The sequence below is a fragment of the Elgaria multicarinata genome, chromosome 16, assembly GCF_023053635.1.
Source record: "Elgaria multicarinata webbii isolate HBS135686 ecotype San Diego chromosome 16, rElgMul1.1.pri, whole genome shotgun sequence".
NCBI lineage: Eukaryota > Metazoa > Chordata > Lepidosauria > Squamata > Anguidae > Elgaria > Elgaria multicarinata.
This window is the reverse complement of record NC_086186.1, coordinates 29,759,864-29,902,862: the sequence shown is the minus strand read 5'-3', so window position 1 is coordinate 29,902,862 and position 142,999 is coordinate 29,759,864. Positions and strand designations below refer to the sequence as shown.

At 47.5% G+C, this 142,999-nt stretch overlaps 3 protein-coding genes across 11 annotated transcripts; all 3 read right to left on the bottom strand.

Annotated features, from left to right (window-relative positions):
* Window positions 1–15,499: 15,499 nt before the first annotated feature.
* Window positions 15,500–42,900, bottom strand: KIF23 (kinesin family member 23). 2 transcript variants are annotated; one of them, XM_063142850.1, is made up of 24 exons: window positions 42,859–42,900; window positions 39,751–39,820; window positions 37,821–37,949; window positions 36,337–36,442; window positions 35,565–35,701; window positions 33,470–33,579; window positions 33,185–33,358; window positions 32,584–32,625; window positions 32,114–32,226; window positions 31,220–31,341; window positions 30,899–31,001; window positions 28,059–28,138; window positions 27,854–27,973; window positions 27,412–27,571; window positions 26,712–26,876; window positions 26,173–26,330; window positions 25,650–25,823; window positions 24,121–24,300; window positions 23,427–23,753; window positions 18,547–18,777; window positions 17,897–17,979; window positions 17,230–17,311; window positions 17,071–17,141; window positions 15,500–16,164 (listed from the first exon to the last, which is right to left on the bottom strand). In XM_063142850.1, exons 1-24 carry the CDS (start codon window positions 42,870–42,872, stop codon window positions 16,149–16,151), a joined length of 2,967 nt encoding a protein of 988 aa, XP_062998920.1. In that variant the 5' UTR covers window positions 42,873–42,900; the 3' UTR covers window positions 15,500–16,148. The 2 variants fall into 2 exon arrangements, with proteins under 2 accessions (XP_062998920.1, XP_062998919.1); XM_063142849.1 differs by lacking the exon at window positions 23,427–23,753.
* Window positions 42,901–44,189: 1,289 nt separating this feature from the next.
* Window positions 44,190–54,340, bottom strand: PAQR5 (progestin and adipoQ receptor family member 5). Its single transcript, XM_063142212.1, has 7 exons — window positions 54,245–54,340; window positions 52,656–52,783; window positions 51,274–51,479; window positions 49,368–49,494; window positions 47,610–47,706; window positions 46,286–46,427; window positions 44,190–45,047 (listed from the first exon to the last, which is right to left on the bottom strand). The coding sequence occupies exons 1-7, from the start codon at window positions 54,293–54,295 to the stop codon at window positions 44,797–44,799; spliced, it is 1,002 nt and encodes a 333-aa protein (XP_062998282.1). The 5' UTR covers window positions 54,296–54,340; the 3' UTR covers window positions 44,190–44,796.
* Window positions 54,341–71,876: 17,536 nt separating this feature from the next.
* On the bottom strand, window positions 71,877–138,240 carry GLCE (glucuronic acid epimerase). 8 transcript variants are annotated; one of them, XM_063142484.1, is made up of 5 exons: window positions 138,137–138,240; window positions 110,446–110,517; window positions 83,803–84,392; window positions 79,778–80,023; window positions 71,877–77,559 (listed from the first exon to the last, which is right to left on the bottom strand). In XM_063142484.1, the coding sequence occupies exons 3-5, from the start codon at window positions 84,377–84,379 to the stop codon at window positions 76,535–76,537; spliced, it is 1,848 nt and encodes a 615-aa protein (XP_062998554.1). In that variant the 5' UTR covers window positions 84,380–84,392; window positions 110,446–110,517; window positions 138,137–138,240; the 3' UTR covers window positions 71,877–76,534. The 8 variants fall into 8 exon arrangements, with proteins under 8 accessions (XP_062998554.1, XP_062998556.1, XP_062998555.1 ...); XM_063142486.1 differs by lacking the exon at window positions 138,137–138,240 and adding an exon at window positions 116,153–116,210; XM_063142485.1 differs by lacking the exon at window positions 138,137–138,240 and having other exon boundaries at window positions 110,446–110,539.
* Window positions 138,241–142,999: the final 4,759 nt, after the last annotated feature.

The following is a 142,999-nucleotide window of genomic DNA, read 5'->3' as shown; positions in this document are numbered from 1 at the left end:
TGAAGCAAAGAGGCTTCCTTTTGAATTTGCTTATGTGCAAACCGAGGCACTCTTAATGAGGTAACAGCCGCTGCAGGATAAAGCACAAAGCCAATTAGCTGTCTTAAAAAACGATGTGTTCATTAGCATGAAAATAAAATGAAACTTTTAGAAGATAATTGCATTTTTTTAAAAAAAAAAAACCAACCTCTTCTCAGCCTCATAAATATGCATTACTATATAAATCCTCTTTCTAAAGGCAGGAAGGTATGCCCAAAAACATACGAATGATTTCAACAGTGGCCAAACGCAGCTAACCCTCCTCTCAGATGGTGGGGGTGGGGAGTGGAAAGAGCACAATCCTGACCTCCCCTCCGTCCCCTGCGCTTCTGCTGGAACGCCGTGTGTGCCACACCAATGCAATAGAGAGTCTACATCAGAGAAGTATGTGGAGCCAAAGTAGCAGTGAGCAAGCAGGAGCGCGGAGGACGGACCCTGGGGATGTCTATACGGCTTCTTTACCCCAATGTAAATGCGCAGATTCGCGTTTCAGGACACATGACGCAGCTGCCCATTCACCGCAGCCCCGGGTTTTTAACGCGATAATGCGCATATTCGTAGTTGCGATTTACCATGACTTTTCGATCCACCTCTGAGTTTGCACTGCACTATAGTTATGTGTCCTTGGGGGAGTTAAATCTCATTTTGACATGTGGGCATAACTTTGAGGGCAGGACAAAGTGATTGGCCGATTTCTCTCCTTTCCACCTATCACGTCCTCTGGCTGCCTCGTTCCTTCCCGCTGTTTTCATGTTGAACTATATGAATCTGCGGAGGTCCGCAGATGGAGCTTTTAAAATTAAAACAAAGAGGGGGGAATGGGCAGTGAGAGGGATGATACGTGTTCAGTCCCCTCTCACATCCTCCTCTGCTGCTTCGTTCGTTTCCGCCCTCGGTTTTCCTTTTCTGTGAATCTGTGGAGCTCTGCAGATAAAATTTATAGCTTCACTGGTCTATACTCTATAATATCGTACGTGCGCATGTGCGCATTAATAACTGCACTATAAAAAAATTCAGGAGATAGATCACTGTTGCTGCTGCAGTTTGACGCTCTTTGCGTAGATTCAAATCTACGAAAATTCAGGTTTATATTCAACTATTATATTTAACTGCCAAACCCAATGACACCTGAACAGGGAGGGGCAGGGCTGCTGGTGATGATGGAATGGAGAGGAGAGAGCCTGTTTGCCCAGCCAGCTGGCCACAGCCCAGCTCTCTCGCCAGCTCTCTCGTCTCAAAAGGCAGCGGCACAGAAGGGTTTCCCAGCAGGTGAAGCAGCCTTGGGTGTGTGTTCAGGCACTGCCACTCATCCCAAACCCTTATGAGAGGCGAGAGCAGGAATGTCACGCAGCCAGGACCTCAGCCCACATGTCTGAAGTCCAAACATCCTATTTTAGCCAAACTGGCATGTAGCCAGGGACTGAGCCAATACCGACACCCCCAAAATGATAGGCACAGGCATGCGATCTGCACAGCCTTCTTTGTGTGCGCCAGAGAGCTGTTACATTGCTGCCTTGGCATGGAGTGCTTAAAATCCACATCTGGCTTGGGCTGCAGTGGCCTGTGACTGGATTCTGAGAGGGCTTTCAGACAGGGGGAAATCATGTTTCCTTACCGTTGCTCTGCTTCCTGCTTCTCTTCCGCATTTGAAATGAGCTGTGCCCTCTGGTGGGCATTTTATAGTGCAACTTCGCCTGCACATGGCAGGAAATCCCAACAAATCCTGACATATTTCAGAAGACTCGGGTGTTCCAAGGCTTATTTTTTTAACGGTAAAACTGGGAAATGGAGAAGAAGATGCACAGGAGGTTGACGTCGTCGTCAAAATGGCCTGCGGACATCTGTGAGCGGCTGGTCATGAGTGTGCTATTAATCGCTTGTTCAAACAAGCCCTTAGAGGGTGGTGATTGGGAAGCCTGGTTTGGTAGCCCACAAGCCATCCTAGCTTATTCCCATATATTCTCAGTAGTGTTCCATCAGCCAGTGTCAATACTGCAACCGACACAGATGCTAAAACAGAAGTACTTAAACAGGCTTTATGGGGGAGGGTGGTAATTCACCATTCAGTTATTGCCTCTTACGGTGTTAAGAGCTGCTTTGCCCAACTCCTCTGCAGCACCCAAACACTTAAAGACTAAACAAGGAGACGTTCCGGGCACCAGCAATTTGAAAGCTTATGTTGTAAACAACGCATACACTTTCTCTCTCACACACACTTAAGTAACCTAGTTTCCCCCTGGGGTTTTATGTACGTTGCTGAGAGAATTAGTTTGTCAGTGGAAAAGCTCTGTTGCAAGAAATAAGGATCCATATTTAGGACTGTTGCTTAGGAAATGTTATGTTGCCATTCAGTTTGCTGGAAGGGAAGCAAAGCCCCAGTCTTATGCTTCATTCATGAGTTTATTTCTGTGGTAGCCATGCGTTTTATGGTATTTCTTATTTTTATCATCACTAAGTGAAGGCATTTATCCGAAATGGCCCCTGCGTGAAAATGTCCAAAAGAGGACACCCCCCCACACAAGTGCAGGAGATTGTGGAGTGCAGATGCTTTACGCAGCAAGGGCCCAGGGGGCAGCCCCCCACCCCCACCCCCCGTCCTGAGCATGGTCACTTTCAGAGCAGGCCAACATAGCTGAAGTGGCTCTGGGATCTAGCGGGCCCTCAGGCACCAGAGCACTGTGAAGGATCAGGGCCAGAGTACAGGGAGTACAGGGAGACTTCAAATTCATTTTGAAAAAAAGCACAACAATGTATTTTTAGCTGTGTGTTTTTATGTAATCTCTTTAGGAATTGTAATACAATTCTGGTTCCATACTCTGAATTGCGCAAAAGACCTGCACTTCCCGGACTTGGAGGAAATAATTGTACCAAGTTACTAAGCCTCACTCATTTCTGTATTGCAAGTAATCCTGTACGGAAAGATGAATCTCCCAAATGTTAACTTGTGTAACTCCTTGCTGGTGTGTTTTCCAGTTATCAAGATTCTCAAGGTTCATTTGCAACTCTGTATTTTCATGTCATGCTATTCTGAAATGTATTCTTTTTATAGTACGACTATCACTTTCGGCCTTCAATATCTTCCGAAAGTGTCAGCCACGTTCCCAAGCAGTGTGACTTGCCTTACATGTTGTGTATGTACTCCCTCGTGGCTATGAATTGAGTGCTCGGCATTAGCATGCTTGTTTGTTATACTGTAACTGGTTAATCCTTAGCTAGGCCTGCCAGAGTTAGGATTTGGAGAAGCGTTTTTATACCTGTGCTAGCCGGTTCCCTTTTGAAGTGAGCTTCGGGGAGGGGAAAATCTGAAACCCACTCTTGGATGCGGAGGTGTTTTGCGGATCCCGGCTGAGAAGCTCCCGGTGGTTTCATATAGATGAACATATATGGGGGATAGAACAGAACTCTGCTGCCACTCACTTGAGACGTATCAAGCACAAGCGTGTTGGGGCAGTGGCTCTGCCGCCTTGCAGCTGCTGCCACGCCCTTGCCGGCCTGCTCTCCTTTCCCTCTGGCCGCTGGCGGAGATGGGGTCCAACCAGGGCCCAATCCCTCCTCAGTCTTGCCCAAGCCAATGGCCTTTAACATGGCTGGTGGTGAAAAGTGGTACAACGCACCTGGAGAGCCAGAGGGAGGGAGGGAGGGAGGGAGCCAGGCCGCTGAGGGAGGTGGGTGAGCAAGAAGGAATGGTGCTGAGGAGCAGCTGCCTGGTTGTTCTCATGCCTAGTAGAAGAGAGCTTCAAACAGCAGGACTCACTTGGAACTGTCCAGGATCATGTTTCGGCATAAGAGGCAGTTGTTTTGACTGTGCCTGCTGTGATGAGACTTTACCTACCTTGTCTGGCTGTAATCTACTTGATCTGCCTGCCACTTTGCTTACTGTGACCAGATTTTACCTGCCTTGATTTGACTCCCTCAGACATTAGTGGTTTCTCCTGCAAGCCTCAAGCACAGGAAACTAACAACATTCCCATTTTAACTGCACCAGAGTGAAGGCTTGTGTGTGAAAAAGCACTATAACATGTTTCTCACCCAAAACACTGCTTCACCTTAATTCAGCACACATTGTTGTCCACTATTTCTGCATACGTTGCGCTCTGGATTTCCTGTGCTGTTCTCTGCAACTACCTTTCTAGGACAGCAATCCTGGTAACAGAAAAAAAGAAAAGAAAAAAACTTGGACCAAACTGATGCTTTGGCTAATCCATCTGGGAGCCTAATTGGTTTTGGTCTGATTGGCACAGATTTGATTATTTAAGAGAATATGTTTGTGGGGTCCTTTTTAATCAAGCAGTTTTGTTTCACTGAAACAGGTTCCATTATGCAAAGCTGTCTTGATGACAGAAACAGATACATTATTAATTTTTTTTTAATCTGGTCCTTAAATTGTTCCATTTGTAATCTCAATAAAGATGTCTACCACAGCCAAGGCACCCGCGAAGACGCAATGCATCAACAGTGCTGGAAGGCTGGCTGGTCTCGGTCAGGGTCCCTCTCTCATCTTCTCATACACACACACCTTATACGGTATGTATATGAAATTAATAGCACAAGAGGCCGACCAAGGGTGGTTACTCAAGAATCTCTGAATGGAGACGAGCAGCACCATAACACCCTTCAGTCATCCTGTCACCCTTAGAGCCACCTGGTTAAACCCTTGAGTGACTGAGGTGGTCATTCACATCTGCATGAGCAACTCTGAGTATGGAAGCAGAGGATGATTTTGACTTTGGACTAAGTAACAGAATGCCCAAGTGAGTCCTTGATATTTAATGCAATTACATATAGGTTAAAAATGGAATGAATCCTGCTCATCCTGAGGCCAAGGCTGTGATAGCTGTCCTGCCCATGTGGTTGACTTTGTCCTTCTCCTGGGAAGTGTCTCATTCTGGGTCTGGTCCTCTACAGAATCGCCTTGTCCGGCTACTCTCAGGACTTCTTCATCATCTGAGCCCAGCCCAAGGAGCCAGCTGGGTGAGGGTGTGCTCAGGTGCAGAAAGGAATGGGGGCATGAAGCTTCAATTCCAGCATCTGCCAGGCAGCACGGAGGTGCCATGTTGTCCAGGCCTGAGATAAATACCCAGAGCTGGACCTTCTGCCTGTGACTGCCTGTCAAGCTCCAGTTTCCCCAGCCTTTCCCAGCACCAGCCAATGGCCTAAGGCCCCAGGAGTGTAGAAAACGCTTCCAAGGCTCGGGATGGATGGCCAGAACCCTGACCAGCCCCTACAGCTGCCCTGGCTAGAAGTAATCCTGTACAGACTTTATAGCTCAACTCCTTGAACTCTGCCCCTGACTCCTGTTGCAGACAATGCTGAACTATCAGGGCTCTTCTTCGCCGTGAAGGTCATGTGGATATATTCCAAATGTGCACATGTTGGGCTAAATGTGAAGCTTGTATCTATTAAACTTTTAGTAGTGTCTTTGGCATGCACAAAGTTATATGGGCTGGCTTTTCCATGAACATAATTTCATACACGGGTGAGGGGGGAAACAAAGCAGAATCAGAAGCAAGCGGATTGCCTTCCTTCACAATTGGCTCCTCTTCTTCCAATTTAATAGAAGCGCAATTTAAGATAAAATGCAACACATTAAGACTCACTCAGTCTTCTACCCATCGCCCACCAACCCCTGAGCTTAAAACCCTTGTTAAAATCAAACAAGAATCCCAGAAACTTCAATGACATATTATTAATTTCATTTTCCAGCAGGCCTGTCCATAGGAAATGTTTTCAATCAAGGAGCAAATTCAGATTGTAATAAAATATTATACAAATATTTACATCAGCTCTGCCTTGACTTTAAAAAGAGATTTGATTATTATTTCTCGTGTGTACTGCCAAAGTAGTTAGCTGGCAAAGCTTGTGAAAATGAGAGGGAGGGACGGAGGGAGGGAGGGAGGGAGAGAGCCCTCCAAGAATCACATTTTCCTCTTGTCTGTATTCCTTGCTGAATGATTTGGTTGTTTATTTTTCCCATGCCTAACCCAGATTCCGTCATTTCCCCAGTCTAAAAAATCCCATATGTGCCCAGTATGTTCAAACATATAGGTGAAGGAGGCACATGCAGAGAGGCAGATTTATCAAAATTAAAGAAGGGGGAGGGGAGTCACGGAGAAGGAGATTGGTTCCAAGCTACAAGGCATTGCAAAAAAAATATTGGATGCGTTGGTTGGTAGGGCAGGATGCCGGCTAAATGTAACATGGCCGTGCATCCGACAAAACCATCTCGTTACACGTAATGAATATTTAATCATGCACAGATCAAGCCGTTTTCGCCAAGGCAATTAAAGGCAGGCTTTGCTTCTTTCTCAGAACGACGCCCATCGTGACAAAGAACACTGGCCACCTTGCAGGCAGGACCTGCCCATGGAGGAGGAGGAGGAGGAGGAGGAGGAGGAAAGCACATATACAGAACATCCAGCCACACGTTTCATTTTAACCACGAAGAGGAAATCAGCTGCCTTCTCTCTTGTACGACAGCAGCCCCAAGACAATAACGGTTGAACTTTTCCCAATCAATCTCATCTGGGGCATTAAATAGGGTGACCATATTTTGGAAACCAAAAAGGAGGACAACATGGCCATCCCCAAGGAGGCGTGCCCACCCAAACATGGCCTTGGTCACAGGGCTGATTTCACACAGCACAATTAAGACACACACACACAGGATCATCCATTCCAAAGCACACTCAAACAACCAGGCACCCTCACCCATACACTCACTCTCACATACAGACACAGATACACACACACACACACACACCTTAGTCTTACCTTCTACTTGCTGCTGCTGCTGCTGCTGCTTCCCCTTCTTCAGCACTGGGGGAGGGGGTGCTGGAGGCCACATTGCTGGAAGTCCCCACATGCAGCCCCCAGCCACTCGCCTCACGTTGATCTGAAGTTTTTCTTGGCCAGCGCCATTGCGCCGGCCAAGAAAAGTCCCAGATATGCGACGCATTGCCCTCATGCTTGTCGGCACGAGGGCGACGCGAGGCAGGGGGCGGGGCTCCATCTTCGCTCCTTGGTGCAGCAGGGAGCGAACTGAGCTCCGCCCCCTGCCTTGCTTCGCCCTCATGCAGGCCTTCTTCTGCGCGCTGGAGCGATGGTGCCAGCGCACAGTAGAAGCCTAGATCGGCACTGGCGGGAGGAGCTGGAAGATGCATTCCAGACTTCTGGGAATGCATCTCCCAGCCCTCACCCCCCAGTGCCGATCTTGGGCGGCTTTGGGAGGGCTGCCGCACACATTCCGGGAAGCACGGGAACGCATACAGCAGCCCCAGCCCCCGCATTTTGCCTGGACATAATGGGGAAAATGGGGATTTCCCCCCAGATCAGGTTTGCCTCCCCCATTCCGGACATGTCTGGGCAAAACTGGACCTATGGTCACCCTAGCATTAAACAAAATATTTAACAGTTCTGCCGTATGCCTAAGTTGCAATTGGCCGCAGCTGATGGGGTTTGCTGTTGCCCTGATGGGAAGAGGAAGAAATGTTTCCCGTACTGGGAGTCTCTGGGGCAGGATCTACGCTACTGCTTTAAACAATTTATAACAATAGTGACAACTGTAGGGCCCCAGGAGACACTCCAGATAATAGTTCTCAAACTGTTTTCAAAGTGTCACATCCTGCTTGGTGTAGATCTGGCCTAGGTCAAAAATCCCCAGGCTAAGGTGAGTGGGCTGCCAGCTCAGGAAGGGCAGCCAGGGTTTAGATTGTAAGCCATATGGCAGATTGTCTTGTTTTGTTTTATTCTGTACAGCGCCATGAAAATTGATGGTGCTTTATAAAAATTATATTATAATAATAATAATAATAATAATAATAATAATAATAATAATAATGGACTTTTCACTAGAGCAGCCTTTCTGCACAGGGCCATGTTCTCCAGATGTCAACGTATTTTTGTTACTTTTCCAGTGCACGGAAGCAAGGATCTGACCCAGGTGTTTTGTGACAGCCAGTAGTGCTGCAAAAGCCACTGGGCTACAGCTGCCCCACCTTTGGAGGAGGGGCTGGAGGGACAGACCAGCTCCACAGTAGGGGAAGGGCTCAGTACTGCCCCCCCTCCTGGCCAGGTGAAGAATTAGAGATGCGCTCCCAGCATCTCCACCCACCCGCCCAGGCCCACCATTCCAAACACCTGACATAGTTTGGTCAAACAGAATACTGGGTGCTTAACAGGGAGCAATAATCGAAGGCAAACTCTGTGTAGTACCCTGAACTCTGTTATCTTCTGCTTTTCTATGTGCTAACGTTAACTCGGGTCACGAAGTATAATTAAGATATGAATCCTGATTTCCAAGCTGTGCAGCCTTTTCAAGGTCAAAAAACAAGTCCAGACACAAGTATTATCTCCAGCATTATACAGCTGATTGCTTCATCTCCATAAGAAATGAAACATAATTAATATTTGTCATGCACAGTCAGTTGCTGAGTATCTCACCCCCTACAACTCCTCTCTGTTAATCTGTTAGCAGCATCCACCATGTTGCACATGGTAATAAACTTGCTGAAGTCTCAAATCTCCACTGATCAGAGCCAAAGATAAGCCTAGAAGGCAGAAAGTGTGGCTTCCCTTTGAATCGGTGCCCTAACTCACCACAGATTTGCTTAATGAAGAGAAAACAATATTTCTCACTAAATTGGGCAGCTAATGAGTAACATCAGGGTGTGCAACAGGAGGAACTCCTGCTTTCATTCAGCATGCAAAGAAGATGAGACTGATGATCAAATAATGTCCTACAGATGCCCAAAGCTAACAAGAATGACATGAAATTGTTCTCCTTCCCATTAATGGTGGGCAGTATTCTTCCTACCTGGCCGAGAAGCTTCTTCGGTCTCCTTTTTGTAGGACATAAAAGAATAATTTGGCCCATTCTCTCATCACACGCATCTCCAGTTTCCAAATGATGTGGAAGGACAATTCATTTTGATCCTCTCTGTCAGAGACAGGCAGGACATTTGGAAAGAAAGATGCACCCAGGAGCCATTCAGAAGAGGGGTGCTGGAGCCCCTGTTCCTCCAACTGGGTAGCACTGAGACTTGGAGGCAGGAGGCCCCTGGGCACACAAATTCTGGCAGCAGGGATCCAGGCCAGCCAGGCTTCTGCCCTTCAGCTGCTCACAGTGCAGTGAGGGCAAGACCAGTCTGCAGGACTGTAGCCGAGGCGGGGAAAGTCACCATGTGGAGGGCCTTTGTTACAGACTTTGCATGGCAGAAGCTTTGAAACACATCTGATTTTCTAAAAGGTTTTTCCAAGATGTGATGATTTGTAGGTGTAGCCACAAGGTTTAGTTATTGTGTCAACATTTGTGGGGGGAAATAGTACAGTATAGACAAAAGATGAATGGAAAATCATCATCGTCATCTTTTCTCATCAGGAGATGGTCAGGCAAAGCAGCTGCAGAAGATCTCATCAAGGGGGGCAGGTGGAGAGATGAACAAGGAAGCGGAGACAAAACACTGACCAGCCGTTAGAGATACAAGCCTTGGTGCGGATCCAATAACAAATGCACTTTGTAGATCTCATTTGCTGGCAACGGTGAATGCCCTGATTTGATCCTCACCATCCCTGGCAGGACCAAAGAGGAGCCTGTTGATTTGGGAGAATGATTTGCAAACACATTTTAAATCCTAGCAGCACACTGACATCTTCTGGCGTACAAGTGCATTAACTAGCTGCATCAACAGAGCCAAAGGCCCGGAAATCACAACGCGCCCACACGGAACCATTTCACACCTGCCCCTGCCCCAGGGCAGCTTCTCCTTTCATTTTCCTTTGGAGAAGAGAGAGCACTGGAAAAACATCCGTGATGTCTTTGTGACCATTGGTCTCTTTACAAACATACTGGTTAAGTGGACGGTAAACACATATACAGGCAGTCCTCTGATTGAACCACAGCAACAGTTTTATCCCCCAATTCCAGACTCCGAACTTGGTGAGCGAGAATATCGGCAAAAGTAAGCCAGGATTACAGGGGCCAAAACCAGTTTCCATCCCATTAATTCCAAGAGAAAAAGCCACCCATGGGCCCATGGCATAAGATGCTGCTGCCAGCAACACCCGTGGCACAATGAAGCCTAGAGGGAGGCTTTAAAAAAAAGACAGCAGGGTTCACAGAAATAGTTAAATTACTAGATGCCTGCTGCTTCAATTTTTTAGGCATCTGGGCAACCAGTTACTGGTCTAAATGGACCAAGGCTCTGCCTCCATATAAATGAGTTCCCTGTGTTCCTACACAACATTGCTCGGCTCCGGTGTTCTCCCGCTGCTTATTCCACCTTTCTTCTTATCACGGAAAACTTATTAAGCATAAAAAGACGGAATAACTGCACCGTGCCTCCTGCTAGGAGCCCTGCGTCTGGAAGCTCCGTCTCTCGCTCCCAGAGCTGAACACTGCACCACAGCCATCTTAGACATCCTCTGAAATCTTTGCTTTCTCAACAAAAGAAAGAAAGGGGATTTAACGGGGGTGGGGGGGAGCGTTAAAGGAAAAAAGACAAACCAAACCCCAATGGGATGAGTTACAACCTGCAGCTATTTTAAGAGAGACAGATATAGGCGAGCACAAGTGCTAAGCTGGACTTGAGTAATAACCAGCCACGGCATGGTTTGCATTCATGGTCAGCACAGATGTGCTAGCGTTCCTCCGCCGTGGCTTGCTGGCCGATTTAAAGAGGAAAGGTCTGGCTTGCCACTGACTGAAGAGGAGCAGGGACATGAAAACCACTGTTAGCAGAGGCTACTACAGCAGAGGGTGACATTGTTGGCAGCCAAACGTCCAGGCAGGTGCTTAACTCTCATAAGCCCCTGTAACGCGCTCTACGTGGGGCTGCCTTTAAAGAGTGTTCGGGAACTCCAGCTGGTTCAAAGAGCTGCAGCCAGATTGTTGACCAGGGCTGGTTACAGGGAGCAGACAACTCCCCTGTTGAAACAGCTCCACTGGCTTCCAGTCTGTTTCCGGGCACAATTCAAAGTGCTGGTTATGACCTATAAAGCCCTAAATGGTTCGGGTCCAGGTTATTTGAAAGAACGTATTCTCCCTTATGAGCCTGCCCGTGCTTTGAGATCTTCTGGGGAAGCCCTTCTTTCAGTCCCACCTTCTTCACAGGCGCGCCTGGTGGGAACATGGGAGAGGGCCTTCTCGGTGGCTGCTCCGGTGCTCTGGAACTCTCTTCCGGGGAAGCTAGACTGGCTCCCTCCTTGATGGGCTTTCGGAAGCAGGCAAAAACTTCTTTGTTCCGGCAGGCCTTGGGTGAATAATCTGGGCCTCCGCCTATGTTAAGGACTTGTACAATCATCAGGTATTTTTAATGTTTAATATTGTAAGATATTTAATTTTTTAAAAAAACTTTTGTATATTTCTTTTCATAGGTTTTAAAATGTATATGTTTAAAATTTTGTAAGGCCGCCTTGAGGCCCAGTATTGGGCAGAAGGCGGGATACAAATAAATATCATCATCATCATCATCCCTGCTTTTATGGTTAAGATGCATCGGATGGTTGCAATGGCGTATCATTGCAAGGGGCTGAGAGCAGCCACGTGACCATGCGTGGACGCACAGCGGCTTGGAGCGCATGCTGCCTGGCCGCAGTGTTCCTCATGCCTGTAGCCATTGGAGGGCCATTGAACTGGGGTCTTGGCTTCCGTATGCAAAGCTACGGGCCATCCCCTCGCCTTCGGAGAAGAGGCTCCCAGTCCCCCGGGAGAGGCCCAGGTGGCAGGACGCAGCCTTGCCTTGACAGGCAAGTCTCAAGAGCAGGTGCTGGGGGCATCTGGATTGGGAACTCAGGAGCGGCTCCTGCCCATCTCTGACCCACTGGGTCAGGCAACAGCAAGGAAGCCCTGCTGCTGCTACGCACGTTCAACCCATTCAACAGACTAGATGAATAGATTATTTAATTAAACCAACGAGCCATCATTTATGTTCACATCACAATAAGTGAAATGACTTTTTATTCCCATCCTCCGTATCAACACAGCAGACTTGGGCACTAAAAGCTGAGCGCTAATGAACAGCTGGCGTGGCGGTTGCCGGCGCGAGCGATTCAGCAACGGAGGGAACACGCTTGCTGTAAACGGCTCAGATTGCGGAGACCAAGGTGACGGACGCAGCCCCAGCCAGCCCCTGCCCGTTACCTTGGCAGAGTTGCGTCACAGGGAATGCGGAAGCCACTGGTTCGTCCCTGGGCACAAGAGAACGGCAGCAGGGAGCCCAATGCACGCCAGCCTCCAGCAAAGAAGAGGGCCGGTCCATGGGGGCCTCTGCACCCAAGACCCCTCCCACCATTCCCAAAGAGCGCCAAGGACCAGGCCGACGTGCCCTCGTGTGCATAAAGCGAGCGAGAGGGCCGCAGCGAAGGGAATGCCCATTGGCATGAGGGAGGAGGGAATGTCCCTCACTCCTGCTTCCCGTGGGGCAACTGCAACATTCTTTGCGCTCATCCCCAAATTGGAATTTGAGGGAGGCAGGAAACGGCGGCTGGGTCAGCGCTCAGTAGCAGAGCAGAGCATTTGTTGATTGCATGAAGCCCCCTGGAAACGACTCCGCTCTGCGCTGGGTGGGATGGAAGCCTTCCATCATACAGAGAGACGTGGCAGGATTCGTGGCCCTCTCTCTTCTGTGGGTGGCTCTTTCAGCATACTCGGAGAGGGAGGCTTTTCAGCCCTACAAGCAAAGCGGGCTTCCAATTTTGCCCGGAGAGAGTTCTACTCTTAAAAGTGGCCTAGAAATCATACGTAAATAAGATTCAGATGAAGAAGGGACTGTTCCTCCGAGCCTGGCTTAAGTGAAAGGGGGGGAGGGCCCAGAAGGACACGTGGGCTCGCGAACCTGTCGGGGATCACCTAAAGAGGGATCAATTACGCCCCAAAAGCAGCAGCTGGTGCCAAACGGAGGCAAAGTGGAGCCGTGAGGCTGGCCTTTGCAGGAGGGGCGGTGTTGGGCGTTTTGTGTGACCTGCTGCCGCTCTTTCTCTTGCTAGAACCTAATAAATTCCAAGGCAGCCAAACAACCCGTCCCTGGCAGGGCAAACACGGAGAGCAGCGTTGATGGGAGTCACTTACGTAGTTATTTGAGAGTGTTTGATTGCAGGCCTTGTCCAATTCCCCTGGAACATGCGACCTTTGTTTTCAAAGCACTTAGCAGCTGTCGTGTTAAGGAAGGGAACAAAATGTAGGTGTTACAAAGTCAATATTTTTACAGGCAGCAGCAGCAGCAGGACAAAGGTCCATGAAGAGCTGCAGGGAAAAGGAAGCAGCACCTTCAAGCTCAGGTCAAGTCGAGAGTTCAGACCACCCAGCTGTTTGGGCACATCTCTGCGTGCTGAGTCTTCCGACGGTGGGACTCGCAGAGGCACGGAGACACACGCCACACCGGACACTTACGAAGGCGGCGACGCTTGGCTTGAAACGAGGGACAGGGAGCCGAAGCGCCAGGAAAGCTCAGCTCCCACTGCAGAGCCAGAAGGCCTGATGCTCTTGGGAAGCGTCGCCTGTTTGGGCAGCTATGGAGAGAATCCTTGTGAGGAGGCCTCTTTGTGCCTCAGTTGAAGAGCACAGGCCTGGAACGCATGGAACAAAATCAAAGAGGAGGTGCTCTTCGTGCATAAGCCGAGTGCCTTTCCTCGGCTACTGAACAAAGGCAAACCGCTCCGACTCATCTGAGGTTGGGCACATATATTCAGGCATCAACTGTGATTTCCTTGGCAGTATTGTCATCATTTGTCACTGAGAGGGAGACATTTTATCCAAGGCATCTCCCCTTGAGCTTGCTCCCAAGATCTGCTTAGAGAGCTTAACCCTGAGCTGCTAGACCGCTCAAGACTCGCATTCTCTCCCTTGGCCCAAAATGCTGGTGCAGAATTCGGGGTTTCAGCTACAGCCGGCGCAGTCTCCTAGCCTGCTCTGTGGGAGGCCGAAGGGCCGGGCGTCCCGTATTTTTGCCTTGTTCTAGATCCACTCAGGTCCACCGTCTGACGTTTAGGTAAATAGCAACTCCAGCATGTTGACAGAGCCAATGTTGACACTGTGTTATAAACAGCCATGTCAACAAGATAAAGTTAATGGCTTGTATTATTTGGAATATCATTTGCTTTGGAGGTTGAAATGATTAATAAACTGAGATTGCACTGTCCTAGCCATCTTGGGTTTGTAGAGTAGGGGAAGAGCAGGGCCCTGCAGCCTTCATTGCCCGGCCGGGGGACCAGGCTCGAAGGCTGATGAAAGCCAGGCGGGGAGCGGGGCTGGAGCGAGAACAGCACAAGCGTCAGAATAATTATGGCCTGTTTTTTAAAACGCAAAGAGCAACAGCAGGGGCCTGCTGCTCGCTGTCACCCTACGTGCACACTTTGTGATTCTGCCCCAAATGCTCTTCCCTTCCCCAGCCAATAGCGGTTTCCTTCCCAGGGCAAAAGGCAGCTTTTAGGGGGCAGTTTTCCTGAGAACTGTAGCAGGGGTGGGGTGGGGGCGGGCGGGCAAGGAAGGTTAAATCTCCCCACGCATTGTGGTTCTGAGCCTGATAAAAGACCCTTCCCCACTCCATGGTTGTTATTCCCTGAACTGGGCTTATGTATTTCATGCATGACCTGGTTTTGCCCTCGCCTCAAATGGTTGTTAGGACAAGAGAGCTTAGAGAGGACGCCAAGCAATTTCCTGGAGTGAAGAGTTCCAAAGACTGGGAGCCGCTGCAGAGAAGGCCCCTTTCCACCTACCCACCAACCAGACGTCCAAGAGCCGTGGGATGTGTGGAGATGTCCCTTCTCCGATGAGACCTGTGTTGGCAGGAAGGAGCCATCCTAGGGATGTTGTAAACCAGTTACCTAGGGAGGTGGTGGGCTCTCCCACACTAGAGGCCTTCAAGAGGCAGCTGGACAACCATCTGTCAGGGATGCATTGAGCAGGGGTTGGACTCGATGGCCTTAGAGGCCCCTTCCAACTCTACCATTCTATGATTCTATGAATAAGGCCCAAGCTTTCTGGAGAGATGCAACCCTCTTGATCTTTCCTTCCAACATTTTACCAGTTCCCTCATTTTAAAGAAGTTTCCTCTTTTGAAGCCAAATGTGCCTGAGTTGGACTTCTCGGGCATTGTCCCTGGCAATGGTGTTTGACCTCACTGGCAATTCAAATGCTGAATATGATTGCAATGCTCCGACTTCCCAATACAGGTACCAGCAGCTTTCCTCAGTACCTGCTCAGATCCCCCCTGAGCTGAGTCTATTTGCATTTTTAAAACTTGCATATTAAATACAAAGATGCACCTAACACTACGTCTAGCTTGGCCCTCACAGTGTGTTTCCAGAGGAGAGCACGCAGTGAAGCGAGGAAGAGATCCTGGAGAGGAAACATCTGACCCTGCAATAGTTGCTGGCTGTTAAATGCATGGAAAAGCTCCCTTTTCTTATTCTTGACAAGACCAGAGAGGACAGGGTTAACTGAGCACAGCCACAGAATGCAAGAAGCTGTGAATGAAGGTTTTATTTGCAAATTCAATCTAAAACCACACATGGACATATAATCCTCTCACTACACAGTTGTCTAGCGAACACAATATGTTAAAATCATGCATAGCAGGCAAAGGAATAGAGAAGGTCACCAACCCCAACACAGTTCATGCCTTCCTGCTGCACAGAACACACAGCAGGAGACAAGGCCGTCTTCACACCTGTCCGCAGGTACAGGACGGCGCCCAGTGCTAGGACAGCAACGCCTTGAACTGAAAGAGCGCTATTGCTAAAGCAGGACTACAGCTCAGAACCGGCACCAAGATAGTCCTAAAATGCATTAGGACAGCTAAATAAATAACAGCATGTTTTTTGTTTAATACAGTCTTTTTTTTAAAAAAAAAAATCCACACATGGAAAGAGAGTTAAACTATTTGTGGTAAAGGTGGCAAGAAGACAGGGTTGGGCTCGTATGCAAGAGGCAGCCTTACAAAAAGACAGTCGAAAGGTAACAGAATGGAATAAGGCCACCTTCCGCAACGTTACGATGTAGAGCAGAGCCAAAAGTGCACTTTTATTATATATTTGACACTTCTTTAGCCACAGTCTAGCATAGCCAGCTATGTAGCCTGAAACACTCTCTGACACAGGATGCCCAACAGAACGCTTCATGGTTTTCTGCGTCTGCAAAGGAAGCACAAACGCAGTGTAAGCTTAGCTACAAAGGGGAATATGGCAGATTAAACGCCCCCTGAGGTTCTCCTCTGCGTGCCTACAGCACCCAACCACAGCTGCTCCTCTGCCTAGTGTGCGCGAATGGTTCCTCCTGCCACCGCCCCACGACAGGCGCTGCACTGCCGCTCAACATTCTGCTGCCAATAGCTTCCCCCAGAAGGTGCAACGCTTGATGAGTATTCCCCTGCTCCTGCCGCAGCCCAGCCAACGGTTCGGAAAGGCACAGGCAGGGAACAGCTGGAGAAGCCATGACAGGCAGGTGCAGGACTCAGGACGAGTGATGCTAAAATGGAACAGGCTGCAAAGGGAAACTGAGGCGCATGGGAGCAACACCGAACTAGGAGGTCTCAGGAACTGGGGGTGGGGTGGGCGGGGGAGTGGCACAGCGCACGCCAGGCTTCATTGGCACGCCTGGCCCTCTCTGCAGCGCTCCCGTACAGGTTCCCTGAGTGCTGGCAGTTGCCTTTTCCAGTATTTCTGATGACTGCTTGCTTTTTCTTTCTTGCTTTCTTGCTTGCTTTTACCTCTGCTGCCCTCTTTCCTGCCTGTTAACATGTCTTCTAAAACTGCCAGTTTTCTTCCCCTGAGCTGAACAGATCATTTCCACAGCATGGCCAGCACCTATCTGCAAGAGGCCAAACCTCAATAGTTAACTCTATCCTTCAACCATAAATCCCTCCTGTCCACCACCCACTCCCCCACCCCACTCCCCCAAAGCCAGCACTCCTGTTTCATCTTTGGACTGCCAGGTGCTTTATCCAGTTCCATGCCCAGCCTCTCTCAGGAAGCAGACTTTTAGGGAACAGCAAACCTTAAAAAGGGGGTGGGGGCGGCACAGCGAAGGAAGAGGCTTACTTGGGCTGAGCATGGTGCTGATATCCTGGTCCAAGATGAGATCCTGCCTTCATCTCCACTGCAACAGAACACTGGACAGAGACACACAACAGGTCAAGAGCCAGCTCAGCAGCACCGCCCCCTGCCCAAGCTACGCCCGGCCCGTTTCCCGGGACTTACTCTCGTTTCCACGTCTGTCCATTCCGACTCGGTAGCCTCATCCGGTGGCAGAGGGCTTGAGGGAGAGGATCTTCGCTTGCGACTGGAAGGAGCAAAAAATAATAAGAAAATATGAATCAGACCTGGGATGGATGGAGCTCTACCCGTCACGAGAGGCACGAGAGACGACTTCACGAGCACAGGACTGAGGACTCCGAGGCCCACGGCCTGCCTGAAAGTGAGCCAGTCACAAACTATGAGGCGAAAGCAAAAAACACCATCAAGACGGCCATTATGTTGTGACCATCTTGGCCATGTTTCAGGTTTATTCAGCATGCAATTTATTTTCATAGAATCATAGCAGAGTTGGAAGCAGCCTATAAGGCCATCGAGTCCCTTCGTGACTTGATCTCAAAGGGAGACATTTTATTTTGTTGCTATTCGATCGTTGATGGTTATATCTTTTCCCTTCGTGATGCATTTATACTGCATATTTCATGGCGAACTCATTTGGAAAATGCAAATTAATAATTTAAAATTTGCCAGTAAAACTCACGTGGGCAGAAAAAAGCCATCGGGAGGCAGCAGGCCTGGCCTTCCCGCTCACCAGGGCCTCCAACGTCCAACACCCTGATGAACGTGAACAGATCTATACACATTCAACGGAGATGTCAGAGGAATAACTCACCCTGTCGGGGATTCCTGCTTCAGGGTTTCAATCTCGGTGAACTGGACGGCCTGCCCACCCCCTCTGGTCTTGTACACGTCGCCCTGAAAGCAAAAAGTAGTTCTTACGCGCCTTGCGTTGAGGAGCTTTGAGTGGAGCAGCTCAGTGTTCGGCTCTAACCATTTTTACAAATATGTTGAAAGGGCAGAAGGAAAAGGCCTCTTCTGACCGCCCAGAAGCCCAGGCCAGCTGAGTTGTGCCAGCCAGGCTGGAGAAGGGGCAGGAGGGCGGGCGGGGTGGGGGGGCTGGGCTGGCCTGGGGCTGAAGGCAGCTCTGCAAACTCCACCAGGCTTTCTTTCCCACTTGACCTCCATGTGCAAAGAAGGAAATGGGCTAGGACTCTTCCGCATGCGACGCCAAAGCTGCTCACCCCAGGCAAACCATCCCACGGCCCCTGGTGGAGCGAAATGCGGGCAACTCAAGTGGCACAAAGGGCACCTGCTGTTCCGGAGGCGGTGAGCCCCTGAGTTTGTTTGGTGGCAACGTTGCAAAAGAACACTGACGGACGGGGCAGGCATGACGGGGCGTGCCTTAGCCTCCCGCCCTGAATGCCTCTGGGCCCCCACCCACCCCCGGCCCTCATTTGGAAGCAGCCAGCCAGCCCTTGTTACCTTGATGAGCTTTGTCTCTATCTCCCCATCAGACGCCAGCTCTTGGTGGGTCAGCATGTATTTCTGACACTTGGCCAGGGCCTTTTCATTTGCAGCCGCCACGGTGATGGCGTGGGGCACGTGGGGCTGCATGACAGTTTCCGTCTGCACGTTGGAGGGAGGCTTGTGGTCCACCCACCTCTCCCCAGCCGAGCGAGAACGCCTGTGCCGGAGACGAACTGGCGGCGCGTTCTAATTGGATCACAAAAGGAATATGTTATTGAGGCTCAAGGCTGCAGACAAGGTGCGTGCCCGACCCTTGCCTGTCATGGGTCATCACATCAAGCAGGGAGGGGAGGTCCAGCTGGTTCCAGGTCATAAATTCCGAGAGAGGGGGGGGGGCGGCGGTGTTAAGCTCTTTAAAGAAGGCAGAAGTTAGGCCACTCTGGAAAAAGCCTAACCTGGACCCAGAAGATGTTGACCACCACGACCAGCTGCCAACATCCCCTTCCTGGGCAAGGTGCTTGAGTGGATGGTTGCTGGCCAATTCCAGGCACTCTTGAATGAAACTGAATATCTAGACCCATTTCAGTCAGGCTTCAAGCCTGGATTTAGTATGGAAACTGTTTTGGTCTTCCTTTCCCAAGAGAGGAACAGGGGAGTGTGACCCTGCTGATTCTCTTGGACTTCTTGAGGCCTTTCGATACCAGCGACCATTGCAGTGGTTCTACTCCTACTTGAATGCCTGTTTCAAGAAGTTTGTGCTGGAGGATTATTGCTCTGTGCCTTGGCAGCTATGCTATGGGAGTCCACAGGGCTCAGTTCTGTCTCCCATGCTTACAACGTCTCCATGAAGCCGCTGGGAGATGTCAGCTAAAGTGTCATCAATATGCAGAAGACACCCAGCTCGCGCTGTACTTTTCATCAAATCCAGGGGAGGCAGTGACTGTTCTGAATCAGTGCCTGGACAAGTGAATGGACTTGTTAAGAAGGGCCAATAAAATGAGATACAACCCAGTCAAGATGGAGGTACTGATGTGGGTGGTTTGTCTGACTGGCTAAGTGATACTCAACATGTTCTGGAAGGTTTTGCATTCCCCCTAAAGGATCAGGTGTATAGTTTGAGGATCCTCTTGGATCCTGCGTTGTTACTATAGCTGAACTCAGTGGCATGGAGCACATTTTATCAGCTTAGGCTGATATACCAACTACGGCCTTATCTGGACAGAGATCATAGAATCATAGAATAGCCTTGGCTTTATATTTGACTCCTCGCTCTCCTTTATTCCTCATATTGAGGCAGTAGCTAAATCTTGACGTTTCTTCCTGTATAATATTGCCAGGATTCGATCATTTTTGTCTGTCTCTTCTGCCAAGACGCTTGTTCATGCGCTGGTTATTTCTCGGTTGGACTACTGCAACCTTCTTCTCACTGGCCTTCCATCTTCGCACATCAGTCCGTTGGTTTCTGTTCACCACTCTGCCGCAAAGATCATCTTCTTGGCTCGCCGCTCTGACCATGTTACTCTGCTTCTGAAATCTCTTCATTGGCTTCCAATTCACTTCAGAATCCACTATAAACTTCTCCTGTTAACCTTCAAAGCTTTTCACGGTCTAGCTCCTTCCTATCTCTCCTCTCTCATCTCACACTATTGCCCCGCTCGTGCTCTTCGCTCCTCTGATGCCATGTTTCTCGCCTGCCCAAGGGCCTCTACTTCCTTTGCTCGGCTTCGTCCATTTTCTTCCGCTGCCCCTTACGCCTGGAACGCTCTTCCAGAACATTTGAGAACTACAAGTTCAATCGCAGCTTTTAAAGCTCAGCTAAAAACTTTTCTTTTTCCTAAAGCTTTTAAAACTTGATGTTGTGTGGACTTTATACTGCTAGTTTTACCCTACCCTGTGCCTGTTGGCATTCTCTTCCCCTCCTTATTGTTTTACTATGATTTTATTAGATTGTAAGCCTATGCGGCAGGGCCTTGCTCTCTACTGTTTTACTCTGTACAGCACCATGTACATTGATGGTGCTATATAAATAAATAATAAGAATAAGAATAAGAATAGCAGAGTTGGAAGGGGCCTACAAGGCCATCGAGTTGTGATAACCTAGCTACAGTTATCCACGCTCTGGCAACCTTTCATCTGGATTACTGAAATGCGTTATACATAAAGCTGCCTTTGAAACTTCAGCTGGCCCAAAATAGAGCAGTGAGATTGTTAAAGGGAACCAGGCAAAATGATCTCTTTATGCCAGTACTTGCCCTTTCCAGTACGAGACAAAGGCCTTCTTACTTTCCCAAGTGTTTTAGTCTCTCAGTTGTTTAAAACCTGTTACCGTATTTCTTCGATTGTAAGGCGCCATCGATTGTAAGACACACACTAATTTCAGCACCACCAACAGAAAAAAAGCTTTGATTCTAAGAATAATAATCGCACCCGCAATTCTAAGACGCACCCCTTTTTAGAGATGTTTATATGGGGAATAAAGTGCGTCTTAGAATCGAAGAAATGCGGTACTTCATTTTTAGTCTTTGCAATGCCTAATGGACTTTATTCTGTATCAATTTATTTTATACAATAGTTTTAAACTTTTATATTGTATTTTATCATGTGGTATTTCGATTGTTGTAAAGTGCCCAGAGAACGTCAGATATTGGTCAGCAGTATAGAATGTTAATAAATGAATTAATTAAAGAAGCAGCGTGGTCAGCAGAAACTTTCTCCCATGTTTAGAGCTGTAAAATGCACTTACTGGGTCCTGATCAACTTGTAAAGCCACATTACATGAACTCATAGGGAAAATCGTAGTAATTTTCTTTTAATTACCAACATTAACAATTTATACGTAACTTGGGAGATAAATCTTTACGTGTGGACTCCTGATAATTGCAGTGGAATGGGAGGAAGAGAAAGCACAACGGTCTTGAATTTTCATTAACAAGTAGTTGGACAGAGGAAAGTGACCCGGCCCAAGGTGGTGGGGTGAGGGTTAGTTTTCATGCACAAAATTCTACACGGATCCTTGCGTTAGGTCCGTCATAGGCCAAAAGTTTTCCTCCTATTTGCAACAGGCTTTTCGAGCGCTCTCATTTGCTGCCTGGACTCTCAAATCGTCCAAAGTTTCAGCATTACCTCCACAGTCACTAGGAGAGAAAAACTAATGGGACAGCATTTGTCGGTGCCTGCTAGAGACTTGCCTAAGCAGCTGTGGCCAACAAGGTAGCCTGAAGCTTGCCAATAGTTTAAGAAATTCTGGGGTCGGATGCGCAAAGCCAATAAGCCCCCCCCCTAAAAGCAAGGGGTGCTGATTAATGAAGCTGAACATCCCCCCCCCAAAAAAAAAATCTGGCCTCATGGACACTCCCTCCGGTCGTTTGGGGAGCAAACAGGGCAGACGATGACCAGCCTCCGCAGGGCCCCCACCCCTATGAAGAGGAGAGGTATTTCCTGCAGAGAGGTATTATGAACGCTGAGAAGGGGAAGAGTGGCAGAAGCTGAGCTGCCCTCAAGCGGGGCGCCTGCCCACCACACAAGGCCTGCTGGACCTCTCATGCCCCCCTTTTGCCAGCACACCCACAGTCTCGTCTTGTGGGCAGCAATGGCTGGCCGTCAGAGACCCCCAGGGGTCCTTACGGACTCACTTATGTGCTCCACAGGAGCCACCAGCCACCAAAAGCAGCCGGAACAGACTCCGAGCAATCTGGTTATGCAGCAACTCTAACCCTCGTACCCAGAGATGGAGAACAGAAGACCAGCTAGAGTCGGGAGCACACACAGCTCAGTGACAGAGCCTAGGCTCTACATGCAGAAGGCCCCAGGTTCAATTCCTGGCTCCCTCCAGGTAAGGGCTGAGAAAGACCCCTGGCCTGAAACTCTGGCGAAACCCTGCCAGCCAACGTCAACAATACTGAGCGAGACGGGCCAGCGATCTAACTTGCTATAAGGCAGCTTCCTATGTTCCCATGATTACACTTAGTTGCTGCAATAATCAATTTAAGATTAAGAACTGGACTGGAGACAAAGATGCCGTATGCATTTTCTGATTTATAGTTAAGCTGCAGTTTGAACTGATTATTTGGTGACGTTTAAGAAAGCTCAGAACGGGGTGCATGGGCAGGACTGGCCGGCCACAGATTCAGTGGCAGCAAAATCCCCCAACGGAACGGTTTGCATTTTAGACTAGGGGACACACATGTGCACAAAGCCATAGCAATTCAGGAAATAAAATGGCAGGTTTACATTGAAAAAAGAAGCCAGTATGCAAGAGGTTTGGATGATTACATGAAAGCCAATGACAATAATTTAACTGAAGACGCTTAGCCACCAACACAGCAGAAGACTGGGACCAGCATGGCCTTCAGGCTGCCATCTTCTAAGCGGGCTTCATTCTGGCCAAAATTGAGGACCAGGGTGGCGCACGAGAGCTTAGGTTTAAAGGGGTGAACCTCACATCCATCACGCAAACTGGTTAGGCAGACAGTGTTCACAGACACGAGAAGAGGGGCAACGGCTCGTGTGACCACCATTCCCTGCCCAGAGAGGCCAGTGAAGGCACATGGGCTGCCACACAGACACAGTATGGTGGGCACTGAAAGGTGTTTGGAATCGGGAGAGGAGGCCAGCTCCCAGGAGGGCTCCTAGGAAAGACCAGGCTGTGCCTTACACGCCTTTTGGAAGGGGTTTTTCGTTTTGGCAGTCTTCACTTGTGGCAAGCGTGGAAGCACCGCCAACGGCAGCACAGGCAGTTCTGGGCTCTCGGAAACTCCCGAGGCCCTGCCCTCGGCAAGAACGCCGCCCCCAGGGGAGGAGCGCCCAGAACCGCTCGGCTCAGCGGCCATTTGGGGGAAGGGTGGTCTTTGAGCCAGTGCACCAGACTCAACGCCGCGTCTGGAAGGAGCACTAACCCTGCAGCACAGGTCCTCTTCTACCTCTAGCGCCTCTCTACCGCCGGGGACCTCGAGGGCTCCGGTCCAGCACATGCCCCGCCTTCTGTCTGACATGACACCGTGCCTAGCTTGCTCTGGCTCCGGCAGTCTACTCCTGCCTCTGGGCATGCCACCGCCGGGCTGCTGGCTGCTGTGAGTAGGCGTCCTCTGCTCCCATTCCGAGACGCAGGAGGCCACGGAAATGCTGCTGCAAGAGTTAGAGCGCCTGTGCAGCTGTGGCTGGCTTGCGGCAGGCAGGCGAGGATTGTTGTTGTTAGGGAGCTGACTGACAGAGTTACTGGAAAACTGAAGAGAGGTGCAGTTAGCGAACGAGGCCCGGAGGAAAGGCACCCAGAACAAAGCCTTCGGAGAAAGGCAGCCCGTGGACTCCACAGAACCTCAAACCCCCGTGGTCTTCCACAGTCCAGGCCAGATTAAGTAGATTGGTGAGGGGGAAACATGCAACCAGGTGGCTTGAGACGCGGGAGGAAGGAAGGTGCGAAAGGAAAACACACAAAAGAACCTGGCAGACTCACAGCCAAGTGATCTTGCTGGGTGATAAACTCCCAGCCCCCAAAAGCTGCGGGGTCTGAAGGGTTCTGCCTTTGTCCCGATCATACATGTCAGCGGGGCCCACGGGCACCACGCAGCACGGAGCTAGAGGGCAACTTACAGGGACCGGAGGAGGGGACAAGGATCTCTGCGGCGCCTTCTCCCGGTCCTTCTCCCGAGAAGGCCTCTCTGGCTTGCTGCTCTTCGGCTCTGTGACGATGGCTTTGAGTTGCTTGAGCTTCTCGTCTTTCACCCAGAGCTTGTTCTGCATCTCAAGCTGCTTAGCTGCCACCCGCCGCTCCTGCAAGGGAGATCGAGCTGAAGTCAGGATCACCACGTGGATCCTCGGTAGCGCGTGACGAACAGGAGGGAGCCTGCTGAAACGCTCCCGGAGCCCTCCCACGCGATGACCCCCTCTCTGCAGGAGCACAGGCGGCGCTTTCTGGGAAGGTCCATTTTGTACAATTGGCATCAGAGCCATCAGGAAAGAATTAACCTCCTCCTCCTCCTCCTCCTCCTCTTCAGAAGGCAGAGCTCATTCAAAGGGGGCCCTTAAGCCTTTCCGAGAGTCTCAGAGGTAGCTGCAGTGGAAGGAGGTGGCTACCAGGGACTACTAGGCATGACGGCTCTACATGGTTGCCAACAAGGGGCCCACCGCTCTTGGCCCCCTTTATTTAACGGGGAGGCTGGCTGGCTGTGAAGGGGAAGTGCCGCCCTCCAGTAACAGCTGTATTGGGGTTAAAAAGAGCAGTTTTGTTTTGGAGCCCAGACCTAACCTCTGCCTTGTACTTGAGTTCCTGGGCAAGTTACTTTTCTTTTAGTCCCACCGGTTTGCCTTCCAGAAAAGGAGGATTCTGTGACCAGCCGTGGGCAAAAGCCTCACCGGTAAGGCAGTCATTTTGCAAGAGCTCCTGGGACCTTCTCTAAATCCCAAATGTGCCCACCAACCCAAAAAGGTTGGGGATCCCTGCTCTGCATTCTGTCCTTTATCAGAGGCAGGATGCCTCTCAGTACCAGTTGCTGTGGAACATGGGCAGGAGGGTGCTATTGAGCTTGCGTCCTCCTGGCAGGATTCTCACTGGGGGCCCTGGTCTGCTGCTCTGGGGACAGAATGCCTTTGGACTAGAGAGGCCTTTGGTTTGACCCAGCAGGGCTCTTATGTCCCTCTACCACAACATTCTAAAATGCATTTCATATGTATTCCTTGTCGCGGATACGTACAAATCTAAGCAAGTATATTTTTTAAAAAAGCCTGGGGAGGTGGGGGAGTCTAGAATGGATTTCTCGCTGCTTGTGGTGCTCTCCCCCTGGGGATGTTTGGCCTGCAGGGGTGGGTGGGTGGGGGGGCATTTAGCCCCCTCCATCATTCTGGCTGAGCCACCTCTGGTCTACCGGCCCGCTTCTCCCCTTTCACAGACCAGGAAGAGAGGCTCCCGCTGGAGAAGACGGTGTGGGCAGGAGCAAGCGAGGAGCTCCCGGCCGAAGCACCGCCGGGCTGAGTGCATCCAGCAGATTTCTGTCCCTTCCCTGCTCTGGGGGTGGGGGTGGGGTGGGGGCGTCCCCCACGCTACGGCCTGCAGGCCACCACCTCTGCTGACATTGAGAGACCTGCGTCTGAAGCGGCACTCGCACAGAGGCTGCAGCACTCACACATTCCTTCTCCCACTTCTGCGTCGTCTCCGTCACCATGCCCTGCAGCCGGGCCTCTAGCCGACGCTTGTCAGAAACTTGGCGCTGCAGCTTCTGGCTCTTGCTGTCCAGCTCCTGGTGCAAGTTGCGCTTCTCCTCTTCATAAATGGCCGTTGTTTTCTCCAAGATGTCAACCTGATTAGACAAATTGCAGATCTTGTTCTGAAAATCCACCCCATTTAGCAGACAGGGGCTCTTTTTTTGGGGGGGGGGCAAAGCAAGAGCCAAACTGATGCAACAAAACATGCAGAATCAGCAACCGTCATGTAGGTGTAAGAGAATAACCTCACTCCAAGGAAGGAAAGCCTCTAAAATGCTTTGCTTTTTCACAGCTTGTCAAAATAGGGGGGAAAACTAGCATGGCTTAAGAACATACGAGCAATTTAAGATTTTGCTTTTGAGCAAGACGTTTTAGCATGAGAGAAGTGAGCTCAGCTTGCACAACCAAGGACCGGCGCTTTCAGAACGAGCATCGCAGGCAAACCTTGTATTCCAGCGTCCGTGCTTTCTTTTCGAGGCGCTCCAGCTCCGTTTTTTGGGCGGAGATGACTTTGTCTCTCTCGGCCATTTTCACTTGCGCCACGTTCTCTTTGGAGACTATGCTGGCATCAAGTTCTTGCAGCATGCCCTTCACAGAAATCACTGCAACAGAAGAAGACAATTAGGATGGCCCAAGTTCGCAAGAGAAGCCAAAGCCAACGCCTGGCCCAGGCCAGCGGCATCCGTCCAGGCTGTAGCCACAACTGTGAAATGGAAATAACGTGGAAACCTCACGCGATAGATCCCAGGGCAAGATAGAATGTCAAGTGCTTCTTGCGGCAGACATTCTGAGAGTCAGGACCACTCTTTAGGCCAGAAAATAAATGATCCCTGCTGCATTATGAGCATCAGCAAGAAGTGGAACGCAGCCGTGGTCTGAGTGCTTTTAAAGCACTCAAACTCCCCTATGCCAAGCAGACTGACAAGTAGCTCATCGCACCTACTTTTGGCCGGAGAGAGCGGAAAAGACTCCGGGGGCTTTACCGTTTTTGGCCAACTGCTCCGACAACATCTGTCGGGCGTGATGCCGTTGCTCCAGCACTGCAATCAGCTGAGGTAGGGTCTGGTCGTCATTGATGTCCAGGAGTTCACAAGAAGGTATTGGGGGGAAACTCTGCAGAAGCCTCTCTGTGGCAGACGGCTCCCAATCTGCAGAAGACGGACAGGTCAGTGGTGCGAGCTTATTCCCCACCCAAGCCAACCTGCTTCCACCCTCGCTAGAAACCCATTGCGCTCCTTCAAGGAGGAGTCTGGACTAGAACGCCAACAAGCTTCCAACAGGAGGGGAGTTCCTCTGGTGTCGAGTGACTAAGGAGAGCCTCTGCCCCAGCCCTGGATGCCTGGACCTGGTGCAGGGATGGCTGTTAAAGCCACCACTCTGAACGTGACTGCGCATCTAGGACCACAAGAAAGACCGACGTGTTCATACGTATACCTATATTTAACAGGCGAAGGTACACCTACGAGGGCTGTAGTGTAATAGAAGCCTGATACCTCCTTTGAGAAGTGACCACAGGGGGAAAGAGGGTGCCGACGTGCTGCTTTGAGCCCCAGCCATGTTCCAGACCCAAGGGGGGTTCAGCAAGGTAAAGAATGCCAGGAGGAGGAGGTGGCACTGCTGACTGACTGATACAGGCAACACAAGCCGGCATCAGGTGGTCCGAACGAGCCACTCACGGTTTACCTCTGTCAATCGGTCCGCCTCGAAGTTCCAGCTGCCGGGACAGCTCCTCCCTGAAGGCCTGGTTCTTAAACCGCCGACCGGGGGTTAATCCACACAGCGGCTTATCGGCAGGTCTTGCAACCTCTACTTCTTGCGTGATTTCTGCAAATCGCATTACTTGCTACAAAAGGAGGAGGTTATTTAGGAGTACACAAAACTCAGTCCTTACACTGCACAAACAGGAAACAACCGCGCTAAGCCAGCCTTCAGCAAACCCACATAATGTCACACGCCCTGGAACACCCCACGCAGTATAATTCTGCTCTTAAAAGGAAGTTCAACTAAGGATCAGCTTTGCGGTTTTCAAAAAATCATGAGAGAGACCACCTGGTTTACATCAAGGCAGCCTTCCACCAGGTTTAATACGCTTAAATCACGGAAGTTAAAATCAGATCTACGTTACCAAACTCTCATCGTAGTCTTCAGCCTTTGGGTTCACGCAGACAATCATACGCACTTTTCCTTCTCCATCAAAGTAATTCTTGAAAAGATGGGTCAGCTTGGAGTCTCGATAAGGGACCATCTAAAGGAAGATTTTAGTGAACACAGTTTTCAGGCCTAAAAAACCCCAGGAGCAGGGGAAGCCCAGAAACAGGCAGCCACCATACCTTATTGGTCCCGTAGGTTTGGTTCTCCCGCAGTGCCTCAATACAGGTTCTTAATGTCATTAATGATTGATTAATATTGCCTGTAAGAAGGAACATAGTTAGCCTATCATCCAGCTAATGCCATGCCTTAGGCACAAGGCGGAATAAACAGGAGCTTCTTTGTCCTTTGATATGAAACGAGTCCATCGGGTAGCTTTTACTCGGCTTCATTTCAAGCTGATGGATACGATGATGTTGCAGGGCAGAGTCCAAGGCATTCCATCGAAAGATAGACTATGCATACGGGGCAATTTTGAAATTGAAGACCTAGCTCATTATCTACTAGAATGTTGTTTATATTCACAATGTAGAGAATACTACCTACCTATGTTTTTAATACGCATGAGAAATTGGACAGCGAAGGATAAATTGTCCTTCCTCCTACGTGGTTCTAGTTATTATGTGACCCAGAGCGTTGCCCTTTTTGCTCTTAAAGCAGCCAACATAAGGAAAAAAGAACTAGAAAATTGGCCTAATAAATAGATTTTATTAAAGGTCGTTACACACAAGGGGTTTTATTAACTGTTAGTCATAAATAATATATAAGAATTGTACATTGTTTTATCATTTTAAATCGTACATTTTAATTAATGCCTGTCTGTTTTTAAAGATGATGTGATTTTTGAACCGCCCAGAGAGCTTCAGCTATTGGGCGGTATAGAAATGTAATAAATAAATAAATAAATAAATAGATTTTTGAAATGGTTGGAAGACTTATTCAATAAAGCTTCATTCATTCATTCAGGAGCTTCTTACTGTAAATGTCCTTTCCTTGGGAGGGCTCTCTAGATTTCTCAGGATTGCCCCTCCCCCAAAAGGAGACAGGTACAGCGTGCACACCTTTCTTCCCCGCTGGGAAGGGGCTCCCACCCTCTCGGACTAGTCTGCGAATAGACACTCCCTCCAAGAAAATACATGTATTTATATTTTCAACCACCCAATAACCAACCTTCTCTGGGCAGATCACAAACAGTTAAGAGACTAAAACACCATTAACTTTCAGAACTATGGCCAACTCGGCTGAACCCTGAACGATTGTTCTAGTCGAACTACAACTAGGAAAGGGAAACGTTCCCAGCGCTCCTAACTCTTTCCCAGAGGTGCACCCATTTCTGTTAAGGGGGGCTCTCAGGGTGAAGGGCGTCCTCAACCAAGGTATAACTTTCTGCAAGAGTCTCCTACCAAAGGCTACATCTGCAGAGATGCGTGAAGGTAGACAGATGCCTGATTGGCCGCTTGACGGATATCGCAGGGGAGATCTAGCCCAGAAGGCTGAAGAATGAGCAACCCTCTTACAGGAGTAGTAGAAGCAGCCATTTGCCCAGTGGCCAGGATGCCACAGCACATCTGGAGGCGTTCGCTACCAAAGCCTTCCGGACAGCTCCCTGGCAGTCATCATCCTATAAACCGTCTATATAGAATTCACCAAGGCGCCCTTCTTCCATCCCACCTATGCCACACAGCGTTCAGGCAGAAGGAGGGAAGCATCATCTCCTGGGACCCGTGGAAACCCGGTAACTTTAGAGAAGCTTGTCTGTGCTACGCAAGGCAGATGGGGTGGTGGGGATCCGACCCTTTCCCTACGGCACTTGTGACTAGAAGATCCTCTTCTTACATGCTTTAACCTTACAGGATTTTTGGGAAGGAGACTGGGAAGGGTTTTCTAAGGGTTCCATACCTCCCCCTCCCGCTACACACACGCACGTCCATCCCCTGGGACATCTCCTTGTGCAGCCAACCAAGCCTTTGACCCGGTTGATAACTCAGGGCAGATGTCCTTCCCTGCAAGGTCAGGCACAGACCAGGAAGGCTTGCCTATGTCCTTAGCACTGCCCGTCTCATTGTCCAACCCACCCACGCTTCGGCGGCTGGAGCAGGGGGAGCCGCCTCAGGCGGACAAGGAGCAACCTTCCCCCCCCCCCCGGCGTTCTACCTTTTGTGTGGAAAGAGGCAGATGGAGGTTGCGGGATTTCTCGGAGGTTCTGGCCAGGGGAGAAGGCAAAGACGGAAAGGACGGCACCTGCCGCTTAGAGGGAGGAGCGGCCACGTCTAGCCAAGCCCCTCTTCAGATCTGCCAGCAGACCTGGCGGCAAGGGAAAGGGAAGGCTGGGGCACAAGCAGTCGGCGTTTGGTTTGGCGTCTTGGTCTTTTTAAGGCTGTGCACCAACTCAGCTGAAGTTCAGGCCAAGGAGCTCTCAGTACTGTAAATGGCCTGCTAGATGGACTGTACTGCTGGGTGGGGACGACGACACACGTGTAGGCCACACTCTAACGGCTGCTTGAGGGGATCAAAGAGTTCCTGACCATCAGCCCCAAAGAAGACTTAGTAGGGTGAGAGTGGTGCAGCTTCAAGGAAACCGTGCCGCAAACTCACAGCGGAAGCCTCACTACCGCCAAGACACTACCACTGTCTTCTCTGTGCAGTAAACCTCACCCTGCGCAGGAGGGATGGGGCCCGACAGAACTTCCCTCTCTCCCACCCCCGTCCCAATTCCCTGCTAAGACTTGGTGTTCGCAACGGGTGCTTGCGGTGGGCCCCTGAAGAGCCCAAGGGAGAGCCCTGCTCCTGAGCCATCGGGAAGAACACGTCTGGCAGGATGCCAGCGCCCCCCGACCAGAGTGCCAGCGAGCCCTGCCTGTGTTAGGAGGGGCGATCCAAAGGATCTCAAGCCCACCCACACCCACCCTTGCTTGATCAGGGAACACCTGCCCATTGGATTTCAAGAGCCAGCTCTGCCAACTGGGGCAAGACGCAGTGGGGTCGTGCCAGGTGAGCGCAAAAGGCAGCAGCGGCACCTGACCTGCTTCACGCAGCCGGCTCCCTTCTGCTTTGGTTCTGTTTGTTCGCTCACTTCCTGCCAGGTCAACCAACGATAACTGGCTCAAGGTGATTAGCTCTCTCTCCTGCAAAAGAGAGAAGCAGTCAGGTATGGAATCAAGAAGACGACCACCACAAAACCCGGCCACTTAGCTAGAGCAGCAGCAGCGCCAAGGCTTTTTAAAACGCCACGCCCTGATGGGGTGGCGTTATTGGTCTGACAAGCGTCACCTTTGGGAACGTGCCCCCCGGGAGGCCAGAAGGGAGACGCTGTGCTCCTGTCAGCCCCCGCCCCCAATTTTACCTGTAGAACATTATCGCCATCTGCATCCAATGGTGCCTGGGCCAGTTTAATCAGAAAGACGCTATGCGAACGGCTGGATTCACGATTCAGCTGAGTATTTGCAATGCGTCTCTTCTTTTGGCCTGTTAATGGAGGAGAGTTCTTTAAATCTAGCAGGGACTGCAAATATGAAGACTAGTGTCCTAATGCACCCACATCTGTATAGCTTTGTACTACTCTGGCCATCACACCTCGATATGGTACAGCTGGAAAAGGTGCAGAAAAGAGCAACCAAAATAATCAAGGGTTGGGGCACCTTCTCTATGGAAAAAAGGCCAATACATTTGGGCCTTTTTAGTTGGAGGGAAAGAGACAACCAAAGGAAAACACGAGAGGTTTACTAATCTATGAACATCGTGGAGCTATTTCTCCCTGTCTCTTGCTGGAACTTCCCAGTTTAGCACTGTGTGCTAAACCCTCTCCATTAATTTCAAAGACAAGGGTCCATAGCAGGCCCAGGGAATGATGACAAGAGACTGGCAGAGCAGGAGAGAAAAACAAGAAGTACTTCGCACAACGTTGTGACTCGTGGAATTTGCTACTACAGAAGTGGTTTTAAAGGAGACAAATTAGCAGGACAGGCTGGCCCACGGCCCTTGGCCACGGAGAGCTCCGTGCTCAGGAGCAGCAGACGGAGCATCAGTTGCTGCAGCCAAACCATTTCACGCCCTGCTGCTGGACTTCCCAAAGGTGTCCAGCTGGGCCACTGCTGGAAAGAAAATGCTAGACCAGGTGACCCCTTCCTCAGTTCCGTCAGGGCTCCTGCACCAGAAGCGCAGGACAGCCTCCGCGCCTGCTGCTTTTTAATGCAGTCCCCTCCACGTCTGCACTCTCAGGAGCCAGGAGATTCCGTACCTCTCCAGAAGACTTCAAAAGCTTCCTCGGTGGACTTGACTTCGACCTCGGTGCATCCTGCAACATACATATTGTGATTCTGATCCTCACGGAGAGTTCTGGATTGGGGCAGCCTGCGATGGGAAGGATCCTGATGAAGTCAATCGCCAGCAATATATTTACTGCCAGCGAGGAGAAGCCCAACTAGTCAGGCCCACCCTGAAGGTCAGCGACAGCACAACGTGCCGGCCAGTATTAGCTCTCATTCAGGCAAGCAGCGGGGAAGAAGAAAGCACAGACAATTGAGATTTTAGGCCGCAAACTATCAGACTAAACTATCCGCAAACTAAGGTTTTAGTATGCAAACTATCAACAGCAAGCTTCTAGGTAAGAGAAGCAGAGGGGTGACTTTACAGCGGCAGATGCTACCAGCTCCACTTGGTGGAAGCCAGTCTTGACTGCTAGAAGAGGAAAATAGTCTGTACACATACATAAAGTCAACGTTCCGCACCGGAGTGCCACAGGTGTTCCACCTACCAAAGAAATACAATTAAGAGTGTTGCAGACCCACAGTAGCCACTTCCCCTCACTAATTAACGCAAGTATTTTCCAAGAAAACAGTGTCATGACAGGGTTTTGGAATATTCCTGACACTTGTTAGAGGATTATTGAAGTTTTGGCAGCCGGCAAAGTTAAACTGAACAGGACTTTTAGTTCCAGCAGTAGGTAATGCCAGCCCCAGGTACGTCATGTTCAGTGGTGCTTCCATGGCAGAGATTTCCAAGATCTCTAACAGAGAGCATGTTGCATATTTGAAAGCTAGGGTTGCTCCATCTTGGCGCCAAAACTGACTTCAATGCATCTGTCAGGAAGTCACCCCTTCATTGTGGTGGTATTATTTCCATCCCAGCCTGATGCCCTACAAATACACACGGTGGATCTGTCCCCAAGGCATTCAATCTGGAATCTACTCTCTGCCTTGCTTTTGGGAATCTTGGTCAATAGAGCACAATTCTGCCACTTGCGCTGAACACAGCGTTTACCTAGTGAACTGTCAGAGCCAAAGACCAACGCCGACGGAGCTTGACTCACTTTGGTTTGGTGGGATCAAAGGGGGGGTCTTCCAAAAGGTCATAGATGTAGTTGTTATAGATCTCGATGTAGGAGACAAACACGCTGTAAACATTATCATCATCAACTTCGTCCACTTTGCAGTTATCTTGCACGTTAATCATGTCAGCAATTTCAGGGTCTATTTGCCGTTTGCTAAAAGAAAAAGTGAGCACAACAAGTTGTGACGTCTATTTCTCTGACGCACCAGCTATGGTGATCCTCTTGACTGAGGCGGAAGTGCCCCAGTCTTCCTTCTCTACTTACTTGCCAGATGGAGTCTTTGGAATTGGAAGAGCTTCTCTTTTTTGGCGTTCAAGCAAAGCGTCAACCTCGCACTGCACCTCCACCCCGTTCTTGTCATCCAGCTTGAAAACCTGAGGGTACAGACGGCCCCTCACATGTTACCATCCTAGCCTTTGCACAGGTTGGAACTGCCTTTAGACTAGGGGTGTGCACGGACCCCCCACTCCGCTTCACTTTCAGATCCGCCATTTTCGGATCGGGCCGCTCCGCCCCGCCCCCACTCCGCCTGTGCCCACTCTGCTCCGCTCGGAGCTCCGGATCCGGATCGGAGCTCTGTTCCCCCCCCATAGGGGGGGTTACCGGGCCCTGCCACCATCGCCACCCATGCAGAGACGGCAGCAGAGCCCGGTAAGGGACCAAGGGAGAAGGGGACCTTACCTGCCTCCGTCCGCGGTCCGTCACCATCTTCAATTGAGCCCGCGGTTCCACCAGGAAGTCTGGGCCGTAAGCGGCCCAGACTTCCTGGTGGAACCACGGGCTCAATTGAAGACGCTGACGGACCGCGGACGGAGGCAAGTAAGGGAGAGGAGGGCGGGTGGGGGGTTACCGGGCCCTGCCGCTGTCGCTGCATGGGCGACAGCGACAGCAGCAGGACCCGATAAACCCCACTTACCTTTCCGGCGGAGCTCCGGATTGAGGCGAAGGATCCGCCTTCACCTCGATCTTCTCCGCCATGCTCCGCCGGCCCCCCAATCCTCTTCGCCTCCACCTTAAGGGCAGGCGAAGCCCCCCGCTCCGCTCCTGCTTCTCCGGTCCGATTAGAAGCGGAGCACATCCCTACTTTAGATTTACACAGCTGCCACAGTGGGCTACATTGTGACCACCCCGCCTAAGTGAAGGCACGCCTGCTGGCACCCCGAAGCACGGCCCCTGCTATGGTCCACCCAAGGGAGGGTCTGTCCGCTCCATCCCCCTTAAGTGGAGCTGCCCCACAGCACAGGGGAGGGGGGCAGGCCTATGACCCGCCCGCTAATCTTCCCTGGCTTCACACAGTGCTCTCTTTTTTCATACTTTAGCATTTTTTTTCAATATTTGGGGCTTTTTAAAAAAAAATTGGCTAAGAAACATGAATGTTGTACGGTTACAATCTGCTTGCTGAAACGCTGAATCATCATGCGAAGTTTGGTTGAAATCGATCTCATGTTACTGAACCAGTATAAATACTTTGATTCCCCGCCTCTGGTGCAAGATGGCGACGGAAATTTCCACTATGTCTAAAATCATCCCAGGTACAGATAGAACAAATTCTAAAAGGTTCATAACAATCGGAGATATGGTTTTTGAGTCCACTGAGGACATACAGACGCTTCCTTTTATTTATATAGAGGATGATTACTAGCAGCACAGCAACAAGGATAGCAGAGATGGCTGCCTGCTGTTTCAGACTAGCACCTCTTGACTTAGTGGCAGGAAGGATGGGGAACTCAAGTCTAAACACAACCAACAAAAAATGCTTGATGGAGAACACTAGCCTCAAAATGCATCGGATTTTATCAGAAATGTTGAGATGGATTTATTTAAATTCTATTGTCACTTATGATAGACTTTTTCTTCTTCATCTCAACTTGCTTTTGCAGTTACAAGAGCCGGAATTTCATTAGCTGTAGCGTCATGTTTCCAAGCTGTCCCGTTGCCGTGCGAGACAAGAGTGATCCACAAAGCTTCATTCACCCTATAAACATCTCTTCACACCTGAAGAGAGCTTAAAGACTAGGAACTTTCCTCTGTACATGTAGCAGCATTCTCCATGCTGGTACCCTCCAAATGTTTTGGGCTTCAACTCCCATCAAGCCCAGCATGCAGTCAGGAATTCTGAGAGCTGTAGTCCAAAGCATCTAGAGGGGACAAGATTGGGGAAGAGTGAGCTACAGCCTTAAAGACAACCTCCTGCCTACACAATGTGCGCCAGATAGTTGTTGTTGTTTATTCGTTCAGTCACTTCCGACTCTTCGTGACTTCATGGATCAGCCCACGCCAGAGCTTTCTGTCGGCCGTTGTTAGCACAAGTTAAACATTTTGTATCTTACACTCCAAGACTTGGCAAGAAGTGACTTACATATCGTTTAGCCTGAAGAGGCCCTATGCTGTTGAAGATCATGTCTAGGCAGCGAGGAAGCAGCCCGCCATCACCAGGAGAACCTGTCATCGTGTGGGTTTTCCCACTCCCTGTGACGCCATAGGTAAAAAGGAGACCTAGGATTCAGAGATACAGAGGCACTGATGAGAAAATTTTACCACTCTTGACATCAAGAAGGAACTATTTATTTAGCATAGCACCAGCAATTAATACAATAGAATCAATATGCCAGCAGAAACAAATGAGAGATACTTCATAGATCCAAAGTGTAACACACTGAACCTCTCCTGTGCAAACCTATTCAAACAAGGAGCAAATCCAAAGGAGCACAGCTTTCCGGAAGGCGGGAAGAAAAGATGTTCCCAAAGGATCACACCCCCGAAGAACTGAGGGAGCGTTTTGTTTTTTTAAGAAATAGGTATTTGCAGCTGGGAAAGTAGTTTTCGAAACTATGCCCACTGTTTAATTGGATTTCCTGCCTTTGGTCTGTATTGAAGAAAAGAAAGCTATAACTTGTTATTGTTATTTTTAAGCCCAAAGCAACATGGTTTAAGTGCATTTATTTCAAGAGGAACAGACCAACAGTTAGATTTGTTGATTTATAATGATGTCTGTGCTCAATACACTTATGCTGAAATATGCTTTCGATCAGTACAGAATAAAGGAGACCCTAATCAACATTTGGACACTTCTAGCAGTAAGTCAGGTGGAAAACACAGAACTTTGTCCTAAAGCATGAAATAGCCCATACCATTTTTTCCATGGATAAGGTCTTCCACTAGAGGTCTAGCAACCACATCAAACACACGTCTCTGAGAAATGCTGGTGCCAAACACTTCTTTAAATGAATACTGAACCTAGAGAGAAAGTCAGCAAGCTGTTACGAAGCAGCAGACAACAGGCATTTGGCTGCTTATCCTAGACTGCAAATTACATCTTGATTCTGACTGAGGCCATTTTACGCTGGATTTTGTTTCAGCATATTAACGCCCCCAGTAGTCAGTCATCTCAGCCCCTGTTCCATGAAATTCTCCATCCATTACTTGCAAAGGGATGAACTCAAGCACAGCCCCTCCCCTTTTTCTGCAGTAGCACCTCCCACCCTCACCCAAGCTCTCGCCAGGTTCTGATGTCAGGCCCCTCTGAGAATGAATGACTTCTGCTCTAGCCATGTACACCTTCGGACCCCTCCCTACTTCCTTGGAAAAGACATGCGGAGACACAGACGATTTTCTCCCTCCCTCATAATACTAGAATTGAGGGCCATCCAGTCAAGCTGAACAGTGGTGGACCAGGGAGGCCTTTGGCCTGATCCAGCAGGGCTCCTGCGTTCAGATGACAGGAGCAGTTGTACCGCAGCAGCAAGTTCTGGGATCCCGCCACGATTTATGTATTTATTTATTTTAATGTAAGGAAATGAACTGTTGCGGCTTTACCAAAGAAAGGAGCTCCTGCAGATCTCAAGGAGATCAGGGTGGATAAAAATCAATGATTTTGGGGAAAAAATTGATTTTTTTCTTATTTAAATTGGTGGGTTTTTTAATAAAATGCTTTTTGAGGAAAAATCTATCTAGAGATAGTTTTCTATTTAAGATACATTATAGTCCAAAGGTTATTCATCAGGAAATAAGGATTAGTTTTTAATTATGTAGCATGAGGCTGTTTAATTTTTTTGGTAATTGAATTCCATTCATCCATTCACAATGTCATGCTCTTCCAGAGGTTTCTGTAAGATTATTTTTCTCCTTCCAATAAAGTACAGCAGAAAAGTTGTCCAAATATGAATGATTAACCTATTAAACTGGAGATAGTTCACCTTGCAATAATTTCATAATTATCTTACTATGATGTGTTTCTAATAGTATAACCAAACCAGTATTTTTTTTATATTAGTATCAAAAAAATTGTTACTAGTTTTTGATATTGAGATTAGTAAAACTAATCTAAAAAGTTTCTATCCTAAAAATGACACCTTCATCTGGTTGTAAATATTAAGATTATACCAGCAAGAATGAGTCTTTGGTAACTCTGAGTTGTGTAAAATATAGTGAGGAAGAGTGCACTTTGGTGGGGAGGGGAGGTTGTCACATAATTAAATCAAGTCTTTCTGAGTAGTGATTTAAATCGTGATTTAAATCAAATCCACCCTTACGGAGTTTAAACAGATCTCAGCCTTAACTCCTAAGAACTACAGCTTTCAGCTTCTGTTTCTGGCAACATTTCAGCAAGCTTTACCTCTTTATACTCCCCATTGCGGGTGATGCGGTATCCATCAGGCGGGTGAACTTGGACTGTTGTGCTACTGACCATTTCTATGCAGCACTCTTGATCAGGCACGCTGACTGGCCGCACCCGGCAGTACACCTGAGGGGAAAGAAGCCCATTTTAAAGAAATGCCAGGACTTGCATATTCCACATTTTGCTCAGCCTGATCTCCCCACCCACATTCAAATAAAATAATTTGCCCTTGACGTTTGTTTCTAAATAACTGTGTTTAGGAGTGGGGTATGACAGGCAGCTCCAAGTAGCCTTCCAAACCTCATTTATCAAGCACTTATACCTCCTAAGAGGAAAATGTAAAGAACAATCCCCTAAAGCCAGGTAACGTATTACGGGTTAAGCGTCACTATGCCTCATTACAAAACAAAAGGTTTACCGAGAATAACCAAATTCTGTATCAGCAAGGAACAAGCTTGAAGTGCATCTAGTAGCATCAGAAGACGAGACTAAGCTAGTGGTTAACGCTTTCTGGATTTTACGTACATATGAAGAAGTCTAACCATTTATGCTAGTAAAAGGTCATAGGGAGAAGACATGCTTTAACTGACATTTCCAGTTAAAAGGATCTTAAGCCGAAAAGCTGGGAAAGGGACCTCTGTCTGAAACCTTAAAGGAAAAATATTAAGCCTCCTATAAATCCAGCCTATTTTGTTATCAGAGAAGAGGAGCAGACGACAGTCACTTCTTGTAAAAAACTAAATTGTGCCCTTATTTGCTTATAAGACTCAGAAAGAATTCACACATATCACTAAACCATGGTTTATAGTACTACCTGCACAAACAGGAAGGAGCCACATGAAGTCTCAAGCATACAAGTTTCGGCCTCCCCTGTTGTCCTCCCACACAACTAAGTGTGGGAAGATTCAGTTTTACTTTAGTGGATTCCTGTATTGTCCTTATTTGCAAATCAGGAATTGTGATTTAAAAGAAATTCTAGTCAATTGCTAAATTTTAACCCTGGGCTGTTTTGCTACCTTGTTTAACAAAACGGATCTTATTTTAAACCACAATTACTGGTTTACCTCTAGGAACCTGCTAAAGCAAAATGGAATTCTGGCTTATTCCTTCTCCAGATCATGTAGGTGAGGGGCATGCACAAACCCAGCACTTTATGCCGTTCCTTTCTGAGTAGAAAGCATGCATACAGTGCTAAATCATGGTTTAGCCTTACATGAGAACACTACCTGTACCTGCTTGCAATCAGAGAAAAACATTGGGCCTGTTCAGACAACACAGTTAGGCCACTAACCCTTTTGCAGTAAATAATTAGTGAGCATGCTTAAATTGTGGTTATGTAGCCACCTTGGTTAGGAATGGCTGATACGACATGCTAAATCATGGTTCACACAACACCCTGAGCCATAATATTTAGCTAAAAGTGCTTAACCGTAGAATCATACTAAAGTTGGAAGGGGCCTATAAGGCCATGGAGTCCAACCCCCTGCTCAATGCAGGAATCCATCTTAAAGCATACCTGACAGATGGCTGTCCAGCTGCCACTTGAATGCCACTAGTGCAGGAGAGCCCACTGTGGCTTAGGGTGTCATCTGAACATGGTCTTTAATTCATATAGGCCCTGTTCAAACAACACGCCAAACCATGATGGTTAAGCGTTTTAAGCTCAACATTATGGCTTAGCGTGTCATGTAAACCATGACTTAGCATGTTGTGTGAACCATTCCTAACCATGGTGGCTACATAACCATGGCTTAAACACGCTCACTAACGACTTGTTAGTGGCCTAAACATGGTTTAGTGTGTTGTCTGAATAGGCCCACAGGAAGAGACACTTTACTTCTGCCTTTCTAGTCAATTCCTAAAATACGCAGCCGTAGAATTGTGCTACATACAAAGGAATTAGTTCTGCCATAAATAAACTACTTACCCCAACAGGGTCCTTCAAGCTGTTGCTGGATGCCTTCTTCACTGCATACTTCCTAGGGGTTTTAGTTCTACTGGAAATGAAAAAATCAGGCAGGTCAGCCAAACGAAATAAGACATACATTACACAAGACAAACATGATTGCTTCACGGCAGGAATGCAGAAGTGAGCCAAAACAGCCATGTCTAATCTATCCCAAACGATCATGAGGGTTATCAACAGTTAATGCAGGTTACTTGAAACTATTAGTGATAACAAAACAAAATACCACATAGAGTACAACTCATTTTTTAGAAGACACCAACAGCACACAAACATCTGTTTCCCCCAGTATTTTACCTTAAATACTAAAAAAAAAGGAGTGGGTGGGAGAGAGCACCTGAAACTTGAGCATAAACTACTTCATTCGTTTTATTTATATCCTGCCATTCTTTTAACAAGAAAAGGCTCAATGTGGCTGTTTGCTCACAGTGCTCTTTCTTATCCTTGCCTATGTCATCTCTTACTCTGTTGAAAGTTACAAATATTGTAAGTTTCTCACAACGGAACATATAATACAACATAGCACTGAAGACTAATGCTGGTATATGGATCCAACCCTCCTCCTCAATAATTGCCCATCCTAGTCAAAGGTAGTACTACTTATTTGTTACACCCTTTACAGAGACATGTGCCCAGCTAACCATCTTACAGCTCAATCTAGCACAGATTTTGCTGCCCTTATGCGCACCTAATTCCGCAAAGAATCAGGCAGTGAATTTATGAGGGAGGGTCGTTGGCTCAGTGCTAGAACCCCCACTTTGCATGCAGGAGGCCCCAAGTTCTATCCCCGGCATCGCCAGGTAAGGCTGGAAAAAATTCTGGCCGAGTCATGGCTGCTAGTCAGCATCAACAAAACTGGGCTAGATGGAGTAGCTTCCTACATTCCTATGACTGTTGACAAAAGGGGGAGAGCAAGGAAAATATGCCCCCCAAATGCATAATTTCTAGCAGAAGACAGAAAGCTGATAGAAAGTTCCCCTTTATAGCAGAAGAAGGAAAGGCATTTATTCTGCTTGCACCATAACAACTCTTGCAACACAGGTTGCAAACAGCCACTTGAGGGCCAAAACAGACATTACTTTAACTCTGCATCTGGCAGCAGCAATTTTTTGTATTTATTCCAGAGGTGGCACAAGCCCCCTGATCCAGATCTTAAAAGGCCCCCCCGTACCTCTCACAATAGGTTCCCAACCCAGATGAGGCTCCCTGCGCCTACTCTAGACTAAAAACTTTATTTTTTAAAAAAAAGACACAGGTGCTAAATACAGATTTGAAGTAGTAAGTGGCTGGACCCAGGGGGAGCTTCCAGGCAAGGCCTCTGCAGCACCATCGTCCTGCTTTGTTCACATCTTTTCACAGGGCATCCAGAGGGCCATTGCCTTCAGCTTGCAGCCCCCCTCCCCATTTCTTCACAGTTTCTGCCAACTTGCTGCTTCCAAGAAAAAAAATGTTTTGGGGGTGAGAGAGAAGAAAAAAGAGCTCCAAGAGCCCCCTCTAAAAAAGCCAGGCGAGAAGCACTGACAACTTGCAAGGAAGGGCCACAATTTTCAGGAATGGTGGGGGGAAGGACAGAGGAAAGTGCTCCCACACACACACAACCCCCCAGCCCATGGGCTACTACAGAGACAAGCAGCAGCAGCAAGCCTTGAGGACAGATTTCTTCTGGCTTAAGCCAACTGAGGAAGCAACAGCCTCCTCAGCAACCTCTCCACCGTGCCTGGGTCCAGCTCCAGCTGAGAGCCCCCTCCCTCCTGCTGTCAACTGTCACTGCTGAACTTTGCAATTAAGATTGTAGTGCCTGAATTTGCTTTCCTTTCCCCTCCTCCTCCTCCTCCCTCCCAATCCCCTTTCCTTTTGTGTCATGTCTTTCAGATTGTAAGCCTGTGGGCAGGGACTGTCAAAAAATACTTTTGTAAGCCACTGTGAGAGCCTTTTTTGGCTGAATGGCGGCATAAAAATCCTTAAATAAATAAATAAATAAATAAACTGCCTCACAGGCACGTATTGTGCAGCTACATGCTTGCAAGGCTGATTCTGATATCTGTTATTGGAATAATAGGTATCAGAATAGCCTTACAAAATATAAAAGCATATACAGTTTAAAACCTATGAATACAATACAGGATGTAGCACTCTGGATTGGTGGGTTCTTGGCCCAGGGGGCCCCTGGCATAGCACTGTGGGTGGGTGGGCGCCAGTGGGCCCCTTGCCCAGGGGGCCCCTGGTGTAGCACTGTGGGTGGGTGGGCCCCTTGCCCAGGGGCCCCCTGGTGTAGCACTGTGGGTGGGTGGGCCCCTTGCCCAGGGAGCCCCTGGTGTAGCACTGTGGGTGGGTGGGCTCCAGTGGGCTCCAGTGGGCCCCTTGCCCAGGGGGGCCCTGATGTAGCACTGTGGGCTCCAGTGGGCCCCTTGCCCAGGGAGCCCCTGGTGTAGCACTGTGGGTGGGTGGGCCCCTTGCCCAGGGGGCCCCTGATGTAGCACTGTGGGTGGGTGGGCTCCTGTGGGCCCCTTGCCCAGGGGGCCCTGGTGTAGCACTGTGGGTGGGTGGGCCCCTTGCCCAGGGAGCCCCTGATGTAGCACTGTGGGTGGGTGGGCTCCTGTGGGCCCCTTGCCCAGGGGCCCCCTGGTGTAGCACTGTGGGTGGGTGGGCCCCTTGCCCAGGGAGCCCCTGATGTAGCACTGTGGGTGGGTGGGCTCCTGTGGGCCCCTTGCCCAGGGGCCCCCTGGTGTAGCACTGTGGGTGGGTGGGCCCCTTGCCCAGGGAGCCCCTGATGTAGCACTGTGGGTGGGTGGGCTCCAGTGGGCCCCTTGCCCAGGGAGCCCCTGGTGTAGCACTGTGGGTGGGTGGGCCCCTTGCCCAGGGGGCCCCTGATGTAGCACTGTGGGTGGGTGGGCCCCTTGCCCACGGAGCCCCTGGTGTAGCACTGTGGGTGGGTGGGCTCCTGTGGGCCCCTTGCCCAGGGGGGCCCTGGTGTAGCACTGTGGGCGCCGGTGGGCCCCTTGCCCAGGGGGCCCCTGGTGTAGCACTCGGGGGTGGGTAGGCCCCATTGCCCCCCTCCCCTCCACTCACGCAGCCGCCTTCATCGCGCCGAGCCCCGCTTCTGCTCGTTGCCGCCAGAAATTCGATTGGAACGCCCCCTCCCACTTCCCGTCACCCGCTGCGCGGCTGCTTTTATTCAAACCGGCCAATCAGAAGGAACGAGGGAAGGGGCGGAGCCGGAAGAGCGGCTTCTCGAGAGCTTCCCGCCGCTCCTCCTCTTTCCGCTCTCCGCTGTTGCTCGGGTCCTCCGCGGCGCGTCATCAGACGTCATAAAGGAGCGCCAGGAAAGGCAGGGCAAGTCACCGGGCTGTTTCTGTGGCAACGGGGAACCGAGCGAGCCGAGGACCAGGCCCGGCAGCAGCCGCCGCTTTATTTGTGCGGGCAAATAAAGAGCAGGCGCTCATCCGGAAGGCGAGGGGATAAACCTTTGCACAGCCCTGGAAGAAATCCGTTTCCTGTGTTTGGAAGTAACGGGCACCAGCAGTTAATCAAATGGCAGCTTTCAATCTTTCCTCGCAGATGGAGGAGAGGAGAGGAGAGGAGAGGCGCCTGAGCCTGACTCTTGCAGCAAATTGTGCTTGACATGCTAAACCAGATGTGGCTGGGGGTTGAGAGAGGATGGTTTGGGAAGGGTCTTCCTCTCCTCTCACTCCACCCACCCAGGTATTGTTGCTGGTGTAGTCCTAGGGTGACCCTATGAAAAGGAGGACCAGGCTCCTGTATCTTTAACAGTTGTATTGAAAAGGGAATTTCAGCAGGTGTCATTTGTACATATGGAAAACCTGGTGAAATTTCCTCATCACAACAGTTAAAGCTGCAGGAACCCTGCCCTCTTTTAAATCTGGTCACAGTATAACTGCAGTATAGCTCCTGCAGCTTTAACTGTTGTGATGAAGAGGAAATTTCATCAGGTGCTGCATGCATACAAATGCCACCTGCTGAAATTCCCTTTTCTATGCAACTGTTAAAGATACAGGAGCCCTGTCCTCCTTTTCATATGGTCACCCTATGTAGTCCCCACCCCACAGTCTCATTCCGCAAGCATGAACCCAGCTAGGACTATGAATTCAGTGGCCGCGGAAGAGGACCGCCACCTCCTTTGCTCCTGGGCTTGGAGCATTCAGATCCCAGTACCAGACATAGATATTCCATTCTCAGGGTGGAAAAGAAAATGGAAACCTGAAAACAAATCAGCCGGGGGACTCTGGATCAATAGCTCAATGATACCAAAGTATCGGTGAGCCCACAAATGTTTAAAGCAAAGAGCCAAAACTTTGGATATAGGCTCTAGTTAATGTATTTTCTAAAATAGGATGAACGCATTGCACATTCAAAGATTGTTTATCCTATAATGAACTTCGTTTATTGTTACCAAAAAGTGCATGTGTAAACTTCAGCAGAAGCTACTTACAAAAATATACATTTAGACAAACAATTTTAAAAAAACCTGATCACATTTCATTCCAAGTTTCTGAATTAGGAAGATCTGTACATTATTACTGAGTGATAGAAATATTACACCCAGTTATGCTTGACAATACTATGTCTTTCCAAGCATATAAGATACGTGCAAATACTTAAAGGCCACTGTAGCTTCTTTGGCATGGAAGATGACCAGTGTTTCTATCGTGCAAACTGTCATATCTGAATAAATTATCATCGCTGCTGTTACAAAGTTTAGTGGTTGGAGTTATGCAGAGTTCTCACAGAGTCCTCAGACTTGCAGTTCTGGTAAAGCATTCTAAATGGTCAAATGATAATAATTTAAAAGCCACATCCCAGATTGTGTACAACTTCAAGCTCATGTGATAGAAAAACTGCAGTATAAAATTCAGTTCATAATAAAAGTCCCTTATGTCACTTATCAAGGAATATGCACCAAACTTTCTTCAAAGCAGGATAAGTATGTGTTGTATCTTCTATGTTAACAGTAGTATAAATTTTGTTTGGGTTTTTAAATGATAAGCTCTAGTCCCTGCTGCGTTTTCTTCCTTCCTTGGAGAATTTTGGTATAGAATAGAGGGTGGTTGAGAAAGCAGCAATGATGATAAGACTGACGGCAGTGGAAGCCACAACTAAACCAACTGTTTGAGAAAAGGAGGGGGCTGGTAAGGAAGCCTGCAGCCACTCGCGCCGGTCGGTCATGTCTACGAGAAGTGCTTCCATCTGGAAGTGGGTCCCAATGACCCCACAGATGTGGAAGAGCTGGTGACTGTGCCCTGCAAGAGATCAAAGAAGCACGACACTCAGAATGTTTCCCAAGGGTTTAGGAACCCTCACACAGTGGGCAAAGTTAACTGGGAGCCTCTCCGGCCCAAAGTCTGTGGATGACAATGGAGAGCCAATGTGGTCTTGCACAGGCCCTGGCAGTGATGTTAGGTGGAAAACATTCCAGTGCTTTCATTTTGTCTGGAATATTTTCCATTTCATAAGTTCTTTAGTAACAATGAATGGATGCCGATTGCAAATAGAATATTCGTCAAGCTTGGCAGTTTCAAAGTTGCAATTGGAGTTTTTCAGGTGATTATCCCTAGCAAGTATGTGAGAGAAATACATAGATGTCTCAGAGTGAAATGGAAATAATAAATAGTGACAGTGAAACTGACGGTGCCCCAATAACCTTGGCGGAGGAGTACTGACCTCTGCTGAAACAGATGAGTGGTTGTCGGCATATCATGCTAAAATTACTTAGTGGAGCCTTCCCCAACCTCGTGCCCCCCAGATGTCTTGAAATACAACTCACAGTATCCCAGGAGTTGCAGGCCAACATATTTGGAAGGCACTAGGTTGGGGAACGCTGAATTAGTGCATCAACAGTTTTTTCTACCTTTGTTTCTTTCACACATTAAAACAATAAGGGAAGTATATGCTATTGTCTAAACTTTTGCAAGTATTCCAATAAAAATATATAATGTAGCATTTAAGTCACATTAAATGTGCTTTAATTTTTCCTCATATCTTTGAGGTCAAATTGGTGTATTGGGACAAAAAATTAATGCCAGGCACTTTAACATATTTTAAATCTGCCATTGTATCTTAAAACCCTGCATTGCTGCCATGTTTTATTATGATTGTACTTTTAAACTGTAGCTTTAATATGTATATTTTATGCTGTATTTTGTGGTTTAAATTTTTGTGAACTGCCTGCAAAAGTATGTATAAGTAAATTCTTCCTTTGGCTTTGTTGATTGTTTTACTTGTATTTAGTAAAGATGCCAATTTGAAAATCTTTAGTGTGAGAGTGATCTCCCGTTTCCCTTAGTACATAGCAAGTAGCCCATCTCTGGCGTCGCAGATTCCCCATCCCTTGCAGCTGTTCCACTTTTATTGCCTGTCTCAGATGTGATCACAACCCATCTTGTTCAAAGAGACTGCCCTATGGTTCCCCGGTGCTGCACAGCCCCCATTCATTTCAGTGGCACTTGGAAGGAGAAGAGCGCCTTCTGCTTGCTCTTACCGATATAGTCAAATAGTCCAGGTGCCAGCCGCTCTGGCAGGTGTGTAGCAAAAAGGAAGCAGGTGAGCCAGGCGAAAGCAATGTGCCTGTAGTGGAGCGGGACGGCATTCTCCGTGCAGCCTCTTGCTGTGCACAAGTACAACTGTGATATAGACCGGAAAATGTCAGAGAGGGGGAAAAGAAGAAATTAACGTTTAGTCCATCAAAACCAGCAATCCCTCCAGCTTGGCTTCTGGAATGAACAGGGCAATCGCAGACACAAGATCCCTGTACATATCTCAGCTCTAGATCAGCACATATTTTTTTAAAACAAATGATTTCTTGCTGCATTTTAAATACAAACATATTTCCAGCATGATCCCGAGCATGTTGATCCAGGACTAAGTCCCGATGAATTCAATGGGACGTACTTCTCAGTAGGACCGCAGCCTCGGTCTCATTAATGCCTCACTTCCCAGGAGTACATGGATTTTCTGGTATATTTATTTTTATATATTTGGATTCTTGGCCCACCAAATGCTGAGAGTCCTGTAAGAAGACCTGGTTCCCTGCTTCCTGCCTGGCTCATTTTCCCTCTGCCCCAAAGGAACACTGCCCTGACTGACTCCAGCTTCAAAAGCTCCCCCTCCTCTGTTTAGGACCAAGCCGTTATGCACAGCTTTGTTCTGCGAGTGACTCTATTGAGTTTTATAGCACAATGTATTGTTATTTAATATCTTAATATTTATGTATTGCTGCCTTATGAATCATTTGTTTCACTGTTCTAAATATTAAGACATTATAGTTTGAGGTTGATTTCTGAATTACTGTTATATCTTGTCAGTTTGGATATTTGTTGTTTATTCGTTCAATCGCTTCCGACTCTTCGTGACTTCATGGACCAGCCCACGCCAGAGCTTTCTGTCGGCCGTCGCCACCCCCAGCTCCCCCAAGGTCAAGTCCGTCACCTCCAGAATCTTGCCCTTGGTCGGCCCCTCTTCCTTTTGCCTTCCACTTTCCCTAGCATCAGCCTCTTCTCCAGGGTATCCTGTCTTCTCATTATGTGGCCAAAGTACTTCAGTTTTGCCATTCCCTCAAGTGAGAAGTCTGGCTTTATTTCCTGGAGTATGGCCTGGTTTGGTCTTCTTGCAGTCCAAGGCGCTCTCAGATTAAAAGCAGTATATATGGAAAGGTAGATTTCCAGTAGATTTCCAGCACAATCCTTTACATGTCTACTCAGAAGTACGCCCTATTGTGTTCAATGGGACTTACTCCAGGTACGTGTGTACAGAACTGCAGCATTGACTACCGATGGGTGTGAAAGCACAGCAAACGGGATCCGTACCCTGTAGAAAAGAGGCGCGCTGTCATACACATAAGGATACGCAAAGGCCAGGATGCGAATCGCTTTGCTGAACTTTGGCTTCTCCATTTCAGTGAACCTGAATGCATTAAAACAAAAAACAACAACAAGATTTTGGCTTGCAGAACATGTGTGGCTTAACGGGGGTGTTGCTGGTTTTTGACTCGTTTTCGCAAAGTTTTCTGCAGCCATTGTGATTTGTGTTACCACACAAAGGGAAGAGTTGCAGCTTCCTTATATTAGAATATGCATCCTATCCTAGCCCTGTATGCTTAGAATAGCTGAGGTGAAATACAGAGGATATTTGTTCATGGCTCAATTAAACATTTCATCCACTTTATTTTTGCTCAAGACAGCGTGGCACCCTTCCATGGTATGAAAAAGTGAGCCCCGCACTGGTTAGGCATGGTCTGAGCCATACCGTGTCCTGCACCAAAGCTTTACTTTTGTGCTTAAATGATTCTGAAACCTTTGTTCAGCAAAAGCTCATTCAAGTTTATAAAGACAGGCAGAACCAAAGCAAGAGGCTTGAATAAATAATTTGAATTCTTGGTATGTGTGTTTTCCTTTCACAGTATGCTGGCATCAAAGGAGCTTGTGGCCAATTTCCCAGCTGATGAATTGTCCAAATGCATCACATTATGGGACATATCCCTGCCAAGTTGTTGAAGGTGGTCAAAAGTCATGCACCAGAGCATTCTCATGGTCACCTACAATTCAAACACACTGCCTTATGCTGCATCAAGCCTTATGCTGCATGGCTTTTGAACCACAGAACCAAATGCAGTTTATCCAAGTTCTGATTAAGCATCTGGAGGGCAGAATGCATGAAAAATAAGGGAAGCGCAGGAGGATGAGGGCAAGGAAAGAGCAAATAAAATCTGCGACAAAAGGAGGCTGCAACGTAGATTTACCAAAATACAAAAAGGAAACAATTGTTTTTATCAATGAGTTATGATTTGACATCAACGGGTAGAATTTCCTCTTTGCAACTTTTATGTAGCTGCTGATATTAGCTATTGTGATCATAAGGTGGATTTCTTCCCAATTAAGAGTCCATATTGATAAGGGAGGGGTTCATGCTTTGGCCACTAATAGTCATTAATTAAGTGGAAACACTCTTTCCATTTTCCGTGCGCGCCTGCTTTCAAGCATGCAGACAGCGCACTGATGGAGGAGGCCAACATTACCTTTCTATGATGCCACTGTTATAATGGAAATAGGGAAGGCCAAGCCTGTCAATCACAAACAGGAAGTTCAAATGAGAGAGAGAGAGAACAATGCTTTAATAGAGAAATAAATGCCTGATTTCATATAATAAATGTGTATCTTGTTGCCTTTCAGTGCTTTCAAACGAATGCTCAGGTTATATGGATGATATTCACATGTATGGATTCACCCACCCTGCCCCTAGATAACAGCAGCCTTTGAAAATGATCCCATGCAGGGCCAGATTGTAAAATGCTTTCTACCACCACCACCCCGATCCAGACCAAAACACTGCATGCCTTTGACGTTCCCAGGTCTCACACACATTGGCCGTATTGGTCACGCGTATACATCCCCACCCCACCCCCCAGGAACATCAGCAGCATTGTGGACATGGTAGGTGGGTGGGGCAACCTACCACATGCATCTGGCGCAGTTCTATGTGAAATATTCACCCCAGTCCATGACAGTAAGTTCCAAAGCTACACATATAAAAAAATAGCCATATCCAGGACAGAAAGCCAACAATACCTGGAATAGCAGGAAAGGCTTGTGCTAATAATTGTGTTAAGCACAGCAAAGGAGAGGTAGTAATGGTGGAATGTGCTGTCCGTCCATTCTTCTGGGAAAATGTAGGCAGAGTAAGCCACGGCAGAGCCTGAAAAGAAAACAAATAACCCTCTAAATCTAACCAAGTTTCCATAACTATTTCATCGCTCCAATACTGAACCTGGGTGGTCCGTGCCAATCAGAACAGAGCTAAAACAAGATTGCCCTTAAAGAAAATCGACACGCCCAAGAGAACCCGGTTTTGTCCACCTCAGAGGTTTACAGGGCTACTGTGCAAGGGGGTGGTGGGAGGAAGTAGGAAAGAGAACAAGAGATGGGGAGGAATCAGCAGCAGCAGCAGGAACGGAGGGAGAAAGTCATGAAAAGGACAGGGGATAGAATAAGAAAAGGAGGCAGAGACAGGTGGGCGAAGGGAAGCGAGAGTTAGAAGAGTAAAGGGCTGGTGGGGAGGGGGGGATACGCAGGACACAGCACAGCAGCTCCTTGCAGCTTCCACTTGTACTTCAGAATCAAGATGTTTCAAGTTCAAACCAACCTGTGCAGCAGCAGAGCCGGGGAACATCGGGCCCTCCAGATGCTCTTGTCCTGCAACTCCCAGCATCCTTCACCATTGATCAGGCTGGCTAGGACTCACGGCAATTGCAATCCAGCAACATCTGGGGGCTACCTAGATGGTGCCATGTTTGTTGCTACCCTGTTTAAAGAAACCCCACGCTTTCTCTGTTGCGTGATGGCAGCTAACCCCAACGCAGAGAAAGTGCAGGGTTTCCGGCAGCCATTCGGCTCGCCGGGCCTGCTCCGAGTCCTCTGCCCAGATGGATGGTGACCAATCAGGGGTTGCCATCTGCCCAGGAAAGCCACCACTGCAACACTAGAGCGAGGTTAGACGTTAATTGCGGCACATTCGCCTTGCTCCATCGAAAAAGTTGGGGTAAGTCCCTGACCTTTTTGACTCACGGCTTTGCGGGAAAGCCCTGCGATGGCTGCAAGGTGGCTGCTGCAGTGTACAAGCGCCACAGCGTCACCGCATACCCACCGCAGGGCTTTCAGGGCATCTAGGCAGTCCCCTGGAGAGCCACACCTCCTGTACTCCTATTAGGCAGTCTTCAAGTCAGCTGCTGAAGCTAAATAGGTTTCTCGCTTTGAGGTTTCCATGCCGAGGAGCACACCAGATTGATTCCACTCGCCAAAAAGAAACATTAAGGCGTGCATGCTTTTTTCTTTTTTAAAGGAGGTGAAAAATACTTTTGAGGTGATTCTTCACCAGTGTGAAGACTTGATATAACAACTGGTGCGTGGAAGCAAATTGCTAAAGTTTTAACTCCTCAAAGCAAGGCAGCCTTAAAAAAAAATGGGGGTGGGCAGGTCAGTCATTTAGGACAACAAGGCTTGAAAGATCCTTAAAGGCAGGCACTTTTACCTTTGAAATAAAAGAGGAATCAGCTTTGAAGACAGGATAGTTACTTCTACACACCCTTCAAAGCACACATATTTTGTACTCTGCTTTCAGCCACCAAGAACAAAACCTCACAGGGTGGTTGTGAGGATAAAAGAGCGAGGAGGAGGACCATGTCAGCCACATTGGGTTCCATGCACGAAGGAAAAAGATAGGATTCAAATGTATTCATAAGTCATCAGTTTTCTTCTGGGGAAATTGTCACAGGCATTATCCCTTACAAGTCCATGATGTTCATGAAACCACATGCCGCACAGCACTCACGAGTCCCAATTGTGGTGCCAGCTGCAGGAAAACAGGCATTTTCCTGGCGACAAGATGTTGCAGCTTGAGTGTTAGGGAGTTGCACTACTCCTGCCGGAGAAGAAAGACCTGGAATAAAGACCCCCTGTGCATTTATGGCTCCCTCACCTAAGCTGTACAAAGCGAGAGCACCATAGTCGAAGAAATAGCATATGTGCCTTGCGCAGCTGGACATTGTGCTGAAGGTATGGGCAAAGCTGGATGCCAGTGGATAAATGCAGCAGGTAGCCATGTAGGTGAGGAAGGGCCAGGTGTAGCGGTCGCTCCAGACATCCAGGGCATAAGACCAGGCCAAAAACTTCCATAGGAAGTACCTGAAATGCAGAACACCCAATCAGCTCATGGAAGCAACAGTCTTGTGCTTCTAAGTCTTGTGCCAAAGGAAGTGAGGCAGGTGGCTACCAGGAGGAGGAGGGCCTTCTCTGCTGTGGCACCCCGGCTGTGGAATGAGCTCCCTAAGGAGGTTCGCCTGGCACCCACACTGTATTCTTTCAGACGCCAGGTGAAGACCTTTTTATTCTCTCAGCATTTTGACAGTCTATAAATGTAATTTTAACTTTGCTGTTTTAAATTTGTATTTTAGATTTGTATTTCTGTATACAAATTTCTGTATACAGATTTGTATCACCGCTGCTGATTTTTTCCTGGTTGTGCTTTTATATTGTATTTTATGTCATGTTTTTATACTGTTCGTTTTATACTTTGAATGGTTTTAATTTTTGTGAACCGCCCAGGGAGCTTTGGCTATTGGGCAGTATAAAAATGCAATAAATAAATAAATAAATAAATACATAAATAAATAAATAACAACCTCTTCTATCGAAAAGGGCTGGATGCCCACCTCTGGGGAGCAGGAGAAGACCCTGAAACAACCAGGACTGTTATTTCCATGTCAACCCAATGAAGTCAGATCACTGAGACATATCTGGACCCCCGAGTCTTCGCCACAGGGAGTTCTTCAGGATCAGGTCAAGGCCTGGGCTCTCTTTGCAAGAAGAGGCATCTTCAGACTCACCTGCTACCCACCTATTGTGACAGCAGTTACTGTGTGGAATGCAGCTGCGTCAGCATCACATCTGTGGTGAGAGCCTCATCCGTGGTGGCGCAGGAGACAATGTGCCCCCCCAACACCTGCTCCATTGAGCAGCTTTTAAAAGGGTTGTTTTAAAAAGTATTAGTTATTAAGTTACTGAGCGCTTGAGTGCTACCCCACTGTACCACTCATGTAAAGCTATGTTCAAGCAGCACTTTAAACAAAAATGGAACAAAAATGTATCAAACTTCAGCATGGGGACCTTTTGCCCTGAGACAAAATGTTTCCCCCTCTTTAACAACAACAAAGCATTAGAAAAGTTGGCCCTCCCTTTCCTGCATCAAGGTTCCACACGCAGCTCCACGCCAAGAGCCCATAGAAGAAGCCTCATGGCAAGTATCAAGAAATACAACACGCTGTTGATATATTACAAACGCACACACACATATTCACACACCAGGCAGACAGAAAATGTGTCCAGATGTTCAGGGTTTCATTTGTCATTTGGAAGACACTGAAGATGCAATCTGTTGCAGAACTCCTTGGGTGGCGGTACCCAAAAAGAATGCCTTGCTCCCGGAAGACCTACAAAAGATGGACCAACAAAGTGTAAGGGGGTCATCTGTACAGGGCACTTCCAGGTGAGGGCTGTATTGCACAATCGCCCTGCCTAATTTGTGGGATGTTATAGGGAAGTCTAGGCAGGGTTGGTTTGTCACTTGTAGCCCTCCTGTTTTCTCACCATTTTGTCTGACTTTTCTATCACAGAAAATCCACGAAGCAGGAAAAGGCAGAACAGTTGCACGAGACCTTTGTCCTGGGAATGTTCGGAGTCCTCCTAAGACTCTGGGGACTGTTTGGGGCTTTTTGCTTCAGACGCGTCCACCAGATGTCTCCACCACCACAGTTATCAACAGAGCCTACAACTGAAGTCCGAACACAGGAACCCTACTCTCACACCATTCCATATGAGCTGGGAGCAACGCGGCCGGCATTCTTCGGAAATGCATATTTCATAGGTGATTAAAAATGAAGCTGACAACTGCAAATGGATAACGAGTCATTTAGTTCTGGGGCTCATTTAGGTTGTAGTTGTGCATTGCACTGAATTCCACGGTAACCTGTTGTACCAAAAGCAACGAAGTGTCTGTGGGCCAGAGTCCACTTGTCAGACTCATGAAGAGGTCAGCCAGGTGGAGGTAGCTATAGAGTACAGGGAGGAGGAGGAGGAGGAAGAGGAGGAGGAGGAGGAGGAGGAGGAAGAAAGCATTGCTTACAAAGAGAGACCAAGAGGCTGTACAAGGTAAGAGTGAGCAGAAAGCGTGCCACACTGCTATGTGGACCAACAGTGAATCAGACAGAAGCTAATCAGCCTGAGCATGAGGCATGCCTCTCTAGCAGCCGCTGGCAATGAATAGCAAAGCAGGATCAATGGCGCAGATAAACACCTTGAGAGGGGCAGTCAGGGAGTAGGCCACGCCCAGGATTTGTGGAGTGCAAATTCCACAATGCCCAATTAGCTCATGAATCCCAATTTGGCAGTTTCACACCGAAAGGCTTCTGCTGTCCTAGGGTGACTTTGAGGTCTGCTGAAAATTCTGAGAGTTACCATTTAACTTCACTTAATGTTTATGTGACCGCCTTATACTGCCTGCCGAGGGAACGGCGTCAGAGCCGTGTCCCTTCTGGCTGCAGCTTTTCGGATATTGTGCACTGGTCTCGCCCAGCCTTGCTGCTTCTCCCACCCGCAGGGCTGCAGTGCAAGCGGGGCCTCCCGTGTCCAGCCACTGGGAAACTGTCCGGCCTCCTCTAGCACCATGCCAGGAGCTTCCTCCAAGCCCCCCCCCCCCCCAGCAAAGCAGGCGGCTGGAGTGCCCTGCCCCTTCAAAGAAGGCTCAGAGCGGTGAGCTGCAGGGAACAGAATTCAGACCATGCTGCGCTGGAGGACTCCTTGCCATTGAGGCCACCTGAACAAGACCCAAGCTGGCATTTTAGTTGCAGGAGTAGTGTTTTAAAAAAGGTCTCCACCTACTTAAGTTTACTTACTTTGGGAACTTGGTTAGTGTTGAGCAGGTGGGGAAGCTTCGAACTCAGCATGGTCGGGAGAGGCGCTGGGTGGAGAGTTTTGCTATACAAGAACTTTGCCGCTTCTGGGGTTAAGCCTCCATCTGGCTTTTGGTTCAGGCGTGTTCTGCCTTTACCCCATGAAACACCTTCCCTCAGATCTTGCAGCAGCCGCGGCGGCCCGGAGATGATTTCAAAATGAGAGAGAAAAGTGGGGTGAGGGGGGAGAGAGAGAGAGAGAGAGAGAGAGCGCACGAGTGTCAACAAGGTTGCTATAGGAATGAAAGTAATCCAAAGATGGGCCTCAACCACCAGGCAACTGTACAAGCCAGCAGGCTGTAGCAAGGACAGCGCAGGTTTCGGCTACACCCAGGCTGTTGCCCAACAACTTTTCCACTTTATGCAAGAGGCTGCCAAAATTAGAGCTGGCAGCCCAAAAGAGGTTGGTGCCAGAGGCAGAAAGCTGAAACGGCATCCCTCGTGCAATTTAACAAGGGCACCAGGACATTCTCATTCCAAGCCCCTTGGAAGGAGCAGGATCTGGGCCCAAGCTGCAAGCCCACAGGGGGCTTCAAGACGGGCTCCCTGGACCACCGCAGCATGGCTTTGCTTGTACAGGTGAAGGTGAGGATTCAAGCGTACCCTTTGTTCGTTCTACCCACAGCCCACCACCATACACAGCAACATATGCCACGACTCAAGGCTCAACAACGCCCAAACTGCTCTCACAAGAATTGCAAGAACCTTCCGTTTGGGCTGCTTTCGGGGTCCGCGGATTTTTTAAAAGTTACTTTAACCCTTTGGTGGGTTTTATTAGGATCTATATAAGAATACGGTAGTGTGAGGCTTATTACTAGAGCTCTCCGAGACCGATTTTGCTCATTTTTGTTTTAAACTGAAGCTTGAGCAGTGTAGGTGTGCAGAAAAATTTGCAAGTTCAAAAAAGTCAAAAGCTCAAGCTTTAATATCAAAACAGTATGTTTCCTGAGCCAGTCTCCGAGGTTCTGCGGGGCCTTCAGCGCATCCACCCCACAACAGGTATCAGGCATAAACAGCACCTTTTACCAGCACTAATAGCAAGGATTCATCCATGGCGCAGGGTGCCAGAATGCTGTACCTCGGAACCTGTGTGGCACGGTGCCCAGGAACTTGACTAGCCCCCTGCTCCCTCCGGCATCCTCCTGAACTCTGCACCGCGAGGGGGAGCCTCACGGAATGGAGGGAAGCCCTCCCCGCACATGCGCAGCAGTGCCTCACCTGGAACCTGTCTTTTCTACAGTGCAGAAAAAGCACTGTTGCCACTCAGCACCCCGTGAGATGCAAAGGAGTGGGGGTTTAAGCCACACCCCCGAGGAGGAGGAGGAGGAAGTGTTACTGCTTTACAGCTTTCACAAGCCAGGGCTGCAGTAGTGCACTCCTGGGCGCAGCGCCTCAGGAATAAATCCCATAGAACGCAATGGGATCTGCTCCCAGCAAGTCAGCTGTGCATCGCAGCCTTGGAAAAGCAACTTCTATGGAGGAAAACAAAGAGCGGGGAGTTTGTGGAACAACAAGCAACGATTAGTAATCCGCCTCTGCAAAATGCAGCCCCCATTTTGCTGATTTTTTAGAGATGAGCCTGCAGAATAGAACGAAAACTTCTGGATTCCCCCATTCAGAATGGGGCAGGATGTATTGTCCTGGCTCACCTCCGGCTTTGTGACTTTTTCACCTTGCCAAATGTGATGTCATCGCATTCTCTACAGGATCCCTGCTTGGCTGGGATCACCAGAATTTAGGCAGCCTTTTAAAAAGAGAAAATGACACCGAAGCTGCATGTTGGGAAAAGGAAGTGCCAAGGCCCAAGCAGCCGAAAGCGTGCCAAAGAGGCGGCGTAGGAAGGGGGTCCCCCCCCCAGCACATGCTGCCCCCCCCAGCACATGCTGCCCTCCCAAATTTTCATTGGTGAAAATTCAGCTCTGCCTTATTAACTACCCTAAATAACTGGGGGATGGGTGGGCTGTGAATTCCTCTGCCTCCTTCTCCTTCCTGGAAAGCTACTCAAGTGCTCCGGGGCTGTTCTGCGGTGCGTACAGTGGCTAAAGCCCAGCCGGGAGGCTGATGATGGGCACCGGCAGCCCTCCCTGAAATCGGCCAGGAGCCACCAAGACCCAGGCAGAAGCGGACTTCCAAAGGGAGCCGTTGGCGACCCACAGGAAGCCTGCAAGAGCTGTGGGGGAAGTTCCATAACTCAGCCACACCTTTTGTCAGCCTGCAATTATCCTTTACATCTTTTCTTCTCCTTTTTTTTAAAAAACCCAACACCACCCCCCAATTCCCTCAGTTCTTTTCCTTTCCTTTCCTATAATTACAGCCTGCAACCTTACATCTTGCAACAACAGGCAAGAAAGGGTTTCCCGAGGTTGGGGCCTTACAAAATTCCAGCCAAGGAGAAATCTGGCATTCACCATGTAGGCCATTTCACGGCGCGTCGGACCTCAGCGCCACGGCCAGCCCTGGAAGCCAGGCAAGCAGCCAGAGTTCAGATCGCCACGGCCCGGGCTCAGGGGGGAAACCCCTGCTCTGCATGCAGAAGGCGACAGGTTCGATCCCCGGCAGCATCCCCAGCTAGGGCTGGAAAAACGGCTGCCTGGCACCCTGGAGAGCTGCTGCTGCCAGCCAGCGCCGACAATACTGGGCGAGATGGACCCAGGGCCTGACTCAGCAGAGGCTAGCCTACGATGCTCCTGTTTTACAGACAGGAGGCGGAAGACGGGAGGCTTGCCTAACTTCCACAGCCAAAGAGACGTTCCAAGCTAAGGCTGCCCGAGTCTTGGTCTTCTCCCCCCCCCCCTTATTGCATGCCATGCAGCCACCTACCTTCCCTGCTGCATTCAGCCGGCAGAGCGTCACTCTCAGGCGTCACCGGGGCCAGGGGCTTGGCCACCTTCTCTTGGCGCTTATCTCAAAATGCCACCTGAGCGCGCACACACAAGCCCTTGCACCGAGAGGGGGCCCTTTTGCCAAACACCCAGTGCCACGATGCCACACCCAGCTCTGCAGAAGCACGTGTCCTTGGGAGATGGTATTCCTGCCGGGGTGTTCAGGGCCGGGGAGCCCCGCGCACCCTTCGGAGCCGGACTTTCCTTCCCCGGAGGCAAAGCCAGCACTCAGGCACCTGCCCCACGGTCTCCCGCACAACGGCCAGGGGAGGGGGGGCGCGGACAAAGCCAGTGGGCACCTGCAGGAAGACTCCACGTTCTGAGCAAACATTGGAGCTGTTAATGAATAACGTTTTACGACTTGCCCAGATTCATCCATAAAGCCTGAGCCCAAACGTCCCAGCGCAGCGGTCGTCACGGGGCGCAAGAAGCAAACCTAGGCCAAATCGGATGCGATTTTGTATGACTCCAAGCAAGAGGCGGGTGCAGGAGAGGGTCCGGCTGGCTTGTGCCCCACATTCGTTCAGGTCAGAGGAGGCGGCCAGGCCAACTTCCCATTCCAAGCCCCCAGCATTCCAGGCCTGGCTGAGCCCCACGGTGGAGAACAGGCCCCAAACCTAAGGAGGGGCCTGGATGACACCACCGGGTCCGGCCCGTCTCCTCCAGCATCCTCTCCCTCACGGTGGGGAGACCTCCGGTAGGGCAGGAACGACACGCCGCCTGGCCCGGCACTCGGCGATGCGGTGACTCAGGCTCCGGAGGCTCCACGTCCGCCTGGCTCAGGGCGAAGCAGAGGCCCCCTCGCGCAACCCCAGCTGCTGCGCCGTTGCCAAATCCCCCTCTGCTCTGGCTGGAGGAAGGCGGGCAGCGTTAGCAGGAGCGAACACCAAGCCAGTTCTCAGAACTACGTCAGCCTGGGGGCAGCACAGGCTTCCTTTTCCAGGCACAGGGCAAGTGGGGGCCCTGGGAGCAAAGCCAAGCCGGGGCTTCAGCAGGCGTCCAAAGGGCCAAGCTGGTCTCAGAAGAGAAGGGGCCCTGCAGTGTGCGAGCGAGCGGGGGGAGGGGAGGGGAGGGGGCCTTTCAGACATGGAAAAGTAGGAACCGACACCCCACAAAGCGGGATGAATGAAGCTCTCCACCCCGCCTTCTTCCACCGAGCTCTCCGACCCGGCCGGCTAGGAGGTAGGTGGGTGGCGGCGGCAAGGACGCCTCTTCCTCGTCTCTTCTCCAGGCAAGCTACATGATTGCTTTGGGGCCGCACTGGGGGTGCATGGAAGCGCCCTCAGTACGATGTGTGGAATCCCCCTTGGTCTTTGGAACCCTGCCCAGACCCAGCGGAAAGCAGCTAACCTTCAGGCTTCCGGCAAGCCTCCTACTCTTGAGAAGCCCTCTTACTCCTGAGGAAAACGGTTTCTTTGGACCCTCCTGCATATGCTTGGCTGATGGGAGGCCACCTGCACCTTTGGCTCCCTGGGCTCCTCTGACTCCCCAAGCGAGCCAAGTTCATCACGCACCTCAGGGACCCTTGTTCCGAAAGGCCCTGGTGCGGCCTCCTCCTCCTCCTCCGCAGCAGCAGCATGTAAGGAGTGCCGACGGGAATGCTGGAGTCACGGGGTCTCGTGGGGTCTCCAGCCTCAGGATCTTCACCAGGGGAGGAGACTTCCAGTTTGAAATTAAGCACTGGGCCATGTGGTATTACCCACAGATGAAGATTTTTATTTTTTATTTTTGCATTTTCTAGATTTCAGGTCATTGAACTCAACTTCCACCCAGTTGGCTCTTATTTATTTATAGCACCTTGCACGGGGTGTGAGTGGACATGCGCTAAGTCAGCACTGGCTTAACTCCTCCGCCGACTGGGCTCTGGAAAGGGCAGAACACTTTGCACTGGCCAGTCTGGGTCACACCCTGGAACCCCCTGGGCCACGGGCGGCTGGCGATCCTGGGGTGCCCCTTTCCAGCAGCCACCTGGCAACAGTCCTGTGAAGCATTTTCAGTTTGGAAGGTCACCATATCCCCCCCAGTGCCTCATTGAATTTGGTAGGAGAGAAAGACCAGAGAGCAAAGAATGAAGCTGGGAACGTCTTTGGTGCAACGACCCAGCCGGCCGGCCCTACCATTGGGCAGAGCGCCGTGGCTGCCGCAGGAAGTGGATCTGGAGAGAGCGCTGTAGGGGGGACCCTGGCCTGTTGCGCTCAGGTGCAGCGGCGGATCTCATCCCATTGCCAGTGTCGAAACCAGATTCAACAGCCAAGCCAGCCCACTGCTGTACGTGGAATGCGCGGGGCGGGGGGGGGGCATTTTGTCCCTCCCCTCAGAACGCCTCCGCCTGTCCCCGCTCCTGCTCCTGCTCCCGGCTGGGGCTTGACGCAAAGCGCCTGGGAGCCACCACTTGCCTGGCTTGGAGCGGGCAAACCTTCCGCCAAGTCACAATGACAAGTCACCGTTCAAGTTATTTAGCCCTCTCCCCTCTTGGGGGCGTTAGTCAATAGATGGATGAGCCAAGAGAACAAGAGGCCACGGCTGGGCGGCTCCATAAACCCTTTGCTTTTCCTGGATGAACGGAGTCGAGTGGCATCTAAGCGCCCGGCTGCATCCCGGCTTCCTGCCCATGGGTCCACACCAAGACAGGGCTGCTCAGAGAGCGGTTAAGGTTTTGCAAGGTGCGTGTTGAAGGGTTTCCCCATTCATTTGGCAACAGCAGCAGCAAGAAGCCAGCTGGGCTTGCGTAACGCTGGAACTCCAGAACGGCTTGGTGGTGCCTGCAGGCTGCCTCCAACCTACAGAAAAACGGGGGGAAAGACTTGGCCTGCAGCACGTTTGCCAAACAACCATTCTGGTGTTGCAAAAACACTGCCCACGGCGTCACTTGTAAGGAATGGGAACAGGAATGCGTCCTCAAACAGACCCATCTCCCACTAGCCCTGCTTGATGGCCGCGCTGCAAGTCCCCAAATCCTGCGGTTTCGCTCCCGGGGCTTTGTACCACATCACCCCCATGCCAAGGATCAAGCGCAGGGGTTATATGGACCATGGGGGTGGGGAGCCGCTGCCACCACCACCCGCCCCTCCCGGGATTTTCCCACCCAACCTCATGGTAGGGGGTCTGCCATCAGCCCAATCTCAACACATCCATTGGTTCAGGGCAACTGTCTGTAATGCTCTGCTTCATGCAGGGCTTTTTGAATTATTATCATTATCCCACTTTTTCCCCCTCTTGCAAGAAACCTAAGACAACTTACATGGCCCACCTGCTCTCCATTTTATCTTTACAACAACCCTGTGAGGTAGCTTAGGCCGCAAGTCAGTGACTGGCCCAGCATCACCCAGTGGGCTTCATGGCTGAGTGGGGACTAGAGCCTGGGTCTCCCCAGTCCAATACTCTTTACCCACTGCACCACACTGCCTCTAGCTCAAGCACTCCAGAGGGGCTACCGACTTCACTGTCCAGCTGACCAGAGGCAGGGGCCAGAAAAATCACACTTGCCTTCCTTCCCATGCAGATGCCAGGAAGGGAGAATCATAGAATAGCAGAGTTGGAAGGGGCCTACAAGGCCATCGAGTCCAACCCCCTGCTCAATGCAGGAATCCACCCTAAAGCATCCCTGACAAATGGCTGTCCAGAAGACAGGCAAATGCGGGTGCAAGGCGCCTCGTGGTGCCAAAGCGCCTCCATAAAGACGGGGCCTGGGCTATTCCATTGGGCTGTGAGAGGGTGAAGCCCCTGGATTTCAGGTTTCTACTAGACATTTAACCTTTGGGCAAAACCCCAGGTCACAACCCAGAGTTTCCAAGAGAGAAGTGGTGGGTTTCCCCAGCAGCTCGCCATTCCTGCCCTCCTGATCATGCCTCCTCACAAGGGCTTTGTGTCTTTTGGATGCCCCAGCACACCCATGGCCAAAGGGGAGGGGCAGGAAGCCCCCCCTCTTTCGTACTCTCTTCAGAGAAAAGATGGAGCCACCGTGCTTTTTAAGAGCCTCAAGAGTGCTCCTCTTCCTTCTGACTTTGCGGGAACTGGTGCAGCAAGTTTGCAAGTTGCAAAACAAGAACGGCATGAAACTGAAATGTAAACAGCCCTCCCAATTCAACAACAGCCTGATTATTATTATTTTCCTTCAAATGACTGTAATGAGATGGGGAGCGGTCTTGGTTGGTTACAAAAGAGGTTCTGTTGCTACACCAAAGGAATGAGGAACCAACCACGTCTTCTCAAGCAGGGGGGGGGGGAGCGGCAGAGCACCTGAGGCGGCTGCAACCCTCGGCCTCCTCCCCTGACATCCGTGGGGCTCAGTGCTGCCAGTTCACGGAGGCACGTCTTGAAGTCTGTGACGTCAAGCAGCGACTTGACTGAAGCATGAACTGTCAAAGATTAGCCACCACCGGTAGACCTTTCTCATCACCTTGGTGCCTTTTCGATGGAGGCCGTTGACTCTGCCCGGAATGTGTGAGCAGGTGGCGGCATGCGGGTGTGAACTTGCCCTTCCTTCCAGGGAAGCTCAGATCAGATCCGGCTGCAAGGAATTTAAGAGACTCTGGGGGAAAGGCCAGGGGGAGGGCGGTCTCCCCGCCTTCCTCCTCCCTGCACGACGCGTGTGCTTCTGCTGTTGGGCCCCTTCGTCCTCCAGGTCAGCCTGTTGTGCCCCCCCCCTTGGCTATGTATTTTTATATAGCACCACCATCTGTGTGCATGGTAACTTTACACAGTACAAAAGGCCAGGTCTCTGCCTCCAGGAGCTTACAAACAAAAGATTGATTGGAGAGAGTTAACAGAAGATGGGAGGGGAAATAAATGGAAGCAGGGCTAAATGGGAAAAGATGTGCTTATTTCAGCACATCGCAATCCCAGGCGTGTTTACCTGGTAGTAAATCCCATTGTGTTCAATGGGGTTTTCTCCCAGGCACCTGCGTAGGGGACTGCAGACTTAGGCTTAGCTACAGAGGTGCACGGGACCTGGGGGAAAGCCCTTCCCGCCTCACCTTGCTTGCTCTCTACCTCCCCCAAACAGGAGGCCTTTACCACACAGCTCCATTGGCAACCAGTTGCCCACTGCTGCTGGAGCCATCTCTGAAGACCTGCAGCATGGCTTATCCTTCAAACATGGGATCCAATAGAAATCATGGGACCACAATGTTTTGGAGCAGGCTTCCCAGAGCCAGAAGGAAACCTCCTGCTGAGAGAGGATATTGCTCAAACCAGGGGACCAGAAACCACCAGGCTGGTGAGGAGCTGTAGGAGCAGCCAGGGCGGCTCCGCTGGGCCTTCCCCAGGTGGGTGGCTTGGAAGCAGGAGCGTCAGCAGTGGCAGCGTCTCAGGCAGGGATCTGTGGACCCCAAGCAAAGCCCTCGAGTCTGAGGTCAGGATGAAACAGCGTGCGCCGAAGCTCGCCAGGTTTCACAGACATCTCATTTTAGAAATTAGGCACCGCTTACCTCTGCCAGCAGCAGGCCTTTGTCCAGGGAACGGAGAGCCACTCGGACTTCTTGGGTATATAGAACCGGAGAACTGCTCTCGTGGGACGAAAGGGGAAGTCCGTGACCGCCCCCTGCAAGAAGAAGGAGGGATGCTCTTCTCGGAAGGCGCAGGGGCGCCGTCAATTCATCTCTGCAGGTTCAAGAGTGCCGCGGGCGGCAGCGGCAGCGCTGGTGTCCAGAGCAGACCCAGCGAGAGCTCCCCAGAAGCCACTCCTGGTTCCGGATGTGTTTGCAATGAAAGGGAACATCTAGATGGGCTTTCATTTAAAGAGTCGTCCCCCACCCACCCCACCCACCTGCCAGATACTTGTTAAGCCAGCAAATCAGCCAAACGTTTTCTGAGCTCCATGCATTCAAGGTTAAACAACTGAAAGCAAGTATTTCTAGTTCAGAGTGGAAAACCAGTCAGTTTTGCTTCACACAAGTGGAAAAATTGGTATTCTTCCTTATTATGTTAAGCTGAGAAGTGAAATGGTTGCAGCATACATATTTTTAAAGTTAAAGCCACCAAAGATATTTTTCCAGCAAGGAAACACTAACCCTTTCCACTTTGTGCCAGAAAGCAGCTTTGGGCCCAAATGACCAGATGCAAGGGAGGCCGCCGCCGCCGCCGCCACCAGATACTGAATAACTGCGCAGAAGAGCGCCATCCCGCTCACCTTGCCCATCCTAAACCAGGAGAAGAAGCAGGGCCTGCAGCTTCTTCACGCATGGCTGCCCCAGTGTGCTTTGGGCAGAGGGGGTTTAAAGAGCTGCGAATCCCTCCTCGGGGATCTTGGGCTTCTGTTCGGCGGGACCTCTCGAAGGCCGCCCAGTAAGCTGCGGGAGATTTGAACTTGAGTCTCCCGAGTCCCCTACACGGGCAAAAAGCAATAAATAGGAGGCCAAATCAATCATTCACCCAGAGGCAAAGCATCAGCGGAGTTTCTTGCGCCTTGGCTAGACCAGGCTGTGCCAGACCAAGCCGGCCTGGGCTGACTCCACTGCCTACAGCCAGGGCGCTCAGTCCTCTGCACTCCCAGAGCTGCTCAGGTCTGGATCCCCAAAGTGAACAGCAAAGGGAGTCTGTGAGGTGGGGGCTGGGGGGGCAGCGGCGGCGTTTGAGGCCAAGGGCAGGTTGGGACTGCATTAGCCAGCACAGGCGACGTGTGCAGCAGCTGTGGGCAGAAAACGAGGAGACCGCTGGAAAGAGGACGAAGGAGGGATGAAAGAAGCCCCCGGCGGGGAGTCTCCCGTCTCGCTTGCAAGCAGCCAAATTGCAAGTGGCTGCACCAGCCCCAAGAAAGGGGAGGATGCAGAAGAAGAGGCTGGTCTACATGTTCCACTCGGCACACGGAAGCTGCCTGGAACCACTCAGGCTGAGCAAACACACCAATCCCTGGGCAGAGCGGGCCAGAGCGTTTTGCCAAATATTCTCACAGCGGGGGCGGATTCTCCAACAGTTTGTGGGGTGGGGGACAAAAAATAATTTTTAAAAATCCTCCAAGAAATTTCAGCTCAGTTAATACTGAAGGGAATTACAGTTATATTTCAAACTGGTGGATAAAGGAGGCAAAAGACGGAGAAGAGAACTGGAACGAGGAGCGTCTTCAGCAATATTAAAATAATATAAAACAATATTAAGACTGGATCCACAGTTGCACCAGAAATGATCCACCCTATTCCTGGGCAATGAAAGCGGGAGGCCATTCCACTGCATATTCCCCGAAGGAAAAATACCAGTGCTGAAATGGTGCTTGAAAAAGAAGATATTCTGAAAAATTAGCAGAAAGGTGTTTTCGGAGGAATTTCAGCCCAGTGTTAGAAATAGCCTGTGTGGAGGCTGCAATATAAGATCCAACTCACACTTCCATGCCAAAGGCGGGTTTCCGTTTTGCTGGGTGACCACCAGTTTGAGATGGGAACAGGGGGAGACTACCTGGCCTGCCCGTCAGAGGAAGGGGCAAACTTGGCAAGGTATGAAATGTGCCTTTGCATTTAACATGCACGTTTTGAAAACTGCAAATGACATTGGCTGGGTGTTTGTGGGGGTGACTGAAAATTACTGGGATCACAGCAGTCAGGGAGACGGAACCCTCCCCTGCCCCCCCCCTTTTAAGGTCCTGAGGAGGCTCCTTTCTCTCATGGTGAGGCCGCTCTTTGCACCACGAGGGAGGGAATCTCTCATTGGTGCTACGTTTGGTCCTCAGGGTGGGTGGAGGTAGGGTGACCGTATGGGAAGGAGGACAGGGCTCCTGTATCTTTAGCAGTTGCATAGAAAAGGGAATTTCAGCAGGTGCCATTCGTAGGCATGCAGCACCTGGTGAAATTCCCTCTTCAACACAACAGGAACCCTGCCTGCTTGACCAGATACAGAAGCCTGGGCTCTGGCAGCTTTAACCGTTGTGTCGGAGAGGGATTTTCACCAGGCGCTGCCTGCAGACAAATGGCACCTGCTGAAATCCCCTGTTCTATGCAGCTATTAAAGATACAGGAGCCCGGTCCTCCTTTCCATGTGGTCACCCTTCGGAAGAGAGCAGCAGCTGGCTGGCATATGGCTGGGTGGCCACCCTGAGGTCCCTTCAGAGGGTTATCCAGGACTGCGCCTTCTCCCCTGCAGCTGAGACTATCAGCGTTACGATGAGCAGCACCAGTTATTCCCTAAAACTGTGGGCCACCCTTCCGGGGGGGGGGGGGGAGGGAGCTGTTTCCGCTGCAAACGCAGGCTGCGCGTCCAGCGGACGGGGCTGGAAATGGCCATGGCCATGGCCGCCTCCGCCTCCGCCGCGCCTGAGCCGCGCTCTCACGCGGGCGCCATCTCCCTGACGCATCAACAGTTGTGCGGGTGGCCGAGGAAAGCCGCCTCCGAGGCGGGCCTGGCCACGCGAGACCCGGGCCGCCCTCCAGCACCGCCACGCCACGGATGCTCCGCTGGCGCCCCCTGCGGGCGGGCGCGGTGCTGCCCTGCGCCAGGCTCTTCCCGGGCGGCGGGGGGGGGGGGGGGGCACGCGCCTCCCCGTTGGAGCGGCAGCGCGACCGCGCCGGCCCGGGCTGGGACAGCATCCGAGCAGCCAGCTGGTCCTGACGCGCGCGCTACACCTGGCCAGGGGGCGGGGCTGGAGGCTCCCTGCACACCTGAGATCGCGCCTGTGCCTTTATGCTGCCGCCCCTCGCCACCGGCTCTGCCCTGCTTGTGTCTCTGACCAAGCGAGGCTGGCCTCAAGAGAGCAGAGCCGTTTTGGGGGGATGGTGAGGGAGGCCTTTTCCAGATACACATTTATTTTATTTTATTATTGCATTTATATCCGGCCCTTTTTTCCTGCAAGGAACCCAAGGCGGCGCACATAATCCTCCTCCTCTTCATTTTATCCTCACAACAACAACCCTGTGAGGTGGGCTGGGCGGAGAGTCTGTGACTGGCCCAAAGTCACCCAGTGGGTTTCCATGCTCGAGCGGGGACCAGAACCCGGATCTCCCGACGCCCAGCCCGACACTTTAGCCACACTGGCACACTTGGCCCGACCCACCCTAGGGGTCCGTCCACCCAACTCCCAGGGGGGAACCGAGGCAAGGCTCAACCCGCCCCACCTCCGACATGCATGTGGTCCAGTTTACCTTCCATCCTGCGGAGGGGCCTGGGCAGCAGGTGGGCCTGGCCTGGCGGTATCAGCCCAGCCTTCCACCACCCCTCCTCAAGGCCAGCTGCTGCCAAGAGGCAGCTGGACAAGCATCTGCTGGGGATGCTTTAGGGTGGATTCCTGCATTGAGCAGGGGGTTGCACTCGATGGCCTTGTAGGCCCCTTCCAACTCTGCTATTCTATGATGCTATGAAATACTTAAAAGGTTGTCACACACAGGAGGGCCGGGATCTCTTCTCGATCCCCCCAGAGTGCAGGACATGGAATAACGGGCTCAAGTTAAAGGAAGCCAGATTCCAGCTGGACATCAGGAAAAACTTCCTGCCTGTTAGAGCAGTATGCCAATGGAACCAGTTACCTAGGGAGGTTGTGGGCTCTCCCACACTGGAGGCCTTCAAGTGGCAGCTGGACAACCCTCTGTCAGGGATGCTTTAGGGTGGATTCCTGCATTGAGCAGGGGGTTGGACTCGATGGCCTTGTAGGCGCCTTCCAACTCTGCTATTCTGTGATTCTGTAAATAGCTCCCGCCCCCCACCCTGCCATTGCTGGGGTGGCGGCACCTGCAGAGGCCTCTTGTCTCTCCTGGGCAGAGGCCCGGCGCGAGGAGGAGCGCTTGGCAAAGGCCGCTGCCGCCTCTCGGCATCTGGCAGCTCCTCAGGTTCTCTCCTTTTGCTGGACTTTCCGTGGGGCAGAGTCAGGCCTGGCTCCCTGCCTTCTTGCGGAGTTGGGTTATCCTGCCCCGGCTTCATTGTATGGACTTGGTTTCAGTAGCTTGGCCTGTTCTGCCTCGGTGTTATGGACGGATGTTTTGTAAGGCACTTTGGGTCTGGCTGGTTGCAGTAATTCTTTGCGAGTGGCAGAGGGCAAGGAAACTTTGCTCCTTTCGTTTTGCAAGATTTTCTGCACAGCTAGAGAGCGAGCAAGTTTCTTACCTCTGAAATTTTGGGCATTTCCCTCTAAAGCTCTTGAAGGGGGGGGGGGTTACTCAAAAATGCCTGGCTTGACATCCAAGGTCTCTACCACTGCTCCACACCTGAGTCGTCTTTCTGGGTTGGTTTGTCATGCGGAGGCCCTGTTTTTCCTCTTCTTCCCCCTTAAGCATGTGGAAAGCAATGCAGATGAGCTTCTCAGTAGCCCTTAATGTTGGCTAACTTCTCCCCCCGCCCCGCCCTTTGGCTGCTTCTCCCCCCCCCGCCCCCTGCCCCCGTCCCACCCCACCACCAAACCGCCCAGGCAGCTGATGCCTGGCTTCCCCAGCAGGAGGGGAGGCGCAGCTGGCTGGCATTTTGCGTGACATAAATAAGCCTCGGTGCACCAGGGAGCCGGATACACAGTATTAATATTTCATTTGCTCTAAGCGGCTCATCTCTTGATTAAGCGCCCAGCAGCCGCTGCAGCCGCCGGCTCTTGGCCATGGCACGGAGGCAACGGGGGCAGCTTCACCCGCTAGCCTGGCGCTTGGACAGGGACACGGGGGAGCGGGTCAGCCTTAGCAAAACAGGGGCAGAGTGTTTGCACAGAAGCAGGGGTGAGCAAAGCCCGTTGAAGGGGAAGAGAGAAGGCTGGGCTGATCTCCTACCCAATGCCCTGATTCCAAAGAGTGCCCCCCTCCAAACCCACAAGCATTTCAAGCACAAACTCTCTGACTTCCCAAAACAAGGCTGCTTGAACCACCTCCCTGGACACCTGTGCTTTGCTCCCTGCCAATCCCCCTTCAACGCCCTTCTTTACTCAGACATAAGGCCTACTGTGCTCAATAGAATTTGCTCCCAGGTAAGTGTGCAGAGGCTGAAGCCTAAAAGACCCTCAAGGTTTTCATCTGGCACCAGGCAAGACTCTCTGGGGAAGGAGGCTGGCAGGTGCTACAACGCAAAAGGCCCCATCTCACGCCTTGCGCCTGAGTGGCTGGGCATGTTCACGCGGGAGACGGCGGTGCTGCATCACGAACCCTGGTCCCAACCTGTTCAGTGACACTTTGCATTGCGCCTGGAAACACAGGGGAAGGTGGTTAACTGTTTGAGAACCAGCAAGACAAGTTGCAGGTCATAAGTGTGCTGATACTTTTGCACCGGCAATGTTTGGCAAGCCGGGGTCAGTTGCATTGCAACAATCTAAACGTGACTGGCAAGGCGGCAGGGATTGCGGCTAGCACAGCGGCCTCAGTGAGTGCTTCAGGCCACAGAGGCCCCTTGGACCACCAGAGAACAAGGGTAGATCCCCCCAGCATACCCAGATCACAAACCTGATCTGGCGGTGGCAGTGGGGGGGGGAATGCAGTGCCCCCATCCCAAACAGGCCCACCCCTCCCTCCCAATCCAGCTGAGCCCCTTCCTCTTCTCTGGGTTGTGCTTCAGGTGACTGGCCCCCACCTGGATCACCTGCCTGTGACAGAGCCAGACTCCTGGGGGGCACTGAAGCCCTTGGCGGGTTTTGCTTTTGACATTCATTAAAACATGAGCTGAGCAAAGACAGACATCTATAAATACACGCAATAGCCAGTTGCCATCGGTGTCTTGTCCATGCTCAGAGTGGGCCAGAGATAAAGGGCTAGGTTCAGAGGGGGGGGGATCCACCAGCAGCCAAAGCCTTCAGATGGTCTTCAGATGTGTTGTCAGGAGCTTGCTGGGGCACGCGTGGGGGGGGGGGGTGGAGAGCAAGGAAGGAGTAAAGGGGCAGAAGAGGCCTGAGGCAGAGGAAACGGGTAGCGCTCTCTCCTGACCGCCATACACACAGAAAAGTCCTCACCGGGCCCATAAGATGTCAGAGGCCTTTCCAGAAAGTTAGGAATAGATCCCTGGTTTGGGTGAGATCTTTAGAACAGGAGCAAGGGCCTGAGAGCAGCTTCCCTCTCGGGCTCCCAGAAGGTGTCAGGAGAGCCTGGAGGCATGCCAGCCCTTTCGGTGGCCCTGGGCACGGGCTGCAGTCTCGGGCACGGGCTAGTCGAAGGCACACTCACCACCACGCCTTGGGCCACATTATTTGCACACTGGGCTGGCACAGCAGCTCCATCCAAACCTCCTGCAAAGGAATGCCTTTTCCCCTTCCTGGGCTGGCCTCCACGTTTGCGAAGGCAGATAGCTGGGAATTTGGAAAGGAAGGCCCCTGGCACACGAGGCGAGAGGCGCCCGACCTCTAGGGCCAGCCTCCTCAGGCGCTCGGTCCCTCTCAGGCCCTTGCCCAGCCTCAGGCCTGAAAACAAAAGGCCCATTTTGAGAGTAAAGGTGCAGGATGCGTTAGGGAGAGCAACGGCCAGCAGACTGCAAAGCCCCTCTGAAGCCAGAAGCTGCTGCTGGTGCAGCTCTTCCCATCTGGAGCAGCCTCCCCGCTGCTGCCCCCCCCTCCTCCCCACAGTCACTTGAGATCTCAGGCTCTCGGAGAAGGGACCAGCCGCTTTTGCTGGACGGTGCCAGACTTGTTAGGATGAATCCATCTGGCTTCAATCTGATATAGCTGCTTTTAGGCCAGAGGCAGGGAACTGGGGACCAGCAGGACAGAGTTAATGTGACTTTGCAGGAGGTTTGGACGGAGCTGCTGTGCCAGCCCAGTGTGCAAATAATGTGGCCCAAGGCGTGGTGGTGAGTGTGCCTTCGACTAGCCCGTGCCCGAGACTGCAGCCCGTGCCCAGGGCCACCGAAAGGGCTGGCATGCCTCCAGGCTCTCCTGACACCTTCTGGGAGCCCGAGAGGGAAGCTTACAAAAGTATTTCTTGACAGTCCCTGCCCACAGGCTTACAATCTAAAAGACATGACACAAAAGGAAAGGGGATTGGGAGGGAGGGAGGAGGAGGGGGTAAAGGAAAGCAAATTCAGGCACTACAATCTTAGTTGTAAAGTTCAGCAGTTACAGTTGACAGCAGGAGGGAGGGGGCTCTCAGCTGGAGCTGGAGCCAGGCACGGTGGAGAGGTGCCTGGCTGCTGCTTCCTCCCTCACTGGTGGCCTCTGCAGAGACAGTTGGTAGCAGGAGGGAGGGGGCTCTCAGCTGGAGCTGGACCCAGGCATGATGGAGAGGTGCCTGGCTGCTGCTTCCTCCCTCACTGGTGGCCTCTCCAGAGACAGTTGGTAGCAGGAGGGAGGGGGCTCTCAGCTGGAGCTGGAGCCAGGCACGGTGGAGAGGTGCCTGGCTGCTGCTTCCTCCCTCACTGGTGGCCTCTCCAGAGACAGTTGGTAGCAGGAGGGAGGGGGATCTCAGCTGGAGCTGGACCCAGGCATGATGGAGAGGTGCCTGGCTGCTGCTTCCTCCCTCACTCTAGCTCTTGCAAGACTACTCATGGGGGAATGTGGCCCTCAGCATTAAATGGGTCCCCCAGCCCAGTTCCAACCCAGGAAACACTTCCCCAACTGGTTCTGGAAACTGCAAATGTGTACGATACACATTTTCAAAACACCAGTATATCACATGCGCAGAAGCTCCTGTTTCTCTCATTTAAATGTACTCTTAAAGTGTTGTGTGTGAAGCAGGACTTGCCAAGGCATTTCACAGCCTTTTCTTTTTTTAAGTAGCTCTTTCCATTTCTCAGTTGGGGCTGCAGCACAAGAGAAGGGTGAGCCATTTAATATGCAGGCAACAGCAAGCCATTCATGCAAACCATCAATCATCCCCAGCAGATGGCAAATGTATCTCCTTTCACCACAAATTGAGCATCAAACATTCAAATTCATCACCAAGACAACATATTTAAATCCCCTTCTATTTTCCATGCAGACCTTCTTAACAAATTGCCAAGTAATGAAAATCAATATTGTCACCCAAAGAGACTGAGACGTTTTTGTTCTTGTAGTGGATGGAGGCCGATTTCTGATGGTGAAATGGCAACTCCTCCTCCAAAGCACAATGTTCACTTGTCAGCTACACTCAGCAGATCAGTTTGAACTGTACGTTCCGGAGAAGAGAGCAGAGAACGCTTAAAATACTTATTCTTTGATTTGTACCCCTCACCTTTCTTCCAAGGCGCTCAGGGTGACATACATGGTCTTTTGTCCCCATTTTATCCTCATAACAACCCTGTGAGGTAGGTTAAGCTAGGAGATACTGACAAGCCCAAGGTCATCTAGGATGCTCCAGTCAAGTGGGGATTTGGATCCAGGTTTTTCTGTCCCAAATTCTCTAGTCATTGCATGACACCGCCTCAAGGAAAGAAATAATGCACGCGTGAACAGCCCGGGGCACAGATAGCAGAAGGGTGTGAGGCGTGCCTGCACAGGAGCAGAAGACCTGGCCAGGGCTGGGGGGCGCACCTGCCAGAAGAGAGCTCCCCGCCCCGCCCCCCTTTTTGCCTTGCATCTTGCCTGATTACCTGCATCTCTACCAGACACATCCCAAAGGTTTGTTTAAAACAATCCAGACACAGCGGTTAATGCAGGACGACTAAAACAACCTGTAGATACAGGTCGTTTTAAGCAATCATTCTTCTGAGTTTGCCAAACCTGTTAATGCTGAAAACCAATTAGGGATTGCTAATGGGTCCCCTCTGGTGTATGATCACATCTTGAGAAAGGTTGGAGTGTCCAGTTCTAAAGTTGGCTTCCCCTCCTCCCCACCCCTTTGGGTGAGCTGGGACCTGTGTCCCTCCTCTGTGGACAATTAACACACAACCAAATGGCAATATAAGATTAAAAACTTTTATTTTTACAATTTTATATAAAGCTTCTTTACATGAAACACAAAGTTGAGATTATATATATTTATATATATATATATACACACACACACACATATACATATATATATATACATGTATATGAGTGTATATATAAACATAATCGGGCCATTCCCACTGCAAAAAACCATGTCTTGCCATATAGAAAACTAACCTGTGCACATTGTGCTTAAATCACAAAGTCTGTACAGCTTTACAAAGGACTCTGTGCCCTCCAAAGGGCATCCTGTAAACAATTTATTGCATATTTAACACATGGTGTAAATCCCACATGTAACAGGGAAAAGAGAACATTTTAAAAAAAGGAGGACAAAAGTACAATTACAAGGTGGATGAAAAACTGCAGCTTTCAGTGAGCCTCAGGATGGCAGGGGACATTTCTGCACAGCTGCATGTTGACGGTTGTGCTTGTGTGTGTGTGTATGTGTGTGTGTGTGTGTGAGAGAGAGAGAGACTGACCTGCATCGCACTGTGTATCTTGTGAGAAAACATTTCGGCACAATAACAGAAACCAAAAGGGTTGAGTCATCTAGGAACCTGAAGGCATCAGCTCTGAATTCCAAAACATACACAGCCACGTTCACACGAAATTCCTCGTCCCAAATCCCACCCCATTAGGGGAAAAAATAAAGAACTTGCAATAGTCAATTTGATTTTATCTCCTTGGAATTCCATCATAGCTCATGACTGGCTTTCTTGTATACACACTTCTGCACAAACTCTGGGAAACCTCGCAGAGACCCAACGCAGGCACGACATATCCAAAGTTAGGAGCTCTTGTGGCTCCTGCACTCCCTCCTCCCCGACCTCTTAAATCTGCACCAACGTTCTCACCAAGTCATGGCTGTGCTTTGAAATAAACCTTGGTTAGTGCTAAAGTCAGTGCAGATGCAGAGCCGCACATCGCGCTGGGAGAGGAAGTCAGGTGCGGCCTCCACGGAAAGAGCGAGGAAGCATCCCAAACTCCGAGCCACATGGAAGAAACTGGGAACATCATGTGTGTGCCGGGCCTCAGACAGCATGCTAAGAAAGAAACCGGGATCTTGCTAGTTTCAAAGAAGATGGTCCCCACCAATCAGAGCCACCTTCTACTTGAGAATCCGCTATTTCCCCACTCCTGATCACCATTTTGAGCCAGCAATTGTCTTGGCGTCTCCCTGTTGCTGCTGGGGCTCCCAGTTCTCACTAACACACACGTCCACCGCTGTGAGCGGTTGATGACAGGATCAGTCCCAGAGCAGCAGTTCAATAGGTGGGCAGCTGGCGACACAATTTGAGTTACACCAATCTAGTTGCTGATTTCTCACGTACCAGCTTGCTCCACTTGCCAATCTCAGCCCAACAACACACAGACAAATCTACAAGCCTGGAAGCCCTGAGAACACCGAATGGGAGGTAATCACCACAGTATGATCAATGCCACTGTTAAAATTAATTCTCTATGGTTATGGCCACATGGTTAAGGCACTAACAAATGACCAAAGAAGGACCCCAAAGAAGTTTGCACCGGCTGCTCCAAATCCAGTCGGCCCCGATTCGCAAGAGGAGTTCACAGGACTGGGGTCTTACTCTCACGTACATGATCAGCTGCTGGAAATGAAACACTTCCAAACCTCTCTTTCCTAAACGCTTTGGCATCACTGGCAAGGATGCATTTCCAAGGCTCAGAACTGCAACCTGGTTTCTTTCCTGATTTGAGGCTGTTTAGCTTGTTTACCATTGTCCAGTTTGCAGGCCATCAGCAAGAAAGGAAGGTGAGGCTGTTGAAGATAGTTAGGTTCTAAAGCTTGTCCCTGCTATGATTTGAATTTACTCTCACCCTGCTGAAGTTTTGCCTACCCAGATACCACTGACACTTCTTTGCCATCGGTATGCTCTCCGTCCCAGCTTCCCCTCAAACCAACACATTCACAAATCTCGTACATAATCACTGAAGATTACATGTCCACAGTACTCTGGAAGGACACAGATCCCTTCTTGGGCCCTATTGCTCTGTACACTACACACGGGAGGAGTGTGTGTGTGTGTGTGTGTTTGTGTTCTCAGCCATGTGCCTCCACCGATATAGGAGGCTCTTCTCTTCGGAAAGCTGCCCTACACAAGTACAAGCCGAGGGAAACACGTGAGGAGGGAGGCAGGGCTAGAGCGCTCCTCCTCTTGTCTTAGCGTACACAGCAACAGAATATCTGAATAGGGTTTTAGTTGGGTACGCATCAAAATCTGTGGAAGTGGAGCAGGAAACATTCTTGAAGCCTGGGTTCTTAAGAAGCTGTTGCAAGTGCCTAGGGATTTAATTTTGTCTCAAATAGGGCTCTAAAGATTCGATTTTATTACTTCTAGAAATGTGAAGAATTTTCCCAGTCCTGCATAGAAATGGGATGTTGAAACAATGCACATTGACCATATAGAGAAAGAAGAAAACTGGGGAATCTTTTGGAAGCTGCCCCAGAAGTTCTCATCATCTCTAAGACAGATGCAGGTGCTAGAATTCTAAAACAACGAAAGACTTTTGGGCACCAATGTCTCAGGATTTTTGCCCACATCTTTCCAGAGCAATGTGGAGATACAATCCTTAGTGATTCTGTCTATGTGGCCATGTGAGAATGAAACGTAAAGCTACCGACAAGCTGCAGCTGGCTTTGCTGGGATGCATCTTGAATTTGGAATCCTGGAGCTTACGAAGCACATTGACAAAAGGCAGGAACTGTGTATGAAGCTGGGCTGTCTTGGGGAAGAGCACACGATCTGCTGAAATACTACTAGTGGCAGGTAGAAAAGCCCAAGCAGGCTGGAAACGGGCACCTGGTTTCTGGGAAGAGCACCACCCCATGATCTGTACCTTCATGCCCATCTACTTGGGCTTCTCAGCAACAGGAACTCAGGCGGGGCTTGCCAAATGCAGGAGGCTCCTCACAACACGTGAAGCTGAGGGATATGGGACAAGGAATCCCTTAGTATGGAAATGAGATTTCCACACAGCAGTGGCGCCGTCGCCTAGCTAATTCTCTTCATGAGCCTCCACGTGCCCATGTGAATGGAATTCTCTTGCCGAACAACTTGGGAGCGCACAATGGCAGGGCAAGAGAGGCCTGCCTCGTGAATGTCGCTGCCCTGATACGGAGGAATCTGCTGGGATGGGCGGCCAGATGCACAGACCTGCTCTTGGGCCGCTCCCAGGCCTCAATAGGCTGTGCCCTTGCTCAGTCTTTATTTGGCTAAGAAGGCCAGATAACCATCAGTGTTCCAAATGATGAGGGATTTATGAAAAAGGCAGTGCTGTGGATCTAGATAACGAGAGGAGGCAGAAGAGAAATGACGTACAAGCAGTCAAATATAAAAGCCTGATTCACTTTCCAATTCTGTTTTAAAGTCAAAACAAAAACCGAGCCCATCAAGGTGCAGTTTCATGACCAAGAGTTGCTGCAGGAAATGTTCCACGATGTTCAACTGTAACTCCACAATTCCCCCCCCCCTCAAATAATTTACATCTAGTTTCAGCCAATAACATCGATTGAGGGTAACAATTCAAGTCTCCCAAGGAATGAAACAGCTGACATTAAAAGGAAAGAGAATGAAAAACAATCTACTCACACGAGAAGCGATCTCAGCTCAATGGAAGGAAGGAAAGAAGTTGATCAAGGTTAAAAAAGCAACATAGAACCAGCTTTAGGCAAGATGGCCGCATTTTTTGTGCAGTCAACTGGTCCTACTTGTAGTTGTGCTTACAAAACATTCCATCTGGCCGATGGGCACTGTCCCACCAGGCGCCTCTTTCTCCTGCGCCAGCCTCACTGGCAAAGAACGGGGGGGGGGGGGGGGGCTGCACCAAGGTGCCCGTGTGCGAGTGAGATTCTTCTGCCGCTCTTCCTTGCTGTCCATGGAGCTTTCACAGAAATCCCTGGTGAATCCTCATCCCCAACAGCAAAAAATAAAATGAAAATCCCATTTGCACATCTTCAAAGAAACCAAACATTTAAAGTCTCTCTCATTATACAGAACCTTAAACCAAATTATCTCTGAAATTTTCCACCAAGGAAAAAACAAAACGGAAAGACAGACACCTTCCACTCTCTGCGACGCAAGTACACAAAGGCTCCTGGCATGACATCACATTATTTTTAAACTCGCCTCAAATGCAACTTTTCCTCTCTTTTTTTTTATAGAGGCCACACTCCCATTTTTCTGCCAACCACTGGGTGACAAAAACCGCTATGACTTCTGCATTCCCCCACCCCTCCCGAAAAATGGAAAAACACTCAGAAGTACAGACACATTATACCATGTGCAAGCGTCATTATGGATCACTGCGGATAAGTAAACAAGTTAACTAAGCTTTTTTTCAGTCCTTGGACTGGATGCCTGCTTTGTAATGCTATCTCCCCACACTGAAGTATTCATCCACTGGAATGCAATTGTTTAAAAAGATGGACTTTAAGGATCACTTCTTTGAAAACAGAGTCTTGTTTTAAAAAAGCACACAAGTATTCACACACGCACACGCAGAGTTCAGACACCACCTTTTCAAAGATTCCTCCTCTTGGTTCTAAAGGCGGCCATTCCCGAGCACAGCAGACAGGGGAAACGCAATTTTGGTTAGTGGCGCGGCTCAGTTGTGCTTTGCCCGGCTGCCCTTAAGGTAACTCTTCCACCTCTTGACAAACTCTCTGAATAAGGGGGTCTCATCTATCGTGCTTAGGAGCTGAAGCTGATTGATGTGGGTCGTGTGATAGTCCCACCGGGCCAAGTTGGGAGCTGCCCCGAGCATGAAGTGCCGCAGGTCATAGATGGTTCCTGAGCCCGTGTCGTAGAGCGGGAGCATGGCTTTCAGGGACTCCATGCCCCGGTCATAGAGCAGCTTGGCCTCTTTTCCTAGCTTCTCGCCCGCAGTTTCCTTTAAGTCATACAGTCCAATTAGCGAATACATGAATCCATTTAAAACGAAGGAGCTAGGTGAGGTTGGATATTCCTCGTACCAATCGTGCTTGTTCATGAAGATGGCTTTGACACCACGTTGCTCTGACGAGAGCTTGTAAGGTGCTGTTGCCCGCAGAGCCGAGCTGAGGAACGTGTGGTCTTTTGTCAGCAGGTAGGCCCTGACCAAGGTGGAAATGGCCTGTCCTTGTGCCATGGCAGAGTACCAGCCCGGCTCCAAAGATTTAAAGCCTTCCCCCAGCTTCCGGGTCACCATGATTGGCCAACCACCCTTTTCATCCTGGTTCCTCACCAGCCAATCACTGGCAGCAAAAAAAGCCGCCATGTGGGCCGTGGTTGAAATGGTGACATTGTCAATGAAGCCCTTTCCCTTCACCACTAACCTCACCACTCTTTTGGGCATGATTTTGGTCTGCTTGACTGCTTTTGTGTTAGAGAGGCCAACGCCCTTCCTTAGGTCTGTGATGAGGTCTCGTGTGACTGTGCTCCAGCTAGTCCTGGGCCCGATGCCATAGGAAATGTCTTTCTCCTTAAAAGCTATCAACTGAGTGTTCGTGACATAGTGCACGGTAAAGAATTGGTTCTTCTCCGTGGTCTCCAGAACCACGGAAATGCTCCCATTTGTTACAAATTTGAGGTCAAAAGAAATAATAAAGTCCCTTGTGTTCCCCAGCTGCAGAGAAGCTCCATCCGAATTGTCTGAAGGGAAAGAAAAAGAAGAAGTAGCAGCATTGGTTAAGAAGTAAAACATGGAATCTTTCTGCTATGTATGGATGAAAAGACCCCTCTAACCCGCTTGCCATCCAAAACACACTTTCTAACACACTCCTCCCAAGGACATTCAAATCAATAGCAGGAGATTCGGATTTCAACTCTGAACTACTGTAAGTGCCTTATTACAAATTAAGAATACAGGAGTTGCCTTTGCTGTATATCAGGCCAGAGGTCCATCTATTTCAGCATCCTGTTTCGAATCGTAGCCAGCCGGATGTTTCTGGGGAGTCCACAAGGAGGACATGACAAACTAAACATCAAAACTTTGAGCCAAACACAAACACTCCCACACATACTAACAGCAAACTCCGTTTTCTGGGTACTGGTGGTCATAGCCCGAACGGCATAACCACAGAGGATAGGGATCAGCAGGCTTGGGGAAACCCCAGGTTTACAGAAGTACAGAAGCTCTAGAAAGAATCCTAAAAGCAAGGGGCCAGGGGGAACAAGCCCACGGAGGTCGGAACATGCTCAGGGGCCGTAAAATGCTGACAAATGGAGAGAGGCACAAAACCGGGTAGGCAAACGGAATGAAGAATCGTGAAAGAGGCTGGCTGGAACACGGAGCAGGAGCACTCCATGCTGCAACGTTCTGTTGCAGGCCCCACTTGTAATAGTAACTGCTATACCGGGCCAAGTTGCTCTCAGCGTCTGGAGGCGAAGGGGGAAGCAACTCTGCACAACGGCAGTGGATCAGCCTGCCAAGCGCCTCTTCCTGCTTCCGTTTACAGGGAAACCGAGAAGACCAGAGGGGCCAAATGAGCCGCAGGTGAGCTTAACAGGAAGACGGCAGGGCGAGGCTGAGGAGCCATTCCTGGCAGGCATGGACTCATTTGAGAAGCCAGCGCAAGAGTGGGGAGAGGGCCACCGACAGCGCTGCAACCCAAACGAAGGCTTCTGAAGGGCAAGTAGGGTCCTGCCTCTCCTTCGAGCACTCCCAACGCTACAGCTTTGGGGCAGGTGGCCGTTCGGGCCTGAAGATGACTCTGCCATCAACAAAAGGACGCCAAGCGCACCCCGGAGGGACCCAGCAACCCCTCCTCCTCCTCCAAAAGCAAGGGGGACTTCTACAGCTTTCGCCTTAGAGACCCCGGCCGGAGGCGCAGGCTAAAATTACTTCGTTGTCTTTTAAAGTAATGGACTCATTAATTCTAATGGCTATTGATTAGTTGGGGGAAATACATTATGCCCCTATTAATGAGTCTGTCTTCATACAAGGTGGGGGAAGGAGGGGTAGGAGAAACGTTGCATGTAATCATTAATTTTGCCATAGAAAAAACGTTTTCCTTGTATCATGAAACAAAATGAAGTAAAGGGGGAAGTAAACACACACACAGAGGGAGGGAGGGAGGGAGGGAGGGGGAGCACTCTCTCCAATCTCAGTCTCTAAATGGGATGCGGGCTTTCATTCATTTCATTTCATTTCATTTATTGCATTTTTTTTATACCGCCCAATAGCCAAAGCTCTCTGGGCGGTTTACAAAAATTAAAAACTACACCAATATTTAACAATGTACAAATCAACAATATCACAATAATATTCAAAATATACTAAACACGCATGTACAGCAATTCCTGAAGAGGACTAGAAACATATTCCTAGACAGCAACTGCATGCGAAGTCCAGTAGTATTCTCCCAAGTTGGCAAATGGCATGTGTTTATGTAGACCTAAGGTTGATGGCAGAACGAAGATTTGAACCAGCTCAACACTGACACTAGTCACCAAGACGTCTCCCATTTTGTCGCCTCCTTCCCCCAAGCCCGTTTCCTTCCCCCTGCCTCCTGCCTCCTTCCTGCCCTTCTGCCTTGAACAGCCTTGCCAGGCCCTCCATGCGCAAAACGTTTCCTGGCGCACCCTCGTCACGTTCTGCTCTCCCCCCCCCCCCCCACGCTTGCCTGGACAGGGGCTTCCCTATTTCTGTGCTCTGTACAGCTGTTAGCCCATGAGGGGTGCTAAATAAAGACGGTGCAGCTGACACACGACTTGAAAAACCTGGCAACGCTTGACTGGCCAAAGCAAGGCTACCGAGACCGCCCCTCAGAGCTGGGCCAGAGGCCATCCAGAGCGAGGCCTGAGGCAGGGCTCCATCGCCTTACGCCGGGGAAATCCAGCCTCCTCCACTCTGTTTGCATTGACCCACCTGGAACAAAAAATTGCTTGACGTTTGTGAATCTCAACTTGTCGGGCAGCGTTGTGACAGAGCAGCCTTTGGGTACAGTCCAGTCACCGGGCCGGTTGCTCTGGTCCTTCTCTTCAGCTGTTTCATACACCTCTGTGTGAGGGGGCTTCTCAGTCAGATTCTTGCTGTAATGGCTGAGCCCATACTGGGCAATCTGGATGGGGTAGAAATAGCCTTGTGGCCCCCACTGGGTGGACAGTGGCACACCTGTGACAAAGGGAAAGACCACAGAACATGAATCACTGCAGGATCACTCAAGGACATAAGAAGGGTCCTGCTGGATGGGACCACGGTCAGTCCTTCACAACGCTATTAGCCTGAGCTAATGGACTGATAACTTTGCTTCATGACTGATTGATTGAATGGAATCTAAAGAGAAAAATCCTTGACTTCCAGTCTAGCGGTGAGGCAGGTTCTGAGATTCTGGAAGGGTACACAGATCTTGTAGAAAGGCAGCCTGGGTTGTCCTGGGCCTGAGAAGCCAGGGCAGGCTGACTCTCTAAGTTCCGTCAGACACTGAAAGGTAAAAACCTCAAAACTTGACAAGCTGCCGTAGTTGCACTATTCACCCCTTGCAAATAAGAAAGAGAAACAGGAGGGAGTGTTTTGAGCGCCTGGGCGGCGGCTGCTGCTGCTGCTCTTGTGCTTTGCCTGTTGGAAAGGGGCAAGGAGGAAACGTGTTGAGGCCTACTTGACGTGAGACTGAGGGTTGGCTGCCTTTAGATGCCCTTTTGTGAATTCCTGGTAACGAAAAGGGAAACAGAGGAAAGGGACACACAATTATTATGATCTTACAACCTTTTAGGCTAAATGTCCACTGGAACTGATGCAAGATGTTTGTAATGTAAGCCAGTTTTTTCCAACCTGCTACCCTACAGAAGTTTTGGACTTCAGCTCCCTTCAGCCCCAGGCAGCATGGCCAACAGTCAAGAATCCGGAGCGTAGCTTCAGATCTCCCTGGATCTTTTCGGAGCGATGACCCAGCCCCCTGGTGGCCCCAGGGGCCAGCAAGATGCCTCCACTCCAGGAAGGTCTCCAGCCTTACAACAGCCTCCCACAAACTGGGTCCCTCTGGATGTTTTGGAGTACAACTCCCATCAATCCTGACGACTGGCCATGATGGGATATAGTAGACCAATAAAACATCTGGAGGGACCCAGGTTGGAGGAAGCTATTGCACAGATGCTGAAGTTCTGGTGGGATGGATTTGTCCCAGTTGCCTGGACACTGTCAGTCAACGTTGAGCAAGACAGAAAACGAAGCTTGTATCCCAAGCACATCTACTCAGGAGTCAAGGAATCATAGAATAGTTGAGTTGGAAGGAACCTAGTAGGCCGTCGAGTCCAACCCCCTGCTCAATGCAGGAATCCACCTTAAAGCATCCCTGAAAGATGGCTGTGCAGCTGCCTCTTGAAGGCCTCTAGTGTGGGGGAGCTCATGACCTCCCTAGGTCATTGGTTCCATTGCGGTACTGTTCTAATACTCAGGAAGTTTTTTCCTGCTGTCCAGCCAGAATCTGGCTTCCTGCAACTTGAGCCCATTATTGCATGCCCTGCACTCTGGGATGTTCGAGAAGAAATCCTGGCCCTCCTCTGTGTAACCACCTTGAGGAGTGCTATCATGTCTCCCCTCAGCCTTCTCTTCTCAAGGCTGAACATTTGGTTCCAGCAGGCCTTTGGAGAATAATCTGGCCCTCCATCTATGTTAATGTCTTATAATTTTGTTGTCTATTTTGAACGTTTATGGTTTTTTGTTTTCCCCCAATGTATTATTATTATTATTATTATTATTATTATTATTATTATTATTTATTTATATAGCACCATCAGTGTACATGGTGCTGTATGTATGTTTTAAACTTTGTTTTAAAACAATGTATGTTTTAAACTTTGTAAGGCCGTCTTGAGGCCCAGCATTGGGCAAAAGGCGGGATACAAATAATAATAATAATAATAATAATAATAATAATAATAATAAGAAGAAGAAGAAGAAGAAGAAGAAGAAGAAGAAGAAGAAGAAGAAGAAGAAGATGCCCATTTCTCTCTCTCTCCTCATAGGGCTTTGTTTCCATACCCCTGATCATCCTCTTTGCTCTCCTCAGTGAGCCCCACTGAGTTCTGTGGAACTCAGTGGGGCTCACTGAAGATTGTAATCTTAGCCTGAAAGCCCAAGGTTTCGTCTTGGGCAGCTCTTGTTAAAGAGATCACATGCAGCAGGGGCAGAAAAGACCTCAAGGCCTCTAGAGCGACCAACAGACAGCACGAGGCACAGGCAGCTTCACCCATTCAAAAATAAACTCCGGGATCTCCATTCCACAAACCTTCCCAATTCCCAGACTCGGACTGCGCAATGCCCTTTTCCCCTGACACAACGGCTACTTCAGACACCCGTTATGTCTTAACCAAGTGTAATGAAAAGATGACTGAAACAAAATGAAAGAAAAATACGTTTTCAGGTATTATGAGCACTTCAAAACGTCGGTAAGTGTCTCTTGATAGTCACCTGATGGATGCATCCACCTGAAAGGTAAAAGCACCAAGGGAACTATTTAAGCACCGCTATGTATTATCTCAAATGCAAAAGGCTGCTCACTCATTAATGAAGAGCGGCCTTTGTGAAAGGCCTTGGTACTCAAAGAGGCAAAAGGCAAAGCCTGCTATAAAAGCTTTACTTGCAACTCTTAATTTAGAAAGATGACATGATTAAACTCTCCAGCAGACAACACTGTCATTGTGGGGAAGAGACAGGAGGAAACCTGAAATGAACCCCTTCGTGCCATTGCATCTGGGAGGCAGGAGAGGATATTCACTGAAGAGCTGATTCTAACAGAGCAGCCTCGTATGTGAACGCTGGGGGCGGGGGGGGGGGGAGCAGGAGGAGAGGCAAGAGGTTGTAGATGTGGGGCAGCTGATGAGCTATATGGCAAAGGGCCCCGAGAAAGAGGGCACTATTAGGGCATACCCCAGAACACAATAGTTTAATATCAAACTATTCATCGGAAGTTAGGCTTTAATCCACAATAGGATATATAAATAAGAGTGGTTATATGTTTTTATAATATATATATATATACGTAATTGTTGGCTAGCTGCTCCCCAGTAGTAACACACAAATGGAAAGACCCTAAGTCACCAACGCGGTTTGACTGGATCCTTAACGTGTAAGATCAACTCATCAGATAAGACTATATAGGAGCCCCAAATCCGCAAAGATCAATTCATGGAAGAACGGTGAGCCAGGAGTTACATTCCTGGGAGGAGAAATTTTGTCTTGGGAAAACCCAAGTAAGTCCAAAGCCATGTGGTGTTTGTATTGAGCCTAGAAGAGGAACAGATTTCTATTTACTTTTTCTATCTTGTTTTTAAGAATTAAAAATAGAGAGGGGGGGAGGGCTGGTTTTCTTTAGTTGCATACTTTGCATGTTTCATATATTTTTGATGTTTTATAAAAGCATTAATAAAACAAGGTTAAAAAAAGGAAAGGGTGTATCCTGATGCTCTTAAGACACGTGAGGGCAGGCCCAGCTACTGAGCTGGTTAACCTTTCTGGCAACACCTTTTGAAGCACGACAAGTCCCAAAACAACTCAGGCATCTTCTCAGGCCCATCTTCTGTGCTGGGGAGGGGCGGTCAGAGAAGAAGCGTGACAGAGGCAAGAGATCTTGGCAGGACCTTTCCTGATGGTCCCCATATGCTTTTGCTCCAAGCCCCACCCATACAGCAACCAATGGCAACTGGTAAAATTCCAAGCCATGACTGGAAGAATCCCAACCCCCTAAAGAGTTTGTGGTTTTACTGAATCCAGGCACAGTGCTGGCACAATCGAGTTTGAGATGTGGGGTAAATGAATGTGGGTTATTTCTTTTGGCCTCCAATTTTGAAAGCACACTCCAGTTTTAGAACAAAGTTTTATACATTTATCCAAGGTAACGCGTAGGGACAGAGCAGGAAATAAAATCTGAAAAAACAAGAAGAACAAAGACACACCTTCAACGCCACTTATACATTTCACTCTGTCCCGGACTTCCACATTGTAGCCCTCGAAGGACATGAAGACGCCGTCTGGGTGGTAAGGCGCTCTCTGTGCATACACTTTGGAGTAACTATGGGAGAACTCAAACCTGTCGTAGCCGTCATACTGGGCAATTTTCCCGTAGACATCAAAGTACTTCTCCACCCAAGAGAACGGCAGGAAGACCTCGCTCCCCTCCCTCCTGCCTTTGACCGTGTGCTCGTCATTGATCAGGCAGTCAATTTCTTCATACTTCAGCCCCAGGACCTTGTTCCCGTGGAAGCCCCCGACCACAGGGGGAGCCTTCTGCTGCTCTTGGGGTGAGGCCTCCTCGCTCTGCTGCTTGGCGGGGCTGTTCACGTAGTTGTTGCTCTCCGACGCAGCCGCTCGTTTTTCCAGTCCCTCTGCTCGGAAACTGCCGCCTGGGTTACGCAGAAATGACACCGCTTTGTCGCTGGAGCATCTATTCCACAGCAGGACCGTGACCAGGGTGAAGAGAACGCAGATGACAATCAAAGTCTTATAGTTGACACGAGCCGCCAAGCAACGCATATTCACATCGTACCTAAAACAAAACGAAAGCTGTTTTAGAAGTCCTTTTCTGATTTCTGAGAAAGACAGGGAAGACCGAGCCCAACACAGATATAAGGCACCTTTCTTTGAACACAGTTCATGCCAAGGGTACAACAGAGGACCTCAATGAGGAGACAAAGCTTTTCAGGTAAGAGGTATCCACTGACTTAGGCATGTATAAGGTGCTGTTTTAACCTATAAAGCCTTACACAGTTTGGGACCGCAATACCTGATGGAACGCCTCTCCCAACATGAACCTACCCGTACACTGCGCTCAACATCTAAGGTCCTCCTCCAAGTGCCTACTCCAAGGGAAGCTCGGAGGATGGCAACAAGGGAGAGGGCCTTTTCAGTGATGGCCCCCGAACTGTGGAATGATCTCCCTGATGAGGCTCGCCTGGCGCCAACATTGTTATCTTTCAGGCGCCAGGTCAAGACTTTCCTCTTCTCCCAGGCATTTAAAGACATTGAATGCGAAGTTTGCTTTTTAATGGATCCCAGAATTGTTGCTGATGTTTTTATACTGTTGTTTTTATGTTTCTGATGGTTTTTTAAATTTTGTATATTTTTAATGTTTACTGTTTTTAGCTTTTGTGAACCGCCCAGAGAGCTTTGGTTGTGGGGCGGTATATAAATGTAAATAAATAAATAAATAATAAATATCCTGTCACCACCCATCTTCCCATGCAAAACACACACACACACGAGCCCAGCAGGGGTGGCCAGCACTTTGGATGAGTGGACTGCACAGCGTAGGACATGACCCTGAATCCTCTTCAATGCAGAGAAATCCCATGGCAAACACATCAATATGGAACAGGCTCCCCGAGGGTAGAGGGTTTGGGAAGCATCAGTATACATCAAAATTGGATGAGCCAAATGCACCAAAACCCTCACTCTCTGGGACAAATAGAAAGATCATTTGGACAAAACACAATGTTGTACGTCATCACATTCCTCACTAAAGAATTTCATTCCACTTGCATTTTGGCAATGATGCGGCTGAGAGTCAGCTGGCTTCCTCATTTTGGTAACTCCAACCAAGTTAGTTGTGTGGTCAAAAGCAGTGCAGTGGTCTTGGAGAAGCTCTTCAGCCAAAACAGAATCCAGGACTCCTTTTGCAGGGAGCAAGTGCTTCCTGTGTGGAACTGCATCATTTGAACAATCAACTCTCCAGCAATAACCCTTATTTTGCCCTTTCTTGGCGCAGAAATGAACTTGAGATGTTCCAAGTCAACTCTGAAATAGCTACTTAAGGTTTAATTGGACGTTTTCAACCCATCGAATGCTAGACAATTTTACTCGGATGAAACCTGGAATTCAAATCTAGACAAGCTATTTCGGAAAGCCTGATAAATGGGATTTTGGGGAAAAAACATTTCTGTACGTGAGCTGACTTGTGTAATTTGCAGTGGGGGAGGGAGGTGGCAGCCGACAGCTGTCCTAGAAAGACCCCAAACTGAAAAGATAAAGCAAAGAACTGCACCCGGGAACAGTGCAAGGCAAAATCTGGAGCACATGAAATGCAGACGTCTTCTAAGAACGTCTGAAGCTGCCCTGTTCCAGGGTCAATTCAAACTTTGTTAAATCAGTTCAATAGACACAGTAGGGAATGACTGCAAGATCTGGTTGTGAGTGGTGGGGATTTGCCATATACGCAGCATCACCGAGTTCTGGCAAAAGGAAGGCACTGCAGACAGGGGGGCATGTTATTACTCCAATAGGCCAGAGCAGGTCTGGTGGTCTTCTGACCCCCAATCTAAAGGCTTACTCTTTAATCTGAGCATCTAGCAGGTCTGGCCTTGTTGGCTACAGACTAGCTCAGTTGGACAACATATTAGTCAATGGTGGTTTTAGAACTCCACGGTGGAGTTGTAACACCACTGTTGAGAAATGTGTTGTCTGGTGGGAAAACTCCACGCAATGGTGGAGATTTTTGGGAAAACACTCCACACTTTAATATCCATGTTGTGCGAGTTCCTGCACAACTGTTGTGTTGTGTGGAGGGCTCCATGGAGTTCTCCGTTGAGTTGACTTTTCCCACAGGCTACAGAGTTCCCTGGGAAGAGCAGTGAAAGGAGCAAGTGCCCCTCTATGAGAGCCGCCGGGATTGGTTCTTTTGCAGCAATGGCTGATGGGATACCATCAGGAGGACTGGGGGTGGAGAGATGTATCCAACATAGTGATGGACTTTACTCTACTCCACAGGAGCCCACAGTCACACAACAGTGGAGTTAGAACATGTTGCGTGGGGGGAGTAAGCCCCCTGGAAACTCAACTGCTGAGTGGAGTTTTCACACTGCATTGACTAACGTGTTGTCAAAACTGAGCCACTGTATCTGCTGAAGCCGGGTCTGACATGTTTAGAAAAAAAAGGACCTACAACATCCAGCATGCCCTAAATTGCACATCTACACGCTACCCTTGCACTTAAAAGACGGGGTAGGACACCTATGTAGACAGGTGTATGTACCCATTTTCCCATTGGGCAGAGGTAACCCAGTCCACACTGAACCTTAAGAAAGTGTCTCATATAGCTGAAATATGCAAGTTTCATACTAATCCTTTTAGAGAAATCTAAACTATCTAATTGTAATGCTATGGAAATGTCAAGAATACACTGGCTAAGCTGGCCAGGGATGATAGGAATTGCAGCCCAACATCATCTGGAGGGACACCCATTCCCAATCCCAGTTTAGATGCTGTCTTTCTCACCCCCGAGGCAGAAGAATGTAAGATTTTACCGTAGCTGTGACTAGAGAGCAGTTTGTTTCAGCTCAATGATAGGAATTCCTGGTCCCCTTTCCAGACTCTAAGATGAGTTACTCCCTATTTTTTTACTTTTATGGTTGGTCCTATAGAGGTATTGACCATCTATGGATTTTGCATCCTCCCCCATCCCTTATTGGCCGGCATGGTTATCTTGGTTGGTTTGTTTCTTATCTAGATTTTCTAATGCCTATCTCCTGGAAGTTCACAGGTCTTTATCAGGCTATTTTGTTTTTTTAAGAACTCCCTTTGCTATCAGAGGGAATGGTAGTGTACCCTAACGTTTCATTAAACTTACTCAATAAGCAAAACCACAAAAAAGCAAATGTTAGCCCCAGAATTGCAGCACCGGAATCCAAATCACCATCCTTCTAATGCCGTCAACAATTCAACGTAGCCTTTGTGTAAACACTTTAGTCTCTTTCCAGCCTTGGTCTTTCTCAAGAGCCTTCTAATTAAAACATAAGGTAATATAACATTTTATGGGCAGAAACTAGCCAATTTGTTGTGAAGGCAATTTATTTCAATATATAATGAAGCAATTTAATTTTGGCAACACAGAGTGCCAAGATATCCAAAGCATTCTTCAGTATGCGAGGAAAAAAAGGTATTCAAAGAAGAAAAACTAAATCTGGAAAGCCAATTATGAGGCTGCTGCCCTATTAATTACTTCTGCTCGCCAAGAAGTGGCATGAATTATAGTCCCACCTGCATAACTTCTGCTGAGATGTTCAGAATTATTGAAGTTCCTTTACATTTCATCTCAATGATCAGACATACATCACAGTGTCAACATCAAGTCAGCTCTTTTTTACTCCTCTTCTCCCCAACTGCTTTTTGCAGCATCTTGCCTGATGAAGAGATGTGGAGATCTCAAAAACTTGCACATTTTAAAATCTGTAGTCGCCCTAATAAAGGTATTATACCAATATGGAGTTTGGTGTGTGTTTTTCTCATGGCCACCATGGCTACTTTTGGTGTTCATGTTCCACAGGGTCTGCTGGCAAAATTGTTTTAACTTATAAAAAAAATATATCCAAGGAATTGAAATTATCCCCTATTAGGAATGTCCACTAAGAAAATTCAAAACAGTACCTTAAATAGAATCCACATTTTTTTTAAAAAAATAGCCACAAGCCAGCCACCTTGACAGGGGTGAATTTGCACATATTACAAAGTCCCCCAAGGGTCTGTGCTCTGCAAACAGAGGACATGGCACCCAAGTTGCTGGATGGGAGGAAACTATTGCACTCATACCCTGCTTGTGGGCTCTCCACTGTGGCATCTGGTTGGCCATCGTGGGAACAGAAGGAGGACTAGATGGGTCTTTGGTCTGATCCAGCACAGCCCTTCTTATGTTCATACAATCCTTAATTGGGGGAGTTGGACCCAATCAAAGTAAGGATTTTGCTCTCACCAGAAAGTTATCTCCAAGTTCACTGCTTCAGATTTCATTGCTATTGTCAAAGGTAACCACTAACTTATATGGGAGAAAGTAAAGCAGGTGGCAACCCCAGCTACTAAACCTCAAGCCTGCTCCCATCTGCATGCCCCATCCTGGTTCTTGCACAGACTGGAATATGTCAGAATGTTGTAAGTTGGCTTTTCCATATTGAATTACATATACGGTGACCATCACGTGGAATGCCAACTAGTATACCTGCTCACCCACATCAAGTGTCTTCAGATTCCTATCGCCAATGCCTGGTAAGAGGCACCAAGGAGGACATGAACACAACCAAAACAATCATGTGAAGCCTCTGCCTGGAACTCAACAGAATCTCCAGGGCCCTTTTGACCAAGGCAATGTACTTTGACCAATGAGATTTACAAAGCAATGTAGAAAGAGCAGCCTACTCAAAAACTCCACATCTCCATATTCCCCTAGTTACAGTGGTTTTTGTCCTTAAGCAGTTCCATTCGCAGCAGTCCCATCCCATGCCTAGTGCCTAAATCATATCATCCAGTGAAAATTCTCCCTGCATTTTTAGAGGTTTACTCCCCTGTATCCTTAATGTGCAATGAGATGATGAGCAGCTTGTCAGAATTGCATTATCACTTCAAAAGAAGTCAGGAGAGATGCAGTTGCCCTTCTTAGCATACATCAGTGTGCGCTGAATTTATGAGTTCGTAGCCATGTTCTGCATGTCAAAAGGACACCAAAATTTCAGACTATGGCGTTTGGTCAGCAAACTATCCAGGATTTACATTCTTTCTTTGCTGAATTTACCAGACGCTACCCTTTTAAAAAAATATCTTGATGCCTTTGAATTATATCCCTGGCCAGGCTGAACTGGTGCTTCCAATTATTTTTGTAAGTGTGTTCGACATGTGGGTATGTTCTATGTTCATAGAATATAGAATTCTCCTGCTTGCCAGACGTTTCGTGGAAAGAGGTAAACAAAAATGCCCCGTTCAGGTAACAACTAACCACACTGCATAACACAGAAGTGATGATACAGAATGGAGTGGCATATATTTGCAAGAAAATGTAACATGAGAACCCGGCCGTAAGATGCAGGCTTCTGCGTGCCGCCTTCATGGTCACAGCAGTTCCATTTTTGTAGCTGGCCATTTCCCCCTTGCAGGAAGCAAAATATATTTCTATAGGTTACTAGCAGTAGAGGTTGGTATTTTGAGGATAGAAACATTGAACTGTACTTTCTATTTCTATTTATTTTATTTCAATATTTATAGGCTGTTTTTCAGGGTTAAACCCCTGGGAAAAAAGTATTGTAATTACTTTTCTCTTGCTCTAGGTACCCGAGACTAGGGTCTTCTTCTGTGTAGCAGCAACCAGCCTGCAGAACTCCCTTCCCAGTGAGGTGAGGTTGCCTCCCTCATTAATGGCCTTCAGGCGTAATCACTATATTGTTCTGCCAAGTTTTTCCTGATTAACATTTACTGTTATATTACAGATGGTTCCCCTATCTTATTGTTACGTATTTTATCAGTTTGGTTCTACTTTTACTTGAATTTGTATTTTATTGTGTTTATGATTTATTGTGAATTGCTCACTGAGTGGAGGAATGATTTAGAAATATTTTAAATAAACCGTAGCTGCACCACCTCTTTGACCTACAATCTGGGGGTTGCTGCTCAGCTGGAGCTAACTCGGGCAAAGTAGTCCCATTTTTTTTTTTTTCAGATTTGAACTGCTTATGTCAACAGTGCCAGTAGGGTTAGAACTGACCTGGGAAGGGGAAGGAGTAAAAACTACATCAAGAGGCTAAATACCAGAATGGCTCAAGAGCAGTCTTTATAAATGAAAGAACTTACCAAGATTTTAGACTAAATGGCCAGGAAATTCTGCGTTTCTCCAGGCACCTCAGCGCAATCTTCTCTTGTATGCACAAAAAAGAAACCAGCTTTTAAATGTAAAGATCAGGGATTTCTGCTACACCAAGATAAGGCCCTTGTTTACTTTCAAGAGTGTATGCCAGGCTAATCTGGTTTTAAAATGAACACAGAGGCCACCATGCAGAGACTTGGCAAATGAGATACAAGCAAAAGCAGCATTTTGCAAACAAACGAAGAATGGCAGATGGAAACTTGAATGGTTTGTCCAAAGCAGCACTCCCCTTCCTCATCCTCCCAGTGTTGGTGCTGATTTTGGCAAGCTTCAATACTAAGGCATTCATCAACCAACTGGAATATACATATATAACAATAATTCAGGGGGCGTCAGAAATGGACTCATTTAATAGTGGCATATTAGAATGCCCCATGTTATTCACAAGTAGACAGTGCAAACATAACTCCAGGGAAACTCTTCTCCGGGGCTAAGAGATCAGGAGTGGCCCATGGAAGCATGAGTTACCCCCATGGAGCAAAAGGCCTCCCCCCACCTTAGCCATGGTTCAGGCATATGGCACCATCAGGTTCCTCCTTAACGAAGCTTTGGAAACCAGATCCAGTTCCTAGTCGAATTGGTGCTGACTCATCCCTAGATCTGAGCACCTTTGCACTAATACCATTTGTTTCAGCAAGAGGTGTTAGTGAACGAGCGACAGCGCTTGCAGAGTGCCGCTTGGGCACCATCGGAAGGGGTGTCACTCATTCACCGGCGAGATCGCTCTACAAGCACAGTAGGGGGTTCTGCTGCTCCTGCCATGAGGCTTGCTTACCGATGCCTGCAACTCACGATGGGTTGGCAATGCCGGGTCCAGATGTCATGCCAGCCCATCGTGGGTTGAACAACCCCTCCAAAAGCCATGGGTTGCTAGGGTGGCTTGTTGCCCATGAACAAGCCACCCTGTGATACAACAAACCACTGTGGCTTATGTAGTCACTATCTACATAATTTTAGTGAGACTTCACAGTCACCCCCAACCCCAGGAGCTTCTTTTTGCATCATAAGATATTTGGATGAAACCAATAATCTGTGTGGAAATGTATTCTCATCAGTTGGGCAAAACCATCAAGAGCTCTTGGGTTAACTTGAGACTTCAAAGATTCTCACACTAGTGCAGAAAAGACCTGGAATTCTCATTCCCTTCATGAGGAATAATTAGGATAATGCACAATGAAAACTGCCTCATCTGTTTATTCAAGACTCTACCATAATGTGATGCAACTACCATTGCAATATCAGGAAAACCCAGCAACAGCTGGATAGCAGGTAGGTACAGACGTGGTAATATTATATTCTGGCTTCACATCTACTCCTACATCATTAAAATATCTAAACATGTTTGTCTGTTCCTCTCTTTAAAAACTGATTTGAATGCAAATGCCTAATTAATGGCTAATTTACAATTAATCTGCCTGTTCATCTTTCTGCAGCTAGCATTTTAATGCCTTGACTAAATAAAAACCCAGAGCAAAAATTAAACAATGCATTCAGTTTCTTTGTGTTGTAAAAAATTATAATACTGTACATACAAATGAACAGGGCTAAGATAATTGAATCTATATAGTGGTTTTCTATGCTGGCTGACTTTTTAGAACAGATTTACTATTTAATTATGGCTGTTAACCATATTCCATCTGTGTAGCATTTGAAAGGAACAGTCTTGTTGTTCAGGAAAATGATAGAGTACCCAGGAATACTTTTGCGATTTTGTGACTATAATCCAGTGCCAAAGGTCCTGCTAGTACCTAATTTAAAAGTGAAAACGTCCACACATTTTCACCTAATATGAAACGTTTGTCTTAATAGCAATCATCGTGAATTCCATGAAAGATTACATGCATTACAGGTTGTTAACAAGCAGCTGGTGAGAAGTTTATTCAACCTCTTTCCAATCCTTTGGGCATGAGGTGTGTGTGTGTGTGTGTGTGTGTGTTACACAAAGACCTGGTTCGTACACCATACTACAGTAGGTTGTTATCGTGGGTGGTTGTAGGGTGGGTTAGCATGACGCCCAAACCTGAAGTGGTTTTTCCATGGTGGATCGTGTGTTTTTTGCAAACAAGCCACCCTAAGAATCCATGGCTTGTAAATATCGTTGTTTCGGGTTGTTTGTTGTGATGTAGGAACCCAGCAGGGCAATTTAATCATGGCTTCTTGGGAACAGCTAAAGAGCCATCAGCAAGAGTGGCAAAAACCTTTGCCACTCCTCACCATCTCACGAGTGCCATCATTTCCCCTCATCCCATCTCAGCGCCCTCTTCCTCAGGATAGATCCTCCCCGTAGAAATCTTGAAGAAAGGACATTCACAACTCCCCCCCCCCCCCCCGGTTCCCGTTCCTACACAAGTACATAGGAGTAGACGTTGACTGCTAGGGATTCTGCATAATTTTCACTGCTCTGTCATGAAATTTGCGCTACTTCCCCTCACTTTACTGCTCTGCCATAAAATTTGCATATTTTAAACGATCTGCCTCACTTGTTTCATTTCATTTATTATATTTCTATACCGCCCCACAGCCGAAGCTCTCTGGGCGGTTCACAAAGATTATTTGCCTTGAAATGTGTGTATCTTTACCCACTCGGTCCCTGTTCTCACTGCTCTGTAATGTACATCTGACAGCTAGCAATGGAGACCAGCGGAGGGAAGCAACAAGCACAATGTGGGGGACAGATGGACCTAAAAGTGGTTGGCGGTTGCTGGAGCTTTAGGGGCAGGTGTTATTACTTCCGTAGAATGTGAAACAGCCTTTTTTAAAAAGGTGCTCCCTAGCAAGGATGGCTGCAGTGGAGGATGAAATTGACAAGGACATTAACAAGAGGGGGCATATCAGTATGCTTTGCTAAATAGCAAAGCTTTAAAAAAAATTGTGAGCAGGTTCTTGCATTCACAAGGGCTCAGAAAATTATTTCCTTTTTCTGAACTAATGTAGGGAGGTGGTGAGTTCTGCTGGGGAAGCGCCAAAGCGGAGGATGAATTTGTCAAAGGCATTGACAAGAGGGGGATGACAGTATTCTGGGCTCAATAGCAGACAGGCGGCCTTGCAGTCTGCACTCACGCAAGACCTTTAAATAAAAAGTTTGCGAATGCATTCCTGCATTCATAAGGGCTCGGAAACTTACACCCCTTTAGTGATCTGATTGGGGGTGGGGATCTGACTGGCAACCACAGCCCACCAACTGCAGAAAGGATACTGATATAGGGGGGCAAGGAAACTAGGATTTCTGCTGCAAAGGCCCCAGGCACGTGTGCCAGCAGCAGTTGAGAGCACTGGGAGACAAACAGACCAGGGCAAGCTGCCAAGCGAGAGATCATCTGTCAGGAGTAACCGACAGGCCATCCGTCCACAATGGCTTATTCTCAGGGGAGCTTAGCGTGATGTGTGAACTCAGCCATAGACTTCATTGTTTATTTATTTATTTAGAATATTTATATGCCGCTCCCCAATGAAAAATTTCAGAGCGGTGTACAAGATAAAATTAAAATAAAAACAGAATAAAACAGTTAAAACAAAATTTAAAAGAAGCAAAAACAGAGATCCAAGGCTGCATATTAAGGAAAGGCTTCCTGGAATAATGATGTTTTCAGGAGGCGCCGAAAGGAGTACAAGGTTGGCGCCTGCCTGACCTCCAGAGGCAGGGAGTTCCACAGGAGGGGGGCCACCACGCTGAAGGCTCTTCCCCTGGTGGACTCCAGTCGGAGGATGGATCTATGTGGAACCACCAGGAGCAGGCCCTCGGATGACCTCAGTGACCAGGCAGGTTGGTAGGGGAGAAGGCAGAGCTCTCTCAGGTATCCTGGTCCCAAGTTGTTTAGGGCTTTGTACACCAGTACAAGAACCTTCAACCTGGCCCGGTAGCGAATAGGCAGCCCGTGCAGTTCCCTCAGCAGAGGAGTTACATGCTGGAAAGGGGCAGCTCCAGACAACAGCCGAGCTGCAGCATTCTGCACTAGCTCCAGCTTCCAGAGCAGCTTCAAGGGCAGCCCCACATAGAGCGCATTGCAGTAATCCAATCTTGAGGTTACCAATGCCTGTACCACCGTGGCCAAGTTATCCCTGTCCAGGAGAGGCCGTAGTTGGCGAACCAACTGAAGATGGTAAAAGGCACTCCGAGCCGTGGCAGCTACTTGAGCCTCCAGCGACAGAGATGGGTCTAAGAGTACCCCCAAACTACGAACCTGTTCTTTCAGAGGCAGTGCAACCCCATCCAGAACAGGCAATGAGCCTGTCTCCCGGACTCGGGAACCACTCACCCACAGGGCTTCCGTCTTGTTGGCTACATGGAACAGACAAGAACACAAGTCTTGTATACACACAACTTCCTAAAGCAGACTATTCCTACACATCTACATACCAATTTGCCAGAGAATCTTAGCTTTTTCTAAATTTCATGGCAGCTCTGCTGAAGGCTAGAAAGCCCAAGAGCAGCTTGGGCTAATATTGCACCTTGTATAGACCCTGGTGATTCAGCTGCCCCGCCCCCCTCCTCTTCTGTATTAATCAAGACTACGTTCCCTTGGGGAGTTGATGGTTATGAAAAGGGTAAGGGAAAGAAAAAGGTGACACTGCCCATTATGTTTCCAGGGAAGCCATTTGGAAGGAATACCTTCAGCAAGATGAACACCAGGCCAGCACATGCCAGCTATTTTCTGATCTGAACTCTCAGGGGAGATGACATACAGCTGGCTAGCAAAATGCCCCAAGCCAAGACTCCCTCCTTCCAGGCAGACCCACCATATTGCTTCTCTATGGCAAATCCCAAACTGCCCCAGTCACTGTATCCAAACCACAACACTGCTTCTCAGCACACACTCTACTGAGCACCCATGTTCAACCCATTCCTATATTCCCCTGGCAGCACCGGCCATGTTACAATTGCACTAAAATTACACTCCAGCAGACATTAGGCCTCAGGTACATAAATTTATGGTCTGTGAAAGGTTGCCAACTCCAGTCTGAAGCATCTTAAAATCTACATCATTATTATTGGAATGGTTCGGCTCTTTGTAATGTCGAAACCTGGAGGGGTGGATTGTTCTAGTGTTTCATTATTAAAGTTGAAGGTGAACATCGTAAACAGCCACAGCTGGATTTCAGGCTCCTGGCAAATATAAAGAAGTGCCAAACAGGGCATGCAGCAGCTCCTGCAGCCCAGGTCTGCTGACAAAAGCATTGGGCCTCTGTGCAAACACAGCCACGGACTATTTACTGAAACAAATGGAAGATGCCTGCCTTTGAATCCGTTCTCTCTCTAGAACCTGCTGTGTTTCCTACCATGTTGAGCACGTATTTGGGGTGGGGGGAGAGCAACAGAGAGAGTGGAAATGGCTGTCGTAATTATGAGTCCATTTAGTGTGGAGCCTAATAAATCTACTTGCTCCCCAGATGGATTAGACTATTAAACCCCCTTTGCTAATGGCACAAACAATAACGCCGAACTTGGCCAGCTGCTTACGAATGCGTTGCAAGGCCCCCTCTTGAAGCAGCCCCCAGCACCACATTGTTGCTTCAGAGATTGATGAAGGATGTCTCAGCAACAGATGAAAGACCTTAATACCGTTTCGTCAGCCATCCTCCCCCTATTTTTAGACCAGGCAACAACACACATCCCAAGACAGTAGCATTTGTAGAACTCATAAACAGCCCCTGTCCCTCCCCCAGGGCACGTGAACCTGCCACGAAACCCTTGGGCCATGCTGAAGCATCACACACACAAGCAAAGTACTTGGGGTTCTGAAAATCTGAAACATCTTTTGCCCTGGGTCAGAAACTCCAGGGCTGAAACCTGGGACTTAAGAAGCAGGCTTAGCCAGCCAGGACCATGAGTACACAGGCCATAGAGGTTACCAGGAGAACAGACAGGTGGGTGGGTGGAGCGATATTGGCCCTTGGGATTGGCAAGTCCCAGTGCTTGGGGCCTGGCCTTTTGCATTTGCCCTGTCCACAAAGTAGGATCTCCAGCATGGTGCACTGCCAGTTCCGGCTCCATGTTCTCCAACGCAAGCTACTGACATCAGAGACCCTGACCTGAAGACCTTGCCCTCCACAGCAACCCACAGCCCTGGCCAGGGCCCTGCTGTGGGAAAGCTAATCCTCCTCTATAGCACTTAAGGCCTTATGAACCATAATACCCAGCAGCCCCATTCATGACAAACTAAGGGCCACGGAGCGCACAGCCGTAAACCCCATTCTACACCTGCTATGGCTACAACTCCAGAAGCCCTCCTCTAAATGACAGGCCCCTGGGTCTTGGAATAGCCCAGGGTGAGGAACAGGAGGAGATTCTTCCTTTATCTGATCCTATTGTCAATTAGGAAAAGCTGGCTTTGGCATGTTTAATGCAGAGCAGCTACATGTGTTCACTTGAAATGTTAAAAGCAGCAAGAAAGATCTTTACCCTTTATGCAGCAGGAGGGGGTCAGAAGAAGGGGGTAGATGGCAGCTCTTACTATGCTCAAGTTAGTTTGATTCAGTAACCTTCCGACTTGCTTTTGAAAACTGTACATCAGAGAAATCACAGGTCTTGTGCTTAATTCACATTTATCATCGCTAAGGTATTACAGTATCTGGTTGCCAGCATCCTGTGACATGGGTTTTTGAGAAGGAACAGAGAGTTGGGCGTCGATTACATCCTAATTAAGGGGCTCCAAGGGGAAATGCAAGACTACCCTCACTAGCTCCATCACCCCACCCCACCCCATGGTGGCAATCAAGGCTGAAGCAGTATCAGTGGGGAAACTGCACCAGCCCTCCCTGTTTTGCACTTTCCCTGTGTTCTCAGGGCCTTTTCCTTTGAAGGTCTAAAATGAGACGACTCCATAATTGGGCTGCTGATTACAACATTCTATGCAAAGAAAATAAGCAGCGTGGAGGGAGCATTATAATGCAGCTGGCTAAGAGACTGAGAGTGATGGATCAAGAATTTGCTGGCTCAAATTTCGCCTCTAATCTTGAATATTCTAAAGCAGTGCTAGGCAGAATACAGATTATGATTTGCCATAGATCAGCAAGGGCTTCTGGCTCCCAGTTATTTAACTGCGGCAACAAAAAAACTCTGTTAAATTGGGCTACTGAAATGAAGACAGCTTGGGAGGCACACAGGAGCGGATTTGCGTGTGAAATGATTGCAAGGTCAGTTCTGGCAATGAAAACGAATTCCGGGGCTGAGCACGTACTCGGAGGCACCCTGTTCCTTAACACGTGGACTTCAGAAGAGCTGTGCTGAGTCAGACAAAGTCCTACCTAGACCACCATTCTGCTCTCACAGTGGCCAAGCAGATGCCCTAATACAAAGCCCAGAAGCAGGACACGAGTGCAATATCGATCCTCCGGCAATGGTGTTCAGGCAATACCAGTGATCTGGGAGGACAAAAAGTCTGGCCTGGTATAACCTAGATTCCCAAGTGCCTCTGAAGCAGAGGATCAACACAGTAATCTCCAGCCTTTACTCCTGGAGCTGAAGACCCAACCTTGGTGCTGGTGACCACTTGCTCCAAATACCTCAGTTCCCAGATATCATCCCAGCAGGCTCAATCTTGCTTCTCAGCCTGGAGGTGGAGGGGAACAGCCCCTTCCAAAGCTCAGCTACAGAGGGACCCTCCCCACTTACTCACTCAGTCCTGGAGAGGAGGGTGAGGTCCTCTCATCATGCTCACCACAACTGATAAAATTATCAGCTAAGATTAGGCTAACTTTTTGGGGATAACTTAAGCCTATTAAAAGTTTTGCTTTTCAGTACCTTAAATTATTCTAAATAGTTGGGGGAACAGGAGGTTTCTTTGCAGGAGAACATACAAAACTTATCACGCTTTTAAGTTCAGAATGTAGATGAAGTTCAGTTTGGATTTCCAACTACAAAGAAAATGAGATCAGAGCAAATGTAATCTATTCTTTCAATTTGAGAAAAAATGTTTGTTTAAAAAGAAGCATTCAGCACAGACCAATCAAGGGAGAGAGAGGAGGAGGAGGGAGAGAGACTGATTAGGTGTAGATTAACCACATATGAGGAACATGAGAAACAGTTTAAGCTAGAAATGATCACTGCCAAAAAGCCAGCCATGTTATCTAAACTATATGGGAAGGTCTTTCAAATTTCGTACTTCAAATTACATCTGCACTAAAGAACAACAGAAACCATTTCATGATTTCTCAGGAAATCTGGGGAAAGAACAGTTTCTTCAATAGCATCATACAACCATGAGCTGCATTATGGGGCACCACTGAGGACCATAAGGGCTGCCATCTTTATAGTTCATTGGCAAAATGGTTCTGCCCCAAGAAGAAAACAGGATAAAATTGTTTTCTACAGCAAGGGACAGAGCAGGCCTCATTCCAAGTTTATCTAACACAGCTGATAGAAATCAAGTGTCACTGTCAGAGGCTCTAAAGATCTCCTCGCAAATCTACTTACTTCCAGACAATATTTCTACCTGCAGGAACAGGCAGCCATCACAGCACTCCCAGGAATTACTTAATGCTGGCCATAGTCTTAGATAACCTCAATTAACAGCCTCATATGCAATTTTCACACAAACCAGAACCCAAGTGACAGCTGTCATTTAAACAGAAAGGGAAAATGCTGCATTATTGGATCAGTCTGCAGGACTCTGACAGGTGGGATTTATCGAATGTGTGGGAGGTACTTAGCAGCTCAATACCTTAACCTTGAAGTTGCCTGGAAACCTCTGGAAACATAGCCTTGTTTATCTACTGCAGTAAGATTCTCAAGTGTGACTCTGCAGTTTGTCCTGCCACATTTAAGGCTGAAAGAACAGGCATTCAAAGCAATGGACACCCACCCACCTGGGCTTCGTAACTAAGCACCGGTCTGAAATTTCCTAGGAATGCGGCAATCGCAGCGTGAGGCCCATCTCATCTGTGGCAGCCTCTATTGCCCATTTGGGGAAAAGGAAATTAACTCCATGGAGGGAAGTCAACCCTTCAAAATACACCTGTTGCAGGCAGCTCTTGAACTGGGCTGAAAAGCGGCACGCGGGGCTACATGGAATGAATAGGATGCTGCCTTATGCCAAGTCAAACCACCAGTTCGTCGCGCCCAAGAGCAACCGAACCGGCCTGGGAGCCGCTCTCCACCAGGGTCTCAGGCAGGGGATTCCCCTGCTAAGATTTGTTCTTTTAAAAAAAAATGCCCCCCACCCCGCAGTGGCAGTATTTAATCCGAGACCTTATTCATGCTAAGTCTGTGCTCTCCCACAAAGTCTCAGCACCCCCCGCCCATTGCAGAGCGCTGTGCAATGCTGATAAAATCACAGGCAGGCAAACAATGGCTCAGGCCAGAGAGTGGCCTGGCCGTTGCACCCTGAGCTTTGCTCAAGGCTGAAGCTAAATGCATGGAGGACAAGCCCCAAACGTTTACTATCTACCATCCCTTCCTTAGGTGAACAGGCACAAGAGACAGGGACTTCTCAGTGGTGGCTGCAGAGTTCTGGAACTCCCTTTGAAATTAATCATACATTACTCCTATAGTGTAGGTCTTCAAATGGACTTTACAAACGTATCTGTTCCCAAAACACTGTTTTTGCGCTGCCTTTTTTCCTTTTTGCTGGAATTTCTGAACTGCATTAAATGACTTGATGTCTCCAGTGTATCGTAGTGTGTCCTTTGGGAGCTCTGTATGCTGCCTTGTAAAGGGAATGCCCTAAAAGGTGGCCCATAAATCAAATCAAATCAATCAATCAATAATAACGCTGTCCTATGGGCTCCCAGGATATTGTATGTGAAGCATTTTTAGCATTTTGAATATGGTCCATGAATACTTTAGTGGCTGGGCTAAAGCCTCCTAGTCAGTTTGCTAGAGTCTGGCTTACTGTCACGCTTCACATTTTAACTGACTTAAAGTCTGTTTAGGCACTGACCTACTGTGAGATATGGGGAGGGAAGAATTACAAGCTAAGCAAGCTGGCCTTTTAAAAAGCAACTGTTTCATGCCAATGCATTTAATTATCTGACTTCACAACTATCTTTACACACTTAAGATTAAAAAAAAAACTTTGGATGGCAGGAAGCAGTAGAGAAAAAGAACTTCTTGGAAGAATAAAATGGTTCCTTTTTACCTGAAGTCCATGGATTTTGCTGAATTCAGAATCCTGTGGCTGCTAGATCATGGATAAGTGCTTTGCGCCATCCACAATTCTTAAAGCACTCTACTAGATACAAATTGCATTATTTTTATTGATTTTTACATTATGGTGAGATTTGCTTCTGCAGTAATCACAGAGGTTTCGGGAATAATTAAAAGCATTCCCAATTTTCCACCAGCAATGGAATGCTTATTTTTCATGACTGAGGTGTCACTTTAATAAAAGAGCTGCCATAATTCATACTGTTGCACTGCAAATAATTACTGCTATCTGTTACATCTAGAAATTAGTAATAAGGCAGAGGAAGATGAAGCTCTCTGCTAGGAGGCGTTGCCCACAGGTCTTTTAAATACTGAAACTATTTAAAAATTCCAAATACTTATTTACAGCCTTGGTTAGTAGTGGGGGATGAGAGGGGACGGGGCCACCTGCTTCTGAGTCTACTAAGGTTCTGCTGACAGATGCAGTGGTTCCACCTTGAAGCAGAGGACTGTGAGGCCGGTCTTGAAGAATCCAACTCTGGGTCCAGAAGATCATCCCAATGATGAGCAGGTCCCTAATATCCCCCATTTTGGGAGGAGATCCTTGAGAAGGTAAGGGCAAATCAAGTCCAACCACTCCGAGGTGGAGCAGATAATCTAAACCAAAAACAAACTTGTTAGGTATTAAATCTTGGCCCTCCAGCCATCCAACAAGGAGTGGAGGGGATCGATGTGTGAATGGAATGCCCTCTGTCGGAACTTTGGGCCTCCAGGAAATCTATTCTTGGACCCGTGAACATAAGATACTGGGTCAGACCAAGGGTCCATCTAGTCCAGCATTCTTTTCACACATATCTAGTGACATCAACCTGAAGGTACACTAAGCTCATGTTTGAAGACCCTCTTCCCAGGGCCCCTGCCATCAAAGGTGAAGCAGGTGTCAACTGGAGAAAGGGCCTTTTTCTGTTATGGCACCCATCTATCCAATTCTCTTCCCGAAGAGGCTCACCAGGCACCAATGCTGCAGGGGGTTGGACTAGATGGCCTTATAGGCCCCTTCCAACTCTGCTATTCTATGATTCTATGATTCCTTTTGTACTAAGTGAAGACCTTTAATTCTCTGAAGCCTTTTGAACTGTTTCATAAGGAAATTAGGATGCTATGATTTTGTTTGTTACAAAGGCAGTTTACAAAACAACAAAATGCACTATGGATGTGTGAGTACAGAAACGCAGTAATAATAGAATTGGCCTAGGCTCATAAGGCAAGGCAACTCTGCTTCAAAAAGACCCACTACTATTTGTCACCAAAATGTCACAACCATTACATCTGTCAAGATCAGTGTCCCCATAAGTTAGATGGTGTATTAATAAAATCAAACTGCCTTATTTGGCCCATGGGCAATTTACATCAAGGTATTGCAGAGGATAGCATCTACCTTGTGCCAACTTGCTCACTTACAGACCGACGCTTCACAAACAGCTAGCATTTAGCTATTGACGTCCACGGTTAAAACAGCAAAACGAAACAAAAAAAGTTAACATGATCACTTCAGAATGTCCCCATTTCCCCTGGAGTGGAGAGTGTTGCACTTTATTTAGTGTCCATTGATTTGCAAGCTTTGAGCAGATCTCAAGTACATTGGAAACCAATACCAAACGGCCGCTCTATAGACAAGCTTATGCTCCACGCAATAACATCATTAATCTAACAAAAATATATCACAAAAATGTGTTGAAAATAGACAATATGACGTCTCTGTCATTGATCTTGATCGCGTAACATTATCCTGGACAAAAAAAGGAACATTATAAAACCCTGTTAAATCATCCTACAAAATGGAATGCATTGATCTCTTATAAAATTAGCTTGTTGGCGAGCAAGTCCAAAACATTCTCAGAAAGGGTTTATTTAGCATCAACCATATCCATCACTATCTGTAGGTTTTAATTAAAATTCCTACAGCTAAGAAGCTAGTAATAAGCAGGTTTGCCTCATCGTTTAACAATATGCCTGCCAGCGACACAAACGAGAACGACGCAGCTCCGAAGAATTGCTTCCCGGAATAACTCCAAAATTGGGGGGGGGGGGCAGGGGCGTGGAGAGAAAGAGTGTTGATCAACTGCCAACCGATTAAAAGGGCGGGTTCCAGGCATGCTGTAGCTTAGCCATGAACATTAGCAGGATATACTGAACTCCAGCACAGCAGTTCACGGACACACCCAGCCTTTGCTGCAACAACTTCTATCATCAGGGTGGGTAAAAAATCCAAATACTACCGTTCTCTTAAGAATAAGCCCCCTTTAACTCAATGTATCTGGGAGAAGGCATGGCTTTAGTTTAGAGATAAACTGTAGAGCTAACGTGCTTAAGTTTTCTATGTACAGAAAGACCCATTTGATCATTCTCAAATATGAGTTTTTACAACCTTCCATATATAAGCAATTCATTTTCTTCTGATGACAATGAACTGTTCCAATCCACCCAGTAACTAGCAGAAGTTACATTGAACTATTAGTCATTGGCATTTTGTTGTTGTTGTTGGTGTTAGAAGACAAAAACGTCCAGTGCACAGCAGGGATTTTTAATGTGCAACCAGACACAAAATGTCTGTTCCAGGGAGAAATTTCTAAAGAAACTTGTGTGCAGTTCAAAAATTCAAATTATGTTTACGTTAGCCAATATGAAATTACCATATGGATTTTTAAAACTTTATATATTTTATATTCATATACTTATTACATTTATTGGCTGGGGAGATTCAAATATAAAAAGTGACTGATAATGTGAACAGCAAGTGTGTATTCCAGGCTCCTCTGAAATCCCAGCCCCAGATAGAACATAGCCATTTTACTCCGCCTTGCCAAAGATAATCCCCATGGATTCCACTGCTACTCTCCACAGAATGCTCACTGATTTTTCAAAGATGAAGGAAATCTTTCTAGAACATCGGGGGGGGGGGGGGGCTTTCTTGACAAGCCATGTAAAGTTGTCAATGTTATGATAAGGGCAGAGATGTCAGAAAATATCTGGTATGACATTCTTAACAGGGATCTTATTGGGACAAAGCTACATAAAATGTTTGTGCCTGAAAGAATCAGCACAGCGCAGCAGCCAGTTCAGTCCTCAGTGAAAAAAGCCTTCTTAAAGCTATTTTAAACATTCACAGAATCATAGAATAGTAGAGTTGGAAGGGGCCTCTAAGGCGATCGAGTCCAACCCCCTGCTCAATGCAGGAATCCACCTTAAAGCATCCCTGACAGATGGTTGTCCAGCTACATCTTGAAGGCCTCTAGTGTGGGAGAGCCCACAACCTCCCTAGGCCATGGGTTCCATTGTCATACTGCTCTAACAGTCAGGAAGTTTTCCTGATGTCCAACCGGAATCTGGCTTCCTGTAACTTGAGCCCTTTAGTCCATGTCCTGCACGGATCAAGAAGAGATCATGGCCCTCCTCTGTGTGACAACCTTTTAAGTATTTAAAGAGTGCTATCATCTCTCCCCTCAGTCTTCTCTTCTCCAGGCTAATCATGCTCAGTTCTTTCAGTCTATCCTCATAGGGCTTTGTTTCCAGATCCCTGATCATCCTCATTGCCCTCCTCTGAACCCTTTCCAGCTTGTCTGCATCATTCTTGAATTGTGGAGCCCAGAACTGGACGCAATACTCAAGATGAGGCCTAACCAGTGCCGAATACAGGGGAACCAGTAACTCACGTGATTTGGAAGCTATACTTCTATTAATGCAGCCCAAAATAGCATTTGCTTTTTTTGCATCCACAGTACAACAAGCCAATAGTCAGGGACAAAGTTGTTGAGCTTCAAGAAGAGAGAAACTTTATATCTAGAACAAGGTTGGGCCGAAAGCAGATCTCCAGGTCTTCTGTACTTCAACTCCCAAAAGCCCCTGCTGATCAGGAATGCTGGGTGTTGAAGTCAAAAACATTTGGAGACCTATTTCCTGCCCACCCAGATCCTGATCATGCATCAACATTGCCTTATTTGTATACTGCTTCTCCATGTTAAGCCATACTCAAAATGCCGCACAGCATCAGAACAGGGCACATAATAAAATTTAAGATTTCGTCATTGCAATGACAAGTCAGCCATGTGTTGACCTCAAGGAGGCACTGAGAAACATGAGTTCCCATCTGTCCCAAGAACCCTCTTCAAAAAAAACCCTCTTAACTCTAAATAGAAACACACTCTCCTTTTTACATATGAGAAGTCAAAAGTCACTCATGCCTTAGACTTCCCACACCAACTGACAGTATTTCTTTAAAAGCATCATTATCATCAAAAGAAGTTCAAACCCATATTTCTGTTAATAAATAACATTAAATTCAGTAAGAAATCAATATTTATTTTAACATTTCATGCACACAAAATTGCAGATTTAATAATAATAATAATAACAATAACAACAACAACAACAACAACAACAACTCAATTTATACACCCCCAATCTACAAAATATCCTAGGTGGCGATTCCCTACATAGCCAGCCCCAAACACAAACACATTTTACTTGACGCTTGTGTGAAGCTTGAACGTTTCAACTCCTCTGCATGAGTACTGAAGACTTCCTCTCATGCTATGTAGGCTTCTAAATGTCATGGAATGCGAGTCTAAGCAACAAAGCATGTGTGCACATACAAAGAAAATGCACACATGTGCGGTAGAGTCATGATTTCAATGTTGTTTATGTGGTGTACATGTTTTACTATGCTCCTGCTATGAGAGGTAGGTGTGTGTGTGTGTGTGTGTGTGTGTGTGTTTGTGTGTGTGTGCAATGAATTGTAGTGTGTATGTTTGTGTTTTATATTATTGTAAGCTGCCGTATGAAGGCAGTATTAAGGCAGGTTTAAAATCTTTTAATTAAATGAGTAACTTTTATACAAGTTGTTAGCTACTATGTACTCTTTGTGAGGAAGGAGAGGATATAAATGAAACAAAAATTAAAAATAATATCAATGGGAAACTTGATTTAAATCAGCCATATTTTCTGACTGATTTAAATCACCTTGATTTAGATCAGTCCATACTGTACAGCTGAAACCAATCTGATCCAGACAGCTGAAAAAATTCATCAGCATTAAAAGTTTAACCACTTCCTGAAAACAAACCCTATGAAGGCAGGTTCAGTTGTGGGTTCGATTCAAACTGCAGGCATTTGTGGGACGAAGTTTAAACAGGTTACAAACACAAGAAGGAAAGTGATCTCACCTCACTTATGGATCCCCCCTCCCCCATTATTAACCGTCATCCTTTCTAGTCCCTGCCATCTTAGATTTTCACCATCACTCTAAAACGGAGTTACTCAACATTTAAATCTTACATTACAAAGCAAAACCACCAAAGTCTCAAGGAAGAAACCAGATCAAAGGCGAGAAGCCATTTTGTCCTTTCCATACCTTTCCCCCCATATCTTCCATGGGCTTAACAGAATAATTGAGAAGAGTTATTAACAGTTTATAGATGCTCCAGCCGAAGGCATTTCAGAATGCAGACAAAACTACCAGCACATTTTGCTCACCTTTTACTACAAGCTGCTCTGACTTGAATTGTTCCAATAGTATTAATAATGTTCTTTATTCCAAGAAGAATTCTGCCTGCAAATGCACAGTGCTGGCGTTACCCAGCAGTGTTTTCCTAGGGCAGAGCACCCCACCTGTTTGCACTGAGAATCGGAGTGACGACGTTTCTTAAAGCCACATGATTTGTTTTAAGCTTTGTTCACTCTGACAAAACAAACTGGGAGGCAGGGGGGAGGCAAGTTCTCATTGATGTATGAACACATATGCTGGCCAGCAGAATCTTTAAAAAATGCAGTTTAAATGCTGCATTAAAAGAAAAGAAAATTCCAGCTATGAGAAATACCTGCTGCTTTCTTTCTGTTGGATTCTTAAATTTTCCTCTCCCAAGTTTGCAGATTTACTCTGTAAAAATAATTTACAATGCATCACTCAAGTTCTTTTCCACAGCTTAATCAACAAGTCCAAGCAATGCTGATCCAAAATGCATAGGAAAAGATGAGCGTCTGGAAATTTCCACATAGACTGACTCCCTGTTCTGCCTTCTAGTCCTATCCAACAATTTCCCTGTGAAGGCCAGCCGGCCTTCTAAGTTTTCAGGGGCAGCATCCAAGATCACTCCTCTCCTCTTCCTGCAATGTTTTGCAAACTGCCACATCACCATATTTCAGGGTCCTGTTGCAGGAATGGGAGGTGTTCCTGTCATAAAGGCAATGGGAACTTTCAGACTTTAATCTGAGTATAAAGATATTTTGGTGGGTGAAAGAATCATGTCTTGGTAATGGGTCCACACTTGTGAAACAGGGTGAGCTATTCCACCTGCTCCCCCTCCCCCCCTGACACCCCCCCCCCCATGGAGACTTTAAAAGCAAGGCTGGAGCTGAAGTTTGGGAGGCGATGCTTCATGGGGAGAGATCCTATTCCAACCAAGTTATTTATTCTTACCTGTTCTGTTGTAAACTTGTTTTTAGCATATTTTTGAATATTATTGTGATATTGTTGATCAGTATATTGTTACATACTGTTGTAGTTTTACTTTTTGTAAATCGCCCACAGAGCTTCGGCTATTGGGAGGTATAAAAATGCAATAAATAAATAAATCTGGTATGAGGATTGAAAGGAGGCCTCTGGGGTTAGGCAGTGAAGGGTGTGAGGGCTTCAGTGAAGACCAGAAATAAATTATTTTAGGAGCTCAGGCTCCTAAAAGAATGGATGCCTAAAGCGATGATGGTGATGCTGAAGCTTTGCAAATAAGGCAACAGAAGTTTGCCCATGGCAAGCTTCCTCATGAGGAGACCATTCTTAACTTGTCACCAGTGTTTATTCATACCCCTGTGTAGACTAACTGCTTTTGCCTCACAGTTTTCCAGTGACATGCTCAGCTCCTTGCTTGACCAGGCAATGCCACTGTTGCACCTTCCAACTTTGCCACGTCTTACGCCTGTCCTGCATTGTTGCCAAATCCTTCCCTGTTAGGGTTGATTGTGCTGGATTCTCGTGCCTTGCATATCCAACTCAAAGCACAGATTTCCTGCTGAACGAGTCTCCTACCCAGACTGTTTTCCTGGTTCTTAATTTGCTATACCTCAGGACAGGAAGCTTACGCCACCAATCCCAAGAGATTCTCACAATAAATCTACATTTAATTGGAACTTTCAAAACTGAAAATCTTTGGGATCAAATAGCTCAGCCGCTACCACCACAACCCCACTCTCAGACATTCTGGCCCGAGACACCAATATAAAAGGGTTTAGATACTACCTAAGCAAAAGAAGTAAAATTTTCTCATGGAGGCTGGTGCTGTAGGGTTACCCACAGAACTGCAGTGGGTGCTGAGAGACCCAATGAACTGCTTCATGGCTCAATTTTGAAATGGAAGGGTTGTCACCTGCACTTTGTCTTATAATGGAGGATTATCTGATGACTACTTAGTTGGAGCATAAACTGCTTATTTCTTCACACCCATTTGAGACTGGAGCCAGCTAGCTAGCTGTTGCAATAGATGCTACAACCACCTATTGCAACCCTGTCCTCATGCCGCTAACCCAATAGATGCCAAAGTCAAGGACTGGAACAATTTCTGGAACTTGCCACCCTGAAGAGCTTGTAACCGATGGAAAGCTGCTGATTTCTTGTGCACCTACTACTGAAGCCCAAAGCTGTTAAGCACAATAACGACATATCCTTTTGCTTGTGTAATATCATGGCTGTATAAGTCAACAACCCGTTCTTCACTGCTGCTACATGCTGGGCAAAGAGTTTTTCCATTACCCCCAATCCCTTCCTTCACCATATTAACCAAGTCACTGTCATTTAAAATATATTAAATACTGCAATATAGCAGTCTGGGGGTGGAGGGAATGAATAATTCATGAAGGCAAAATAGTTTACGCAAAGCGTTGATATTTTGCAATCATCACTAGTTTTCCCTTTTCCACTTCCGTCCCCCCTTCCCACAAATCCCCAATATAACACTTCAAGTCTCTGATGTCCTTTTGACAGCAAAATAATTTTCAGCAGCTACTTCTTAGTAATGTTCGATACATTTATCAGTTGTTGTTATTTTTTAAAAAGAAGCATGCCCATGAATAAGACTGCTTTTCTTCCGTGGGATTCAATCTAACCTGCTTCTAAATATGTATAATGCCATAATATTAAAGTTCTATAGATTGCCATCATCTGTCCGCCTGCAGTTTAATTTCATCTAACTCTTGCGATTCAGATCAGCAAACACTTTCACCCTAAAACATCAGAATGGAGGTTTCATAAGCAAACTGCAAAGGCACTTTTATAGAATTCATTTAAATATGTGGCAGGAGGAAAGAATGCCCACAAATTTAGATGCACACAGTGGGATTTTTAAAAACTACAACTGCTTTAGTAAACACGATATACTTGACACTCAGATTCTTCCATACAAAGGCAATATGAAAGCAAACATGATGCAAAGTTCCCAAATATTCCCTCAATTGCTCTAGCTTGAAATGTAGGAGCTTTGCATAAGAGCTTTGTACAAAGATGTATTTTTGTCATGGGGAAAATTGCAATATATTCCTTTCATACTTTAGCTGAGCTGTTAAATGAATGTATCACACTTTTCCTCACTTAAAAAAACCTGTTCCAGGCTCTTATTTAATTAAACTTATTTTGCAGTGCTGCAGGTCTTCACAAGTCACAGATAGTGTGTTGATTCTGCCCAAATCAAGCCACTGACACCTTTTTAAGGTATCTTTTTAAATACTGTAGTAATGCAACTTTCTGATAAGTAAAAATCAACACAAGAAGGTTCTAAATAGAAAATTACACACTGCTGCATTAGAATTTGGATACAAGTTTAAGTAGTTTCTTTGTTAATTTTGATTTCCGTTTCCACCGCCATCTTTCTGTCAGGCTGTCCACGTAGAAGGGAATTGAATTGACATCTGAAACTAAACTGTCTAATTTTAATTCGGCTACCTAGAGTTTGTTTGGGAAGCTCTTCCACACCATGGTGAACCGAGATCTCAAGTTAAGCCCTGTGGATAAGAAACTGCCATAGAAGATTAGCTCTCCAGAAATTGCTATTGTCAAAGCTTGTGGTTTTAAGAACCTTCATATTATTCTAATGTAGCAGTATTTTTAAACATGTCCTACGAAATTATAGTCAACTTTTAAGAAAACCTTAACTTGCTGTTCCATCATTTAATGTAACAATAATTAATACTGCAAAGGCGACTACAAGTCGAATCATGTTTTGCTCAGGAAAGCTCGTCTCAACTAACAAGAGGAAAAATCACACATTCAGTAATTGCACATTTCAGGGTACCTGTAATGGCTGCTTACTTGGAACTTGGATTTCATCAGTTAGCACCAAAAACGAAGGCAGCTCTTTAAAAACAAGATTTTTAACTGTGAAACTCCCCCCTCCCTCCCTCCCTCCGCAGTCAAATCTGCTTACTGAGCAAACAAAAAGATTACGAATTACGTTTCATGCACAGCAGACCTTCAACTCTGCGCTGAGGCTAAATCACCACTTTTCTGTATCCCAACAGTATAATCATACTGGTTTAGTCCTTGAGATAAACAGCCTGGCTTCCCTTCCTCACTCCTCTGGGCTAGTTATCAACATGACACCTACTGCACATGCAAGTCCAAAGCCCTGCGTGGCTGGAAAGTTATTAAAATGGAGTAAATGTTAACTGTTTCAATGCCGGGGGACGGACGAACGGACTCAATGTTTTCAGAGCATTACCAATCCTAGGAGTTCCTGACCGGCTGTAACAGAGAGATGAGTAGTGAGACAGCACGAGAAAGGTTTAAGATAATCTTACCTTAAGTCAAAAGAAGGCCTCTAAACACTAATGCATCTCTGAATCCAAGCTTTTAAGGTTTCAAGTAACCACCTGGAGGATAAAAATAAAGGTAATTAAGATCCCTAAAGATGTGCTCCACTGTGCACGAGAACTCCTTACAGGCAGCTCCTCCTGTTCTTAAAGGCAGCCCCGCCGGTACATTTCAAGGCTCAGTTTTCAAGGCTTGACATAGGGACTCATGCAAGGATCAAGCGCATAAATGTCATTTCCTCAAGGCAGCTGCATCAGCTGCAAAGGAGTTTAATCTGCTTGGCCTGCCACAATCCTACCTAATTGAAGATTTAATCCCAACAGCTGCCCGGTGGTGTCATAAAAGGCACGGCTTTCATTAAACACTTTGGAAGAAACTGGATTCAAATCCCCCCATATTTAAAGGATTCTTATTTTAAATAAACCATTACAGAGTTCCACTTGAGAGTTTGCATTTTTATTTTTTAAAAAGGAGGATTTAAAAATGAAACGCTAACACAACCGTAGCTACCCAGGTTCTAGTCTTCAACAAATTATTCCAGTCTCTTCTGCTTTTAAGACAAAGCTTGTAAATTGTGGATTGTTTAAAAAATTAAATCCTCAAGTTAAAGAGATATTCTTCCTCTGCACTTGCTCAGGTTTACAGTCTTTCTGCTGGCCTAAAGGGGCTGGCTAAGATTTTCCATCGTCTGCATATTTCTCATAAAGTCCAGAAAGGCATGGGGGGTTGGGGCTGGGGAAAAGAGGGAGATATATATTTTAAAATGGACTGTGGAAAGAAGCTTCCGTGATACTGAGATATTACAAACTAAATAATGGCAGCATAAGGATTTAGAGAAGCAGATTCAGAGCATTTTGGTATGCGTTCACTTCAATCCAGGGATGGTGCTATATAAATAAATAAATAATAATAAGGGGGCAGGAAGAAGAACTGCTCCCCCCTCCCATGTTTAACACTATTTGGACAGCCTTCACGCCAAAGATGATTTGCGTAACATCATCCTTCTTATTTAGCACTCATACCCTAATAAAAATATTAACAAAAACCTCTTTGATTAAAATGCCTGCCTTAAAGTATTTTTTGTTGGTTTGCTTTAAAAGGGTTTACTGTTCAACTAAATAAGAATTGTTACGCTTCTCGCTGCTACCCTGCCCACTCCAGAAGGCACAAAGGCTGTAAGGAACAGTTTCCCAATATGCAAACTGAAATTTTTTGATTTTGTTTAAATGCGCTTATCATACTTTTGCCCCCCACCCCCCAAGTATCAATTTCATGCTAACAGCCATTAAAAATTACGCCCAATACAGCACTGGTCCACATGCCATTTCTCCACATAATCCTTTCGCTAGAGGCTCAATTTAATAAACAAAGGCAGCTTAAATAATTCAGATCTTACTTTGCAAAAGATGTGACGGGTCTGTCAGAATCTTTCTGCAATACAGTCAGTACATTTCTTCAGCCTCTCTAAGGCTTTGCATATATTTAAGTATGTGTCTTGCCTTTTGAATGCTGATAACTTCAGTGTTCTTTTCTCCTCTTTAAAGGATTAAACATAACCACACAGGCATCTTTATTAGTGCATCGTACACCATTAAATTGTCAGTTTTTCTTCCACAACCCTTTAAAAAAAAATACAGCCATCAAAACATCCTTATAACAAAAAGTCCAGTTTTTTCAGCATCTCTTATAATTTGGAAGAAACAAGGCAAAGAATCAGCATAAAAAGTGCTGTTTCTCCAAGAGCCATTGAAGTTAGAGGAGAAGTAAGGCGGGGGAGAAAGAACACATTAAAAACTACTGCAAAACCAACATGTGGGTTTTCAATGATTACAGTCCAGCAGCATAACGTCTTCCCCGAAGACACAAAAGTGTGATAGTAGTTTTTAAAAATACAACAAGCTTCTTTACAACTTCTGGGAAAGCAACATTTTCCTCCATGCTACCATACCTTCAGCCATCTTGACGTCTCAAAGAAAAATTCAGCTCTGGCAAAATTAATCTTCAAATACCAGCCAAGAGACCAACCCAAAAAATCCACCTTCACCGAGATAGCCTGAAGCTCAAACTTATAGATTTATACAAATCAGAGAATCAGTTTCTCATTGAGTTGGGAGTCATGCCCTTCTCTCCTGTCCCATCTCTCTGACAAAACTAATAATTTTGGGGGGGAATAAGACAACATCATATTGTGGTCAGCATCAGTGATCTGTAGGCCAAGGATGATGTATTTTTATAACTTCCAATTAGCCCACTATTCCCTTATGCTTTTCTAAGTGGCAGAACAGAATGTTTTGGCTTCAAGCAGAGGTCCATAAGAAGAGTGCCTTGAGAATGTCAGGGAGAAGTCACCACATGGTGCTATTTTGCTGTATAATCTTGCCACAGTTTTCAGAATCCACTTGAGGGTGGGGGGTGGGGGTTGAGGGCAGAAAAGACACCCACCAAAGGTGCCAAGAAGCCAATTCTGAGCTTTAGCTTTTGCTTATACACATTTTTTGAAAATCGCAGTGACAGATATTGCTGCATGGCAATTCCCCAGGGCAGACTAATGAATTCAGGGTGGGTGGGTTGTATATAAGGTTATATTATTAAAAAAAGAAGGAGAATCTGAATAGAAGCAAGCCTATCCCGTCTTTTGGGAGTTCTCTTGCTTTAACTTGCTTAAAAGAATAAGTCAGTCAGAGAGGGGAGGAGTTCTACTTTTGAGGGCAAGCTTTATGAACATCATGTACTATGTACAGTAATTATTGTGCATATTATGAATATTTAGACTGTCATTCAAACACTATGAACACTTCATATCTTACTTCTGGAAAGTTATGAGCAAGCAAGCTTTCCAGTAAGTGATCTTGCTTGGTGTCCTTACATGTATAAGGTGGGGGCTACACAGAAGTCCTTCATTTCGCTTCCCTGCCTCTAAGTATATATAGGGGTGTCGAAATGAATTCCTGGGGTTCTTTAAACCTCACTTTAATGGAGAGGCAGGCTTTTAATATCAATATCCAGGCTGCAGAAGTACTCCCACCCTATACCCAAAGCAGCACCCTTGCCTTTCTGTCAGGGCAGCACCGCGAAGAGAGGAGGGAGGATTTGCTCTCCTCCCCCCACCTCCACGTCTGTCACTTGCCACGCTACAGAGCATGTCAAGGATAATCCTCCTTCCCTAAAACCCTCACTCCCTGGCGCTGTTGCCGGTGTGTCATTTTGAGCTGAAAGAAGAGGGGAGGGTACTTGGAGGACGACAACCTGCCTCCCCCCTCATTCCCCAAGCTTCCCAGATTGGCTAAAGAAATTAGCTGATTTTTCCAAGAGGAATCAGCTCATTCCCAGGTGAATTCCCAGGGGAGAGGGACTGGCCGATCTCACCTATCCCTAGATGTAAATTCTGTAGTGCAAAAGACATACAAATTGCATAATCCAAGGACTTGTATTAGGTTGATAAAGGTTCTATTTAGTTATAAACCGGTATGTTTTGTTACAGCAGCCAGTTATGATGTAATCTTTTCCAGGAAATGGATGAATTGGAAAATGCGAAGCTTAATGAATCAATCCAATCTGGATGAGCTTTAGAACACCTGACTGGACAACGGGTTCAAAGTATCCCCTGACTGTGACACCCACCGAAACAGGGGTGGGACAGATACTGAAGGAGGAGAAGGTCCCAGCTGACTGCAAAGTATCTCCCCATTGCTGCAATAAAGGAACAGGGTTGCTGGGTGCGGGAGGTATTAACCACCAAGAAAAATCCTCAGAAGGATTATTCCCCTGTCCAGAATCACACCTTGATATCAAATTGATTTAAATAGCTTCTCCGGAGGACTCAATTTTAATTATTTAAATCTCAGTTTATATTACTAGTGAGGAGATTCTATTCAATCGTCATTTTTAGTAGAAATACATTATTGTTTAATATAACCTTAATATATATTCAGAGATGTAGGTTGCATTCGAAGGCAGGTACACACCCCGCAATTATTCTGAATGATATTTTGGTCACTTTCTGCCAGAATCACCACCACCAAACAGGCTTTAAAACTGTACTAATAAGACCATTTATTCTTCAACAAGCAACGGCATTAACAAAACATGCACAAGACTTTTTGAATGGTTTTAACTATTTCAGTTTTTAGATCAATGTAAAGTTTTTTAAAAATATAAAATTTAGGCAATTTTAACCACAGCAGGTACAGAAATAAAATATCCTCAGATGAGGTCTCTTTTACAGCCTGCTGCCGCCAATCTAAGTATTTCCCTTCTACAGGGGAGGATGCATGCAGCAGACCTTTCCTCAGGAGTCAGGGCTGCATGGATATGTTCTGTTCCCTTTTGGTTTGGCTTTCTATTCCCCTCCCCTATCCCTGGCTATAATATCCATTCTGCTCCTCCTTGTTCAATCTACTCCATCAACTCCAAATTCTCTATTCAATGACCTTTGAGAGCGAGAGACCATCATACACTTCTGTAACCCACCTGCAGTGCAGAATAGGACTGATCAGGTTATCTTCCATCTCTATAAACTGCTTTTAACATATTCACAGAATATAATTAGAAGCTGTATGATTAGTATTCATGATGATATCTTTGACCAAGGCGCTTTTTTTTACTAATTACTTGAAGGAAAAATTGAAATATGATTTAAATTTAAAAAATTGTGGTTTTTTTTAAATAAAAATAAAAAGCATTCTTGATGTTAAAGAGACAATATGGGCCATTAAAGTTGTAATTAGTCATCTTAAAATTAGCTTATCTCAAAACATAATTTAAACTTTCAAACGGGGATTGAAAAATAATTTGAATTCCTAGGGAATAACATCAATTTTTTAGGCGCCATTACTTCAAGGGATTGAAAAGCAGGAATGGAGGGTGACTTGCTGCCCTGGGATTCCCCCCCCCCCCCCAGCACTGTTAAATGGCTGTTTTTCTTCTTTTCCTTCTCAATTCCTGTATGTTGTGATTCATTCTTCCATTTCGACTTTTGATTAAGTACTGAGCAGTGAGGAATGAAGAAGCATTTCTGCTCTAATCTAATTAGGATTAGCTTTGTGGGATGCCACAGTTCTACACACACACACAAAGAGGGATACAATTCACTTTGTGATGCTCAAATCCTCAGAAGCAAAGAGTATCTCAGATTGTCTTTCATTCCCAAACATTTTTCTATTAGAAGACAGCAACTTTGTAATATATTGGGGGGGGGGCACAGATCTACAAGGCAAGACACCTAACAGAGACTCAGGATACCAGGAACATCTCATGTGCATCTCCCACTCATTTCAGAGGAGCTTACAGGGAACTAAAATGCCCAATAAATTGTGCAGTTGAAGATTAAGGTCTGCTTATCAGATCACAGCATGGTGGGTGAAGTCAGAAGGTTACTGGTTTCCATTTTCTTTTAAATACATAGACTTCGTTGTTGTTTTTTATTTTATGTTTTACACAAGTAACAACTTGAGCTCAGCTTCAAACACAGTCTGTATGGACAGGATCCAATTAACTGTTCCAAATGAAGGTGGCTTTCATACTTGTGAAAAATATATCAAAGGAGAACTGAGTTCATAATTGCTTGGATATACATCCAGCAATGATGGTTTCTCTACCAGATGAATGCTCCATTTCTTCCCTTGATCTTGCAAGGCTTGCTTTCATTTATGCCTCAGCCAGTCCCTTTACATCATCATGTTAACAATGGCATACCTGGGGCAAAATCCAAAGAAAAAATCCATCTTGATCATGAATGCCCAAAGTAGGTAGCTGAGCATCACTTATGGACTCGAGCTGGTGTCTGTTTCCAACATTACAATAGTTACCCTGAGTAGCTGTAAAAAGAAGTTACAAACCTATAAGAGCAGGCAACATGACATCAATTTATTTAAGCTGGTTAAAACAAACAGGGATTGCGAAACACTCAAAAAAGGATCTCTCCAAACTGGGAGAAGGGAAAAGTCACTGCTCAATCTGCTGTCATACATCACCAGTTAGTGTTAATCTTCGGCCATATTCAATCAAGTGAGCTTTGTTAAGTTTCCTCATCAAATTATTATGGCTAAAGTCTTCCCAAATCCCCTTCTACGCTAACAGCATGGCCAAGCTCTCTGCCACTGGCCCTGAAATGCTTTAGTCAATGGGAGAAAGTGCGGACTTTTCAAAACGTGCACCAAAACGCACAAATCTCCCACTCGCATCAGCTGAAAAACAGGTTTAAAAACCCTCAAGCAAGGTCGAAAATCACTGGTTCTCTCATGCCTAGTATGGGAGTCTCGCGTTGTTGTTGGGTGCGTGTTTTTCCAGTATGCGAAGTTCTGGAAACTACAAATACTTTGACTTCTCAAATACTTTAGCTGTTAGTGAAGTCATGAATTAATTAGCACCCTACCAACCGTAAGTACTCAAAATGCCTAAAAATGTAACACTGCAAAATGCCACTGTGGTTGTTTTTCTGCTTGCTTTCCTATTCACCCTAAAACCATTAAAAGGAAGAGAGAGAAATGCCAAAGGTCTTCATGAAACAGGTGACGTCTTTATCAACCTTTAATAGTTAAACATAGCCAACATCAACAACAAAAAAACATTTCTTTATCTTGAGCAATTTATGTTTCGGAACGTAACGTTCAGTAATGGCTTCATGGCCTGTGAATTTTCAGGAGCCAGGGAGTTGATTCTTCCTTCTCCATGGATTCAAAGACTATTTACTGATTTCTACTTTTAGCCACAGAGGATGTGGCTATCTGAAGCCAGTCTCTGGGTGCAGTGATGGATTAGATGTGGGTTAATGAGTCTTAGTCCAGAGAAGACAGAGGTGTTGCTGCTCAGAAGAAAAGCTAATCCAAGATTACCAGTACAGTCTCTACCGGATAAGTTTGCACTCAACCACTGAAGGATCAGGTTCACTGCTCAAGAGCACTTCCGGATTTGATGTCAACAGCACAGTCACCACACTCATCCCCAAGGCCCTGGGCAATCTCTCCCAGAGCTTTTATGTTGGTATTAGTGAGGATGGGGGACAGAATGGTATCCTGAAAAATCCCATAGTCAAACATGTCGAAACAGCAGACCTTTAGCACCAAGTAGACATGTAGCCATTATAAAACGTTTGTCTCCGTGATGACCTCATCTAGACACCAATGGTTTTAAAAGCCACCAAGAGATCCAGCAGAACCAACAGGGACATACTCCACCTATTCCGTTCCCAGCATAGGTCTTCAACAAAGCCATCTCAGTCCCAAAGCCAGCCCTGAAACCAGGATGTAAAGGATCCAAAATTGTAACAAGGCTATTTAGGCTAGCAGATCAAATACAACTATTTTAATTAGTAAACTTACAGCAGCACCTAGTAATGTTCATCTTGAATGTTCTAAAAGATTTTCAAGGTTTTTTCTCATGAAGCTTGTCCCACCAAGCTCCATGTCAGAGACAGTGTGCACCAACAAGCACATGCAGTTTATTTCTTTGTTTATTAAAAATACTTTTAGCTCATCTTTCCAACCATTCAAGGTAACTTATAAAAACTACATTAAAAATAAAACAATAATGACAACACTAGTCCTGTCTATAAGCAGCAGAAAACTATTCAGTTAAAACAGCATCTAATAGGCTAACAGCCAGGTGAAAGAGTAAAGTTTTCACCGAATGCCAGAATGCCATCAAAGAGGGAGGGGGGCTCCTCAGAAAGGGGAGTCTAGGGGTAACCAATGAAAAAATCTTCTCTCCTGTACCTGACAATACACAGACGGGAGCCTTGCCTGCAGATCTCAATGCCTAAGCAGGGCCATATTGGAACAAGTGGTCCTTCAGGTGTCTTTTCCCCAAACCATTTAGGCCAGGGGTACAGAGCCTCTTTCAGCCTGGGGGCCAAAGTCAATTTTGGAGAAACTCGCAGGTAGGTGGGGTTGAAGGCAATAGGGATGGGGTCAAAATATTAAAAAATCCAGCATAATTTAGCTTCAAGTTCTTCCTCCCAGTAACTAAGCCGTAGGAGAGGCATTTCAACATTTTAGAATTGGGGGGGGGGAACTGCCCCAAACCTGTTAACTACCCAAACATCAGTAGTTGGGGCCAAGGGGGTGGGGCTATGAGAAGGGGATGTGGGCTTCTGGGGAACCCCAAAGGACCAAGTTGGGAGATTTGGGCCCTGAGTCTGAGGTTATGCACCTCTGGATTCAGGGCTTTAAAGATCAAAGCCAACACTGGCAGGTTGTAATAACCTCCTTCTCCAATTAGCAGTCTAGCTGCAGCATTTTGGACCAGCTGCAGTTTCACTACCCTCTTCAAAGGCAGCCCCACATAAAGGGCCTTGCAGTTTCTCAAAGGAGAAGTAACTAGAGCATGCGTCACCATGGTTGAAGTCTGAGGTCTCAAGGAAAGGCCACAGGTGGCTCACTAGCCAAAACAGTGCATCCAGGCTTGCATCCAGGTCCAATTTACTTACTTCAACTCAAGAGGCGAAGCCATAATAGCCCAGTGGTAGAGCACAGGTTTGGCTTGTGGAAAGTCACAGGTTCACTTCCAGAATCTTTGGTGAAAAGCACGGTGGCTGGTAAGGAAGGGCTATTTCTTTCATCCCCTGCTTGTGAGTTTTCCAGGAGCATTTGATGAATCCCAATTGGTCTGACACAGAAGGGATCACCTTACATCTTTACGTTCAGAAAGACAAAATTGTCCCTTACCTCATAGGCTATGTATACTTATAAATTATTTCAATTACATTTTCCACTAAGGCTATCTACATCCTGCATAAATTAATTCAATACATGCTCATTTGTTCATTTTCTTGATTTTAGCAGTCCCCTATTCATAAGGAAGGGCAGAGCTATCCAGAGGATGGAATTTCTTCACCTTATTCTCTCTCCATGTCAACTCTTTAGGGACAGCAAAAGGTGAAGAGGCGACAGTTCATCTTGTGGCTTTGTTCTCAGTTTGACTTCACATTAGACCATTGACAATGAAAGCCTTAGCTATGAACTTCTTTGGACCACTACTCTTTTAATTACTTGTAATTCAAAGCAATGCACTATTAGGAGAACATGTCAGGTTTCTGGGTGAGTGAGCCAAAAAGTGACTAGAGGTTTTTCTGCCATTATGACACATAAGGAGAAATCCAGATTAGCTGGTGGTATTTTCATGGCCAAAGTGATTATTGCACCTACAGTCAGGTGACTAATTAAGAGCAGCTGGAATGGTTTGCTGACTCACAAAGAGTGTGGTAAAGCTGATGTAATAATACCACATGGTAAGACAGCCACTAACTGATTGGCTCAAAGGACTATAAAGTAGAATATGGACTATGGATAGTGTGGAGAAGAAGGGTTAGAGTAAAAGTCATTGTGTATATTGATGTAAATATCTACTGCTGCACTGCCATGCTGTAATGATACTGCACAGTAAAGGACTTAGTTGAGCACTACTGATCTTTGTCTGTGTGGTCTTTCATCTTGAGATCAGCTTCTTTGTTTTGACACTGGACTTCCTGAAAAACTCTGCTTGTGTGAGTTGCATTCTGCACTAGCTTTAAAAAGTGCATTACTATACTTACCACGTCAGTGTTGGGTTATGGGCCCAGACCGCTTCCAGTGCAAAGACTGAGAGTTGGTGATATCTCAAAGAAGAGGTGGCATCTCGAAACTGCAGTCTGGTGAGTGTCGTTTGCTGTGCCGAGGAGGGGTTGAGGAGCAAGGCATCTCAAGAGCAGTTTGTGAGAAAGTTGCAGCAATGGCTTTTACAGGCATGCCGTTGAATCGTCTAAATGAGACTAATTATCTGGCTTGGAGCTGCAAAATAGAGCACTATCTCCGGAGGGAGAATCTGTGGAATGCTGTAAGCAATCCCCCAGCCCAGCCAGATGAAGAGGAGGAAAGGAACAATGAGAAGGCGTTAGCAAATATTATTCTGTGTTTGGAAGACAGCCAGCTGATCCATGTGAGAGGGCTAACTTCAGCACAAGCATGTTGGAACGCCTTGAGAGCAATCTATGTGCAAGATACTGCTGCAAGTAAAGTCTTGCTAACTCGCAAGTTGTATAGAGCACGTCTGCAGTCAGGGTCAAGTGTGTCTGACCACATCAACCTGATGCGGAAGCTGTTTATGGACTTGGAGGAGCGAGGCATGAACTTTGCAGAGTCACATAAAGTATATGTAGTACTCAGTTCCTTAGATGATTCGTGGGACAATTTTGTCCTAGCCTTGGAGGCTATGCCAGAGGCTCAGCTCACACTCCATTACTTAACTGGGCGCTTGATAGAAGAGCAAAGTCAGAGAGATGATAAGCGGCTTGAGTCCAGTAATGGGAGCGTGAGGCAGTCTGCCAAACCGAAGTATTCTTCCACCGAATTGGCAGCGACCCAGGATGAAAATAAGGCGTTTGCTGTTAAGTGTTGTTTTCGTTGTGGATCAAGAAAGCACCTGCAGAGAGATTGTCCAGTACCAGCGGAGAAAAAGCCTGCACCACAAAAGAAGAAAGTGAGGCCCAAGATCTCCGTGGTTAAGATTGCTGTAGAAGAGCCCAATGACGTTTGGCTAATGGACAGTGGCTCCAGCCAGCACATTGCAAACAGAAAGGAGCTGTTTGCAAGTTTGCATTCTCCACACCAGAAATCAGTGACACTGGCAGATGGAAAACCTTCCAATGTCCTTGGTGAAGGTTCTTTATTTATCCCTTGTCTTGGTAAAAATGTAAATAATGTGCTTTGTGTACCGTCTTTAGAGTACAACTTGATTAGTGTATCTTGTTTGGATAAAGAAGGGTATACTGTTTTGTTTTCTGACAAGCAATGCAAAGTACTAGAAGGGAATAATCTGCTAGCTAAAGGAGAATTAAGAAACAATTTGTATGAAATGGTTCAAAAAGGTTCTAATGTTTCTGGAGATGTAAAATCTGTTTTTGAAAATAAGCCTATGCATGATAACTGTGTGCACCTGTTACATAGACGCTTGGGGCATGCTAGCTTTAAAGTGTTAAGCAAGATGCCAGATGCGTGTCTTGGTTTGAAGGTAAAAGCATGTGACCAATTTCTTGACTGCACCACCTGTAAATTGGCGAAATCCAAAGTTGCCCCTATTGGAAAGAAGAGTGACAGAGTCACAAAACAAATTTTTGAATTAGTTCACGCAGATTTAATTGGGCCATTGGATAAGACACTAGGAGGGGCAAGATACGTCCTGGTGTTGGTAGATGATTATAGCAGATATGGGTTTTGTTATTTGCTACACAATAAGAGTGAAACCTTTAAGGTGTTCCAAAATTGGCTGAGTTGGGTGGAGAGAAAATTCTCAACCAAAGTTAAGCAATTGCAGTCAGATAGAGGAGGTGAGTTCATGGCTGATGTTTTCCAGAAGTGGTTAAGAAGAAAAGGGATCTCAGCCAGGCGAACTGCACCTCATTCCCCATGGCAAAATGGAGTGGCTGAGCGTAGAAATGGAGTTCTTCAAACCATGAAAGATTCAATGATGGCAGACTCGGGGCTTCAGGCCCACTTCTGGGGTGAAGCAATGCTAACTGCCAATTATGTGGTTAATAGGTTGTGGAGTTCTTCAATTAACAACACCCCCTATTACCTCATGTTTGGAAAAAAGCCATCTCTAGCACACCTGAGAGTTTTTGGCAGCTATGCATGGGTTAACATCCCAAAAGCTGCAAGGAGAAAGGGGCTGGCAAAAGCCAGAAGGTTGAGGTTTCTGGGCTATGCACCTGGCTCCAAAGCATACAGATTCTCAGCAGGAGGCAGCAATGTTGTTATCTCCAGATCTGCAAGCTTTGAAGAGCACAGCAGCTGGGGGAGGCTTCATGGAACTGAGGTTTTGTTGCCAACTGAAGAAAAGAACTTAGAAACTCCAAAACGAGAAGAGGAGCAAAGAGATGTTTCCAGCAGGAGTAGCAGTAGTAACTCTACTGCAAGCTCCAAGAAAGAGGAGGAGGAAGCTGGCACATCATTAGGACCCAGACGCTCAGAAAGGAGCAATAAGGGTGTTCCACCAGATAGATTTACTGCTGGCCAAATCAGAATTTGTCAAGTCTCCTATGAACCTGAGAATTTTGAAGAAGTTAAGAAACTGCCTGAAGCAGAAAGGGAAAAATGGGTTCAGGCCATGAGAGTAGAAATGGACTGTATGTCAAAATATGATGTTTTTACACCAACTATGTTACCAAAGGGAGAAAAAGCCATTGGTTGTAGGTGGGTGTATAAGAAAAAGGTGTTAGGGTCTGGAGAGACAAAATATAAAGCCAGACTCGTGGCACAGGGATTTACACAAAGGAAGAACATTCATTATGATGAAACGTTTAGTCCTACAACCAGGCCTGAATCGATGAGGCTAGCTTTAACGGTTGCAGCAATTAAAAAATGTGAAGTATATCACTTTGACATAGAAACAGCTTATCTAAATGCTGATTTGAAAGAAGACATTTACATGGCGCAGGTCCCTGGTTATGAAAGCCCAACACCAGGTTTAGTATACAAACTTAACAAGGCAATTTATGGACTGAAGCAATCTGCCAGAAATTGCAACAAATGCTTACATGGGGTTCTTGAATCTATGAGGTTCAAAAATAGCAGGGCAGATTCATGCTTGTATACTAGAAATGAAAATGAGGAACAAATATGGTTGTTAATATTTGTTGATGATATTTGTTTAGTGGCCAAAACAAAAGATCAAATGGAAAGATTTGAGAAACAATTGGGCAAGCACTTCAAGTTAAAGAATTTGGGAAAAATGAAAGAGTATCTTGGGGTGGAAGTTTCAAAGAAAGAAGGGGCTTATGTGATAAGCCAAAAGCAAAAGATAAAAAACCTGTTAGCCAAATACAACATGGAAAAAAGTAAACCTGTAAAGACACCAATGATATCAGGTTTTGTTTGCAACAGTGATGATGCAGAATTTGAGGAAACAGATTTGTATCAATCTGCAATTGGAAGTTTGTTATATTTGGCACAGTGGTCTAGACCAGATATTGCGAATGCAGTGGGTATTTTAAGTAGGTTCTCATCAAAACCTACTTACAGTGCCTGGCAAGGTGTAAAAAGAATCTTAAGATATTTAAAAGGAACTATTGACACAGCTCTGATGATCAAGCCCACAGAGCAACTGTTTTTTCAATGTTTTTCAGACAGCGACTGGGCGGGAGATTTTCAGGATAGAAAATCAACCTCAGGTTTTGTTATTAAATATGCAAATGTATTAATTAGTTGGAAAACTAGAAAACAAAATGTGGTAGCATTATCAACTTCTGAAGCTGAATTTGCTGCAGTCTCAGAATTGTGCACTGAAATGATTTGGTTTGTGCAATTGCTAAAAGATTTTGGATTGGATGTAGAATATCCAGTGACAGTTTTTGAAGACAATCAAACATGTATTCAGATGGCACACTCTGAAAGAGTTAACACTAGAAGTAAACATACAGATATCAGATACTGCAATGTTAGACAGGCTGTACAAGAGGGGTTAATTGATTTAACTTATTGTGCAAGCGAGGATAATACTGCAGACATCATGACAAAACCCCTAACAGTATTGAAGCACAGAAAATTTGTCAAACAGCTTGGCATGGCTGAGCAGGTTGCATAAGTGTGCAAATGTACAGAAAAAAGGAGGGGTGTCAGGTTTCTGGGTGAGTGAGCCAAAAAGTGACTAGAGGTTTTTCTGCCATTATGACACATAAGGAGAAATCCAGATTAGCTGGTGGTATTTTCATGGCCAAAGTGATTATTGCACCTACAGTCAGGTGACTAATTAAGAGCAGCTGGAATGGTTTGCTGACTCACAAAGAGTGTGGTAAAGCTGATGTAATAATACCACATGGTAAGACAGCCACTAACTGATTGGCTCAAAGGACTATAAAGTAGAATATGGACTATGGATAGTGTGGAGAAGAAGGGTTAGAGTAAAAGTCATTGTGTATATTGATGTAAATATCTACTGCTGCACTGCCATGCTGTAATGATACTGCACAGTAAAGGACTTAGTTGAGCACTACTGATCTTTGTCTGTGTGGTCTTTCATCTTGAGATCAGCTTCTTTGTTTTGACACTGGACTTCCTGAAAAACTCTGCTTGTGTGAGTTGCATTCTGCACTAGCTTTAAAAAGTGCATTACTATACTTACCACGTCAGAACAGCAGGGCACCCACTGAAGTCAAGGAACTAATACCTTCTGAACTTCTTAAAAGCTAGGAGGGGGTAAAGGCCAGACCATTAAATGTCTTCTAAAATTGCGCACACAACAAGGAAAAAGAATTTACATATGCAGTTTGAGATTATTGTCTCATATGAGCCATAAAGCCCATCTCCAGAATTTTCCGTAAAACCGTTTACAAACAAGGCTAGCTTCAAAGTAAAATTTTGCTGACTCTGATGAAACTGGTTTTCAGAAAGAACACACACACTATCCCCTATGAATGATGCAATAGCTTGCACCTTTTGTCAATAGTACATGAATGTGATGGGGGGGCAGCCATATTTTGAATTTTTTGGCAAGGACTGTGGAGTTGCAGGAAAAGGAGTAGAGATGGCTTTGTATTGGGGGAATGCTCTAGAAACAATGGGAAGGGTATTAACCCACCTCCAATAATAGGAAGCACTACCCACAAACACCTTTGGGCCTTGGCCTCCTGTATAACCACAAGAAATAAAAGCTCTTAAAAGCAAAAGCAAAAAAACTCTGTACTGAATCCCAGAATGGGCAGTTTCACACATCATGATAATCAAGGTATGGGTTGAGTATGAGTCATGGGTTGTTGTTGAATTATGGATTGTCATTACATGCAATCCCTTCATAGAATCATAGAATCATAGAATAGCAGAGTTGGAAGGGGCCTACAAGGCCATTGAGTCCAACCCCCTGCTCAATGCAGGAATCCACCCTAAAGCATCCCCGACAGATGGTTGTCCAGCTGCCTCTTGAATGCCTCTAGTGTGGGAGAGCCCACAAACTCCCTAGATAACTGATTCCATTGTCGTACTGCTCTAACAGTCAGGAAGATTTTCCTGATGTCCAGCTGGAATCTAGCTTCCTTTAACTTGAGCCCGTTATTCCGTGTCCTGCACTCTGGGAGGATCGAGAAGAGATCCTGGCCCTCCTCTGTGTGACAACCTTTGAAGTATTTGAAGAGTGCTAACATGTCTCTCCTCAATCTTCTCTTCTCCAGGCTAAACATGCCCAGTTCTTTCAGTCTCTCTTCATAGGGCTTTGTTTCAAGACCCCCTGATCATCCTGGTTGCCCTCCTCTGAACACGCTCCAGCTTGTCTGCGTCCTTCTTGAATTGTGGAGCCCAGAACTGGATGCAATACTCTAGATGAGGCCTAACCAGGGCCGAATAGAGAGGAACCAGTACCTCACATGATTTGGAAGCTATACTTCTATTAATGCAGCCCAAAATAGCATTAACTAATTAGGTTTAATAGCATTAAACCTTCAGTATGGTTTAACTATGGATTGTTAACCACAAGCAACCTAGAGCACATAGCCCAATAGCAAACCATGGGTTCTCTTCCTGGGTTGTTTGTAGTTAATAACCCATAGTTAAACCATAGGATTCACACGTAACAACAATCCACAATTCAACAACCCATACGCAACTTGTACTTTGCATTGCTCAGGTGAACCAGATCAATATGTGCAGTCTTCAGTATAAACAAGGTATTTGGGAACATGATTTAAGTTGGCTCATTCCTCCAATGCCTAGCTAAACAGAAAAAAATGGTAACATATAAACCACCTCCAGAATTAATCATCTTCGGTTGCACATTTATTAAATATGGATATAAGTACATCTAGATTCACTAAGAAACACACAACAAAGAGGAGCAGAGATGGATGTAACTAGTTTTTCATACCAAGATTATCAAGTCATCAGCTAATTCCCAAGCTAAGCAACTTCATTGCCATCTTCAAGGGGGGCCGTCTTGAGCACTCCCAAAATATCAGAGCAGCCCTTGTTCTGCTGGGAAGGGAACAGATAAAAGGATTTGTTTTGAAATGCCCAATTTCAGAGTAAAACTGCTATTAACATGGCCTAGAAATGTTGTATTTTTAATGTGTTCTCCGCCAAAAAATGCCTTCGATGGAAATACTCTTCTAAACACAGCTTAGAAGATGAATGTTTTTAAGCATCACCTGACAGAAGAGGAGAGTGCAAACCTTCCAAAATCTGATGCAGGTGGAGCGGGGAGAATCTAGTCAAAAGCTTTCTGGAGGTTAAATCTCCTTATCTTGCATTGTTCTCCATCGGAACAGAAGCACAAGTAGAAATCTGCGTTGCAACAAAGCGCCCAGTTTCTGTGTAAGCTTTGCTGATCGCTGATGAAGTTGTTGATTTTAAACAATAAACAAACAAAAAAAACTCACATTATCCCCTTTGAAGGAGCATTGATAAAATAATCATGACTTAAAAATAACTGACCTACTTTACGCAGCCACCTAGGATTCAACATGCTCCAGCATCCACATCGTGCATTAATCATTGCACCAACAGGACATGCCCCTGCGAAAGGCTGGAATTTTGCTCCTACTTGCTATAAAAACAGCTTCACAAACCTAATAAAAGCCAGGAGCCAGCTGCCCAGGCCATCATGGACAAGTAGCTATTTAATTCATAAAATCTATAACTGCATTCAGTAGAAAAGGATCTAAAGGCTTCAAGTCCCAGCATGGGACGGGTTTGCTGTAACTGGAGGTAGAAGCACATAATGCAGACTTCTTAGATTATAACTAAAAACGCTTGTTGCAGATCACCTGCAGGTTAGAACAGTAAGAGAAAACTGAGGAGGCAACACCAGACTGGTAGGGAAGGCTAGGCTGGACCTATTGCTCGGTGGTGCAAGGCATGATGCGCACATCCCAGGCATCTCAAGTTAAAAAGGAGAGAACAGCCAATGTGGCGGACTTGGACTGGGGCTTGGGAGGCCCAAGCTCTAGTCACCCACTTGGCCATAAAGCTCATTGAGTGACTTTAGGCCAGTCACTGACCCCCAGGCTAACCTCACAGGGTTTGTTCATTCTGGCCAAGATCCACGTTCGCACAGCAAAACCACAGACTAAAAAGAGCCACAACACTTTCACTACTGGAAATCCTAGCAATGTGGAGACTTTGCTTCCCTTGACTTCTGTGGCAGACAGCAATGGGAATCCTTGAAAGGGGGGGGGGGGAAGCTGGGGCAAATCCAGCTGTTGGTCACAATTCACAAACATGATCAGAAACCTGGTTCTTCTTTGCTATGTGAAACCATTTAGTCTAAGAGCAGCCCTATTGGAGAAAAGTGTGGCTGCACATGACCAAAGGCTCATCTGCAGTGGCTAACCAGGTGCCTACGGGATGCTCACAAGCTTCTCTAGAGCCACGACAGTGGGAAAAGCAGAGGTAGGAGTTTCCCCTCTGTTTTCATGCATCTTGTTCTGAAAAGGATCCTCATCTCACCAGATAAAAAGATGAGGCTTCTGCCTTAAAAAGGGAGAAAAGCTTCTTACATTTTAAGGACAATGCTGAACAGGAGATGGGGCAGAAGGCGATTAGTCCTACAGACTGAGATGCAAAAGATAAGGAGTATGGGGCTTTCAATAGGACTAAACATATGGGAAAGAGGGATAGGACTGTATAACCAAGACTTGGGAGTGGGTTTGGTGCCAAGAATAATGGTTTAAAAGAATGTTTAAATGAATAAGAAATGTTATTCTTATGCTGACCCAGCAAGAGCCACATGAGAAACTGACAGTTGAGATTCCTTTAGATCCGAAACGGCAAAGCTATTGTGCGGAAATATCAAACGTTTCCCTGCAATTCTCTCTGCCCACTTGGGTTCAAAGCGCAGACCTTGCAGTCCGTCTTGCACTTAACAACACAAGAAGAAAGCACTTCTTTAGGGTATAACTTGACATTAACAGCCATTCTGCACGTACGTGAACTTCCAAGCCGAGTTTATGCACATGCCATGAATAAGTTTGAAATACCATAGAAACACACCTTGGCTATCAACTTCTAAAAAATGAAAAGGATAACCTGATAAAACCTCTGGTGGGTTAGCTGAGAGCTGAAACAATCTTCATATTCCAACTGCAGCAGTTTAGACTTGAAAAGAAAAATTAAATCACAAAAGACACAACTGCTAAAGATTGTACTCTGCACCTTAACAGCAACGCTCAGCTTTGACTGACATGCTCAGCAAAGGATCAGAAAGGACATTCTAACCTTGCTGAACTTACCACCACATCCTCTGGAATAAGGAAGCTTTCTTTTCGAATCTGACCCCTTTGGACTATATTTTCAACTACTCCAAGATGCAGTACAGCTCACCTCCCTCTGTCACTGTGCTAGCACAGCTGGAGTCCTTTTGGAATTCTGCATGTAAGATGCCACGCCCAAGCCTAAACCTAATTAAAACCTCACTTCCTCTGGAATATGGTTGCCATAGTTTTGAGCTCCTGGCAACATTTCAGAAAAAGATTTCAATAGCTGTTACAACTGAGCCTGAAATAACCAGCACGTTTCATTTGAAGGAAAATTTCATTTTACAGGGAATAAATATTGATACAGCAGCAGAATGTTCAATATGTATGCTATGCCATGATGCTGAATGGCATTTCACAGAATCCTACATACAAACATACTTTTCCCAAATTACAATTCACACCAATCATTTAAACTGGTGGTGCAGGGGAGGAAAGGAAAACAGCAAAGTTACGTGGATGGGAGAACACCAAGTACTTTTAATTTGCAATACATTTTATAAAGTTTATTATGTTGAAGGAAGGATGGAGGAAGGCGGGGTTCAGCCAACCATGACTTGATTCTGACAGATAGCAAAGAGTTAATTGATGAGGTGAAAGTAGCAGGAACTTTGGGGGAAGTGACAAATGTAATTCCTGAGTTCGTGATTTTATGGAAACAATATGGAAGATTACAGAAGAAGCCTAATAGGAGGTGGAAGGAGGAACAGGTCACCGCAATTGCAGAGGTGTCAGAAAGGCTAAAGCTCAGACTGGGAGGAGGTTGCTGAGGGATGCTAACAGTAACAAAAAGGGTTTCTTCGGATATGTTCAATGTAAAAGGAGGACCGAAGTAGTGGTAGACAAGCTGCTCAGCAACAATGGGAAAATGCTGACAAGCGACCAAGAAAAAGGCAGAGTGACTCAAACTCGTGTCTTGGCTCAGCCTTCTCTCAAAAGGTGGTCTGTGTCCCATCTGGCATACGTGACAAACAGGCTGAAGGGGTAGATGTGTAGCTGGAGACGGACACAGAACATCAGGGAATATCGAAGCACCTTAAATGAGTTTAAGTCCCCAGGTCCAAATGGAGGGCAACCCTCGGGTGTTCAAGGAGCTGGCGCATGAAATCTCAGAACCTCTACCTTATCTTTGAGAAATCCTGAGGAACAGGTGCGGTACCAAAGAACTGAAAGAGAGCAAATGTTGTCCCTCTCTTCAAGGCAAAAAGGATGAATTTTAGGGAACTATAGACCAGTCTGACTTCAATACCTGGGAAGATTGTACAGCAAGTTATAAAGTGCTCAGCCTGTAGGTACCTTAATAATGCAGTGATGATTGGAAGCTAGAACCTTTCCACACAAATCTTATTTCATTTTTTGATTGGGTAACTTCCTTAATAGATTGTGGAAATGCTGTGGACATAATCTCTATATATAAAACGCTTAGGTATGTTTCCGTAAAGGCTTCAGCTGATACAGGTTGCTAAGCAACAGTAACGTGTAACGTCAGCTGATACAGGTTGCTAAGCCCCTCACCCGACTCCTCTGGGCTTTCCAAGGTAATCCTACCCCCCCCCATGAAGGGGGCAGCGCCACAGTTTGGAGCATGAGCGAGGCATGACCGGGGCCCTTGGTGGCCGGGTGGGAGGCCACTCACCTACTGCGAGCCAAGGCCCCGGGCTAATCTCATGCGAGCTGGGCAGGTGGCCCAAGGCTGAAAGGAACCCCGGGGAGAGGGTCCAGATCATGAGCAAGGCACGGCCCTTGGTGGTGGTGGGGGGGGGGGGCGCTCACCTGCTGTGAGCCGAGGCCCCAGCCTAATCTCATGCGAGCTGGGCAGCCGGCCCAAGGCTGAAAGGAACCCCGGGGAGAGGGTCCGGATCATGAGCGAGGCACAGCCAGGGCCCTTGGTGGCCGGGTGGGAGGCCGCTCGCCTACTGCGAGCCCAGGCCCTGGCCTAATCTCATGCGAGCTGGGCAGGCGGCCCAAGGCTGAGAGGAATCCTGGGTGGACATTTACATCAAGCTGTCCACCACAATCCCAAGATCTCTTTCTTGTTCAGTCACCGCCAGCTCAGATCCCATTAGGTTATACTTGAAGTTGTTGTTTTTTGCACCAACATGCATCACCTTACACTTGCTTACATTGAACCGCATCTGCCATTTGGATGCCCACTCTCCCAGCTTGGAGAGATCCCTTTGGAGCTCTTCACAATCCCTTTGTGTTTTAACAACCTTAAATAATTTGTTGTTGTTGGCAAACTTGGCCACTTCACTTGGCCTCAAGACATTGGAAAGGTTTGGTTTATTTGGCTCTGGTTTATGCTTTATTGATAAATAATAGTTGGTATTGTGCCATAATTGTTGATATTTCTTATTTGGTAATTAATTTTAAATGTTGTAATGGTAGCATTAGTGAAATGAATTATTTGAGTTGTTGATTATTGCAATGAGGTACTATTGCAATTGATGTACTGGTATGCATTCTTCTTTTTGCTTTACTCTTGTGTTATGGCCAGATTTTGAGGAAAGGAGGCATACAAATGAAATTAAAAATGAAAAGTGTCTGTTTTCCCTGACATAAATGAATCCAGCCCAGGCCACCCCACAGATACTAAAAGTTTGTCTCAGAGAAGAAGAGCTCAACCTGTTCTGTATCATCCTAGACTATAGGACACAAAATAACAGGCTTCAGTTCCAGAAACGATTGCAGTTGAACATCAGGAAAAATTTCCTAGCAATCAGAGCAGTTAGACAATGGAACCAACTCATAGCCTCTCCACTGCAGGAGGTATTCAAGCAGAGACTGGAATCATTAGAATCATAGAATAGTAGAGTTGAAAGGGGCCTCTAAGGCCATCGAATCCAACCCGCTGCTCAATGCAGGAATCCACCTTAAAGCATCCCTGACAGATGGCTGTCCAGCTGCCTCTTGAATGCCTCTAGAGTGCAAGAGCCCACCACCTCCCTAGGTCATTGGTTCCATTGTCATACTGCTCTAACAGTCAGGAAGTTTTTCCTGACGTCCAGCCAGAATCTGGCTTCCTGTAACTTGAGCCCATGATTCCGTGTCTTGCACTCTAGGAGGATCAAGAAGACATTCTGGCCCTGCTCTGTGTGACAACCTTTCAAGTATTTGAAGAGTGCTATCATGTCTCCCCTCAATCTTCTCTTATCCAGGCTAAACATGCCCAGTTCTTTCAGTCTCTCTAACTCCAATACAAATGGGGAACCAGCAGATTCCCAAAGGCCATAATGGATCTAATGCAAACATGGGTCTTCAACCTTCATCCTTTAAATCTGTCCATCTGAATGTTCATTGGCTCAGATACATTTTATGTAAAACAAATAAAACCTAGCTGATAATAATAATATCTGGAGTTGAGTATGCTTCTGGTGGTACCTGAAGGTGCATTTTTGAAGAGGTGCCTGTAGAATATGTCCACACAACTTCAGACCCCAAAACTGAATGCAGCCCACCAGCAGCACAACATGCCTGTCTGGCAGTGCAAAATCAGGGGGGCTGTTGGACACCTGGCCAGCAACAAAACATGACTTGAGAATTGGGTTCAGGTTCTAAGGTCACCTTAGAAGGCATCTTGCCCTCCAGATGCTTTGGGCTACAGCTCCCATCAGCCCCATCCAGCATGGTCAATGGTCAAGGATTATGGGAGTTGTAGTTCAAAATCATCTTATTGACACCAAGTTGAGGAAAGTTAATCTAAAGGTTATTCCATTTAAAGCCTTTGAAGAGTCAGAAGATCTAATCTCACCATAACTGGTTTTTAACCTAGAACTATTCTGAAGGGAAAAGAACCACTGCTTACACAAACTCACTTATACTAATACCATAGAGATAAATCAAGCCCAGCTCTTGCTAGGATTTGACAACTGATGAACATTCAGTTTAATTCATCCATTTAGGGAGACTGGAAGTGTAAATGAATGTATGAAACAGCATACAGAGAGCAGCAGAACACCAAGGTCAAACAGGCTATCTGTGGCTAGACAACCCTAAGAGGTGTTTATCTTGCAAAGGGACTTATTTATACTCATGGAATTTTTACTTTGGTTGCTTTCTGCTTATGATGCTGTCCGTATATATAGTTAAATCATAGAATTCATTGCCAGCCGATGTCAAGGCAGCAACCAGCAGAGACTAACGAAAAGAGATTACACAAATGCATGGAGGACAGGTGATTATAACAAAACAAAAATGCCAGGTCAAAGGGTGGGACACCTGTCAACAGCAGATGCTGTGGACTAACAGCGGGTGCTCCTTGCGATCTTCCCAGGGGCATTTGGATGGCCACTTTGGACACAAGTGCTGAACTAGATTGACATTTGATCTAGTCCAATTGGTACAGTGAATCCTTCTGCTACCTTTGCACCATTCAAGGCTTCCAGTGGAGAGTGTGTGTTTGCACCATGCTCTGAAGAACAAGAAATTGGATTCCCCTAGTGATTAGAAGGGACAGCACATTGCTTGTGCCACGTTGGATGACTGGAAGAGAATGACTTGCATGCAGCAGGTGAGTTATCATGAACTGACTCAACACTGACAACAGCTCATTCTGTTTCAGCATGCCAGGATGGGTGGGGGTGGGGGTGTCGAGATAGGGAGACTAATAATAGAAACTTTGCATACATTTTAAATGACCAGGTTTGTAAACAGGCGTGTAGCTCAAAGCTGATCAACAGAAAGCCTGAGCTAGGAAGTGTAGGTGACCAGGTCATATCCAGCCACATTTTTTCCTATGCAAGTACCCTGATAGAATCAGCATTGTAAACAGAAGTGCTATTGTCAAATAATCGATTTGATAATAAAAGGAGCTAAGGGACAATTGTCTTTCAGAAAATTACTGCCAAGTGCTGCCAGACCCAGCTTTGCGTATTTCTGGGCTATCGGCCAGCTGCTAATCATTATAGGCCTCTGCTAATTTTGAGCTCTGCAAATAAATTGTGCAACACCACAAAGGCAGCCTGCACAAAGTTCTCTCTTAGTGTCTTATTGAACCCTGCCATCCACTTCAGCTAACCTTTAGCTGTCCACAAAGGCTGCTAACATCAAAGAACTACAGAAACTTCACTAGGCACCCATAATGCCACCAGTGTGTATTTTCCTTCCAAAAATGAAGGCCAGCACATTCATTTTAACTTGCATCTCATACTAAAGATAGGGGCGAAACAGACTCAAAGAACAAGGAGGCTGTTTGCTAACCTTCTTGAATAGCTACTGTTTTAACATTTACATAAAATCACCTTTATCTATTGGAGGCACAAATAAATGCTGTATATAACATGTGTCTGCCCATAGGGCTTACAATCTACATTAGCTAGACAAGAGATGAATGGAGAGCGGTGCTCATGAAGGAACAGCAACACTGGTGTGATTCATTTAAGAGATGGCTCTCAAGGAAGGAAGCAGATTGATGAGTTGCCCTAGGATGGCAGAGCAGAAGGGAAGCATGCTGGCATCGGGCAGGAAGTCAGTGGCCACTGGGAGGCTACAGCCTTTTTTTGCCTCCCAGGAAGAAGACCGTGTTAAGGGGGAAACCAGCTCGGCCCATTCATCGGCCAAAGGAGCATTGGGATCTTGGAGCTTGTGCACCCCCTTTCTGCAAGAAAGAAGTCAGTTCCAATGGTCTCTTATCCTAGGACCACACAGCTGAAGAAAAGTATACTCTGGCCCCATCCAGTGGCCAAGGGACTACAATATGCTGCGATTATGCAGCGTGGCGCATGCGCATTATAATCTATTTTAAGTCGCCTTACGGATCATGCGATCAAAAGGCAGGATATAAATATTCTAAATAAAATAAATACATATGTGGACCTGCTCCAGACATAAGCAGCAAAGTGGGAAGAAGATACAAGGGGCAGGCAATCAGCGAGCCTGTGCTGAGCAAAGAGAATGAAGAGGGCTGTTAGAAGGGAAGACACAGGTAGACACACATCAGGGCAGTAGAGGTGAACAGGTAGTAACAGCAGGGACTAGAATCTAGGGAGTTAATGTAGCTGTCACAAGATATCACAGCACACTTTTAATAATACAGGTATTGTGGTGTTTGGTTTTTAAAAACCACCCTGGAAAAACATGTTTTGGTGCCAATGGTTAGATCATTAGCCAAATCAATGTTCACCCCGTGCCTAGTTACAGGAGATCTCATTTTAACCAGGATTCTAAACTTGCACTATGTTGATTAATGTCACATATAGTATAATATTTTTTAAACATGCTCTGCTGGGTTTATAAGTCAGAGGCAGCATTAAGGGAATAGAGTTCTCTCCTGGACAAAGCCCTGCAGGTATCAACCAGTTGTAAAGAGCACATCAGCAAGCCTTCCACATGAACTGAAGCATCGCTGATCATTTTGGCTGGAATAAGAGGACACCTGGATTCTTCAGGCTACATTCCCCACAGGATAAATACTCATAAGTAAAACTATGAAAGGGAAGGCGCTTCCATGTAAGAATTAACATGATTATCCTGTGGTGGGTTTTTTTTTTTTTTTTTGCTATATGCACATGTGCTGGCTATAACTGCCCCACCCCACACAGAAAAACCTCCGTAAAACACTCACATGCAGAACACTCAAAACAACACAGCAGTGTCACATTATTAATACTTTGCATTTATACAGTGCTTTAAAATGTTCAAAATGCATCAAGTGCATTGGTATGTATGTCTTTAAACAGCCCTGCAAGTTAGATTACCCTCCTCACATTGCAGATGGGGCTGAAGGGCACCTAGTTACATTTACACTGGAAGCCACGTTTGAACTGGGGCTTCCTGGATCCCACTATCCTGTACTGCTCTGTTCATTCTTAATCCAACACAGAATTACCCTGCATGTAGGAATTCCAAAGAACAGGTCTAAGACTGCCTTTGACTGCAAAAGAGACATTTTCCATTAACACATTAGACGCTGCACAAGAAATCGGACACTGTGGCAAGAACACAAAACATCCACCCTGCGGCCCCTGAGGGCATTTCCAGTGCTGACTGTATCACATGACAATGCCGCCATTCTTAAAACCCATTTATTTCTGCCTTATGACATCCATGGTTCCCAAAAGAACACTTGGCACTTTTCTGATAATAGGTGCTAAATTAAGGTCAGGAGAGCAGCCTTTGCTGTTCAAATAGCTCCTCTCCAGCTAGCTCATGCGACACCATTTTGCCATCTCAGTACTGAAAGAGCAGGTGCACCACACAAAGAGCTATTCACAAACTTGCTCCCAGAGCAGACTGCACCTGCACAGCAGCAAAACACAAAAAGGCAAGGTTACTCTTGGGCATGCACACGAAGCAGGCGCACAACCCTGAAGATTGCATGTGACCACCCTCCAGCAAGTGCCCCTCATTTCACACCTGGTTAAACCAGGCTTGTAAATACCTGCACTCCTGCTCATTAAGGCTGCTCTGTAAGCTCCTTCGCCCCTATCTATACAGCCATCTCAGAGAAGGTAAACTTATGCCACACAGTGCACCAGCAGCACACACAATGTGTTGAAGAAAGCATCAACCCCCACAGGTGCACCTCTCTCCTCCTCCTCATGAAATCCCAAAGATTGATCTCCCTGTTCTGAACGTAGACTTTCAGAGCCTGCCATCCATGAAATGCAAACTTCACACACAAAGTCAGGACTAGACAGTTTAGAATAGTCTCTCAGCAAAGACGGGGTGATGGATGCAATAGAGACTGCAAGACCCAGGCAACCTAAGAATCAGCAATGGTTTTTCCAGTCTTGGATGTTGGAGCCATCTGAAACTGGGCAAGGCCAGGAGGTGCAGGATGAAAATCCTGACATTCTTAGGATTTGCCCATTCAAATACCTGGAACTTTGACAACTTACTCTCAGCACTCCTATATACCACAAAACCAGAGTGGTGTAGCAGTTAGAGTGTTGGACGGAGGCACAGGAGATCCGGGTTCTAATCCCCACTCAGCCAAGAAGCTCACTTGGGCCAGTCACTGGCTCTCAGTCTAACCCACCTCACAGGGCTGAGGTTAAAATGGAGAAGAGGAAGATCATGCAGGCTGCCTTGAGCTCCTTGGAGAAGAGATGGGATATAATACCAAATCCATCCCTTTGCACTGCACAAGACAACTGTGTGTAGAGCAGCCTTCCCCAACCTGGCGCTCTCCAGGATGTTTTAGACTTCAACTGCCCTCTGCCCCAGCCAGCGTGTCCAATGATCAGGAATACTGTGAGATGCAGCCAAAAATACCTGGAGGCACCTGGTCAGGGAAGGATGGTCTAGGGCTGTGATGGAGAGGGGCGCTGAAAAGGGTTCGAGGCGGGACTGGCCAGGACTCCACACGTTGACAAGGCACAGCTACAACGTTCTGTCTCGTATCCTGACCAGCAATAAACTGTTCGTGTGCTCCCAATTAATTGATTTCTACAGGTGCTTGTATCCTAATGCTCATTTGCCACTCTGCCCCACGCAGACACTGTTACCGCCACCCACCCCAGGACGTGGGCAGCCTCTGAGGGCCATCGCCCTGTCAGCCTCCTTCACGGGCCTCGAGGTGGGTCGAAAACCCAGGGTTTGCAAAGGCACACATTAACCCGGGTGAGAAGAAACCCCACAGTCATTGCCCCTTCCGAGTTTCGGCCCCCAGACTCCATTCAGCCAGAGAACAGAATTAAACGGATTAGGGATTTTTATGGCAAGCTCCTCGGGGCAGGGAACTTCTCTCTCTCTCTCTCTCTCTCTTTTTTTTACTTTAATTTAGGGTGGATTCCTGCATTGAGCAGGGGGTTGGACTAGATGGCCTTGTGGGCTCCTTCCAACTCTGCTTTTCTATGATTTTATGAATTGCTTTGGTAAAAAGCTCCCTGCATTGCTGGCACAACAACAGGAGTTGTAACTCACGGCGTTTCCTGAAGAGGAGAAAAGCTCTGGGATGCGCGTCCACGGGCATCCAGGCACCCTCAGAATGCCGCTTTCTGACGTGACGAAGGGAACCCCCGGATCCCCACAGGCCTCCCCGCCCCCGCCCCCCGCAGGAGGAGGGGGCGACCCAGGGCCAGCAGACCCCGCCTGCCTGCCTGGTGGGGGGTAGGGGGGCGGGGGACTGACCCCCCCCCGCCCCAGGACACCTTTACCTCAGCACGAGACTGGGCCCCTCAGCACCCTAACTCTCGGGGGGGGGCAGGGGAGGGGAGGACTCCTCCCACAGAGGATGCCGGGGGTAGGGGGGAGGCAAACAGGGGCCCCCGCTCCCCCTGCCTTGCTGACCTTCTGCATTCGCGCCCCCCTCCACCCCACCCCACCCCACCCCGGGGCCCAACACAGACCGAGGAAAAGCCCCCCTCGCTCCCCAAGGGCCACTGCGACCCCTCCCCAGGCGAGGGGGACCCGCCCCCTTTAACCCTTTCCTTTAGCTCCTCCTGAGGCGCAAGAGGCGCCGCTCCCACGAATACAAGCCCCCCCCCCTCCTCGCCTTTCCTTTAATTGCTCCCGCCTGGCTCTCTTACCTGCGTGAGCGAGTCCTTGAAACTGAGGTTTGTTTGTTTTCCCGGGCCCGCCCGCCCGCCCGGCCCAGGCTGCTCCGAGGCAGAGAAAGCGAGAGAAGGACGAGAGTGAGGAGCGAGTGAATGAGCGCGCGAGGCAGCGGCGGCAGCCTGAACCAGGAGGCCCCGCCCCCTTTCTCCTGCCAACTTCCCGCGAGAGCCGCAGCACCGGCCGAGGAGGGAAAGGAGGGCGGGGCCCAGCGAGGGCTCTCTCGACCCGTCAATCGACCGTCAGGGCTTGTCCAATCGCACCGCGCGGGTGGGTGGGCGGTAGAGGCCCCTCCACGCATCCTCCCGCGACAGGCGCCCAATCACAGCGCGCCGAGCGTCTCGACCAATGACAAGGTGCCCCTCCTCTGTCAGGGCAAAGGAGGCCGAGAGGACAGAGGCGGGCTGAGGGCAGGAGAACCGACCAATGATGGGCGCAGGAGGTGGAGCCCTGGCCAATCAGGAGGCGCGAGGGCTTGGAGGGCAGAGCGCAAGAGACGCTGGGCCGCTCCGTCCGCGCCGCGGGCGTGCCTGCGCGCTGAGCTCGCCTCGGGGGTCCCGTGGCCCTCGATCCACCACACCCCACTTCCCAGTCCTTTCCTATCACTGATTTGCATATGCAAATTAATGCAGACCCAGCCCACTGATTTGCATATGCAAATTAATGTAGACCCAGCCCACTGATTTGCATATGCAAATTAATGCAAAACCAGCCGGGCTCTGTTGGCGGAGTCGATGCCCGGCTGCCTCCGTCCTCCTGCCGTTGCTCAGGCGTGAGGGGGCTGCAGCTGGGGCTGGTGCGCAGCCTGCGCCTGCTGGGTCTCTCACGCAGGGGGAAGGGGAGCCCCCGAACGTGCTGGCCTGGACCCCGTTCACACGTGTGCCCACGCGACCACCCCTTTCACACGTACACCCCCCCCCCATTTATTCATCCACACACACCCATAGTCGGCCTTGCTTGCCTCCACTGGAAAAGACAAGAATTCCACATTGGAGCTATCCTGACTGTGGCATGCAGCCCCCGACGTGCTGGCCTGGACCCTGTTCACACATGTACCCATGTGCATACCCCGTTCACACAAATGCACACTCCATTTATTCATTCACACACATACACACACGCACACACACACACAGAGTTGGCCTTGCTTGCCCCAATTGGGAAAGGTCCGCGGGGGATGGAGGAGAAGCCGACTGAGCCCCTGCCCCAAAGGGTGATCCCCAAGAACATGGGTCAGTTGGGAGCCGTTCCACCCGCCTTCATCAAGGGGGCATGACTTTGGGGAGAGGCAGGGGCCTCCCTTTGCAGGCCAGATGGGGAGGCCTGGAGGCCGAATTCTGTGGAAGTTCCCCATCCAGTCTTGTGGCGCTTTTGTGGAGTAGAGACCATTTCATCAGGGTGCTCAAAGTGTCACCTCTTCTGACTGAAAGGCTACATGATGCAACCAGCCACGTTGAGGAAGATCAGCAGGCCCGGGGCTGGTCGGAGTCTGCATGGGAGGCCAGCGAGGAACGCCACATCAGCCGCTGCTTTGAATTGCATGGTGGAAGAAAGGCAGGATATAACTTCATGCAGCCTGTCCACAAAAGCTCATGCCATAACACTTCTGTAAAACTTTTATGGTGCCATAAGACTGTTCCTTGTTTTTGCTGCAACGGAGAGACACAGCTGCTCCTCTGGCAATTCTGGGTGTAGGGACGCGAGGGCGCCTTCTTGGATCACTCACCAGGCAGCTTCCAGCAGTCAGCTAAAAGGAGGAGGAGGCAACTTCCCATCTAGTCCAGGGGTTTGGCTGGAGCCTGCAGATGGAGAAGGGGCCCTCCATCAACTAAGAGCCATGCCACAAGGTGGCCATGTCTACTAGGCTGAAATTAACTCCAACCCATATACAGGAGGCATCAGTGAAAACAGGGGTTTACAAACCGAAAGAGACTCTGAGCTCCCAACACAACTGCACGTTTGCCCTGGTTTACCCTCGAATTATCCGCCCTCGTTTCCATAGCATGTGAAAGCCTGATCAACTTACACCTTTGCGCTTTTATGTTTCATTCATCTTTACACCTCTCCTCTCGTGTGCACCAGCTTATCGCTGATCTTCCGTTGAGATGCACACACACACACACACACAATCTCCTTTGTACCTCCCCCTACGGTTCATTGGTTGGTGGTAGTTGGACACCGCGCCCTCCCTACGTGGTTATTCCCTGTTGCCTAGGCTACGCCCGGTCCCCCTCACCCTGCCTGGAGGCTTTGGAGCATGAACATACTAAAGTCAGAGGCAGGCTTACCTTTGAGTAAATACCACTGAACAGAGAGAGACTTACTTCTGAGTAAACAGAAGTAAGACCTCAGAAGTAAGCATGGGGTTGCAGAGCACTTCTTTCCAGTTTGCTGTTTTAAGACTTAAAAAAGAAAGCTTCTGAGTGACCACACTATTAAAAGTCAGTTCTATATGTGTTTATTCAGAAGTAAGTCTCTCTCTGTTCGATGGGGTTTATTCAAAGGGAAGCATGCATGGGATTTTAGTATGAGTGGGATGTAAACAGGGCCGGTGCTACCATAGAGGCCACTCAGGCGGCTGCCTAGAGTGCCAAGCTAAGAGGGACGCCTGACACAGCGCAGCACTCATGAGCGTTGGCTGTGAGCCGGCCCGAGGATTCAGCTGGGCCTGGGCGGGTGAGATGGCGCCCCACGCCCGCCCAGCCAAAGCAAAGCCAAGGACCCTGGGGTGGGGCAGCTCCACGTTCGGACTTCCGGAATGCGCCCGGAAGAGAGAGAGAGAGAGAGAGAGAGAGAGAATGTATGGGTGAATGGGATGCATGGGGTCTTTGAGTGAATGCATGTGTTCATGCGTGTGTTTGTTTGGAGTGAGTGATGCTGAGTGTGTGTGTGCGTGCACGCGTGTGTGAGTTTGGGGGGTGATTTGGAAGTGATATTCCTATTAAATAATGCATTTTAGACCCATAGACGTTCCTTTCCAATTTGTTTGCTGTAATTAGCAAGACATATTTCTTGCACTTTAAAATAAATTTAGCAGTTTCAAGTTTTGTGCTTCTTATTTTTTCCAGGAAACATATGTTCTTAAAAATCAAGTTGGCATTTGGTGGTGGGGTGGTGTGTGAAAGTAGCTCACCTTGCCTAGGGTGCAAAATAGTCTGGCACCGGCCCTGGATGTAAATGCAGTTGAAATCAATGGGATTTACTTTTGAGTAAGGGAACCAGCAGATCTGTAGTTTATGAACTTGAAGATGCACAGCTTCACATGATCAAAGGAATGGAAGATTGATCCTTTGCATTAGTGAATTACCAGGGAAAGGGTTTAAGGTGGGGAATTTTAAAAAAATCATTTAAAAAAACAAGGGATGACCCAATCTGATTCAAACTTGGTGTGGCTAAAGCCCTCCTTAAGAGCTATCACTGTGCCAATTTTGATCTCTTTATCTTTAAAAATGAGGGTGCTGCTGGCAAGGAGGGCGCATTTTCCACATTTCTTTTAAGGTGAAAATGCCCACTGGAGAAAAGGCACGCTCCTCTCCACCCCTTGAATACACTCCCACAGAACATTGGATTAAAATGGTTGTCCTTTCGATTTACCGGAAGAACCAGACTTTCCCCACCCCAAAAAACAGTGCTAAGGGGGGGGGGGAACGAGGTCAGAGCAGGACATAGACAATGTCATCTTAAGGGCCCCCATAGCTCTGTTACCGAGCATGCAGAGGAAGTCCCAGGTTCAATTTCTGGCATCTCTATCAGGATCAAGGGATGGGAAAGCCCTGGAGAGCTACTGGCATCCAAAGTAAACTACACCGAGTTGTTCATATACCGTGCAGTCAGTATTTTCATAAAAGAAATTCTCAGGATGATTTCAAGGGAAAGCTCAGGTGCCACAAACAGTCTGACCGGGGGCAGCCCGAGACATTTTGCTCCCTGAGATGGTGGGCAAGACGGTGCCTTCCCGCCCCCATTCCATGTACAGAAGCCGAACAGGGCTGGCAGTTGAATCTTATTTCAAGGCTGCTACGGGGCAGTATCCTCCACCACACTGGAGGGCAACAGGCCAGCTTAGGGGGCGCAGGACAAACCGTGTGGCAGACGTAACTCTGTCCCCCAAAAGAGGAGAGTGGCTGAGGGCTCTGGAGAACGGCTATGGGGCTGCAAGCCACCACTGCCGCCTGAAGTGATTGCCTCGCTCTGCCTAATGGTAGGGCTGGCAGCTGCCTATGTCCCAGGGAACTGGAGTATTCTGAGGAGGGTTCATACACAACGCAGCCTTTGTACTCGACTCTTTTCATATAAGAAATTCTGAGAAAGTGTTTCATGGCGAGGCTCAGGTGCCACAAAAGTAAATATGTCATTTCCTCAGGGTGTTGTTGTTGTTTTAGAACCACAGAAGCAGAAGGCATCCTGCAGTGCACACGTGCCACACCAGTGCGAAGGAAATACCTTATGCCCAGGTAGAGTTGTCAGGTCCCAAAGGATGAGGTTCGTAAGATCTCATGATACCCTGGGGTTGCCAACTCTGAAAAAGATCGAAATCTGATTCCTAAGCAGGGAAACACCCCTCCGCTGTCAAGGGGAAGAAGTCGAAATGTGAACGTGCAGGAAAACTGAGGAACAATTGAGGGGGAAATTCTTAGGCAATATTTTCTCTGATGGGATTTGATCAGGTGAGGCTTTTAACGTGCTCTCACATTTTCTTGTTTGTGTTATTGTGCAAGCTGCCCACACAACGTCGTCACGGGTATTTCAGGTATTTTTTTTCATAACAAGGAAAAATGTCCATTAGTCTTCTCTGGCATGCCATAATGCAGCAAAGAATCACTGGTGTCATTCCTGTT

Coding starts and splice junctions, on each gene's coding strand:
- KIF23 (XM_063142850.1), bottom strand. Junction 24,301..25,649: donor AGAAGTGGGAGAAGGAATGT/GTGAGTGCTGCA, acceptor TCTCCCTTGCAG/GAGCGGCGGGTGGCAGCTAA. Junction 17,142..17,229: donor GGACAGACGTGGAAACGAGA/GTAAGTCCCGGG, acceptor GTCTCTGTCCAG/TGTTCTGTTGCAGTGGAGAT.
- PAQR5 (XM_063142212.1), bottom strand. CDS start 54,295: ATGCTGAGTTCGAAGCTTCCCCACCTGCTCAACACTAACCAAGTTCCC. Junction 52,784..54,244: donor ACACTAACCAAGTTCCCAAA/GTAAGTAAACTT, acceptor CATCTTTTGTAG/GTCTTCCGGGAGCAAGGCAT. Junction 47,707..49,367: donor AGCCTTTCCTGCTATTCCAG/GTATTGTTGGCT, acceptor TAATGCATTCAG/GTTCACTGAAATGGAGAAGC.
- GLCE (XM_063142483.1), bottom strand. CDS start 109,975: ATGAAATCCAAGTTCCAAGTAAGCAGCCATTACAG. Junction 80,024..83,802: donor ATGTATAAGTGGCGTTGAAG/GTGTGTCTTTGT, acceptor CCTTTGTCACAG/GTGTGCCACTGTCCACCCAG. Junction 77,560..79,777: donor CAAGCAATTTTTTGTTCCAG/GTGGGTCAATGC, acceptor CTTTCCCTTCAG/ACAATTCGGATGGAGCTTCT.